At 35.9% G+C, this 144179-nt stretch overlaps 6 protein-coding genes, 2 long non-coding RNA genes, 3 other non-coding genes and 1 pseudogene across 29 annotated transcripts in view; 5 read left to right on the forward strand and 7 right to left on the reverse strand.

The window, feature by feature from the left end:
- Window positions 1–15054: 15054 nt before the first annotated feature.
- On the reverse strand, window positions 15055–34147 carry LOC145127891 (uncharacterized). 4 transcript variants are annotated; one of them, XR_013716508.1, is made up of 3 exons: window positions 33991–34147; window positions 31927–32018; window positions 15055–16500 (listed from the first exon to the last, which is right to left on the reverse strand). XR_013716508.1 is itself a non-coding variant. In XM_079063023.1 (3 exons), exons 1-3 carry the CDS (start codon window positions 34064–34066, stop codon window positions 19251–19253), a joined length of 1461 nt encoding a protein of 486 aa, XP_078919149.1. In that variant the 5' UTR covers window positions 34067–34147; the 3' UTR covers window positions 19126–19250. The 4 variants fall into 4 exon arrangements, 2 of the variants coding, with proteins under 2 accessions (XP_078919149.1, XP_078919148.1); XR_013716509.1 differs by having other exon boundaries at window positions 31927–32021; XM_079063023.1 differs by lacking the exon at window positions 15055–16500 and adding an exon at window positions 19126–20543.
- LOC145128090 (small nucleolar RNA R71) lies at window positions 20757–20863 on the reverse strand. The gene has a single exon (XR_013716692.1). It is a non-coding gene; the product is annotated as a small nucleolar RNA R71 (small nucleolar RNA).
- LOC145127972 (small nucleolar RNA R71) lies at window positions 29397–29503 on the forward strand. Its single transcript, XR_013716575.1, has one exon. It is a non-coding gene; the product is annotated as a small nucleolar RNA R71 (small nucleolar RNA).
- A 7830-nt stretch (window positions 34148–41977) lies between the features above and the next one.
- On the reverse strand, window positions 41978–49979 carry LOC145124278 (uncharacterized). Of its 2 annotated transcripts, XM_079059551.1 has the most exons (17): window positions 49582–49979; window positions 48006–48167; window positions 47840–47905; window positions 47613–47756; window positions 47248–47361; window positions 46916–47017; window positions 46610–46795; window positions 46253–46342; window positions 46026–46160; window positions 45806–45928; window positions 45241–45326; window positions 43989–44601; window positions 43764–43841; window positions 42656–43682; window positions 42423–42485; window positions 42193–42333; window positions 41978–42112 (listed from the first exon to the last, which is right to left on the reverse strand). In XM_079059551.1, exons 1-14 carry the CDS (start codon window positions 49843–49845, stop codon window positions 42660–42662), a joined length of 3186 nt encoding a protein of 1061 aa, XP_078915677.1. In that variant the 5' UTR covers window positions 49846–49979; the 3' UTR covers window positions 41978–42112; window positions 42193–42333; window positions 42423–42485; window positions 42656–42659. The 2 variants fall into 2 exon arrangements, with proteins under 2 accessions (XP_078915677.1, XP_078915676.1); XM_079059550.1 differs by having other exon boundaries at window positions 41978–42333.
- Window positions 49980–80545: 30566 nt separating this feature from the next.
- Window positions 80546–82866, forward strand: LOC145123530 (cold-regulated 413 inner membrane protein 2, chloroplastic-like). The gene is made up of 6 exons (XM_079058740.1): window positions 80546–80801; window positions 80952–81077; window positions 81542–81637; window positions 81791–81855; window positions 82228–82297; window positions 82502–82866. Exons 1-6 carry the CDS (start codon window positions 80650–80652, stop codon window positions 82665–82667), a joined length of 675 nt encoding a protein of 224 aa, XP_078914866.1. The 5' UTR covers window positions 80546–80649; the 3' UTR covers window positions 82668–82866.
- Window positions 82867–83052: 186 nt separating this feature from the next.
- On the reverse strand, window positions 83053–85142 carry LOC145125066 (uncharacterized). Its single transcript, XM_079060558.1, has 4 exons — window positions 84953–85142; window positions 83779–84354; window positions 83595–83688; window positions 83053–83492 (listed from the first exon to the last, which is right to left on the reverse strand). The coding sequence occupies exons 1-4, from the start codon at window positions 85071–85073 to the stop codon at window positions 83306–83308; spliced, it is 978 nt and encodes a 325-aa protein (XP_078916684.1). The 5' UTR covers window positions 85074–85142; the 3' UTR covers window positions 83053–83305.
- Window positions 85143–117137: 31995 nt separating this feature from the next.
- LOC145126700 (putative wall-associated receptor kinase-like 16) lies at window positions 117138–119624 on the forward strand. The gene is made up of 5 exons (XM_079062010.1): window positions 117138–117447; window positions 117566–117683; window positions 117830–117969; window positions 118498–119531; window positions 119619–119624. Exons 1-5 carry the CDS (start codon window positions 117138–117140, stop codon window positions 119622–119624), a joined length of 1608 nt encoding a protein of 535 aa, XP_078918136.1.
- Window positions 119625–125587: 5963 nt separating this feature from the next.
- LOC145126316 (uncharacterized) lies at window positions 125588–127757 on the reverse strand. Its single transcript, XR_013716402.1, has 3 exons — window positions 127711–127757; window positions 126448–127096; window positions 125588–126289 (listed from the first exon to the last, which is right to left on the reverse strand). It is a non-coding gene; the product is annotated as an uncharacterized LOC145126316 (long non-coding RNA).
- A 680-nt stretch (window positions 127758–128437) lies between these two features.
- LOC145126701 (uncharacterized) lies at window positions 128438–130237 on the reverse strand (annotated as a pseudogene).
- A 3043-nt stretch (window positions 130238–133280) lies between these two features.
- Window positions 133281–133387, forward strand: LOC145128060 (small nucleolar RNA R71). The gene has a single exon (XR_013716662.1). It is a non-coding gene; the product is annotated as a small nucleolar RNA R71 (small nucleolar RNA).
- A 4549-nt stretch (window positions 133388–137936) lies between these two features.
- On the reverse strand, window positions 137937–140803 carry LOC145125202 (uncharacterized). 15 transcript variants are annotated; one of them, XR_013715847.1, is made up of 9 exons: window positions 140689–140803; window positions 140513–140607; window positions 140279–140398; window positions 140075–140169; window positions 139483–139550; window positions 139103–139383; window positions 138914–139006; window positions 138642–138789; window positions 137937–138113 (listed from the first exon to the last, which is right to left on the reverse strand). It is a non-coding gene; the product is annotated as an uncharacterized LOC145125202 (long non-coding RNA). The 15 variants fall into 15 exon arrangements; XR_013715851.1 differs by having other exon boundaries at window positions 139110–139149; window positions 139255–139383; window positions 140279–140607; XR_013715850.1 differs by having other exon boundaries at window positions 139103–139149; window positions 139255–139383; window positions 140279–140607.
- A 3171-nt stretch (window positions 140804–143974) lies between these two features.
- LOC145126702 (uncharacterized) overlaps window positions 143975–144179 on the forward strand; it is a 578-nt gene continuing 373 nt past the window's right edge. Inside the window, exon 1 of the mRNA XM_079062011.1 lies at window positions 143975–144179. This exon is cut by the window's right edge and continues 285 nt beyond it. Coding sequence (XP_078918137.1) covers window positions 143975–144179 — 205 coding nt within the window.

A 144179-nucleotide genomic window follows, 5' to 3' on the forward strand; every position in this document is an offset into this window, starting at 1 on the left:
AGTCAACGGTCAAGGTCAACAGTCCATGTTGACCCAACTCGTCGAGTCCAGCCCACTAACTCGTCGAGTCCCTTCAGAACTCGAGAAGTTGTGAAAACCCCAATTGACTCGCCGTGTTTCTAGACAACTCGTCGAGTCCATGCAATGTCCAAATTTCGGGAAAACCCTAACTGACTCGTCGAGTCATCTCACTGACTCGCCGAGTCCATGCAGAACCAAAACAGACAATCTTCAAGCGACTCTATGACATCCCCATTTTTAACGGCCAGAAAAGACCGATTTTGTTTATGCTTTATAAAAATCAGAGTACTTCTTTTAATAAAAATGTTGCGGAATTTGTTCCCAGTAAAACATGATAAATACGTTATCAAAGCATTTCCGAAGAAATGTATTTTTATTCATTTTAAAACATTTGGGATGTCATTGTCATTACAGAAACATAAGCATAAATAGAGCTTACATTCATTTACACTAGTGATCTACATCTCTTTAATCTCTCAGTGTAATGTAACTTCATATCGACACCTGTGATACAAATAAGCTTGAGTGGGTCAGGTTGGGAAACCTGGTGAGTATATAGGGTTTTCAACCCACAATAATTTAATTATTATGTTTAAACATCAAACAATCAACCCAATTACCCATCCCCATTATCTTCCTTACTCTTAAGGTCTACCCTAAGAGTCATCTATCCTGCATTCGTTCATTCCGAAGTCTATTGCTTTCAGGGTTTATATGACAGGCACTAAGTCCATAGCTGCCAATGCACGTTCGTAAAGCACTAATTCCATAGCTGCTAAAGTTCATTCATCGGGTACTAAATCCATAGCTACCAGTGTTTATCTAATAGGTACTAAGTCCCAGGGCCGGTCCTGAGAATTCAAATGCCCGGGACGAGCCGGAAAAAAAAGGCTCTTAGGCCTTAACGTGTAACGAATTAAATTACAAAAACATTTTTTTTAACGACGATAAACTTTATAGCAATAAATATAGCAAAATCATAGTATTTTGGTAATTAATTACATATCGTAACAGCTAACCGACGATCTGTGTAGCTCTCCTAGCATTCTTGTTAACAAATTGGTTGATCAACTCTTCATAATTTATGCTCTCTAAAATTTCGTTCTCAATAGAATAAAAGAGTACAAATTTTGGTTACCGGGTCGGTTTAGTAATATTATCTTATAGAAAATTATTTATTAACTTATACCAATAATCAAAATATATTAAAAAAAATACTCATATATTTTATAATTGTTCACGACGAGTTCTCGACTTGTATTTTTTTAAAAATATATAAATACATAAGTATCTAATTTACTTATAACTATATAGTATAATATAACTAGACAAAACTGCAAAAATGTCCCTGTGGTATGCAATTTTTTGGAGTTTTAGTCCAAACCACGACTTTTTTGGATTGGTGGTCCTTTTGAGGTATTTTGGCTGTGGTTTTGGTCCCTTGCTAAACTGAAATGACTAATATGCCCTCTTGATATTTTTTTTAATCTTTTTTCTATTTAATTTAATGTTTTATTAAATTAAAATGACTTAATTGCAAAAATGGTCCCTGTGGTATGTATTTTTTTGGGTTTTGGTCCAAACCACGAGTTTTTTGGTTTTGTGGTCCTTTTGGACTGGTTTGTTAGTGAGAATGGTCCCTATACTTAACACCCGTTAAAAAGAATCCGTTAACCCCCTCATGTGCCTTGCACGTGAGGGTATTTCTGTCTTTTTACTTATAGGGACCATTTTTGCATATGGAAAAATAAAACATCCTTTATATATCGTTTTCTTTTCCCAGCTTCTTCCACAACGAATCTTCTTCCCTAACGTTCTTAACTGTTCTTCCCCAACGGCTATTTTCTTCCATTTCTCCTTCCTGACTTGCAATCGAACAATGGTGGTTTGTTTTTGTGGAAAGCTCGCTTTGGTGAAAACGTCTTGGACACCACTGAATCCCGGAAGGAGGTTTTATGCTTGCCCTACTAAGGATTCTGTTTGTGGGTTTATCGGGTGGGTTGACCCGCCTATGTGTGCTAGGAGTAAAACCATCATACCTGGTCTTCTAAGAAACATAAATACGTTGGAGGAAAGATGTAATGGGCTGGTAAGAAGTATCAACATGTTACAGGAACAATGCAATGGACTTTTGAGCAGGAACAACATGTTGGAGGCAAGATGTGATGCATTGAAGGATGAAGGTTTCAAGCTGAAGATGTATTTATGTGCAAGCTGGTTTATGTTTGTGATTGTTATCTTTAGTATTTGGTCTATGTAAGGGATAGGGTTAGACAAATGTGGGGGTTTTTGTTGATCAAGTGATGCAGGGTAAAAATGGTATAATTTTGTTGTAAGTTGACTTCATCATGTTTGTAATGAATTCCAATGTTGTTAATGATATAAATGATATTCAAGTGTGAAAATGTGTATCAATTGTCAAATATAAGCACATAAATAGAACCAAAATGTAATAAAAGTACATTACCAAAATACGTGTCATAAATTGACCAAAATGCACATTCAATTAACCACATGAGTGGAACCAAAAACCATTACCAAGTTAAGCATACAAGTGTCTGTGCACCATACATAACCACATCATCAAACCATAACTAAAGTTTTCAAAAACAAACAGTTTTTAACAACAAGCAAGTAAATAGTCATTGCACCACAACAAACAACCAAAATCACTTCTTGGATTGATTCCCACCTTGCCCTTTACAGGTCCTAGAGTTGTGTCCCTTATTCTTGCATTTGCTACAAGTAACACTGATATGTTTCCTTGATAGCTTCTACACTCCATCATTTGTTGGCCCTTGGGAATGTTCTCCTTGCATCTCATTGAATCCATCACCTTTACTTGCCTTCTGCCTTTTGCTTAACCTTTCACCCTCACTTTGTCTTCTTTTTTTCTTAGGCCTTCCCACCTGAGTGCGATGTGGAGGAGGGATTAGCTTTGTTGGACAATTACTTTTAGGCCACATGGGTCTCCCTTTAATTGGTTCCACCTTAAACGAATAAGCTTTTTGCCATGTCTCTAGCCAATACACATTGTGTACCCACTTGTAAATGTCAAGCTCAGCCTCAGGGTCTTTGCTCATTTCATTCAGAGTTGCAATTGCATGCCTGCAAGGTATTCCCATTAACTCCCACTTTCTGCAAGTGCAAGTTTGGTTCCTAACATCCACCACATGATGATCTTGCAATGCTCCAGTGACTTGATACTTGTTTGCCCCATTCCACCTAGCAATATATTGTGAAGCACCTTTTTTCCTTGCATCTAGGATGTCTGTTGCTGTAGGTGTTAGTGGACCTTTAGCCTTCTTCATTGCCTTCATGACATTGCATATCCTCTTCATTAGATACTCCTTAATGAACTCTAAACATGAAATTACAGGTTTGTGCCTGCCTTTCTCAATCTTCCCATTAAACACTTCACACATGTTTGAAATCAACACATCAGAAACAACTCTTCCTGCACATTACAATAACATACAATTAATGCTGATAATCATTACCATATGCAAAGATATACAATTACCTGAGAAATGACTCCTTGCAGAATGTACAGGAGGAATCTGCTTCAACCATTGACATGCCTCCTTATCATACTCACTAAACTCCTTCATCAAATGCTCAAACTCGGGAATGGTGGTTGCTGATGCACACCTCCATAAATGGTCCATGTACTCAGTTTGCCCCCACTTCTTTCTCATATTTTCATGAATATGTCTAATACAATACCTATGCTCAGCATTGGGAAACAATTGATCAACTGCAATTTGTAATCCCTACATGACTCAACAGACAATAATTAGAATTAATTTCTTGGTAAAAATAACACAATCTAAATGATCAATTGATGAACTACAATTTACCTTTTGCCTGTCACTTATGAAAGTATAGTTTGAGTTGCTCCCAAGCTCCAAGTCATCCCCAAGGTATTCTAAAAACCACTTCCAGCTAGCTGTGTTTTCAGACTCAACAATTGCATAGGCCAAGGGATATATTCCATTGTTGGAATCTAGACCAACTGCTGTAAGAACCTGACCAGGGAATGGGCCTTTCATGAAGGCACCATCCAAACCTACTAAGTCTCTAAGACATGCCTTGATACCTTTTTTCAGTGGACCCAAGCATACATAAATCCTTCTAAACTGCCTTGTTGGGGACGCAGGGTTGCCATTAGGACACACATCTATTTTGACTGTTGTGTCTGGGTTTGTAGCTTGAAGTTCAAGAGCATAGTCCCTCAACAATTCAAACTGTTTTGTGTAGTCCCCAGTTACATGCTTTCTTGCCATATCTTTTGCCCTAAACACCTTTTCCATTAAAATACCCACCTGGTAGGTCTTTTGAAAGTGATCTTGTATGCCTCTCAAAGGAATCTTCGGATATGCCTCAACTTGATCTATGATTTTCTTGCAGATTAAAGAAGCAGTACAAGCTCTGAGTTTTCTTGTTTGTAAGCATGTATGAGTTTGGTTTAAGGTCCTTATAAACCAGTCAGATTCGGGGTTTGACCTAGATGCATGTATATACCAACCACATGTTTCTTTTTGTGTCTTTACTTCTTTGCCCTTGCTTTTTGAAGTGGTAGGTTGAGTCCCCACTTGACCTTTATTGATGACAGGTACAACACCTCTGCACTGTGCCCTAAGCCTTTGACTGTCATTTTTTTTAAAGAATAGATTCCTTCTTGTTTCTAGTGCATGCACATCAATTAACTCCTTTAATTCTTTTTCTTTTAAACTTTTGTCCCACTGAGAATGACTGTATATGGACTGACCCAAGACTGCACCTTTTTTCTTTTCCCAAATTTTTTATAAGAGCTCTTCTTTCTCTGTCTTGGTCTGATCCTTCATCCAATGATTCGAACTCCTCATTGTTGATCACTTCCATATCTTCAGGTTCATGACCATCATTGATACATGCTCCTTCAACATCACTTTCAACATTTAGAAAGAAGTCTGCCATGTCCACATCAACATCTTCTATATTGTTCTCCTCATCCATTATGCCATCCACTTTATCTTCATTTTCTGATTGTTTCCCATCATGATCATCACCTTCATCCTTTTCATACTCTTCATCACTCTTTTCAGATTCATCATCCCCTTCATACTCTTCAACATCCTCATCACTTCCAATTAAATTTTCCATAAGGTTATCAAAAAGCTCATTATATTGTTCATCATCATTAATAGGTGGGGTGTTGTAGCATCCATTAATATGGTCATTATCATGAACCCCAATCATCTCATCCCCTACATTAACGACAGTTGCAACCTCATGAACCTCCTTAACACCCTCATTAGTGTTTTCCTTCTCTTTTAAATCATCAATATCCTCTAAAATGAGCCTCTTGCTACAAGAACCTTCCCCTCTTTTTGAATTCCCAACTCTACCCCTTCTATACTCTGGTAAGAATGCATCACTTTTACTCCCAAAAAGAATCAAAGACATGTACTCACCAATTGGCTCATCATTGACATGGTTCATATTTCTCAATGGAGATTCTACATGAACTTCAGCCTCATATTCAGCCCCTTGATCATCATTTTCTGGTAATTCCTCAATGACAACTTTACCCTTTGCATTTGGAGACATGAAGTAAGTGAGTAGATTTGTCTTCCCATGTTCTATGTACACCTCAATCAACTTGTTATTTTGAATAAATTTAGAAAGATTGATAACATCTTGATCATTCCCTAAAGCTCTAAGACCAAATTGAAAGTCACCATTGGGTATCCTGAAATGGTAGTATATCACTGGGGATTCATCAGTCAATTCAATAATCCGTGGGTCTGGGTAACCTAGGTCAAGCATTATGGCATCAAGTTCATGTACAGAAAACGCATCTATGTCCACATAATCAACATAACGCACTTCACGTCCAGTATACTTTATATCAGGTAACTTAGTAAACTTCCCACCATGATGAAGTTTAATACTAAACCATGTGGGTACACCCGCTACAAGTCAAAATTGTACATGATAACAAAGTCAAAATTTGGTGGATTTTAGTATAAATCAAGGGTAAAATGAAAAATAAGAATGTTTAAGAAAACAGAGCAACTTACCATATAAGGATGATACGTCGACAACTTTATTTTTTGGTCTGATCTGCCACATTACGTACACCATTTCGACTTTAACGTATGACCTTGTCTCCTTTTGCTTCGATTAGGTTCTTTTGATAACGAAGGATGTTTTTTTGCAGGTTTAATGGAGCAGAAGGAAGAAGGAGGGAGGTGGGGAGTTGACGGGTGTTTGGGATTGTAAATGAGGGATAAAAGGTAGAAGGAAGCGTTGACATTCGTATGCAAAAATGGTCCCTATAAGTAAAAAGATAGAAATACCCTCACGTGCAAGGCACATGAGGGGGTTAACGGATTCTTTTTAATGGGTGTTAAGTACATGGACCATTCTCACAAACAAACCAGTCCAAAAGGACCACAAAACCAAAAAACTCGTGGTTTGGACCAAAACCCCAAAAAAATGCATACCACAGGGACCATTTTTGCAATTTTGTCAATTAAAATATAAGTCTCTCTCTTTCTTTCTCTCTCTCTCTCTCTCTAATCGACAGGCCAAGAGGCTACCACAACCTCCTCACCCCACTTAATCCTCCATCACTGATCACCCCCAATACTCACCTCTTCGTTGCTACCTGTGTTCGAGCTCACACCACCGCCGACGAAGCTAGAACAGTTGAGAGAAGACACGTCGAAAAACCAGCCGTCCTCCCCTGCTATCGCCATTTCAGCGCCGAACACACATGACAGTGAGAACAAGAAATGAGGGCCTACATCTGGATCTAAAGTCGCTGTCCAAAACCCACCACCGAAGGCTCCATGTCCGGTAGGTAATTCAGTTTGGGTTTAAAGTCCGTCGACGTCTCTATTGACCCATTTCGTTTAGCACGTCACCCATCTAGAAACGATTTCTGGTGGGTGATTCAATTTGAGTTTGAGCACCCCTTGATTCGATCTCAACACATTTTTCCGATGAGGGGTCTGAGCACACTATGTAGCAATAGATCGTTTTTCCGACGAGGGAGATGCATGTAGAGATAGTTCTAAAAGCTTTAAAGATCAAGAGGTGTAGAAGAGTTTTCTGAGTAAGAAGATGAAGAGGAATCTGGTTCTAACAAAATTCAAGGGAAAATCTCCGACAAAATTCTTGTAGTTTTACTAACCCTATTAATCTGGAGTCGGAGAAATACCAAAGAAAAACGAGAAGAAGCGTTGCTCTTAAAGATCTGGTGGGAATTATTTTTGTTTGTACTTGAGCTTTAAAAATTTTGGTTTTTTGTTGCAGATGTTTGTGTTCATGTGTTAGGTTTGTCTAGTGCACACCATGTGTTCACTGAAATGCTTGACCAAGGAATCAAATCCAATGTAGTTACATACACACAATTGATTCTTGCAGTAAGCTTTTGAGTTTTTGGGAAGGATGATTGGAGAAGATGAAGAGGGTGATTGTTTATTGTGTGTACGAGAGAGAGAGACTTTTATTTTTTTGAATTAGTTAAATAAATAAATAAATATTTAGATTTTAAAAAATAAAAGAAATGGAAAATAAATAACCCAAGGGTATTTCAGTCATTTCACTATTCATAGGGACCAAAAACGCAATGAAACTAGCTCAAAAGGACCACAAAGCCAAAAAAGTTGAGGTTTGGACTAAAACCCCAAAAAAATGCATACCACAGGGACTATTTTTGCAATTTTGTCATATAACTATAATATGAATACATCATCAAAAGTAATTATGTACAAAAACGAAATCGGGAAAGGGAAGTTCTAACTATTAATTAAGTTTTTATTTTATTTTATTTTATTATTTTTTTTAAAGTACACTAGACAATATAAACTTGATGTATCTAAACCTGACATTGATCATCAATAAAGTTTTTAAAGGACACGCAAATTACTTTTAGTTTCAAGGTGCAATAACTTTTCTAGATTCTAGTTTCTAGGTCTAGACTTTGACTTTTCATATGGAGTACCCGTTAAATTAAATTGCTTCTACGCCATGACCAAAAGAAATCTAACAAATCTCAAAATGAGAGAGTTTTACCTACAAAATAATTAAGAAGGAGAAGGAGCTTTACCTACAAAATATTCAAATGTAGTAGAAGCAACGAAGGTTACAACAGCGCCGGCGACCGTCAGTCTTCAGTCCGATCGAGAGACGTTGGGTATGCTACGCGATCGAAGACAAGGATGTGGGATACGGCCAGAACCACAAGTCCATATTTTTTTACACCAAGAACGGTTCAAAACAGATTGCAATCGCCGGACATCGGAGACTACTAGAACAGTGATTCGGCAGCCGGCAACAGTTCAAAACTGGAAGACGAATGGTTTGGAGACGGTCCACAAAAATCGTAAACCTTTTTAGGGTTTTAGTTTTTGATTTCACTAAGTTTCTATCGATACGAGTTTGAAAGATTGTTTGTTATTATATTTTTGAAAAACATTTTGTTTATCTGACTCCTAAATTTCAGCTCTTAACTTTTTTAAGTTTTAAAATTTAAGAATAAATTACGATTGACATATATAAAAGAGATTAGAGTTTTTTTTTCTTCTTTTGTGTTTTGTACGTTCATCAATTAAAAAAAATGGGCCCCTTAAAAAAGTGGGCCCTGTGCCAATGCCCACTTTGCCCTTGCTCTAAACCGGTCATGCTAAGTCCATAGCTACCAACGTTTATCTAACAGGTACTAAGTGCATAGCTACCAACGTTTATTCGATAGGCACTAATTCCATAGCTGTCGATGTTATTTGTTAGGCACTAAGTCTATAGCTGCCAATGTTCACTCATATCATCTTTCATCTCTCATCATTCATCTACCCATATTTTACCCAACATATTCGTAGATATAGCAAGTATACAGGTTATATGCACACATAGCACGTAATTTATATAAAATACTTCATATCTATGTGTAAGATGAAAGTAACTATGCACTCACTTGATAAGGCGGTGACTCGGTACTCGGACATCGCTTCGTTTACTTTAAAATAATTTCCTTCGACGAAACCTAGTATTATTACCACTAGATTTTAGTCTAATATTTACCGTGACTATTTATTAGTCTTATTATTATTATTATTATTATTATTATTATTATTATTATTATATCAGCGTTTAAACAATATTTTCCAACCACTATGTACAGACAGGGGCCAGACATAAAACACCGGAGGGCAAGATCATTTTGGTATATATCACTTCTGAAATCCAACAACCCAGGCGACCCTTCAAACCGGATTCCCCGTACCGCGAGTGGTTAAAAAGATATTATAACGACACTTATATAACCCATAATAATAGCTCAAATAATTATTATAAGGTCCTAATAACGTTACTATATTTAAATAAAAGCTATATTAAAAATTAGGTAGGCGTATCTTACCTACGAGGGGGCTTGGCTAGAAGTCGTGCTCTGCAGGGGCAGAACTTCCGAGCCTAAAGCTCCTCTTCTCGGAGCCGTCAAGCGCTCCGGAGCTTTCTTCTAGCGCTAGGGGAGTTTTTGGAAGGTTTAGAGAGAGTGTAGAGAGAAGAAAGAATGGGAAAGGTGTGAAGAAAATGAGGTGTGAGAGTAACTATTTATAGGGTGAAATATGGCTGAACTTGGTGTCACATGTCACCATTTGGTGGCAAGACTTGGGGAGAGAAAGCAATGGCCAAGATTGTGCCACGTCACCCATTTTCGCACAGTACACTTTCGACTTCTAAAATCCGTAACTTTCGCATACGAGCTCCGTTTTTGACGTTCTTTATATCCACGCGTAGGTAAAAATAAGATCTACAACTTTCATTTTGACTCCGTCGGCTAATTCTCGACCGATCTTAAATTTAACAGTAGGAGGAGATTATACTGTTAAATGACCGCGAAAAATTCGTAACTCTTTCATACGGACTCCGTTTTCATCTTTCTTTTTATCGTTGACTTCCTATTAATGAGATCTTCAAATCTCATTTAGGTCGCGTAGGCCAAAAACCGCTCGATCTAAAATTCGAGTTTCGGGTCGTGCACTGCTATGCCAAATCTTAGAAAATTCATAACTTCCTCATACGAAGTCAGATTTGGGCGTTCTTTTTATGCACGCTCTCGGTTTAATGTATACTACAACTTTTGTTTAGATCACTAAGGCCAAAAAGTCCTCTATCGTAAAGTCACTATTTACATCTCCCGGTGTCGTGCCGGTTTTGCCGTAAAACTTCGACGGACCATAACTTCTTCGTTATAACTCGGATTTCGGCGTTCTTTATATATACGGAACCCTTGTAACATATACTACCACTTGGTTAAGATTAATCCTTATAAATAATATTCCATCAATAACTCATTTTTGATGCTTATTGTCTTTAAAATGACTAGCCCGAATGTGCGGGCGTTACAGACTCGTCGAGTTGGCCATGCGACTCGTCGCGTTGGCCATGCAACTCGTCGATTCCCTTCAGTCCATTACTCATTCATACGTTTTTAAGCCACCCCAAAGCTCCAAATTGCAGATCTAACCTACTAGGACACAGTTTCCACGTAAAGTTGCAAACCTTACGTACATGCAAGGTCCTAAATGCCAAAACCAAGCTAAAGGAGGGGTTTTAGCCAAAGAGAAGGGCCAATGCTTGATAAATTCAGTGACTTTATAACTCTAAGGACTTAGAGGAGTCCAGATCTGAAGTTACAACTCCAGATCTAAAGTTACAACTCTGGATCTTACCCAACACCCGAAATGCTTCACAAATATACTAAAAATGGCCTTAAAGCCAATAAAAAGGGGTTCTAATGCAAGAATGATCAAGGTAACAACTTGTTACCTTCAAATGGATGCCCAAACATTGTAGATGCTGGATCTACAAGCTCCTTCCCGTTCCAAGCTTCCAAACCTTCAAACTTCTTCAACAAAATGCACCAAAAACACTCTTTTAGTCTCACAAGCACAAGGAAGCAAAAAATAATGGTTAGGGTTTCTTCTCTGGGTAATGAAGTGGTAAAGGAGGCCACAAGAGGTGGATTAAGTCATTTATATAAAGTGCAAACCCTAAAAATTAGGGTTTTATTTTCCAGCTCCTACTCGTCGAGTCGGGGTCCTCCAACTCGTCGAGTAGATCTCAAAATTCACACGGCCTGATCCGCTTCTTCACGATGAGTTGGGGGCAACCAACTCGTCGAGTAGGTCTAAGAATGTGACTTTAAGCTTTTAAATTTTATACCTGGGAGTCGGGGTGTTACACCCGTGGGCAAGGCCGCTTCGTGGTATTGTTCGGGTGGACCCGTGGGCGAGGCCAATGTGTATATGGCAATGCAGGTGGGACCTGGTAGAGACCGTTGGGTCGAGGTATTGGATCTTGGTTTACAGGATTGAGTGTGTGGTCAGTAAGTGGCGTTGGGGGATGCTTAGGTCGGGGTAGCCTTGTCATTTGGACTCTTTGAAACCTAGTGGCTGGACTCAAACTCATCGAAGGTTTGGGGATCGTTGTACCCCAGTTTAGTGAGGGGTTGCCGTGAATCAGAAGATTTCGAGTGGAATGCAAGTGTAAAACCTTGGATCTCGGGTTATAAGTTATGTACCGAGTTGGTTCTGGTAGGAACTCGCGTTAGAAATCGTGAGTGTTCATGTGCAAGGTCTTCATTCCAATGGGATATGAAAAAGGGCATTTGTATGCCAAGGGTATCAGTGGAAGGGTTCAGGGTTAAAGGATGGTTTCAGTTTTGGATCAGGATTTGTTTTGTAACTAAATAAGGAATTTCAGCATCAGCAACGTTCGGGGTAGAAATGATTGGGATGTCTATGATTTGATTGAGTCGGATGGGTTGGGTCGGTTCACTTGTGAAGTTAGGGTATTGATGTGTGATATATATATATATATATATATATATATATATATATATATATATATATATATATATATATATTGATCAAGTTTTAAATTTTTAAAACTGAATTTATCACAACCAGACTAACATACACACTAGGCAGTTAACCTAATCATGTAATAGTATAGCTGTGGTTAGAATAGGTGTCGAACACTAGGGGAACGGTGGTGAATTAATTTGGAGTTTGTGATTATAGGTTACATAAAACTCACGAAACCAATAAAGAAATGTTTTATTAAATACTCAAATACCACTTAACATCAAATATCAATAAACTGACTGGAAGACAAATCTCTTTAGGTACTTCGGTTTAGATAAATTACATCTCAAATTAATGGTTAACTATCGATATAATGGATATTTATTCATTATTCACCGATTCCTAGTATGACTAGTGTCATGGTCACGACTACTAATCCTTTGATTTCAACACAACTATTAGTTCATTGATCAAGTGAACAAACAATCATGCAAATCAATATTTGGTTCGTATTAAGCAAGATTTGATCTTATTTAACCCTAATGGTCATAGGAGTTAAATCATGCAGAGAATGGTCATTCTACTCATGCACACACATTAAAGTTCATTAATTTATTTCCTAACCCTAGGCTTTAGTCAAAACACTAGTCATAATCACCAATGGTCACTGGACAACTATGATTCAAATTATCACAGTCAGATGGACATCTAAACTATATTAATTCAACAATATGGAACAAAGTAACGATCTCTAACACATATGGATCTACAATCAAACTTGGCAAAATAAATTAGATAAGACTAAATAATCCAAATAGCAATTAAACCGTAAATTCAAGGTTCATTCAATCATAAACACACAGTAAAAGGTTTTTACACCTAAATCAGAAAGTAAACACATAGTGGCATCACAATTGAATGCTAAACATGGTCACGATAACAAACCACATGATTACCGACATGATTCCGCTCTTTAATCCCTTAGATCTTCGCTCCTGTCACCTCAACGACCTTCTGGCCGCTTTCTAGACCCTCAAAACGGCAAAATATAAGTTACTTGACTAACGATCGATGGTAATCGAGTTCTCCCTTATGGTTGGCCAAAAATCTTATAAATTTTGGAACCGACTTACGTACGCTGGGCGTAAGTCGGTGTACGCGGGGCGTAAAAAGAAACTCATCGCGATTAGGAATTCCGAACACCAACCCAGTACGTTGGGCGTAATGTTATCTACGTTGGGCGTAGTCTTCATCTTGGCATTACGCGGGGCGTAAGCCCCACTATGTTGGGCGTAGTGGGCTGCCTTCAGCCATCTTCATCCTTTTTGCCTTTTAAGCCCAACTTCCGTCTCCTTTTACTTCTTTTCCGCTCTAGCAACATTATTCCTATAAAATATAAATTTAAGCGTTATAAGTACCTTTTAGTTCTAAATAATAATAATAAATGCTAAAATATTAAGATATATATATATATATATATATATATATATATATATAATACACATATCAAAATACCCCACACTTACCCTTTGCTTGCCCCGAAGCAAACTGATTTTTAATTTACCAATATTGCATAAAACAAACCATTTTAAACCCAGCCATTATCCCAAGACCGCAATGCATGTATTTGTGTCTATAATTCCTAAAAACTTCTCACTCCTAAATACTCACAATTCTTATGAAGCTTCACCCTTTAGTTTACACGACACTCATTTTTGCAACCCTCCGAATCAATGCTCAGAAATTTTTCTTAACCTCAAAATATTTTTGGTTAAACAACCAAGCATACATAAATTCTAGAAAAATTACAACTTTGATACCACAATGGAGCTCTTTGAATTCTTCACTTCTTTGAATATTTGATATTTCATTTCTGTGAATTCACCACCTTCTTTGATTGATTTTTGGTATCTTCAACTTTTTGGATTTCTTTAGAATTTTGATCTTTGAATTTCATATTTTGACTGCTCCAAAATTCTTTCACTTTTTGGTAATTTCTCTCTTTTTTTACATGTATATCTCACTTTTTTCGCTCAAATCCTACATGCTTAAGCAAGGAGCTTAACTTCAACCTTTATTGGTTAAAGTATTAGTCTAAGTGCAATGACTACATAAGCTCTCCTGGATAGATTTCAGGTTTAGGCTGCAAAACGTATTATGCAATATAAACTACCAAATTACCTTTCATATCTCATGACTTTTCACTAGAAAATGGGAAGCCACATATACACCATAACATGTGTTGGCTCGGGTAAAATTTGGGTTCTCATGAGATCATCCCATACAATATTAGCAATTTTTTTTAATTATTACTATATTTTCCTAAATTAAACTATTATTTCAAGTTTATAAATTTTTAAATTTTCCTAATCTAGCAATTTTAATTTTCCAATTTAAATCCCTTTAAAATTCCTTTTTTCGACCCCTACCCCACACTTATTTCATACAATGCCCTCATTGTATGCATTAAAATAATTAAGCACATAAAAACAGTAAAAAAAGGAGAAAAGGGAACAGACTCCCTTAGTGTAGTGGTGGCGAGATCAAATAGGGTTGATAAAAGTTGCTCCATAAATGTGCTGGAAGAATGGAAACTGGAACTGCTGGTTCTGAATTTGCCGGAAAATAAAATCAAGAACACCGACTTCTGAAATGTGGTGCAAAGAATTGCAAACTAATGCAAAGTGTAGTGTGCACGACGTGGAAGAGTGTCGACCACGTCGTGTCGTCAAGTGAGGAAAAATTTATATTGCGAATAATAGCATGGCCACGACGTGGTAATTGGTGGCCACGTCGTGGTATCGAGAATGACAGCCTCCTCTTGCGATGAAAAACTCCCATACGACATAGGAAAGTGTCAACCATGTAGTGGCAGCCGGGATGATACTTCTGCTTCGCGTCAAAATAAAACTTCATGGTGTGGGAACAACTTATCCATACCATAGGAATCAATGTATTGTAGAAACGCCACTATTCTAAATAAAAAACTCTTACAATATCGACGCGCACCCCACACTTATTAGAAGTCGTGGGTCTTGACTATAAACTTCAAACTCTCACACGGCTTTCTCTCTCGTGATAAAACAATAGTCGATCCTAGCGGCTGAACTTACTGCCAGCTTTCTAAGGGCGAAAATTCTACAAAGATCTAAAACAATCAAAGAGCATCAACTCGGAAAACAAAATTACATAAACCAAAAATAAATAAAACATCCTAATTTAAACTAAATACATACCAAAATAAAAATAAAACTAAGAATTAAAACTAAGTCTAATAAACCAAAAATAAAATAACATAAAAAGGATAACTAGGTCACTCATCATCCCCGTCGTCATGCTCATGTGTCCCCGATGTGCCTGCTCCATCATGTCGCTGCTGGTATGTTGGAGGAAAAGGGGTCGGGTAATGAAAACCGTGATGGGCAAAGAATGCAGTCATCGCATCCCCAAACCACTGCTGTCTACCCTCCACTATATCAAAGCGCTCGTCCATGTGCTGAAATATCTCGTCCATGCGCTGAAAGCCCTCGTCCATGCGCTGAGCAAGGTAACGTATATCTATCTTTGGCTCAGGTCCCTGCTGCACTCCTCGAGGAGCAGGTCTACGCCTCCCCGGTCTCTCAGGTGCTGGCTCAACTACACCCTCCTCAGTGGCCACGTCATCTGGCCGTATCCGGATAATACCATCCTCACCACGCTGAAGTACTCGCATCGACTCCATCAACTGTAAACTCATCGTCCTCATATCATAGAACACCATAGATCTCGTAATCTCCCTCGTCAATAATTGATATGATCGAGCTAAACGCGTGATGAAGTGCCCACCACAAATTGGGCTATCCTCGCGAAGCCCCCTGGCCCTCCTCCCCATGTAAGCAGCTAATGCAATTAGGAGGTTCAGGTGCCTCCCTGGTGTAATAAGGGTCCACAGGAAAAACAAATCCGTAGAAGGCACTCTCTCACTATTTTTATGATGCGTGAGAGACAGAGAAATCAAACGATGCAATAATCTGTAAGTAGTGGACCGAATCATCTTTCCCCGAGCAGTGGATGGTATGTAAACTCCCCCAGTAATCTCAGCCCAAAAAGAATTTTCGTTGTAATCATTTGGCCATTTTGTAACACAATCAGCAAGGAATGTCGGGAAGTGGACACTACTCGTCTCATCCTTAGTATATATCCCCACTCTAACGGCAAGCTCAATCGCGCTGCATTCCCTACTCATACCACCAAGTCGAAAGGAAAAAGTTGTCCTGTCATCGGGGGTCTTCCTAGGGTCATAGGAAACTGTAGAATATAACTCCAACAAAAATTCCCGATAAACAGGTTCCTCAATCCTGAACAGTCTTTCCCAACCTCGGCATACAAACAATGACACACCACTCGCGTCCAAGTAGGTGTATTGCAAAAAATTCTGGATCAGTTCGTCCAGTCCAGTCCGGGATGCCAATCCCCAGTCGAATGAAGGTGCGATGTCAATCTCTTTGGTAAGCAGTAAACTTAAGTTATTCAAATATTTGCCACGGGTTTCATTGTTAAGACTTTGTGGGAATTGCAAGAAACGATGGTCGGTTATGTCATCTGGTTGGTTTCTCCTTTGAATTCTTCAAGCCATAATCTGCAAAAAATAAGCACAACATTAACAGATTTTAACACAAAAATTTGGAGCTGGGCACGGAAACTACGATAGGCATACGTCCAGCGTACGTTGGGCGTACGTCCAGTTGCTCTAATCGATTCCCTGTTTGACTTTTGTCTAGGCCGAGATCAGTCAAAAGGTTACGCAGGTTTGAAATCATTTAAGAAGGGTGTAGTTCGAAATCAGTCAAGAAGGGGTCTTAATCAGTCTAGTCTAGTATTATTCAACACAAATTGCATGAACAATCAACACAAATCATTCTAATAAGGCATAATTGAGCACCAAACTCATGTGAAATTGACCCCAAATTGGAATATGTAAGAACCCTAGATTTCTATTTACCGAGCGAGCCTCGATGTCGGGCGAGGCCCAAACTCATGGATTGTTATGCTTAGTATGTTAGTTGTCTGCATGACTCTTGCATGTGTTATGTGTTTTATGTTTACCGAGCGAGGCTCAATGTCGGGAGAGGCCCGATGCCAAGCGGGGCCTGATGAGTATATTGTATGCTAGTTATATGTATGTGTTTTTATGATTATCGGGTGATATTGCCATATTTATACATATTTTTAGGCAATATTTGAATACATTTTGATTAATATTTTGGTTATTTGCATAGATAAGTGATACTTATAAGATGAAATTACAATTTGCAGCCAGAAGAAGTCATCTTGAAGAAAAAAGGGCTAAAAGCGACAAGAGTGGAACTTTGGAGATTAAAAGCTTAAAATATGAAGAATTCAGCTAAAAAACGTCCTCACGACGTGAGGAGTGAAGGCTCACGACGTGAGCATGGATATTCTAGAAGATAAACATCCGGAAGTAAGAATTCGTGTTGGATACAGATTGCTACCGAGCTCACGACTTGAGATACCTTGCTCACGACGTGAGTAGGGTTATTTCGGAAAAATATATATATCCTTGATCTCCACGATTTTGGGAGGTTGGCTGGATTGGAGAGAGTTTCTAGAAGACGATTTTCAGAAGTTTAGAGGCTAGAAACTTGGTAATACACCAAGGAGGAAGAAGAAGAACATACTTTACTTTTTAATTTGGTACATTACTATGTTTTTTTATTATGATGTATAATTGTTTGTTTGTTAGTATGAGTAGCTAAATCTAGCTGCTCCTGTTAGCTAGATGAAGCTGGAACTCATGAACTAGTAATTTGATTATGGATTCTTTTAGTTGGTTATTTGCTTGTGTTTGATTGTTTATACCTAGCATGTTAGAACTTGATGCTTAGGATTGCTTAAACTCATGTTCTGTGTAGTTAGTAAATATTGAATTGCATGAACTTGACACATAGTAATTTAGTGACCATTGAATTGCTAGCGCTAGGATCAAACCAATCTTAGTTAAGTAATTAAAGTATTAGTTTTGGTTGTGGTAGAGAACATATATTGTGGTTATAATATTGTGTTTACCTAATCAATCTTACATAGCTTCAATCCATTTAATAATTGATTATGTGCTAAATTATGTGTTAGTAAATTTGGACTTGAATTACTAATAAAATATTAATTGGTAACCAACGAGAATTATCCATAATTAATAGCTAAATAATGAGGGAAAGTGGATTCGAACTAACAGGAGTACTTTTCATAATTGATTGAATTAGTTGTTGATAATTTAATTTTATCTAAATTTGCAAAATTAGATATAAACCAATTTACTTTGCTAGAACTTTAGATTAATTTAATAGTGAGTAGATTAATTAATTAAAACCGTTCCCTGAGTTCGATACCCGACTTTTGTGCTATACTATTTGTGAAAGGGTACATTGCCCTGAGTTCTATGTCTAAAAAATTTTAAATTTTTAAATTTTCTAACAATTTACTTTTTCGACCCCCTACCCACACTTATTACATACAATGCCTTCATTGTATGCATAAAATAATTTAAAAACAATAAAAGGGAGAAAAAGGAACAGACTCCCCTGGGACAGTAGTGTCGAGATCGAATTCTAACGTGTGGATGACTTGTACATCTTGATTATGGACTTCTTAAATATGGAACTTGGAATTTCAATAAGTGAGATATGTGAATGTGCCGACAAAAATTGGAAACCGAAACTTCAACCTTCAACAGATGTGGTGTAGAAAAATCTTCAAAGCATACGAAATCAATGTGGGAAAGCTTACGCCACATTGCATGGTCGAGAAAACAAGTGATAAGCAACTTCATGATTTTTTCAATAAGGGCAATGTTGACCCATAAAAGAAATATGCAATAAAGGTCTTCTATATTGATGAAATTATGGACTCACGACGTGAATTTTAGGGATCACGATGTGAGGTCGATTAAAATCGAATTCTGAAAGTCATTGATAACGGACTCACGACGTGAGGAATAAGTGCTCATGTCATGAGAACTGGGCGCACAGAAAGCAGTTTCTTCAATTCTTCTTTCAATTTGTGTCTTAATAGATTAAGACCTTTCTTAAACTCTATATTTCGTGACTCTTCTCTAACTTGCTTCTCTCTCGATCAACCCCACACTTATCTAAGATTGTGGGTCTCGACTCTTGACTCTAAATATCCGGCTAAACATGAATACACACTCATATCTCTAATAATCCTTCCCGCGTTTCCTCTCACAAAATTCTGAAAATAACAACCAAAGGAAGTGAAAAAGAAACATAACAATCTCAAAATATCGTTACACAACCAAATCAAAACAAACACACTAAAAATAAACTAAAAATAAAATAAAATTAAAGGATAAAACTAATCATCATTTTCCTCGTCATGTGCTCCGCTAGTTACGGCTCCATCTCCACCCCGGTTTTGATATTCACTCCACGTAGGACATATGGGATAATGATCTCCCAAGTGAGGTGGTTGCTCAACATTCAAGTGTCTAACCAAGTTTTCCACTGTTCCCCCGATCCAATTAACACTCAAAGATAATTGATCAAAATAACCTGGCATAACTCCTCCAAAAATGGCACCTCCCATGGGTGCATTATGATGCACCGGCTGTCCTCTCTCTCCTCTTCCTCTCACATTCCTTCTCCCTCGCTGCCGCGGCTGATGTTCGGGTTGATCACGTGGCTCCGTATCGTCATCAATAGGTATGCTCCAATGTGAACCCATGTTGACTACCACACGCATGGACTCCAAATATCCCATAGAGAGGTCATCTCCTGGTTTGCGTGTCAACGTCCTCGTCAAGCGTGGCGTAATAAGGCCATAGGATCTAGCCAGGCGGGTGATAAAATGGCCCCCATTAATAGGGCTACCGGCTCGAGAAATGGCGGCCTTGCTACCTAAGTAGTTAGCCAAACGATACGGGATGTTGCAAAAGACATCCATTGTGACAATGCTCCATAGGAAAAATAAGTTCAAACTCGTAACTTTGTCCCCATGCCTCTTGTGGTTGATAGAGAAAGTAATTAACCGGTGAAGTAGTCGATGAATCGGGGATCTAATATGACTCTCCTGTGAAACACCCGAGTGAAATGCTCCATTGGCAATCGTTCCCCAAAAGTCATACCCAGATGCACCCGGCAAATATTCTCGGGCCGCAGATCTTAAGAAAAGTTTGAAAACCGGTGACCGTGTCTCATGCTCCTCATAAATACCCATTCGCCATGCAAATTCAGCAAGGCTGCATTCCCTGAACTTGCCACCGAGGCGAAAAACCAAGGCCCTCGAGTAAGATGGATCGACAGTGGCCTCTTCAAAAGAAACGGATGCGAAGAACTCAACACAAAGCTCTTGGAAAACTGGCTCACTAATGGCAAACAAATTCCTCCACCCGTTACAGGTGAAGGCAAAACCATCCATAGAAAAATTCTTTGTCAAAAATGGAGCCATCCTTTCCATTAACCCAATCTCCCCCAACCGCACCCAGTCAATTCTCGGGGATATGGCAAATTCTCTGTTGTGAAGCCATCCCAACTTGTTGGTGAAATTGGTGACCACATTTGCAGGCATGTCCACGGGAAGTTGGTACAACGGGTGGCGGGTAGACACATGCCCTTGAAATTGCTCATTAGACCTCCTGGAAGCCATTTTCTGTAAAAACAAATAAACAAGAAACACCCAACAAAATACTCAAAGCATTAGGCAAATCAGCAAAACAGAAAGGCCAAATACACAGGACTCACGTCGTGAGTTCGTAGTCTGCAGTCTAAATCGGTCATGGCAGGAACGAAATCGGACTATAAATAGCTAGTAGATTAGGAGGTAAAATTAGGTGTAGTTGTTTCAAACACATCAAAGATATCTAAACTCGAGAAGGCAATAGCCAATTTTGAGCAACAACCGGGTGAGTCGCTTTATGAGGCATGGGAGCAATATAAAGGGTTACTAAGAAACTTCCCTCAAAATGATCTTAACATACAACAAGAAGTGTCTATCTTGTATGACGGGGTGAATGTCATGACGAGGCAACTCCTTGATTCTCAAGAACCACTTACAAAGAAAAATTCGGCTGAAATTAAGGGGTTAATTGAAGAGTTCTCGAAGCATTCTCGTGAGTACCATAATCCAAGACATGATGGAGTAAAAGGAACTGGTAGTGGAACTTCTGAAGACATGGTTGCTGTTCTAGCCATGCTAAATACTATGGACTGGAGAATGACAAAGATGGACTCCTTGATTCTCAAGAACCACTTACAAAGAAAAATTCGGCTGAAATTAAGGGGTTAATTGAAGAGTTCTCGAAGCATTCTCGTGAGTACCATAATCCAAGACATGATGGAGTAAAAGGAACTGGTAGTGGAACTTCTGAAGACATGGTTGCTGTTCTAGCCATGCTAAATACTATGGACTGGAGAATGACAAAGATGGACCAGTCCATTCATGCTATTAGAGTTGGTTGTGAAATGTGAAATGGTCCGCACTTAACAAAGGATTGCCACTTGGATGATAATGGAAACAAGAAGGTTCAAATGGTTTACTAGAGTGGAGATAAGTATGACGAAAATTGGAGGAAACCAAAGAAGGAGCGGTTACCATATTAAGAATATAAGAAGCAGAAAGAAGAAAAATATAGGCAGACTGACCGAGGCTTCTACCAAAAAGAACAATCACCTCCCGAAAAAAAAAGTTGATCTTGAGTCCATGCTATAAGGGACCAACAAGCATTGCTAAGGAATCAGCAAGCGTCAATTAAAAATATCGAAGCCCAACTTGGTCAACTAACCACTTTGGTTAATGAGAAATTATCTCCACAAATTCCCGAGAAAAAGCCTCAATCACACGTAATGGTAATAGAAACTGAAGACGATACCATTTCTGAGTTCCTTGAAGCACTTGAAGTCGATCCGCATCAGACCGGAACAAAGCCAAAAAGGTCTAAACTTGAAGAAAATGAAGTTGCTGAAACTTCGAACTCACGACGTGGGCAGGGTATGATTAGAAAAATTCAGCCAATGTACAAGCTTATCGTCCACCACTTTCGTTTCCATCCCGAGCTAAGATCCATCCACTGGAGCAGGAGCATTTGAAGTTTATGCAACAAGTGAAGGGTATTCCAATAAATACTCCTTTCATTGATTCATTATCTAAAGTTCCTGAATATGCCAAGTTTTTACAAGACTTAATCGATACTCGCCATCAGCTAGAGAAGAATTCCAAGGTAATTCTTAGTGAGCAGAGTTCTAAAGTGATTATGGGAGAGTTACCAAAGAAGATGGGAGATCCTGGACGCCTCACTCTTCCATGTGAGTTTGGGAATAATTTGAAGACTTATGCTTTAGTTGATTCTGGAGCTAGCATAAATCTAATGCCTTACTCGTTCTATCAAAAGCTAAATCTTCCGGATTTGAAGGCTACAAGAATGACAATTCACATGGCCAATCGTTCAGTGACACATCCTAGGGGTATTCTGGAAGGTATTTTGGTAAAAATTGGAAAATTTGTTTTTCCAATTGACTTTGTCGTTATAGATATGAAGGAAGATACCAATGTCCCAATCATTTTTGGTCGCTCGTTGTTAAACACTGTAGAGCCTTGGTGGACATTCGCGAGTCCAAACTTACTTTGAAAGTTGGAGATGATGAAGCTACTTTTGGAATAGAAGATGGTTTTCAAGGCAATAAAGTTCAAGGTGAAGTATTCAACATAGATGAAGATAATGAACTTGAAGAATTGGAAAAGCTTATGGAAGAAGAAATTCAACAAGTGGAAAGCACAAAGCCACGATGCAATTCCTATGGTTTTTGAAGTAATTGCTTATAAAACTTCAACTTCTTGGGTGAACGAGGAAGATGAAGAAGACTTAGTATCCAGTGATGAGGAAGAAATTTCTTCAAAATGTTCAATTGTGGATAAGAATGATATACATTTAGAGCTCAAGGATGAAGGAAAAGAAGGACATAAATTAGTAGGGAATAAAGGAGTTAAACGAAAGCTTGAAGACAATAATGAGAAGGGTAAGAAAGAAAACTCTAAAAAGGCATATCTTAGGTACTGTTTGTTTTTCTTAAAAAAACTTCTTCAAAACTCTTATTGTTGCGCGGCGCAGCACACACGCAACACTTTTTGTCCCGCAGCAGTTTGTTTTTCGGAAGTCTTCGGGGCTTAAAACCTCTGCCCGTGTACTTCTTGGTGAAGCACTTGTTGTACCTCTTCCCACCTCTTCCCACCCCTTCAAACCTAAACCTAAAAAAAATCCAATCCCAAAAAACAATCGGCCCTTTTTTTTCCAAAAATCTAACAACGATGTGTGTTGTTTTTTAAATAAGTGTCCATGAAGTATATTTAATATTACGTTTATGGTCCTTTACTTATATACTATATTCTATTTTCATCCCTTTAACATTTAATACATTAAATTTATATCCCTTTAACTGTTTTCTCCTATTTGATTTACATAAGTTAATTCATTTTAATGTTGTTTTTTAAATTAGTTTATTTTAAATTTTTAATGTCTGCAGCAGTTTGCAGATGTTAACAAAAACAAACACGCTTCTTATTACAGCCTGCAGCCGTTTGGTCCACCTCTTCTGCTACAGAGGTTTGCAGAGGTGGTCCGCGGACTTTTTGAATTTTTGCTTTGGAAAAACAAATAGCACCTTAGACAAGTTCAAGCTTACAAAATACGGTGGAAGGAGCAGAAAGTACAATTGGTGATGGAGACTCCGACAAATTCAACGTGAGGCGGCACGGAGTCCCGCTCATGACTCCAATAAAAAGCAGCGCTTCTCGGGAGGCAACCCGAGCTTGGTTTGCGATTTCTTTTCGTTTTTGCATTTAGTTTAGTTTTTGCATTCTTAGTTGATTTTTAGGATAATCTATCATCTAATCATCTTAATTATTTTAAACATGGTAAAAATCAAGTGTGGGGTCCTTTAAAGTTAAGTGGTGACATAAATTAAAGTTTTTATAGTAAAATGGACATTTTATATGAAAAATCTCGACACCATCTTGTGGCCCAAAAGCCCACCTTGTGGTATTTTTAATTAGTCCGTTTATTTTTAGCCCGGTAGCGACCTCACGACGTAAGCCCTGACGCTCACGACGTGAGCTTTAGTATAATACGGGGGGGACCAGATTTGTGCCCTCATTCTTGGACCACACTTTCCACTCAACCTATCGCACACGAACGGAACAACTCAAGCCACCACTTCAATTTTGCCGAGAATAGCCTCTTTTGTCTCTTAATTGTGTTCATTCTCCACTATTGGTAAGTTTTCTTCCTCTAATTTCTAGTAATTTCTTAAATATTAGAGTTAGGGTTTATAATGTGGTTGAATGTCGAAATAGATGCCCCTAAATATGTGATTTCCCTGCTGCATGTTGCTTAAATGTACTTAGAATCGACTTATTAGTAAACCCCAGCAGTAATTAAAGTCTGATTTCGTTCCTGCCATGACTGATTTAGACTGCAGACTAAGAGGACCTTTATTGCATTTTTCTTTTATGGGTCACTATTGCCCTTATTGGAAATATTATGAAGCTGCTAATGACTCATTTTTTCGACCATGCAATGTGGCGTACGCTTTCCCACATTGTCCTATTATACTTTGAAGATTTTTCTACACCACATCTATTGAAGATTGAAGTCTCGGTTGCAAATTTTTGTCGGCACATTCACATATCTCACTTATTGAAGATCCAAGTTCCATATTAGAAGAAGTCCATAATCAAGATGTACAAGTTATCCACACGTTTAGAACTCGATCTCGCCACTGCTACCCCAGGGGAGTCTGTTCCTTTTTCTCCCTTTTATTGTTTTTAAATTATTTTATGCATTCAATGAGGGCATTGTATGTAATAAATGTGGGGTAGGGGTCGAAAAAGTAAATTGCTAGGAAATTTAAAACATTTTAGACATAGATTTGGAATAATAATCTAAAAATTGAATCTAATAATAATGGTTTAAACTTAAGTTGCTAGTGTTATGTGGGATGATCCGATGAGAACTTAAATGTTTAGCTGAGCTAACATATGTTATAGTATATTTGTGGCTTCCCAAGTTCTAGTGAAAAGTCATTAAATATGAAAGGTAATCTGGTAGTTTATATGGCATAATATGTTTTGCAGCCTAAACTTGAAATCTATCCAGGAGAGCTTTTGTAGTCATTGCACTTAGACTAATATCTCTAACTAATAAAGCTTGAAGTTAAGCTCCCTTGCTTAAGCATGTAGGATTTAAGCGGAAAAAGTGAGAAATTACAAAAAAAAAAAAAAAAAAAAAAAAAAAAAAAAAAAAAAGATAAATTACTGAAAAGTTGAAGAATTTTGGAGCTATCAAGTATGAAGATCAAAAGATCAAAAATTCTGAAGAATCAAAAATTGAAGATACCAAAAATCAAACAAAAAGGTCGTGAATTCAAAGAAATCAAAAAACAATTATTCAAAGAAGTAAAGAATTCCAAGAGCTCCATTGTGGTATCTAAAGTTGTAATTTCTAAATTATGTATGCTTGGGTAGCTTAACCAAAAATACATTGAGATAAGAAAGATTCCTGAGAATTGATTCAAAGGATTGCAGAAATGAGTGTCGTATAAGCTAAGGGGTGAATGTTCATAAGGATTGTGAGTATTTAGGATTGGGAAGTTATTAGGAAATTTAGACACAAATATGCGCATTGAGGTCTTGGTATAATGGCTGAGTTTAAAATTGATTGTTCTATGTGATGCTAGTGATGAAGGTTTGAATTTAAAATAATTAGATTTGCTTGAGGGCAAGCAAAAGATAAGTGTGGGGTATTTGATATTGTCATATTTATACATATTTTTAGGCAATATTTGAATACATTTTGATTAATATTTTGGTTATTTGCATAGATAAGTGGTACTTATAAGATGAAATTACAATTTGCAGCCAGAAGAAGTCATCTTGAAGAAAAAAGGGCTAAAAGCGACAAGAGTGGAACTTTGGAGGTTAAAAGCTTAAAAGATCAAGAATTCAGCTAAAAAACGTCCTCACGACGTGAGGAGTGAAGGCTCACGACGTGAGCATGGATATTCTAGAAGATAAACATTCGGAAGTAAGAATTCGTGTTGGATACGGATTGCTACCGAGCTCACGACGTGAGATACCTTGCTCACGACGTGAGTAGGGTTATATATATATATATATATATATATATATATATATATATATATATATATATATATCCTTGATGTCCACGATTTTGGGAGGTTGGCTGGATTGGTGAGAGTTTCCAGAAGACGATTTTCAGAAGTTTAGAGGCTAGAAACTTGGTAATACACCAAGGAGGAAGAAGAAGAACATACTTTACTTTTTGATTTGGTACAGTACTATGTTTTTTATTATGAAGTATAATTGTTTGTTTGTTAGTATGAGTAGCTAAATCTAGCTGCTCCTGTTAGCTAGGAAGCTGGAACTCATGAACTATTAATTTGATTATGGATTCTTTTAGTTGGTTATTTGCTTGTGTTTGATTGTTTATACCTAGCATGTTGGAACTTGATACTTAGGATTGCTTAAACTCATGTTCTGTGTAGTTAGTGAATATTGAATTGCATGAACTTGACACATGGTAATTTAGTGACCATTGAATTGCTAGAGCTAGGATCAAACCAATCTTAGTTAAGTAATCAAAGTATTAGTTTTGGCTGTGCTAGAAAACATATATTGTGATTATAATATTGTGTTTACCTCATCAATCTTACATAGCTCTAATCCATTTAATAATTGATTATGTGTTAAATTATGTGTGACTATGCATAGATCTACATGAATTAATTCAACATTAGTAAATTTTGACTTGAATTGCAAATAAAATATTAATTGGTAACCAACGAGAATTATCCATAATTAATAGCTAAATAATGAGGGAAAGTGGATTCGAACTAACAGGAGTGCTAAAATATTAATTGGTAACCAACGAGAATTATCCATAATTGATTGAATTAGTTGTTGATAATTTAAGTTTATCTAAACTTGCAAAATTAGATATAAACCAATTTACTTTGCTAGAATTTTAGGTTAATTTAATAGTGAGTAGATTAATTAATTAAAACCGTTTCCTGAGTTCGATACCCGACTTTTGTGCTATACTATTTGCGAAGGGGTACACTGCCCTGGGTCGAATAGCTAGTAGATTAGGAGGTAAAATTAGGTGTAGTTGTTGCAGACGCATCATCGGGTACGACCCGATGTCGGGCGGGGCCCGATGACTGGTATGTACGCTATTTATCTCTGTGATTATAGCATGTGTTATGTTTATGTGTTTATATGTTTATATGTTTATATGTATATCGGGCGGAGCCTGATGACTGACAGATCTGTCTACCAAGCGGGGCTCGATGCCGGGTGGGGCACGATACCGGACGGGGTCCGATGTCAGGTGGGGCCCGATGACGGATGGGGCCCAGGATATGTTGATATGTATGATATGTGGTATTCAGGGAAACTTACTAAGCTTTGTGCTTACGGTTTTCAATTTATGTTTCAGGTACTTCGGTTTTCAAATGAGGGAGCTCGAGATGATTGCAGAGCACACACCAAATGTTTCTGCATTCTATGATTTACTCTGATTGAGATGATATTTGATACACTTATTTTATTGGGATTGTATAGATGATATTTTGGAATACCGATTTTATTAAATTAGAAACGAAATTTTTGGGTCTTTTTTTTGGGACGTTACATAACTATAGCATGGTTTGATGTTTTGTTAATTTAAAAATGAAAAATTTTATGGTCTTATTTTTGGGACGTTACAACTTCGGTGTTTTAAATGCGAAAACCTCAAAGACCATTGGAAGTGATGTTTTTGGCTTGGTACGCTTGACTTGTTTTCTTGTATGAATTTCTTCTTCCATTAATTTTTCTAACTCTTCAAGCTCATTATCTTCATCAATATAGAACACTTCGTTTTGAGCCTTATCCTTTTCGAATCCTTCTTCTACTCTGAATGTTATTTCTTCTTTTCCCACTCGCAACGTGAGTTTTGATTCACGAACATCCACCAAGGCTCGTGCGGTATTAAGTAAAGGTCAACCAAGGATAATAGGTACATCATCATCCTCTTATATATCTACCACCACAAAATCAATTGGAAAAACAAATTTCCCAATTTTTACTAATATATCTTCAATTATGGCTCGACGATGCGTCACAGAACGATTTGTTATATGAATTGTCATCCTTGTGGTCTTCAATTCTGGAAGGTTAAGCTTTTGTTAAACGAATATAGCATCAAATTAATACTTACTCCAGAATCGGCTGACACGAATGTTTTTGTCTTATTTCCAAACTCACAAAGTAGTGTAAGGCGTCTGGGATCTACCATTTTCTTTGGTATTCCTTCCATAATCACCATTGAACTTTGTTCACTAAGAACTACCTTAGATGTCTTCTCTAATTGTTGGCGAGTGTCAAGTAAATCTTGAAGGAATTTTGCATATTCGGGAACTTTAGCTAAGGATTCAATAAATGGGGTATTGATTGGAATACCCTTGACTTGATTCATAAACTTTTTATGTTCTTGTTCCAATGAATGCACTCTAGCTCGAGAAGGAAAAGGTAACGGAGGTTGATACGCTTTAACAAAAGAAGAATTTTTCTGCCCAGACTGATCCCACGTCGTGAGGATTAGTTCCTCATGTCGTGAGAACAGTGTTTCAGCACCATTTTTTTCTTCGATTTTATTTTGCATTGGCATTGACTCGGGCTGCTTTGTGTTTTCTTCTAATGATTCCAAGAACTCGGAAATGGTGTCTTCTACAGTGGATATGGCCATGACATGGGGATGCATCTTTTGATCGGGAATTTTAGGTGGCAATCTTTCGTTAACTAGTGTAGTCAAATGCCCGAGTTGAGTCTGAATATCTTTGATGGAAGCTTGTTGGTTTCTAATGGTAGCATCAGCTTCATCATGGCGTTTTTCAGAAGCTTCCAGAAACCTATTAAGTATTGACTTTAAATCCACCTTCTTCTCGGGTTGTGGTTATTCTTTTTGGTAGTAGCCTCGTCCGGTTTGCCGATATTTTTCTTCTTTTTGCTTCTTGTACTCTTCATATGACAACCATTATTTCTTTGGCTTCCTCCAATCTTCATCGAATTGATTTCCACTTGAGTAACTAACTTGGGCTTTTCTATTCCCATTTTCATCCAAAAGGCAATCCTTAGTCAAATGTGGCTCATTGCAATTTTCACAACCTACACGTATTGCATGTATGGATTGGTTCATCTTTGTCATTCTACGATCCATGTTACTCAACATTGCTAAGACCGCCGCCATGTCTTTCCGAAGCACCATGTTCGATTCCCTTTACTATGTCTTGTTTAAGGTTATGATATTCTCTTGAATGCTTGGAAAATTCTTCAATCGGCTCTTTAATTTTAGCGGGATTCTTCTTTGTTAATGGTCCTTGAGAATCAAAGAGTTGCCTAGTTGTAACGTTTACCCCATCGTAAAAGATAGAAACTTCTTGTTGCTCGTTGAGATCATTTTGTGGAAAATTTCTTAATAACCCCTTATATCTCTCCCATGCTTCATACAATGATTCCCCCACTTGTTGCTCGAAATTTGCAATAGCCTTTTTGAGTTTCGCAACCTTTGATGGTGGGCAAAATTGTTGGATGAACTCTTCACGCATTTGTGCCCATGTGGTAATTGCACCCGGTGGAAGTGCCTTTAACCAATCTTTAGTCGCTCCTTTGAATGTGACCGAAAGCATTCTCAACAACACCGTCTCTCATGGAATGTTTGGAATATTGAAATAGTCGCCAATATCATTGACTTCATCGAGGTGTTTATATGCATCTTCATTATCTTTCTCGTAGAATGGAATATCTTTTAGCGCGTAAAGGATGTGTCCTTTTAGCTCAAAACTGGTTGTGACGGGAATTTTGGGTTGCACTAGGCCGGAACCAGTGTCCTCACAAATTCTCTTCTTGTATTCCTCCATAGTCATGTCGACAATGTTAGCCATCTCGTCTTCACATTCGGATTCGCTCTTTTTTTCACATTCTGTTTCGGGTTCGTAACCAGCTTCTTTCTTGGTAGGAGTCCTCTCAAATCTCTCAAACTTGCTCTTGTTTTTCGGCTTCTTTTTAAGAAAAGCTGACTCAAGATCTTCAAATGTTGGTGTTAATGGTGTCCTCGATCCACGGGTCATATACTACTGAACCAAAACGAAACTAAAACGTAAAAATGAACTAAAACTAGAAATGAAAAACCTACTATTTGATTACCACGACGGCGCCATTATCGCCACCTCGTGGTAAATCAAATAAAGACGTAAAAACGAAAAAAAAATAGTGAAATTCACCGTGCTCACGTCATAAGAATTGAATGCTCACGTAGTGAGTTCAGCATATTCATAAAATTTTAATTTTTTTTTTTTTTTTTTGCATAAAATTAACTTTTTGAGATTTTTACCCCATAAAAATGATCGATTAAACTAAAGCAATTAAATTAACAACTAAAATAGTCATTCCCCCGGCAACGGCGCCATGTTTGTACGTAGATTTGGTCCCTTCCAAAACTGAAATGACTAAATTACCCTTATTATATTTATTTTGATTCTTTTCCACCTAATCCTATCATATTTGATTCTTCATCGTCTCCTTTTGTATTCTTTAATGAATCATCAATAATCGGCTTCACCATAACTTTTAACACGATAATCAGGTAGAGGTGGCAGTGGGCGAGGGCGAGGGCGAGGGGTGCTGATACCTATGGTTTTGGTGTTCTATAATTCAAGGAGCGCTTATTTGGTGTAAACGCCGGCTTCTGGCTATACATTGGAAGGAAGAGATGTCACGGAACTTCTATCTTTCACAAAAGTTAGTTTGTGAGTTGACGATGATGACAGAGGTGAAGGTTTTTGATAAACGGGAAGAAGAAAATTTATTTAATAGCAAAAAATTACTACAATTATGAGAATTGTGAGTTGGATGGTTCAATTATCTGAACCTTGAACGGTCTCCCAGTGTTCAACAAAAGGGTTTTCGACTTCAAGCTCCACTGGTGAGTCCAACTTCTTCTTTGACTTCTTTCTTACAGCTTCTGTGTTTCGCGAGGCTTTAGATGACGACACCCAGATGTAATGAACATTTTTTTTCAGGAAATGTATACATTCATGTAAATTAGGTCGTGTGATTTCTTTCTTTACATAATCGATTGGTTAATGAGTTGTATATAGAGATACCCAAATGAAATTGAAAAGAATTTTCAAGAAATCTAGATACTAGTCATTACTTACAATTTGGGTTTTTGTTTCTTTAAACCCGATTGTGTGGGGTTTTGTTTTCATCCGTATCGTTTGGGGATAAATACATCCAAAGCGTTTGTCTCTTTGTTTCTTGTTTTATCCCTACCTCTGTTTTTTTAAATGCAAACACACACACACACACTCATATTCACTTTCTAGGTTTTTTTTTAGTGTTCCAGATTCGGTTTTGATTATTTTGTTTGTTAAGTTCCAGAAATTGTTTCCCATTTACGAGTGTGTTTCTTTTGTGTATGTGTTTGTGTGTTTTTAAGAACCATAAAAAATTTGGAATGTATATGTATGTGTTCTTGGAGTGTGTATGTATGTGTTATTGGTGCTATGGAGTTTTTAGGTGAGAGAGAGAGAGAGAGAGAGAGAGAGAGAGAGAGAGAGAGAGAGAGGGAGAGGTGGTTGGTCCCTCCTATTTTTTAATTATTAAAAAATTAGATAAATATTAAATTTAAAAAAAATGAAAGAAAAATGGAAAATAAATACCACAAGGGTATTACAGTCATTTCAATATTCGGAATGACCAAAAACTCAATGAAACTAGCTCAAAAGGACCACGAAACCAAAAAAAATCGAGGTTTGGACTAAACCTCGGAAAAAATGCATACCACAGGGGCCATTTTTGCAATTTTGTCTTACTAAAAAATAATCTAAAAACAAGCAATAAATAACTATGAACCATAAAGAAAGCTTAAAGTTAAATGATAAACATTGGCTATGCACAATAGACAAAATAAGGAGCTTACCGAGTTGGTTTTCTCAACCTCTGAAATGAGTGAAGTCCTTAAGTCCAATGAGTCACCATCAGCAATTTCATAATCTTCTTCAGGAGAACCAACTGCTGAACAATTAAGGCAATTACAATCAAACTACACATTATAATTCGATCCATAAATAAGGCAGCTTGAATTATAATTTTGATGAAAAGGATTCAAAAAATGTTATTTGCACAAAGAAAGGATGTTTGCAACCTGTTAGGGATGAGCATATGGACCGGGGAACCGGCCGGAACCGGTACCGGAACCGGAACCCGATGGAACCGGTCGGGCCGGGACCGATACTATAATTTCGTAAATTTTTGGAATCGGGACCCGGTAAGAACCGGTTGTTGGAACTGGCCCAAAACCAGGAACCAGACCGGACAACTCACTCAAATTTTGAAAGTTGCATAACTCACTCAATTTAACTTTTTTTGACCTGAATCTTTTTCCTACATGTAGATTATGATTTGTAGTTAAGTTTAGACTATAAAAACGTTTGATTTGGTTAAAAAATGAATGAGTTACAAGCTCCGCAATGAAGGGTGTCAAATCAGAATTTTTTTTATGTTTCAGCAATTAAATGTAATCTGACTTTGTTGTTCAAATGGGCATAACTCACTCAATTTAACTTTTTTTTACCTGAATCTTTTTCATACATGTAGATTAGGATTTGTAGTTAAGTTTAGACTATAAAAACGTTGGATTTGGTTAAAAATTGAATGAGTTACAAGCTCCGCAAGAAAGCGTGTCAAATCAAACCGGTTCCAAAATCGAAAACCCGGCAAAAACCGGACCCGGACCCGAAACCGGTAGAACCGCCGGGCGGTTCGGTTCTTGATTTTGGCCGAAGCCGGGTCCGGGTCCGGCCGGTTCGGTCCGTTTGCTCATGCCTACAACCTGTTATTCTTGCATGCATACATGGCGTAAAGATGAGAAAGGTAGTGCAAAATAACTTTTCAGTCACATTTATTAAAATTCAAAGTATTACAAAATACAAACAAAAAATAAATTCATAGGAGCAAATAGAACAAAGGGTTAAACACTTAAATGCAAGAACTAGCAGTGTACTTTCATTGATTTGTTTATTATAACATCCCAATTTCATTTATTTATGTTATTTTATAGTATCCACCATTTATAGCAATGTCATCCTAAATTAGTAGATTTTTCAATGTATAATGGCTTAATAAGAAAAAATAATAATAACTTGAATGTACAATGCAAATTATGCAAATATTGGGTAAATTTTTCAAAGTACAATGCCTTGATAAGAAAAAATGAATTTGAGGTACAATGTTGTAATAGAAAGAAATATAATTAAGATGCTATAGAATACAAAATACAAATAAGTGAAAGTATGTTGGTATTCCTTGCATGTAGCCCTAGAACATTAGATGAATATCTATGTTTTAGATCTTCAATGTTTGGATCATATAAACCACAAAAAAGGGACAGTGAGATAGAAGTTGCAATAATCAGTTTTGTGTTTTTGACAAAGCTTATTCAGATTCTTATTTTCTAGTTACATATGGTAAAAAATAATCCTATTCATTTGTAAGTGCTTGACAAAAACTGATTATGAATTGTGATGCTGGTTTTCTTATTCCTTGGGGTCAGATTTGGAGAAAATATTTCTATAAGAAAACTGATTGATTGACATAAATGTATTTACTAACTTTAACCGACTTCAATCAACTTTGAAGAACTCACTCAGAAAAAAACATCCAAACGACCCCATAAATGTAAATCGGAAGTCGTAACAAACTCAAATTGTGAATGTGAGTGTGTGAAATGAATCTAATTCTTCTTGATTTTAGAATAGACGTATCACAAAATACAAATTGACAGAGATTCAACATCAGCTAAACAACCCTAACGGTGTTTCTAGTCACTGAACAGCTTGCCAGCTCAAATTGCTACTGTATCAGGGGTAGGGGTTTGAATCGTTTGAAAGCATTAATGAACAATACCTTCTCGATAGAAAGATACTTTATGGATACTCAAAAAATGTACAAATTCAAATTATTCTACAAGAAGCGCAGAACTCACCTTCAGGCACAGTTTCAGGTACAGTTTCCATAGCGGAAAGACCATCGGCAGCGTCGGCCAATACCTGCAAGTCCATTTGAGTGAGATTTTACGGTGGCCGGAAGGATATACGACGAGGAATGACTTCTCTTGTCAAAACTCACAACCCCATTTTATCATTAATGCCTTAATCGACAGATTTTCTACTGAATTAATTAACTTTTAAGTAAAAACTTAAAATTATTAATTAATTATTTCAAATAAATTATTTTAAGAAAATTATTAATTAAATATATTTTTTAGTTATATAAAACTGTAATCTTTGATTTAAATAAATACATTAATTATATCACCTCATAATATATATATATATATATATATATATATATATATATATATATATATATATATTAATTTTATTTTATTTTTTATTTTAATGTTATTAATTTAATGTAATTAGAGTGTACAATTTAAAATTTGAAATTTGAAATGAAAAATCAATTATTAATTTAATGTAATTATAGTGGAAAATTTGAAATAAAAAATTAATAGGTTGACATATGGCATGATAGGTGACATATAATATTAATGAGAATTTCTAATATTGTAACACTTGTCAATAAAAGAATAAATTTATTCATTTATTATATTAGATTTGATTATTTTTTGAGTTAACTATTTATTTTTATAAAGAAGATTTATAGTAGGTTGTTTGTTTTTAGACAAAATATTAGAATCATGATTGATATATAAAACTAACTTATAACATTTTGGTTTTAATGTCGAGTCTTTTTTTATAAATTCTGCATTTTGATTATCATTTTGTTATAATTTTAACCATTTAAACGGTTAATCAGGTTTCGTGTTGATGTGTCATGTTGACATTTCAGTTTTTTATAACATAAGATGATGTATAAGATGATGATATGACAGTATTTGATGATATAGTGTTAAAATTAAAATATAATGATTTTTATGATGGACTAATGGTTATCCAAAATATAACAATTATACGAATTTCTAAAATGCTGTGATTTTTGTAATTATTATAAAAAATATAATGATTTTTTTAAAATTTAAAATAATAAATGTATCTAAAATGAACTTATTTGAGCTTATTGGCTAAACATATCATTCCCCAGTTCATAGAGTTTATTACACACTATTTTTTATACATAACTTTGATATTTATTTTGAAGTCTATATTTTTATACTAAAAAAGATAATAGAAAAATGATGAATTTTCTAACTATATATTAGTAGGGTAAAAGATGGTTGTATTTAACAGTATATCACAACGCATTAGTTTATACATCAATACATGTATAGACCACAATGAAGCTTAGAAATTACCTTCAACTTTTTTGGGTTGGAAACAATTACAATTTTTGTCTCGTTGGTTTAATAAGTTAATAATCGTTGTTTGTACATGTACAAGTAAAACAATTCCTAGAAGATTGGTGAGCTTGGATTCTATTCCACAATAATTTTGTTATAATTAGATATAGCACAAACGGTTGCAATTTGTGTCTACATTTAAATTTAATCATTGATAACTATTTACACATAGGGTAGGGGCACAGATACCAAGCAAAAACGACCCCTTATCTATCGTCGTAGAAGTTGTTTCTAGGAAAGATTATGGTTCTCGGGTATCCCATCAATTAATCCCCCAAACTGAGGAAGCTTCACGAAGAATTCAATTTCATCGGGTCCATGTCGGAGACAAAGGGGAGGTCGTTACACCATTCGTTCAGGTCGCTACTTATGCAACAAGGAATTTCGCTACCTTAGGACAATTAGAATTACTGTCGTCGTTGACCGGGGCTTCCATTCAAAGCTTATAACACTTCTCCTTCCGACTTTCCAACACCAGGTTTTACCGTCCATATATTAGTTGAAATATAAAGGTGTTTATATTACCATTTATATTTTACTCAATCGTGGCATCCAATCATACTAAATATAAATACCAAAAATGCTTATAGCATAGTGGTATCAAAAAGTTGACGTAAAGGTGTCCCTCACCCAAAGATTGAGGGTTCAAGTCTTACTAGAGACGAAACACAAAAGATGTAGATTTATGAGTAGCATAGTGAATGTGTGTGCGTTAGCCGTTCTAATATAAGAATGTGAGTGACTATTTACCTACAAACCTGATAAATAAATAAAAATCAGAAAAGTGGTCATTAAGTAAGGTTTTTTCGGCCAAAAACAAAACTTAAGGTTTAATCCGAAAAAAAAAACCCAAAATGCAAGGTTTTATTTGAGACACCCCCCCCCCCCCACACACACACACACACACACAGTGACAACCGTCAAATTTTGGTCCAGTCAAAGTCAAATAAAGTCAACAAGTCAAACCGGTCAACCCTACTAACACTTGTATACTAGGGTTCACCTTATGTAATTACTGTACAACTCACTATTTTAATAGGAAATCATCACATGAAAAGTTGAATTTTTAGATTTTTTGAACCCTAATCGGGGTAAGTGAGGTAGCAAAGCGATAACACACTATTACATACCCTTCGGAGGTGTGTAAGACTCTTAATCATGGCTTAACGGGGTTTGTGGACCTTGCGTTTCAAAGCCAAACACTCAAAAAGGTCACAAAAGAAATCTCTCCCAATCTCTTTCACTCTATCTCTCCCTATCTGAAATCTCTCCAAGTATGTCAAATCTCTCCCAAATCTCTCTAAGTATGCCAAATCTCTCCAAGTATGTCAAATATCTCCCAAATCTCTCTAAGTATGCCAAATCTCTCCAAGTATGTCAAATCTCTCTCAAATCTCTCTAAGTATGCCAAATCTCTCCAAGTATGTCAAATCTCTCTCAAATCTCTCTAAGTATGCCAAATCTCTCCAAGTATGTCAAATCTCTCCCAAATCTCTCTAAGTATGCCAAATCTCTCCAAGTATGTCAAATCTCTCCCAAATCTCTCCAAGTATGTCAAATCTCTCCCAAATCTCTCTCAAAATCTCTCTCAACTGTTTATAATCACTCGGGGCATCCCGACCCTCGAATTTGACGAAAACAGCTCGAAAACGGAAGTCTACGCGAAAAACAGCCTTAAGGAGCCGAAACTCCTCTTAGGAACCGAAACTCCTCTAAGGAGTCGAACCTCTTAGGAGCCGAACCTCTTAGAGCCGAACCTCCTGAGAACCGAAACCCTCTCAACCGAAATGGACCGAGTGCTCGGTCTATTTCGGTCCCCTGATCATGCTGAACCGAGACTGACTTTCGGCTCTCCTTCTCACCTTCGGTCCGAGGACCTGACCTTCGGTCCGAGGACTTGACCTTCGGTTCCGAGATGCGAGCCTGGACCGAACCTCGCAGATAGCCACCGAGATCGAGCATCGCCTTCTGTTCCTTCTCTTCGCACCTTCGGTTCCTCTCCAGCGACCGAACCCTCCTCTCGGCTCCCACCTACTTTCGGTTCTAAGCATCAGGAACCGAACCTCCGGCCCAAACTTCGGATTTTCGCCTATTTTTCCCCGTTTTTGACCATTTTCACGTATTAAGCCCGTTTTTCGTGATTTCAACGCGGGATTTTCTCCAAAAATCATATTTTAACATATAAGACCCTAAATATTCATAATTTAAACATATTTTTATGGAAATCTTTATTTAAGAATAAAATCTAGTGGGTGAATATTTGAGGTGGAGTGTTAACTTTACTTTAGTGTATGACACAAGCAACCACCCCATACCCACTCCAGGGACCAGCCATTGTCCTTCCACCATACCTGGTCATTCAAGAGTACTTTCCCCACCATTTGACCAGCCACACTCTTGGTCAAAGGCTGAAAACTCTTATCTCTCCCCACCATTCTCTCATTTCTCTCATTTTTCCTCCAAAAGACAAACACCATTCTCTCTCAATTCTCTCTCTAAATTTCGAGATTCAAGGCCATTCTCCAAGCTTTTCTTCTACTATTGGTAAGTATTATCATCCTCCACAAGATTATTTCACTTCTTCCTACTCAAATCATGGATATCTTACATAAATATCATCACATTCATGTTAGATCTTCGAACCTTCAAGGCATCTTCTTAGTGTTCTTGAGTAGAACACTTCTTTACTTCAACATCCATCCACTAAGAACACACAAGGTGAGTTCATACCCCTATATTTTCATGTTTTTCTTAAGTTTTAAGGGGGGGAATACAGGTTAAAACACTAAGAACATAACTAAACTCATTTAACAGCCTTCATCAGAAAAGTTTAATTCCATTCACGGACTGTTTTGGTCAACTTAAACATTTTAGTTTTCAAAACTGTATTAGGTGCAAATAGTTCAGGTTCATACCTTTAAAATGACTACTTGCACATCTCCATACGATTTTTCTACAATTTATGGTGATTTTTACAAAACTGTCTATCATTTCAAGAACAAATCCGGACCAATCTGTGATTAAGGACCTTTTTACACAAGTTGGAGGTCACTAAAAATCATAATAAAATTTATGAACAAACTAGACTCGTTTTCCAAACTCTCAGAATTTACAGATTTTGATTTGGATCTTTGATGATTTTTCTATAAAATTTCTAACAACAGAATAGAAATATTAATACTAGAAAAATGCTATCAATTTCATTTGCACCTTGTAACTTGTTAAGCAAGGTGTGTATCATTATGTGAATATATGTTTTTACATTATATGTCATTTCGTCTTAGTGTAATGACATACACCAGAAAACAAATGGATTTTACCTTCACAAGTATTGTAATTAGTTTAAGGTTATAAACAAAGTTTACATCCATTTCATACAAACATTTGATAAACTACGGAAGAATAGTTTATATTGCTTTACATTACAAACGATTATAATAAACTATAATAGGTATAGTTTATGTTTCATTACATTTCAAACTCTTTACCAAAGGTTTTCAGTTCACGTAAATCTGTTAATGAATAAATTTGTGAGACATTCGCTTCGTGTTACATCCAAGTAACAAAATCAAAAGTCCTGTAAATTGTAACCAGAGTCTCTTGTAGGGAGAACGTGATAGTTGTGTATAGATCTATATTGGGTCTGACAAACCCACACCTGAGCTGCATGCAACAGCTAGACCGGCAGGTCTGTGGTGACAAGTGTCATTTAACTTGCGACGCCTGAAGAACGTCGTATTACGAGGCCGTCTGAGTCATAGTATGGTTATAATAACTCACATGTGGTATTAACAAAACATAAGATTTGCGGGTTTTACTTCTAAATTTAACGAGTTTACGTCGATTTAAACTTGCGTAAAATTACTTTAAGTATGGTAAAATACTTGTACACTTCGGTCTTGATTTTTAAGGCTACAATGCATTACATAAGAAAATATGGGATCTTTCTTGAACAAACATCATACTTACAAGAAAAGGATTTTAGCATCGCTTTCAAAAGCTTATGAACTCACCAACTTAATTGTTGACACTCTTTCAAAACTACTTGTATTATAAGGAAATCAATAAACAGGTAACCAAGTGCTTTTGAGGATGGGACGTAAAGCGTCAAACATTTCATTTTTGTCAACATAATGTAATTGATTTGGAAACATGTAAACGCATTCAATGATGTAACTCTTTCAATTATATTTATGTTGGTTGTGTTTACTTTGATCACTATTGCAATTTGTTGTTATGATACTATACATGAAGTCCTCCACCCCCGGACGTTTCCGTCATCCTTGGTTTGGGGGTGTGACACACACACACACACACACACACACACACACATATATATATATATATATATATATATATATATATATATATATATATATATATATATATATATATATATAGGGAAAAGTGAATATACCTAACAACCTTATATAAGCTTATATACCTAACCTTTAAACTACATCGTTTTGGTTGATTTCCACAAATCTGATTATTCTAAATTTTAATTAAAATAATAACTTCCTTAATTATATCAAAGAAACGTAATTATATCTTGAAATTTGACTGATTATTCTCAATCGAATTAATCGACAGCTCAATTGAATGTTGCTGCTTGCTGTAAGTGGGAATTAAGATACCATACTTCTGTGATTTTCTTTTATCACGAACGTAAGTGAGAATTAAAATGTGAAACTTATGCGATTTTCCAATTAGGCATCTATACACATTAATAATACATTAATGGTGATTTTGGAATTCATGTTTGATCATTTGTGAAATCATTTGTTCCATTAATTTTCTATTTCTTTATCTTTACTCCTCCCGTGAGGAATCAAACTATGCATTAATGGTGCTAATCGCTAATCAATTGAATAATTAATCAACTTGTATGCATTAGTTTTATTAATTTAATATTTGATTTTGTTCGTAGGCGATTTATGTGGATATATTAAGCGTAAATAAACAAATAATTACATTGTAGTTTAAAGGTTAGGTATATAAGCTTATATATGGTTGTTAGGTATATTCACTTTTCCATATATATATATATATATATATATATATATATATATATATATATATATATATATATATTAAACATAAATATTTTTTAAACTAAATATCTATTGATTTTTTTTAAGTTGTGAAACAAAGTAAAAGTACTTTAAAGCATAACTAATTTATCAATACTATCATTCTTGGAGACTTCATAAAAGTCACTATATTTTGTATAATTATCACAAAAATCATTTCAAATATTTCAAATATATATGTTATCTTTGTTTTTTCAAAAAAAAATCACTATATCTTGGAAATTTCACAAAAATAATTATATTTTCGATAACTATTACAAAAGTAATTACATTTTAGATTTTTTTTTCAATTTTAACACGTTGTATATGATGTCACTATATATAATGTCACGTCATCGTGTCATGTCAGAATGTAATATCATCAAAAATATTATCTCGTGTGTCAACCATGGTTAGAATTATAACAAATTGGTTCGAATTTTTGTAAAACTTAATGACTTTTGTGGAATTTACCCTAATTTTACATGAACATCTTTTGCAAGCTATGGTCCAAAAAAATAAAATAAAACGAACAAACACTTCTTAATCATACTTCTAAATTTACATATTTTTTTCACCATTAGCATTTAACCTTTTATTCTAAACTTACATATTTGTCATTAATGGAAACTTCACAGAAGTCCATATATTTTGGATAACAATTACAAAAATTATTTCAAATACATTTGATATTAATTTTAAAGTTTTTTTTAATCACTATATATTGGAAAATTCGTAAGTCACTATATTTTGGTTAGCTATCACAAAAGTCATTTCATATACATTTGTTATATTAAAGTTTTTTCAAAAAATTACTATATTTTGGAAATTACGCAAAAGACAACATGTCTTAGATTTTTTTTTCAATTTTGACACGTAGAATGACGTCGATCATATAGTGTCACGTTATCATGTCACATCATCAAAATGGCTACATTAGTTGACAATTGGGTTTCGTTCAAAAAAAAATTAGCAACCAGGTTGACCGGTTAAGTGGTAACAAATTTATAAACTAATGTCCAATTTATAATTAAATTTAAAATAAAATAAAAAAAACACACACATTTTTTGTAAAAGTTAATGACTTTTATGGAACCTACCATAACTTTTATATGAACATTTTTTGCAAGCTATGTTCCAACACTATTAAAAAAGTTTTTTTTTTTTAAATAAAAGAACAACAAACAGACACTCCTTAATCATACTTCTAGACTTACATATTAGTTTACCATTAAACATTCAACCTTTTATTCTAAACACGAATCTTACATGTTTTACGATGATATGCTATAAAAAATCATAAAATATTAATATATTTTAGTTTGTTTTTATATTTTTATATAAAATAGAGATACATCTATTAAATTTTATCAATTCTACAATCCACTTTTACCATTTAAAACAACAAATAGTTCAAATTTTATTTCTTTAATATTTTGATCATTTATTTATGTTCTTTTTCAGGAGTCTAATGGTTGAGATTGAGATGCAAAAGTTCATTAAAAAAAAAAAAAGGCAACCAAATATGGAAAAGAACATAAAACTCAAACATGAGACCTCACATACATTTTAAAATACCACGGACGGGTGGAAACATTTTCTCAATTCTTATCCATTTGTCAGCTACAATAATGTCTATAACAACTCAGATCATCTTTCAAGTTTCAACACACCTTCAAACCAAATTTACATTAAACTAAATTAACAAAAAAAAAAATAATAACGTCTAAAAAGTCTTGAAAACATTACTTACCATTGGTCAATCCTACACAGCAGTCATTCTAAATCAGTCTTTTCACCTCCACCAAACCAAAAACCAACACAGAAAAACCCTCCACCACCCCCACCAAAAACCAGAATATATAAAGATAAATTAACCCTATCGATAACACACCTGTGATCAAAAAAAAAAAAAAAAAACGCCAATTTTAACTATACTAAAACATACATCAAATAAATCACACTCAAAGTCAATAAATTTACGGTTTTATGATTTCTGTAGAACGAGACTGCCACCAGTTGGGATTTTCTTTCATTGAATCAACCCTGCACAAAAATTATTCAATTCACTTACCCATAAGAGCAACATTCTTACATTTCTATACACATAATATAACAAATAATATACATTGCCTATATCAGTATAGAAATGTAAGCACAATTACAAGCACATTTTCATTATGGGTAAAAAGTAACAATTTGGTAGGTAAACTAACCGTTTCATTCTTTCCCAAGAACACATCTTTCATAAAGAGCCACAAGCTCTTTCTTATTAGGATTCTTCAACTGAAGCAACTCCGCACCAAAATTATGCTTCGTGAGCTCTTGCTTCAACTTTACAACAGTAAATTTCGAGTAATCTTCCGTTTCTTGACTATAATTACCATCATACCCTTTAAAAACCGAACCACCATCTTCACTCAAACCAAATTTCAACGGACTATTCGTGCTCCTCGACCTCTTATTCCCCCTACCAATCTCCTGAACTGAATCTGTCCCCATTTCATGTTCTCCTTCTTCAACCCGAACCCTTTTTTGTGAAGCGGTTCTAAGTTTGTTATCCAAAGCAGATTCATTAAGCCGAATCGTTGTCATTTGTTGTTGTAACAAATCGAGCTTCCCTTGTGTGGCTTGTAGTTGAACCGAAAGCGCTTCTGCCCGGTTTGTAGCTTCTGCCCGAGCTGCCCGTTCGGTTTCCAATAAACTTTCAAGGACTTGAACCGTATTCGCGCGTTGTTCGTTGTTGGTATTCAATAAATTTTCTATCTCTTTTTCCCTTTCTTCGACTCTTGCTTCTAGAATCGAGACTTTGGATATCGCGTCCATTTCAGCGGATTGGAATTGGTTTAATTCGTGTGATAAGTCGGTTTTTTGGCGGGAAAGGGTTTCGATGTGTTGTTGGAGTTTTGTGAGTTGGGTCAGCCGGTCAGTGGCTAAGCGTTGGATTTCGTTTTTGTCTTTTTGGGCAGCCATGGCTTCTGCCCGGGCGATGTCGGCTAACTCGGTTGCTCTTTTTGTTTCTTTTTCTGCGGTTCTGCATCTTTCTTGGACTTCTTCGAATCGGTCAAATTCGGATCTGTATTTTTGTTGTAAATGGATTCGTTCTTGTTCTAGAATTCTCGACTCTCTTTCGTATGATTGAGCTGTTGCGTTTGCGGTTTCTAACTGTTTGCTTAATTCCTTGATGTCGGATTTTAATGCGGATATTTCTGAATCGTAGCTTTTTATTTTTGACTCTGCAGCCTGAGAATTAGAGTACAAGATATTAAATATAATGCATGAAAAACGATTTCCATTATGGTTAGCTATTTATAAGAATCTCACCTTCAACTCCAACCTCAAAGTAGTTACACGCTGCTCCGCCTGATCAATCTTTGCAGCCTTACTTTTTATTTCCGCTTCCTACAAAATTTCATTTGCAGTTGAATAAAAATCAGGTTTCAATTCTTTATCCCCACTAAAATATAAAACAAGTGTTTTGTCTGTGCAAAAGACATAAATGCCCTCCTCATGATGATAAACCATTAGAGAGAGAGAGAGAGGTGTCACCTTGTCAGCTAACGTGCATGCAAATTCCGCCCGTAGAGCATCCTCACGGTTCTGTGTTTGTTTACTCGCGCGATCTTGAACCGCCGCCGCCTTCTCAAGCGCGCTCTTGGCCTCCCTTACCGCCACGTCATACTTCCGTTTCCACTCCACCGCCTCCTCTTGAGCCGCCACCGTTTGTTCCCGGGCAGCCGCCAGTCTTGTTTCAGCTGCACTACTCCTCATCTTCAAATTCGCTACTTCAGATGAAGCTTGTTCTTCCCCGGCTTTCTGCTTAGATAATGCTACGTCATATTTTCTTTTCCATTCCATGGATTCTCTTTTGGCTGATTCCAGTGTTCTTGATAAGTTGGAGTATTTTTCTTCTAATGAGCTCGAGTTGTTTTTGAGATCGGATATTCGAGTCATGTACTCTTCTGCAAGCTTGTTTTTGTCTTTAATGGCATCTTCATAGCGTTTTATGTAATCGGATTTGTATTTCTCACTTGCTTCTAGTTGTTTTGTGAGTAATCCCATTTTGTCTTCAATTGAGCGGCATTTTAAGTGGAGGGAGCTTTTTTCTGAGGTGATGTGGTCTATCTGTTTCTTCACAAAGTCGAGAACTGGACCTTCCAAGCTTAAACGTCAAAGAAAAAGAAAAATGTTAAAATCTAGAGAAAAACTAGCAAAGAAAGTGAGCTTAAAATTATACTTTCATCTTTTTTTTCTATTACAGCATTGTACTTCCAACTTTTTTCTTAGAGTAACTTACAAAGATGGTTCCTATGCTTTCTAATTTTCACTATGTTTAGTCCAAAGCTGAATCTTTTTTATTTAAATTTGGTCCTTATTTTAAGGTTTCATATTGACTTTGGTCCCTGTAATACAAGACAAACAGAAAGTCTCAAGGACCAAAATGAATGAAACCTTCAAATAAGGACCAAAACTGAAAAAGGTTTAGCATAATCAGAAAGCTTAAGGACCAATTTTTGAAATTTACTCTGTTTCTTATTAAGGCATCGTACTTTAAAAATTGCTCAATTGCAGTGTTGTACTTTCAATTTTTCTTATTAAGACATTATACATTGACAAATCTACCAAATTACAAAAGTGAAAATTGCTTTATATTTGGGTGACATTGCTATAACTGGGTAGACTTTACAAAGTAAATGTTGTAATACTATTAGGAAGAAATGAAAGTAGCATGCTACAATAAACAAATCAATGAAAGTACATTGCTATTTATCGCATTTGATAAAAAATATAAAAGCAAAACCTTTGCCGTAAAAAAGAAGCTAGTTTCTGCCACTTTTCTGGACCATAAGCAGTTGCTTCATAGCTGCTTAACAGCTGATCAAGAACCTATATCCGACAAAAACAAAACAATTGTGTACTTTTAGGATCAATACAATACTAAGATCTAAAAAAACTTACAACAATATGAACCCAAAAAAGTTAAAGAAGAGATGGTTTTGGCAATTAGCATACTATAAATTTAAAAATCATGAAGTCATGAAAATGATGGAATTATAAATGTATAATGTCATTTAATTTTTAAGTGTTCATTAGTTATCTTTCGGTGGTTAATGAAAATTTAATAGACGTTGGTTGCAACTTAATGCAGAAACAATGACCTAATAGAGAAATCTAGAGAAAATAAGCTTTCTCCATTAAGTCCTAACTTTTTACAGATTTGCCCTCATTATTTTTTCCTTCCATTTTCTCAAGCATGCCATTTTTTTCTATAAAACTTCTAGACATCATTTATCATGGAAAAAAAAAGTCAGAGTTTCCCTCCCAACAACCCAACTGTAGTTTCTGAGTCAGTAACATAAATTTACCTTCAGAATATTATCAAACTTTGCAGCTGGAGCTTGACAAGCTGCTCTTAGTTCTTTCTCCATTTTTTGTATGGCATTTGAGCATTGCATGTAAGCCTTCATAAAGGCCTCCCTTTTATAATCCTGCATCAATAGTTTATAACATGTATTAAGCAAATAGGTAAAGAAAGGACTCTTTCCAAAAGGAATTAAGCATTGCATTTTTTGCCAGAAAAGCTACCTCAAATTCCTTCGTGAAAAATACACGAAGACGCTTTTCACATCTTTGCCTAGCGGAGCCCGCCCCTACTGCAGTAGAATTAAAAGCAGCCACAGCTTTCTGAACAGCCTCTTCATGTGTTTCTCGTAATGCAGCCTACAAGCATTCGAAAAGTGAACAGTTATATCAGGTGACCAAAGGGTAAAAAAGGAAAAACAAAAACTAATGAAGATTTCAAAAAAACATACTTCCTCAGGGGGTCGTGTACGATCGAAAGAAGACTTGTAAACTTCAGTAGCATATTCCAATGCCTTTTGGCATTCTGTTTCTTCAACACTCTGAAATAAATGAATAGTTGAGAAGTTGAAATTATCCAATAAAGATATGGATGTTTCTTATTGACTAGATGCAGAAATAAACGACTTAATAGAGAAAGTCAGGAAAAAGGAAACTTTCCCATTATTTTGATCAAGCTATCATTTCAATGTCCAATACTATCTTATGCTGTATCTTTTTCCTTAAAATTGGATTATCAATACAACATCAACCTGATACTTGATACTTCTACAACATAAAGCAAAAAAACACAGCCTTAAAGAACTAACCTGCCATGAGGAAGTGATTGTAGGAACTGCACCGTTATTGAGAGCATCTAGAAAAGACTGAGTGATGCCAGCAAAAATAGGTCCATTCATAACCGTGGACCCCAGCTGCTTGGGCCTAGTTCTCTCGAACACAAACCTTGTTAACTCATCCAGTCCTGCTTTGAACTCTGGCCTCAATTTCTCCATCTACACGTGTGAGTAAGATTTGGGATAACTAATGTTAGAGACAATCTTCCTAAGATGCATGATATATAAAAAGTGTAATGAATATTAATACTTTTTGTACATATGAAAAAGATTACTTACCGATATTTGGTCAAGCCGCTGGAGCTCATTCTCATTGCTCAAAGGTCTCACAAGAGTGAAACAATCCCTATCTGGAAAGAGAGCTCGGATGGATTCTCGAATCTATAAATTATAGATTACCATTTGTTCAGGAATTTAAGAAAGAACATGTGAAAAGTTAAACATATTTATAATCTTAAAGTTTAAACCATCCACTACATGAACCAAGTGGTGTAGTAGTAGTTTGCTTATCAATGGTTTTTGGTGCCTCAATTTATAGTGTACTTCAATAACATAATTTCAAAGATATTAATTTTTGTTTTGAACAATGGAGATTAAACGGAAGGAAAGACCTCATTTTTGGCTGAAACATCTCTTCCACCACCTTCTACTGGCCTCAAAGCAAGCTCTAGGTAGTCACGAGGTGTTATTTTCCTATTATCCTCAACCAAATCCAAATAGAAATCCTGCAATTTGGAACATGGTGATAAGAAAAAAGTACATAATAAAAGAAGACCAGTATGGCCCCATTTGCCACATAGGATAAAATTAAAACTTTTTGTCCCACCGAAAAAGGTGGGGGAGGGATCTCTCATTTGTACAAAAGACGTAAATGCCCTCCTAATGATCAAAAATAACCCTAGAAAGCTTTTCTAGATGTCGTGTGTAACAAACGCAGTCGAAAAAAACAAAGTCGCATGAATCAGTATGAATGTACCCTTAGAAGCCACACAAAGATTGGGGAGAATTGTCCAAGTTCAGAAGCTGTGGTTTTACCCCCCGAGGCTCTGACACGAATATGCTTTGTCATTTCGGTTACAAGAGAGAGACGATCAAGTGCAGCCTCATCTATACCTCCCATCTGACATAAAAAAGACATGAACAATGAGATGAAATAACAACCATGCATAGAATGAATCAATGTGATTAACAAAAAAAACCAACCTGATTATATATGAACATGCTTGATAAGAGTACAGCAAGAGAGAAGATCTGTGTGCTGTATGTTCCCTGTAAAATGAAATGGATAGAAATAGAAATAGAAATAATAAATATCATCATACAATTTAACATAGAGGCTCTAAAATATTTTATAAGAAGTCAAGCCAACCGTTTGATCATAGGCATCAATTCCTTCGCTATCAATCAATAGAAGATTGTACTCAGTTCCATCAAGGGCAGTTCTTTTTAAAGGAGTACTCCACAGCCAAAGCCCTTTTGTGCAAGGGCGATGAGTTGATGCCACCTTAAATCCACTACTCCTTCCAAGAAGCTACAAAGATTAAAATGCAGCCTAATTATATACGAATAAACTTCATCAACTTTGCCACTTATCATGAAGGTGGAAACTAACATGTTATAAAAGAGGCATGGCATTAATAGATGTAACATGTACCGAAAATCCAGATCAATAAAGCAACATGTGAAAATGTATCTTTTTCATAAATAGAAAAATACAATGCTAATATACTACAAATTATGTCATCATGTAGCCTGCAGCTACAAATCATTGATGCACCAGAGCCGGTTTAATCTATCAATATAACATGTTTCTAACTATTATGTAACACCAGATGCTAATAGCTTCTATAAATCCGGACATGGTCTCTCAAAAAGAAGTTTACTTTCCCAGTTTTGAACCGATGAACTTCACTTATATTGGGAGCCTCACAAATATCAAAAAAGAAGGTTTCACTTTTTAATTTGATTTTTTTGAATAATTTGACTACTCCTGTAGTTGAACTCTATCCATAATTCCATATTCATCAAAACTTAGCAATATCAACTCCATTCATGAAGCAAACGATGTTAGACGATTAACTAAATGGCATATGCTAATTGCCTTCATATTGGTAAACAATCCTTGATGAATCAAACATTCTATAGATTTTACCCTTAATTTTTATTTATTCTGTCTTGATTGAGCGTATAATTTCTTCACTTCTTGACCTAAAACTTATTATCAATAGGATAGAGTGCGTTACATATTTACATAAGAACCAACAGCTTTTGCAGTTCTTTATTACAACTTACATCGAACATCTAGAGCTATACTGCATACTAAATCTGAAGTGTTATAAGTATAGAGAGCATTCTTAATAAACTATACCTTCTAATATTAACTTAGCCCTATGTAACCAGCTCTTCATACTTCATAGCCACACCATCCAAAACCCTAACTCTAGAAGACTAGAATAAGCATAAAATTGTTCAAAAACCACAAACCCAGTAGCTAACCAGCTATGCATCATTAATTTTGATTAAAACAATCAAACTTGCTCAGGAAGCAAGGAAAAAAGCATGGATAGTGAACTGTTATGAATGAAATAAATGGCACTCCAAATTTGTCGTACTGGACCAATTCAACTAATCTACATAACCTATAATCAACCCCATAGCAATTAACGTAACAAATTTCCCAATAATGATTCTATAGTCCTCCTTAAACCCTAGCTTCATAATAATTAAGTATGCACAAATCATGGTTCAATTACTCATTACTTGGTAACAACTAAAACAGGTGCCAATTAGCTACTTATTACTACATTTATACTGAATTAACCAGTTTCGTAAGTAATGGCTACATTAAAACCCTAATTTCAAAATTACGACCATAAAGAAAGGAATCAGGCATGAAGTATTTCTACAAAACCCAAGGTCTCCCCTTGAAAGAGATCGAAAAGTACCTGATTTAAGATATAACTCTTGCCTTGGCGAGCACGACCACAGACTGAAACCACGCCGATGGGTTCTTTAACAAGCTGAAGAAGAGAAACAGCTTCGGGATCCATCTGAAACTTTCCTCTCTCGTCGCAATAGACGAGACGAATGGGCCTTGCAGGGCCAGAAGCGACGGAAGTGGATGGTGAAAAAAGAGGAGTTGAAGAAGACGGAGTCGACGGCGATTGTTGAGACGAGTCATTGGAAGTGCTCCTGCTGAAAAATCTCATCGTGCTTAGATCGTATGCTACAAGGACAAACCGATTGCGTTTATGAACTTGGAAGTTGGAACGTGGAACTTGGAAGTTGGAACAGTGACTATTTGTGGGAACGTTTTGCCGATCGGTCAGAAGGAAAAAAAGAAAATTCTAGGACGGACACTTGATTTAAATCCTTTTTCCAAATATATTTAAAAAAACTGAATTCACGAAAATACAAAAATACCATATGTGATTAATCTAAGTTCGGTTTGTTTATCTTCTTATTGCTTCTTAACAAGTGATAGCTCTAAATCTATCTGATTTAAAAGGGTTTGATTACATTTTATTTTGGCATATAAATCCGAAATTAGCAATTATTCGATCCGGACTCATTCTGATATAAGAAAGAAAAAAAATGACACATTCCTTTTTTTCCCTTAACCATACACGTTCTTTCTCTTCTTACATCTAGCGAACACCAGCATCCTTCCTTCTCTTCTTCTTGCATCTCCAATGAGCATCGGCGCCCACCACACACAGTCGGCCGTCATCACACACCGTCGACGCACATCATGCCGCCGTCAAATAAAACTCCTTCAAACTTTTTTAAAATCGGTAATTCTTCTTTTGATTTTCTTGTTGAAATGAGTAATAAATAAACAATACCTTTGACATTAAGAGATTCATATATGACTACATGATCATCACCTAAATTAATAAAGTTAAAAAACAATATACTATAAATATACTTCTTAATTGCGTATGATTATTAAGAATAACAATCTAATATTTTTAAGCACAAATATAATAGTTGTTCATATATGAATATACGAATAACAAACTAAACATTTTCCTAATATACCAAATAAAAAAAGGCATTGTTTATTAATATATGAGTATAACGGTAACATTCCAAAATTTAAGACCAAAAATTTTATTTTTAAATTAAAGATTCATAAAGCACATTTTACTGAAAATACTACCAATGTTATCTCATATCATAAAAACTCCAAGTCAAATATCTCTCAAAACATATCATAAGAAAATAATGTCAGAGTACAAATCCCAAGAGTCTCATGTGCGGAAAATCGAGTGTGGGATGCGCTGCAGTCATGCCGGCTCCTTTCTTTTCGAAGAAGAGGTACCTGAAACCAAAACTGTAAACCGTAAGCACGAAGCTTAGTGAGTTCCCCCATCATACCACATACCATAGAATAAACATATTGTCAGGCATATCTGGGTGCCCGACCTACCCTGCTGAGCATACCGGGGTGCTCAACCTACCCCTGCTAGGCATACCGGGGTGCCTAACCTACCATTGTCAGACATACCGGGGTGTCCGACCTACCCCTTCGGTTTATCTCAACCGGTTACGGGGACTATTTCACCCCTACCACTACCACATAATAACATATCATAAGCATGTTGCTAGGCATATATGGGTACTGTCTACCCCCTCGGTCTCTTTTAACCGGTAACCGGGGACTATTTCACCCCTCCTACTAGTATCACATAATAGCATACTAGCACATAAAGCATAACAGATAGTAGCATACCAGACAATTATCACAAAGACAATCATTTCAACAATAATCACCTACTAGTGGGTCGGCATTGGTGCCTTAGACCCACTTCTACTGGAAGGTAACTCACATCAAATATCGTGAAGTAGTTGAACTGTCCTCGGCTCTGAACTCAACTCCTCTTAGACTCCTACACATAAAAATCTCCTTTAATTACCCTTTCATACCCATAACCCCCTTAAGGGTCAACTCTTGTCAAAGTCCAAGTCAAAGTCAACCTTTTGGAGTTGACTCAACTCGTCGAGTTGATCTATCAACTCGTCGAGACCCATAGATCATAAACCTCTTAAATCGCGATCCAACTCGTCGAGTCCTTGCACGAACTCGTCGAGTTTATCCTATCAACATAATCGGGACATTTCACTACACGAGTTCATCCTTGAACTCGTCGAGTTCTTTAATCTTCAAAACCCAAAACCATGGCCAACTCGTTGAGTCATCTCCTAGACTCGACGAGTTTGCTTAATAACATAAAAAGTTGGGGGACCACGATCCAACTCGCCGAGTTGGATGAGCAACTCGTCGAGTCCCCTTTAGTCTAAATCCATTCAGTCTCTTCCAATCGATTTCAACGCTTCCAAACCATAGATCTGGTCCTCTAGGGCTAAGTTACCACGTAAAGTTGCTAACTTTACGTCCATGCATATTGTCATGAAGCTAGAAACACCAAACTAAGATATATAATAGATCTAGGGCATGGAGAAGGGCCAAGGCTTGATAAAGTTGGCAGCTTTAAGCCTCATAAGCTCATGAGTGCCTAGATATGGAGTCACAACTTCATGACATACTCAAATCCCGAAAATGACTTCAATATGGCCCAAAAGTGACAACATACTACCCTAATGAAGATCTAAGTAATAGAAAGCCAAGGTATCGACTTTATACCTCAAATGAGTCAGAAATGCAGCTCAAACTCTGGATCTACTGGCTTCTTCTTGAATCCCCAAGCTTCTCTTTCCTTCACAAGCTTCAAAATCACAAAGAATGCACAAAATGGATCAAAACTCTCCAAAAGTGGATTAGGGTTTCTTGGCTAGGGTTTGGGATGATGGAGGCTTTAAATGAGGCCAACCATTAGAGTTAAGGTGTTTAAATAGGGTGCTAAACCCTGAAAATTAGGGTTTCATTCTGGCAGCCCTACTCGTCGAGTTGAGGCTCTCGACTCGACGAGTAGACTTTAGATCCCGCGTCCAAATTTCATTCCTACTAGACGAGTTTGGGGGCTCCAACTCGTCGAGTTCCTGTATAAAAATGAATAAATTAATTTGAAATACATACCGGGAACCGGGCGTTACAATAACATAATAGCATAAGGATTCAATTAGTAATACCTTGAATCATTGAAATTTCAACATCTTCATTCTCAAACGTTGAAGAATAGAAATCAACATCAATGTCACTTAAATTTGACATGATACAGCAATTGAACTGTAAAGAACAAAAAAACATTATTAATATCGATTGAAAATCATGATAAAATCAAATACTAACTGAACAACAACACCACCATTAATATCAATTCAAAATCAAATCGCAAAAACAAAAAATCGTAAATGTGAAAAAACTATTGAAAATAGGTGTCCAATGTCATAACTTATTGGTATAATTTTGTGAATAATAACAAAATCCTTTCAAGGTTGTCCTCAAAAGCTAAAATAACTAGAAAAAAATTAAGAGAGTGAGATAATTAGTTTATTAATTTATCATAGCTTGATAAATTAATTAGAAACTAATTGCAATTAATTTGACTTAATTTGGAATTAATTAGAATTAATCAGGAAATTATTTATAGATACAAAGATTGAATATTAATTGTCCGACAGTTGAACAACTGGAATATTTTGGAACCCTAAAGAGGGTGGATGAATTTAAGGAATAAATCCTTAAATGATTTCGTCCATAGCTGCTGATAAGGTAGAGATTTGAATTAGGTTTAAATTTGTTTGTTTACTTAATTCAAATCTGCTTTCTCTGCAGGTTTGCTCAGCTATACATAGACCATCATGACCTTTATTTAACTTCATCAATAACACTCTTGCATTCTCAGATTTTGAGTTTTGCAAGTCACTTCCCTTCTCTCATAATTTTATGGTGTTTAGTCTTTTTGTAACGCCCCGTTTATAAAATAAATAAATAAATATATAGAAGCCCTAAAGTCAATAAACTATATAGCAAGGCGTTGGTCTCGAGGTTTAATTGTTACAATTTTAGAAATTGGGGGTTAAAAGTGTAAGTTCTGGATTTAATTTGAAAAGTTTTTAGAAGTCAGTGTGCGTTTGGTAATTATTGGACTTGATTTGAAAGGGGTTTCAGAAGACAGGGTATAAATGGTAAATTATGTACCTAGATGGAAAGAAATTTGTCATGAGGGGCTATATGGTAACTTTTGGAGTTCATTTGAAAAAGAATGGATGGGGAGGGGCCAGAAATGTATTTTTGGGCATAAGTTTGAAAGGGATACGGGGTATAATCGTTCCTTCCCTCATCGCATGGAGAAAAGAAACCCTAGAGGGTATCACCAGCCGCCACCCTCCTTGTGCCTACCCTTTCCCAGCCGTTGCCTTCCCTTCTCCTATGTTCCGGCGTCGCCACCACTGTATCAAGGTCGCTAGCTGCCGAGCTAAGTGCAGCCGTCACCTTTGTCGTTGCGAATGAAGATGAAGACCAGCGGAGGCGCTGCGCAGTCGGTCGTGGGGAGGGTCGAGTCACAGCCGCCATGCCGCTGTGGTTGCTGCTGCTGGATTACGCGCTCACCGTCGGTCACCGTGACCTTTCTTGCCGAGGAAACACGCCATGGAGGAGCCGCTGCCCTCGGTTGAAGTAGCTGCCACCATTCCTTCTTCTTCGTCTTTTCTGTCATTGTTCACAGCCACACTCGGCTGTTGCCGGTGCTGTTCCAACCACCACCGTTAACTGATGCCGCTACCGTGTTCGTCGACGACAACCACCGTCTGCCGCCCCGAGCGGTCACCGAGAGTGGCTGCCAACCGCCATGTCCGACGTACGCCACCGTTTAGGAGTGGTTGAGTTCGTAGTTCACGAATCGGGTGTGTATGCTGTTGTATTGTATTAATTCGTGTGTGTGTGTGTTGCGTGACCGGAAGATGCAAATAGAACCACCACCACCGTTAGGTGGTGGCTACCGCCAAGCACCGCCGCCGGCCACCATGGTGTGGCTGTGTGTGTGAGTTAATTAGTGTGTGAATTAGTTAGTGTGTGTGTCAGTGAGTGTGTGAATTATTTTGGATAAAGTTTGTAACTGTAATTAGCATTGAATAATAACAATAATAAAAATAACCACCACCGTAAGGTGGTGGCCGCCGCCGTGAGCCGCCATGGACCACCACTACCCGAGGTTGTAGTGGGTGGTGCCCCTCAAGCAAACCCTAAATGGCCTAGCAAAACCCTAATGGGCTTAAGGATTAGTTTTGGGCTTATTGGGCCATGTTTGGGTGAAAAACCCTAATTAGGGTTTAGAAAACGCTAATTGTGAGTAATTGGGCCTTAGACTTATTGGACCCACTTTTGGGCTATTGAGATTGGATTGTGTATTAAGCCCAATTTTTCCATATCATTTATCTAGTAGAGTAAAGGACTTAATGGATTAAGTCCTTAATGGGTTAAGTAAGAGACACTTAACCCTAGTTATCATTTTATGTGAAACCCTAATTTGGAAAATTGGGCCATAGATGGGCCATAGTTGGGCCTAGATGGTTGTATGGTATTGGGCCCTTAGAATGAGACATGTTGGACCGGACTGAACAATTGGGCCTTAAGGGAAGTCCATGTAGAGGTTTGGGCCCAATTTGGAAAATTGGGCCATATGTTGGGCTTTGATCCCTAGTTGACTTTAGGCCTATGGATTGGGCCTTGGGCTTGGGTAAGCCAAGCTAGGGGTAATGTAGTAATTATCCAAAGTATATATTTATAGTTATGTGTTAGAACCCAATTATTAATTGGGTGTTATTTTGGTGTTGACGGTTCGGGAATCTGTCATCCAGCAGCTAAGGTTGAGTCTGCGGGACTTCAGCAGTGTGGGATTGTGTCTACGGGACTTCAGCGGTGTGAGGTGAGTTTCCTTCCAGTAGGAACGGGTCTACGGCCACAATGCCGACCCGTTTAGTTAGCAGTAGTTCCGGACTTCGGTCCGATGCAGTAGTTCAGTGTGCTTGATGTCTTTGTGATTCAAGCATGTCCTTGTGTTATGTGTTCCGGACTTCGGTCCGATGCAGTATGCAGTATATGTGTTTATGCTAGTAGTTATGATTATGCTATGCTATGTTCAGTCAGTTTCCGGACTTCGGTCCGATGCAGAGGGCAAGGCCCTGGTTAGTTCCGGACTTCGGTCCGATGCAGTTTTCTGGACTTCGGTCTGATGTCGGGGCAATCCCGAGAAGTAGTTATGTATGCTTGATGTCTTCGTGATTCATGCATGTTTTTGATATGTGTTATATGTTCCGGACTCCGGTCCGATGCCGGGCAAGCTCGATGCAGTATATGTGATTATGTTATATGTTCATGTTTATGTTATGTTCAGTTTATTCCGGACTTCGGTCCGATGCTGGGCGGGGCCCGATGCAGTGGGCGGGGACCAAGTTACTCCGGACTTCGGTCCGATGTCGGGCGGGGCCAGATGCAGTGGGCGGGGCCCAAGTTATTCTGGACTTAGGTCCGACGTCGGGCGAGGCCCGATGCAGTGGGCGGGGCCTAAGCTAGTCCGGACTTCGGTCCGATGTCGGGTGGGGCCCGATGCAGTGGGCGAGGCCCAGTATGTGATATATGAGTTATTGTATGGTATGTGATAGTTTGGGGGAGCTCACTAAGCTTCGTGCTTATGGTTTTCAGTTTTGGTTTCAGGTACTCAGTTTTAAAAGAGGAGCTCGGGAAGATTGCAGTGCACACACCATTTGTTCAGCCTGGGATGTTTATACTCTGATATATTTGACAGTTGTTTTGATATTTTGATATGCATTGTTTATGATTCTTATATGACGTTTGATGAATATGGTTTTATTACTAATTTAAAACGAAATTTTCAGACTGTATTTTTGGGGCGTTACAAGTTGGTATCAGAGCCTTGGTTTGAGGGATTCGGGCGCACTCCCGAGTGTGTCTGAACTCAAACTAAGGAAGTGGTAAAAAGTTTTTAAAAAGAAAAGAGTTTTAGAAAAGCAAAAAGAATTTTTAGAAAGAAAAGAACTTTGAAAATAGAAAAGGGTGTGGTGCATGCAATCAGCCGAGCTCAAGTAAGTACTCCCAAATTACCCATACAAGTTTATGTTATGATTATTAGTTTCAGTTTCAGTAGAACAGCATGCTAGAATAGGACTAAGGATCTAGGAGGATGCCTTATGTGCCTGATATATGTGTTTCATCTTTATGAGAATTGCATGCTAGTATTGAGTAGACAGTAGTAAGATAGCCTGTTTAGGTTATGCCTGATAGTATGAGCTTAGCATTGTATGCTAGTACAGTTTCTCGTTATGAGAATAGATTTGCTTGAGTAGTTTCCTGTGGCCGAATGTTGCTTGCTTTTTGCTTTGTAGGACTCTGAGTGATGGGAGTTAGCCATTAGGTGAATACGTCACGTCACATGTGACCAGGGTTGAATAATCTCAGAGTGCTGGATTTGGCCCTATTGCGCAGCTCTTGTCTGAGTCTAACCGTTGTGGGGACGAGTCTTTTACTCGAAGGATTATCTGAGCCTCGTCACATGTGATGGTATTCAGGTGATGGCTAATTGGCATTACAGGGAGGCCTTCAGCAGCTGAGGACTGGTTTGGGTCGGAGATTTCCCTGGGGTAAGCCTAGGATGAGAGTAGTAGAGAGCGGTAGCAGTAAAAGGGACTTGGTGGAGTCAAGGAAGTTCTTGAGGAAAGTACGGATAGATGTGGAAGGTAGTATGGGCCCGTACTACTGAAAGCATAGGATCCGTACTCGAATCAAGGAAGGCTGAGATAAGACCAGGGAACTTGTAGTGTGTGAGATCCCTCGAGTTTGGATGAGTATTATGATGTTAGTGATCGTGTGTTGCCGAGTATAGTGACGCTACGTGGTAGACCAGATGGTAGTTCTGGTGTCGACAAGGGATCAGGCTCGGACTCTAGCCGCGCAGATTGATGAACAGATGAGGGAGTTTATTCCATCTGAGAATGATGCGCAGTATCATTGACCAAACTCCTGTGATCCTCAGTGTGATCAAGGAGGGAATTATAGAGATTTGTGATGAGAGGCCGAGTGCTTTCCGTACTGAGATAGCAGTCATGATAGAGACCCGTACGTTGACGTTTCGGGAATTCAGAGTTTGTGAGGCTTCAGATTGTCATGGGGGTGAGGGACCCTATTGTTAGCAGCAGATGGTTGACATATGTCACCAACACTTTTCGTACCAGACGTCGTCTCGAAAGGAGACAAGATCTGACTTATTTCCTGTCTCCTGAGGGATAGAGCACGAGATTGATAGGAAGAGGTTGGTAGTGAGTTGAGTGATAATGCGGTTAATGCTATGTCATGGGATGACTTTTAGACCATATTCTGGGCAGAGTGTGCCCAGGCGATTGAGGCGCAGCAGTTGGCGCAAGAGTTGTTAGATCTCCACCAGACGACTGAGAATGTGGCAGAGATCACTGCCAAGTCTCGGGAGAGAGAGCTTAGTTGGTACCACAGTATGCAGCAGATGAGGAAATGAAGAAGGTAAGTTATCAGAACATACTGTAGAATGATAGCAGAGAGATCGTGAGTGTCTCGGGGTGCAAGACCCTGAATGATATGACTTATGGAGCTTTAGAACGGGATATGGACTTGGAGTACATTGGTAAGAGGGAACCAGATCAGTTGCTTATATTGAAGGGTCTCGGGAGGAGACCCTAGATTTAGGATTAGCTTTTGAGAGACCAGCAGGATCAGATTCGGTCCAGCACTTGCGGGAAACTGCACAAGGGAACCTTTTGTTCCAAAGGTTGAGTAAGTGTAACCCTGAGTTATCCTTGGTTTGTGTCTGAATTATATTTTCAAGAGATGTCATATGTCAATTGCATGCCGAGAAGCATTAGCGAATTGTGATAGAGCAATTCCCCAGATTACGGGATTGGGAAAGTACAGCGTCATCTTGGTTTATTCCAAGACTGAGGAGCAGCACGAGAATCACCTGAGAGAGGTGCTAGAGACTTTGAGGAGGGAGAGAATTTTCACAAGGTTCTTCAATTGTGAGTTCTGGTTGCGTTGGGTGCAATTTCTTGGGCACCTTGTCAATCAGAAGGATATTCCAGTCGATTCGGCCAAGTTAGAGGCCGTGATGCAGTGGGAGATTCTGAGGTCTCCAATTGAGATTCGGAGCTTCCTGGGTGTAGCGGGTTATTACCGGAGATTTATTCGGGTTCTTGGAGGGGGTGTGATCTTTTGGACTGGCTAGTATTGAAACACTAGCAATGGTAAGTGTGGTTTTCAGCAGATTGGGCAAAGAATGGTAAAAAAAATTGAGAATCCTTCCAGTATTGTGTGCTGTAAGACGTTAGTTGAATCAAAGTGGGGGAGGATCATCCAAGGATTCAGAAGTAGGAGCAGTTTTGAAACTGGGATAAGTTTTGCATCCTGGTCTGGAAGGAAGACAGCCCGAGCGGCTGTATGGTTTGAGGATAGTATGAGATGGAAGTTCGGAAAACTTGCCAATGATGAGATCGCGTTCTCGGAATGTTTGCTAGCAAGCCTTAGGGAATCCGGTTGGGGATTCCAGTCAGGACATGAGTTCAGCAGAGTGCGGGTCAAGCGCGTGTTCGATCCAGTATAGATAGAGTTAGAGTGTTGTAAGTCTGCGGGTGTAGCCGTAGCATTCACTAGCAGCCAGATAGTATTAAAGTGTTGTAAGTCTGCGGGAGTAGCCGTAGCATTCACTAGCAGCAGACAGTGATAGAGTGTTGTAAGTCTGCGGGTGTAGCTGTAGCATTCACTAGGTTGGTAGATAGCGTGAGTGCGTTGTTAGGACACGGAAAGAACAGTAGTACCCACCAGTTCGGGTGTAGCAGTGAGGAAATGGAAATCCACGGATTGGATTTCGGAATTTCCCAGACGGATTAGACCTGGTTAAGCCAGTGATAAGATTGTAGAAGCGCCACTACAGAGATGAGAGCAAGGAAACAGTGGACTGCTTAAGGTCATTTATGACATGAGGCTACCAATGGTCATGTAGCAATCACTTTTAGCCTTGGGTTTGGTGACGTCAGGATTCGACATATGGACCTGATCGGTTGGATCAGGAGGTTGTTAGAGCCTCAGTGACATGATAACTAGTGGCAACTAGTTCCAGAGAAGGATTTCGTTCAGAGGTCGGGTGAGGAGACTAAATAGGGAGTCCTTTGGCTCCGCAGCCGGACTGGAACCCGGTATTTCAGATGATTGGTGAACGAACTGAGACCAGGGAGGTCTCGGTAGGCTTTGGCAAGCAACTATGTAGCAGCATACTGCTTCAGGCAGTTCAATGTTCGAGCAGTTTCAGCGTTTGGGCAGTGTTAGCATTTGTGCCCTAAGTTGCAAGTACAGACAGGATAGCTGGTTTTTGGGAAGTGACAAGTCACTCACATCGGAAATAGCTGATCATTGGCCAAGTATAACTGATCTACATGGATAATTAGGTTTGTGAACCTGTTTTGTAGTGGGAATTTCGAACCAGCAGGATGTTGGGGGGTCAGTTAAGAGATAAGCAGGCTAGTTTCATTGATAATGATTTAGTATGAGTGGTCTTTCAGGGGACCAGACCACCTCAAGGCAGCAGATATCAGACAGAGTAGATGTAGACTGTTGCGAGGAATTCGTTCACCTGCAGATTTTAGGGCTTTGCGAGGAGTGGTCACGGCTACCCTGGGTAGGCTAGGGTGTGCCCAGGATGGTGACTATGATACTAAAAGTGGTTGGGCGTGTAAGGAATGGTAAGGAAGGATTTCGAGGACGAAATCTAATTTAAGTGGGGGAGAGTTGTAACGCCCCATTTATAAAATAAATAAATAAATATATAGAAGCCCTAAAGTCAATAAACTATATAGCAAGGCGTTGGTCTCGAGGTTTAATTGTTACAATTTTAGAAGTTGGGGGTTAAAAGTGTAAGTTCTGGATTTAATTTGAAAAGTTTTTAGAAGTCAGGGTGCGTTTGGTAATTATTGGACTTGATTTGAAAGGGGTTTCAGAAGACAGGGCATAAATGGTAAATTATGTACCTAGATGGAAAGAAATTTGTCATGAGGGGTTATATGGTAACTTTTGGAGTTCATTTGAAAAAGAATGGATGGGGAGGGACCAGAAATGTATTTTTGGGCATAAGTTTGAAAGGGATACGGGGTATAACCGTTCCTTCCCTCATCGCATGGAGAAAAGAAACCCTAGAGGGTATCACCAGCCGCCACCCTCCTTATGCCTACCCTTTCCCAGCCGCTGCCTTCCCTTCTCCTATGTTCCGGCGTCGCCACCACTGTATCAAGGTCGCTAGCCGCCGAGCTAAGTGCAACCGTCACCTTTGTCGTTGCGAATGAAGATGAAGACCAGCGGAGGCGCTGCGCAGTCGGTCGTGGAGAGGGTCGAGTCACAGCCGCCATGCCGCTGTGGTTGCTGCTGCTGGATTACGCGCTCACCGTCGGTCACCGTGACCTTTCTTGCCGGGGAAACACGCCATGGAGGAGCCGCTGCCCTCGGTTGAAGTCGCTGCCACCATTCCTTATTCTTCGTCTTTTCTGTCGTTGTTCACAGCCACACCCGGCTGTTGCCGGTGCTGTTCCAACCACCGCCGTTAACTGATGCCGCTACCGTGTTCGTCGACGACAACCACCGTCTGCCGCCCCGAGCGGTCACCGAGAGTGGCTGCCAACCGCCATGTCCGACGTACGCCACCGTTTAGGAGTGGTTGAGTTCGTAGTTCACGAATCGGGTGTGTATGCTGTTGTATTGTATTAATTCGTGTGTGTGTTGCGTGACCGAAAGATGCAAATAGAACCACCACCACCACCGTTAGGTGGTGGCTGCCGCCAAGCACCGCCGCCGGCCACCATGGTGTGGCTGTGTGTGTGAGTTAATTAGTGTGTGAATTAGTTAGTGTGTGTGTCAGTGAGTGTGTGGATTATTTTGGATAAAGTTTGTAACTGCAATTAGCATTGAATAATAATAATAATAAAAATAACCACCACCGTAAGGTGGTGGCCGCCATCGTGAGCCGCCATGGACCACCACTACCCGAGGTTGTAGTGGGTGGTGCCCCTCAAGCAAACCCTAATTGGCCTAGCAAAACCCTAATGGGCTTAAGGATTAGTTTTGGGCTTATTGGGCCATGTTTGGGTGAAAAACCCTAATTAGGGTTTAGAAAACCCTAATTGTGAGTAATTGGGCCTTAGACTTATTGGACCCACTTTTGGGCTATTGAGATTGGATTGTGTATTAAGCCCAATTTCTCCATATCATTTATCTAGTAAAGTAAAGGACTTAATGGATTAAGTCCTTAATGGGTTAAGTAAGAGACACTTAACCCTAGTTATCATTTTATGTGAAACCCTAATTTCACTTGGGCTTTGTGTTGGGCCATCCAAGAACAAGCAAATGGACTAGAATAATTTAATGGGCTTTAGGGTAAGACCCATAGGAGGGTGTGGGCCCAATTTGGAAAATTGGACATAGACGGGCCATAGTTGGGCCTAGATGGTTGCATGGTATTGGGCCCTTAGAATGAGACATGTTGGACCGGACTGAACAATTGGGCCTTAAGGGAAGTCCATGTAGAGGTTTGGGCCCAATTTGGAAAATTGGGCCATATGTTGGGCTTTGATCCCTAGTTGACTTTAGGCCTATGGATTGGGCCTTGGGCTTGGGTAAGCCAAGCTAGGGGTAATGTAGTAATTATCCAAAGTATGTATTTATAGTTATGTGTTAGAACCCAATTATTAATTGGGTGTTATTTTGGTGTTGACGGTTCGGGAATCTGTCATCCAACAGCTAAGGTTGAGTCTGCGGGACTTCAGCAGTGTGGGATTGTGTCTACGGGACTTCAGCGGTGTGAGGTGAGTTTCCTTCCAGTAGGAACGGGTCTACGGCCACAATGCCGACCCGTTTAGTTAGCAGTAGTTCCGGACTTCGGTCCGATGCAGTAGTTCAGTGTGCTTGATGTCTTTGTGATTCAAGCATGTCCTTGTGTTATGTGTTCCGGACTTCGGTCCGATGCAGTATGCAGTATATGTGTTTATGCTAGTAGTTATGATTATGCTATGCTATGTTCAGTCAGTTTCCGGACTTCGGTCCGATGCAGAGGGCAAGGCCCTGGTTAGTTCCGGACTTCGGTCCGATCCAGTTTTCTGGACTTCGGTCTGATGCCGGGGCAATCCCGAGAAGTAGTTATGTATGCTTGATGTCTTCGTGATTCATGCATGTTTATGATATGTGTTATATGTTTCGGACTCCGGTCCGATGCCGGGCAAGCCCGATGCAGTATATGTGATTATGTTATATGTTTATGTTTATGTTATGTTCAGTTTATTCCGGACTTCGGTCCGATGCCGGGCGGGGCCCAAGTTACTCCGGACTTCGGTCCGATGCCGGGCGGGGCCCGATGCAGTGGGCGGGGCCCAAGTTATTCTGGACTTAGGTCCGACGCCGGGCGAGGCCCGATGCAGTGGGCGGGGCCCAAGCTAGTCCGGACTTCGGTCCAATGCCGGGCGGGGCCCGATGCAGTGGGCGAGGCCCAGTATGTGCTATATGAGTTATTGTATAGTATGTGATAGTTTGGGGGAGCTCACTAAGCTTCGTGCTTATGGTTTTCAGTTTTGGTTTCAGGTACTCAGTTTTAAAAGTGGAGCTCGGGAAGATTGCAGTGCACACACCATTTGTTCAGCCTGGGATGTTTATACTCTGATATATTTGACAGTTGTTTTGATATTTTGAGATGCATTGTTTATGATTCTTATATGACGTTTGATGAATATGGTTTTATTACTAATTTAAAACGAAATTTTCAGACTGTATTTTTGGGGCGTTACACTTTTGGGTGTGATCCTTTAGAGGCATTCTACTTTGGGTGCTAGTCTTCCAAGAGCTTCAAAGGTTTTCGAGATCTACAAAGATTCAAGAAGCAAATTTGATTTTGTTTAAAGGTTTGTGATCTTATCTCTCTTTGTAGTATTAAGTATTAGTTTTGAAAGTAGATTGTTATAATTAGTAAGACCTAGATCATATGGTACATCTACACTTAGGTAAATTTTGATTGCTCCTGGTACCTAGATAAAGTGTATTGTTGCATAGAAAACCCAACAGTGGTATCAGAGCATATAGGTTTTAGTTTATATGCATGCTTGATCCAAGAGATTTGAATTGAAATCTTGTTTGCTTTTAGAACTATAGGGTGCACAGTTTTTTTTTGTAATTTCGTTTTTGTGGTTAATTTTATTCGTTTTGCCCAAAGCTTACGTTTAATAACCATAACCCTAAAGTTAAAATCAAACTTAAAAAGAAACATGTGAGTCGATAGATGTGGCGCGTCTCCTCTAGGGCGCGTCGTGTTTTCTAAGTTTTGGATTAATTGGTTTCGAAACCCTAACTTGGTTGACAAGTTTCCTAAATTATGCAACAAGGAACGTAAATTTGAAGATTTTTCAAATTTTAGATAATTACCTCTTGCCTAAAATATTATTTTAGTTGTTTAAATCTGAATTCGAATTTTAGATTAATTTGAATTATTATTTAATAAGATTTTGAATTTGAATATTTAATTAATTAAAGTTTTAGTATTTATCTTTGAATATTATTTAATGAGATAATTAAATTAGAATATTTAAAAAAAGAAATACAAATTTAAAAAGTTTAAATTTATATATGTAATATAAAACTACATGTATAACAATCATACAATATGTTTCATCATGTGTTTGAAAATACATTATGTAAAGGGGTAGTTGTAGAGCTCCCATTTACCAAAACATAAAAATAAAAATGTCTCATTGTTAGCTGGAACATCAGAGACTGAGGGAATAGAGGGGCTGCCGGATGCTTTGCCCCCCTTATCACTTTTCAAACGGCACCAATATTATAGATAAAAAGGGTTTACTTAGTAAACTTTTGCCCATGTCGATCACTTAATAATACTTGAGCCCCTTCCAACTATTTTTAAAAAAACTAGTATTTATATAAAAAAAACAGTGACCCTTCACTTTAATTCTTTAAAACCACCGCTCACAGTATCTATTTTCTTTTAATCAACTATTTTTATTAAGACTCCATTTATATTAATCCCTCCATAGCTATATTATCCCCATATGTTTATAACTATATTACCCCATTTATTTATAATTTGTTAATCGAAGATTATCAAGAGTTCAAGCGTAGCTATTTTTATTCGTTGAGGAGGTTAGTTTTTGATTAACAAATTATTTCCGGCTACACTGCTACATCAGCACGATTTCAATTCTCTAATTAAGAAGGTGAATTTTATTTATCATTGCTTACTTTATTTAAAGGTACTTGCAATGTGAGACTTTCAGCCCCCTTATTCTTAAATTCTGATCCCGCCCATGTGGAACATTATTAGCAGCGAGCCATGTCTCATGTGTGATGGCTCACAGTGAGCCATGTCTCATGTGTGATGGCTCCCATGTGAGCTGCACAAAGTGCCACAATGAACTTCTTGATTCTATTATATATTGTAATGTTCAGATGTTTGGTTAGTATAACTGTATAAATTAGTAATTATGTAATCATGATCTATGATTATGGGTGACTGGGTGTTATCATTATTATAATTAGTAGACAACCATGTGGCTGACTGTATAAATTACTAATTATGTAATCACGATCAACATTCCGGACGTGTTCTACGTATTCCAGACATGTTCTACGCATTTCAGACTTCTTCCACGCATTTCGAACGTGTTCCGCATAAGTCAGAATTAGAATATTTTTGAGATTTGTTGATCTAGTGTACACATATAACCACATGTAATCCTACAATACTCTAAAAAACACTAAAAACCGAAGGAAAAACAAACAATATCTATATAATTGCATATGTTATCTACTTTTTAACATATAACCTCATTTAAATACATAAAACTATAAAGATTATCGAAACTTACATATAACAAAATAGTACTCTTCATTGCTAGAAAAAACATTGTTTCAATAATTAGATTGGTGTCTGAAATGTTGTCCGAAATAATGAGTTCAAATTTCTTATTCCAACAAATGGATACAAAATCGGATTCAGATTAATTCATTTCAGGTAACGTATAATAGTATAATTTATCTGCATCATGATTCAAACCTTTCTTCGTTTTTCTCACGTACAAAACCCTCCGCCTCGATGAACAGTTAAAAATCCTTTTTTTTCCTGATCTACAGTTCGATTGAAGAACTGTTAAATCGAGATTAAGTTTTTATTTCAACAATTAGATTCCTCTCATGCTTAAACATTGTGATTACTCCCATTCTGATTACAGGGGAGATTTGCAATTGAAGAACCCTAAAAATCCTCTTTTTCACTATGATTCATATTTTCAACTTTGTGATTCTGATTATGTTCCTTAATCAAGCTTTCAATCACACAACATTACAGAATCAAAGAAATCGGATCAAGATCTCAAGAATACCTGGTTTAACATAATCAGATTTAGGTTCAACATAATCAGATTCAGGTTCTAATTGTCATATAAATTTTTTTTTTTACTTTACTTCATATCTACTCAAAATAACTATTTTTTTATGTCAAAGAAGTCAAAGGAAAAGTGAATAAACCATGATATATATTTTTTATATAGCTTTCTTCAAATTTTGAAATTTGAATGTCTAATATTCTACCGATTCTATGAATTTTTAATGAGAATGCATAATATTGTACATATTTTAGTATCATATTCTACATATTTGCACCAGTTAAACGCCTTGTAATTCTACATAAACCTTGCACTTCCATGAAGCACAGTATGCCAGATATTTTAAAATATGAATATGTGATATTCTAATTATTTTATAAATTGTAATGTGGAACGTATAGTATTCTACATATGTTAATATAATATTCTATATATTCTGTATATTTTCTGTGGTATGTGCAATATTCTGCATATGTTAGTATAATATTCTATATATTCCGAATATGTATTCTTGTTCTTTAACTCTTTCTCCCAATTTCTCATGTACATCACAAGCCTTTCCTAAACAGGTTGCGAACTGATGATTAATTTCTAAAATCTTCATTGAATTGAATGTGTGATATCATATTCTACATATTTTCACCAGTTAAAGACATTGCACTTCTATATAAACCTTGAACTTCCACGCAATATAAAATCATATATATTTCAAAATATGAATTGTTATTACGTGATAGTTTGATAAGTTATATGTTACTTCTTAATTTGATCCATATGTTACTTTGTTTGATTATTTTGATGATCGATAAAAATATTAGTAAAATAGTGTTCGGTAACATAATATTCTAGGTATTCTGATTTGTTAAGTTAAGTGTTACTTTATAATTTGGTTTCGGGTGTTATTTTATTGATTAATGAGATGTTACTATTTACTTTGATAAATCAGAACTAATTCATACACAAATGACTTTATTGTGTAAAGTTAATGTCTTTATGTAGCACATTCTAACATTCTATATTTTCTTTTATCATAACTTGATGTATTATTCAAAGAACAGTTCTTTATACTTTATTAGGAGAATGTATGATATTGATTATTATTGAAATGAAGTATATGATTAATAATGTTAATATTATAATATTCTAGATTTTATTTTATCATAACTTAATGTACAATTCAAAGAAAAGTTCTTTATATTTTATTTGGAGAGTCTATGATGTTGATTATTATTAGAATGTAGTTTACGCTTTATAATAGCAATACTCTATTTTTTTGTCAAGTATTTAACAGACAAATTCACGTATTATTTTGGTTTATGGTATTTAGTGTGAATATTCTAGTATTTTGTTCTAAAAGAAGCATGATATATGTTTTGATGCAGATCAAGTGACAAGAATGACTAAATCAAGAGCAAAATATGTTGTTGATATTAAAACTAAGAAAACAATGATAGTTCAATTGATAGATCTTTATCAGAATGCGAAATAAAGGACAAGGTATAACATTAAACACATTAACGTATACGGATATTTGATATAAATACTCTAAGTTAACATATTATTAAGTGTTATATTCTTCTTTTCACGATGTTGATTATTCTTAGAATGTACATATTTTTATATTTGATTTTTATTAGGTTATGAAATGATGCATCTGTTTTAGTTTTTTTGTGTTAATAAAGTTATGATATATGTTTTGATGCATTTGAAAATCTTGATTAATAAACTTGGTATATGATGAAGGGAAGAGATTGATGGAAAAAGAAAGCATAAGGTATCCAAAAATAGAATTGATGGAAGTTTGGAGATGTGTGGTGGTGAATGAAATTCTTAGAATGTTACAAAACGTTTGATTTTTGTTATTACTTGACTGTAGTTTGTATATTCTGGGTATTTTGTTATGGTGAATATTTGTTTACATTGATTCTACTTTTCATGATGCAGCCAAATTGAATGATCACCTAAACTAATTGAAGAAGCTAAGGAGTTTGCAAAATTTGACCAACTAAAGCATCTTAACTTGGTGCAGGAAGCGATCCAGTGAAATGAAGATTGTTGATCTAATTGATAAAATATTTGCAGAAATTTAATGGTTAATGAATTTGGAGTCTTTTTCTCTTTGAATATTGGCTATATTTTCTATATTTTGAATAACATGTATGGTTGAATGTTTGGTAAACAATAGTTATGGTTGGAAGATTTGAAGATTGGTGAATATTTAATAAAACAATATAGTGGTTGAACAATAGTTATGTTTTAAATGATAATACATGTAATCTTTCACATATTGGACGAGTTTAAAGTAAAGTCTTTATGTAAAATATTCTATCATAATAATATTGTATGTTTTATGTTATAATAAGTATATTTATAATATCCTAATAGAATAATTTCATGTGTTGTTCGTTATCGTCAATTGATGTTTATGTCTTTTTTAGAATTAATAGTTTATGCCGTGTAATGGTAGTAATATCTTTCACATATTAGAGGAGTTTAAAATTAAATTCTCTATGTAAAATATTCTATCAGAATAATATTATATCTTTTATGCAATAATAAGTATATGCATAATATTCTAATAGAATAATTTTATGTGTTGTTTGTTATCGTCAATTAATGTTTATGTCTTTTTTTAGAATTTAAGTCACTATTCAAGGTAAATTTTATAAGTAGAGTGTATGATGTTTAAAATCATTAGAATGTTGTAGTTTATGATGTATGATGTTTATAATCTAATAAAATAAAGTTCTAGGTTTTTTTTAAATAAGTTCAATTATTTACATGAAAATAATATGTATACGTATAATATTCTAATACAATTATGTTATATGTTATCAGTTTTCATAAATTTAATATATATATATATATATATATATATATATATATATATATATATAATATTCTAATAGAATAATGTTATAGGTTACCCTTTGAATAAGTTGATTTATTACATAAAAGGAGTATATATGTGTATAATATTCTAATAGAATAATATTATATGTTGTATGTTTTTATAATCTATATGTAGAATATTTTAATAGAATAATATTCTATGACATTGTAAGCTATATGCAAAAATTCTAATACAATAATGCTGAATTAAAATTTGGCTTTTTTGATACTCAATGATATGATATTAATCTAGCTATTCAAAATATTCAATATTTTTATAATGTGTTGTTAATATGTAATATTATAAAAGTATATGTAATATTATGAAATTTAAGCGTAGTATTCTAAAATTATGTTGTATGGAATATTTTGATATTAAAGTGTAATATTCTAAATTGTGTTATAACATATAAAATGAACATATATTACATAATATTCTAATATTATACGTGATATTCTGAATTTACATAACATTCTAACAGAATAATTTAATTAGATTGTCTATATTCAAGTTACAATTCTTATAGAATAATGTTATAGGTTGTCTGTATCTGTAGAACATTCTAAATAGAATGTAATACAAAATGATTATATGAACATCAAATATCGAACTAGAATATAACAATACATATGTAAGAAATTGAAATAATGCACAATTTATTTGTAAATACAAATATAAAAATAAAACTTAGAATATAGTGTTATCGTTTTATTCAATTACCTCAAATACATCACTTGAAACCAAACAAAGCAAAATATAAACAAATTTACAACATCCCACTACATAAAATGAGACTCTCCAAGAAATTATTATCGAGCCACATTCTCTACGAGTTCCATTCAAGGCTTACCTAAAAAATTGTAATGATAGAAAACATGAAAGTTTTAGCTAATTTCATAACTGTATTTACCACTTTACACTGTGAAAGAGATCTGCTGGGTATTGGGATATATATCTGATGCAATAACTATGTTTAAAGTTGCACAAATATGGAGAACAATTTCATCAAGAAAGAAATAAGGAGAGTGCATGGAGTAAATTAAACCAACATCCTCATTACAGATTTCGATTCCAAAGATGAAGCAAGTCCTCATCATCCATAAACTACTTAGCCACTTTAACTCTTTATGGAACAAACACCATTGAAACCAACATGTCAATATACTTCTTGAAGTTCTCATCATTAATTAATGGTGGCAAGATATGGATGATACGCTTCTTCCAACATATACACTGAACATTTGCATTGATAAATAGTTGTATGTCCTTCAATCACTGACAAAAAGAAGAAGTACACCAGTCATCACTAAGTTAAGAAAAATCATCTTGGAATTCGGGGTCAATATCATTAAATAGTAACAAAGTTTAAGGGTGGGAAGGAAGGAATGATATATTAGACTCTACATCAGACTCTTTATTCATTCAGGACTTTCATCAAACAGCTAGAGTGCATGTACAATGTACGAGAATTGGCTCAATAACAATAATAGTTATGTACATACCTCATTGATTTTATAGAATGAGCACAATATAACTCGAAGATACGTTGTTTTTGCTTGCTTCTCTTCAATAGCAGAAAAAACCAAAAGCTTGAAATTGATAATCAATGGCTGAAATCAAATACCTGGAATGATAATAGATCTAAGATGAATTTAAATTGCTAAAACACCTGATTTGAGAGTAAAACTCGAATCATCAATCTGATGGAAATCGATATCAGTTGATGATCGATTACCGATATTGATGAATGGTTAAAAATCATTGATCTGAAATTAAAATTGAAGCTTGAAGTAGAGTAAAAATCACAGTTTGAAAGATCGATAGTAATTGTTGAAGATGAAGATTAGTACAAATCGTCTGAACACTTGAACCTCTACCTTGGATGAAATCGATGATCACAGAGCTAAAATCGATAACAATCTTGTAATGAGTTGTTGGTGTCGATAGATGAACATAAACCTCAATCACTCAGATTATCAATTGGGGATGTAGAAGAATGAAGAATGGAAGAGTTAAGGAGATAGAAGATCGATCATATTGAACTGGAGAACAAGGAATATTGATCTAGTAAATATCTTGGTAGAAGAATCGAAGCAGATGATTTCTTGATGAAGTGAATGATGTTAACATTATATCTGATCATCTTAAATTTAACCTAGAGACTAATCTACCCCTAATTAACTAATCAATTAGATTAATTAGTGTTAATCACGTTTTTTTATGAGCCACAAGATTAGTTTTGATCAAAGGCTAAGATTTGGTCCCCGTGTCTCACAAAATATAGGTGGTCTCAAATGAACCTCTACCTATATATATATATATATATATATATATATATATATATATATATATATATATATACCAATGAATTTTTTAAATACATGTAATTTTGACATCAAATTTGATATGTATATTTGCATATGCATATATAAGAGATTTGCAAACCAAATATTAAAAAAAATTGTATGTATGTACATACATTTTATAAATGTGCATATGCAAAAATAAATATACATATTCATTAAAAATGCATTCCTTTTTTGAGTTCAACGAATAAATAGTATTTATTTTCAAATATAATATTTAAAAAAAAGTTCAAAACAATTATATTATTGATACATGTTCATATTTTTTTTGTACATATGCATATATATATATATATATATATATATATATATATATATATATATATATATATATATATCTTAATAAGCATTTAGCCTCAAATGCTGAATTTTAAGAGGTACAACCCTTAAAACATCATATACAACAAGTTGTGCATTGCAGAAAAAACGGGCAACAACTTATTGAATTACATAGATTTTGAATAGGTCTCTATTCTTATCTTGAAATTGAATTGGTCAAATATGAACCAGTATTCCTCAAAGTTCGGCCAATTGAATCGTGACGAGGGAATACACTATATAAATCATTAGAGCACAACCACCTGCAATCGAAAATCTTTCTTTCTCTCCCCATGTCCTTTCTCTAGATTAAAACCTTAAATACTTTAAAATAAGACCGATTTCATTGTTGTTGAATCTTGATGTGTATTAATATTAATTTGTTTTTTTGTTGTTGCAGATGATAATGAAATCTACCTTCGGCGAAGGAGCAGCAGCAGGTAAAAGGATCCGATGACTTTGGGGAAGCTACCAAACAGGTTTAACTCTTCTTTGTCTCTTCTTTCTCGATCTACCACCATCAATACCACGCCAAACACCACCATCAACCAAGAACAACCACCGCCACCATCGACTGACACAACCACTGGACACTGCGCTCCAACTGTCGACGAATCTCATACCACCACCAATCCTGTGAACCCCCACCATTGACTTTCCAATTTCATGGTTAATCTAGGTTTTTGACCGTGAAAACTCACCTTGTCAACCCATATAAATCGCTTTACTGGTATACCATCTCTACTATCTTTCCATTATTCTTATGTTGTCTTCTGATTTACAAATCCCTAATTGAAACTCTAGCAGTAAAAGAGTTTGCGTTTCTATTTCTATTTCGGATTGTTTTTGTTTAAAGATTTCTTTTTTTTTTTAGGGTTTTGACTAGCCATAATGACTAGAAAGAGGTTATTTTCAGAAATTATGTTTTCAAAGCTAATTGTGTGTTTCAATCTTTTCCATCATACAGTTTGTTTGTTTCACTTTCATGTTTAAAGGTTTGAGAACCTTATATTTGTTGGTTTTTTCTTAGGATACATAAAAAAGATGTTTTACGGTTTTATTATTTGTTGAAAGAACATAAAACACAGGTGTTCGATGAAATGTCTTAAAGAAACTTGGTTGACTGATCTCTTTACCTGGTCAGGAAACACCGCAGCCGACTCACCCATGACAGGATCTTCCTCTCGAGTGTAGGTAAATACAAATAAAAGTTAAATAACTTTTTTTTTAATTTCAGTGTATATTCATTGTTTATGAAGTCTAGAGTTTTTTTGATAAACTGAATGGTAGCCTTCAAATGTTTCAATAAGATTGTATCTTAGAGGTGAAAGTTAGCTAAATAAGATGGTATCTAGAGGTGAAAGTTAGCTAAATACAAAGCCATGGTGAAAAGCTCTAAGGATTCAATTTCGTAGTTTTTTATTTAATACATCTTCATTTTCTCATGTAAAAATGGATTTGTTGGATTAGTTTCCTGGTTAGTTTTTATGGCCACTGTTGAGGCATTGGATCTTTCTTTTAGGACATCTGTCAAGATGTGGAATTGACAAAGTTCATACTCAAAGTATAACCAACACCAAAAATAAAATATTACAGCTTATGGTAGTTGTTCTTGGTATATTGAAATTGGACCAATCATGGACTGTATGTTTTTTGGAAAATTAATCAACTGAGCATTAAGGCAGGTGGTAAAATTGGTTTGGCTGCTTATGAAGGTATCACAATGTAACTTTAAGCTTTGATCAGTTTTCTCACTTAACTTTTCTAGAGTAGGAAAGCTTCACTGGTACTTCAAAAATTGGTTGCTATACACATCTGGAATACAAATGTAACATCCCAAACTTCAGAAGTATGATTTAGGGGCTTATGTGTAATTTAAGGAGTCTACTCGGCGAGTAGGTATGCCTACTCGTCGAGTCGGAGTGGGTTTTGGCCACGTGTTAAGTGACCAACTCGCCGAGTCGGCGGCTGGACTCGACGAGTTGGTGTTGGGAAGAGAAAACCCTAATTTTAGGGTTTGCACCTTATTTAAAGGACCTTAAGTCCTTACCTCAGCCCCCCTTATCACCCCTTGATGTCCAGAAGCAGCCCTAACCGATCCAAACCCCCATTTTGAGTGTGTGAAGGAGGGGAAAGTGTGTTTTTGCAAGAAGAAGGCTTAGAGTTTAAGAAGATCATAGAGGAGCTGGTGGATTCGATTTCTCTGCTCAGTGGCATCAGTTTGAAGGTAACAAGTCGTTACCTTGACCTTGTTGCATCTAGATCTATTCATGGATGAGATTTGGGGCCACTTAGCATGTTTAGGATCCATTTCGGGTTTTGGGTCTAGATCTGAGGTTGCAACTTCAGATCTAGACTAGTATTGGTCCATGAAATCATAAAGTATCGGCCCTTTAGCTTGTTTGTGAGCATTCTTATCATGGACCTTCTCCCTAGCTTGTATTGAGCCAAAATCACCTTGCATACACGTAAAGTTTGCACCTTTACGTGAAAAGCATGCCCTAGAAGGTTGGATCTACAATTTGGAACAATTGGTTAGCTCAGAATCGCTAGATTATGGATTAGGGCGAAGAAACTCGGCGAGTCGGGCCACCCGACACGGCGAGTCACATTAGGGTTACGAGTCTTGAGTTGCGATTCAACTCGGCGGGTCTGGGAGATGACTCGTCGAGTCAGCGAGGGTTTCATGACTTTGTGAGTTGGAAGAACTCGACGAGTCAGTATAGTGCACTCGGCGAGTCAGGTCAACATGGACTGTTGACCTCGGTTGTTGACTTTGACTTTGACCAAGAGTTGACCAGTTTGACTTCTAATGGTATTCTGGTAATTGGGCACTCATAGATGTGGTTCCATCATAGTGTTAGGTGGTGGAGTTCGTGGCTGTGATCGGAGGATTTGATCTTATCTCTTCAGTTCGGCAATTACAAGGTGAGTTATCCTCACTATATCAACATGGTCTAAGGCACCAAGGCCGACCCTTTATGGATTTGTATCTGGATTATTACATGATATGTTTATTGTTTTGCATCCTGGTAGTTAGGATGGTGATATGCTTATGTTAGTGACCTGGTTAGGTCGATATCCTGGTTATAGGATTATGCTATGTTAGTGACCTGGTAGGTCGGTGTCCTGGTTATAGGATGTTGCTATGTTATTTGATCTGCTAGATCGGTTTGATTGTTATTATGATAGCATATGATATGTACGTGCACATGTTTGTTTGATTGGGGGTTGGGTTGAGGCGGTCCTGCTTTGTGTTGAAGGCCAACATGCCCAGGGCGGTCCGGATATACTACAGACCCAGGAGGGTATGCTAGTCAGACCGAAGGCCCGAAGAGCGGTCCGGATAGGCTGTAGGCCCTGCGAGGCGGTCCAGACGTGCCGAAGGCTCGGAGAGCGGTCCAGATGGGATGAAGGCCTGCGAGGCGGTCCAGTCAGGCTGAAGGCTCATTATGCATGCTGATGGTTTATATGTTATGATTATGATTGTATAACGTTGGTATTTTGGGGGTAACTCACTAAGCTTTCGGGCTTACAATTTCAGTTTATTGTTTCAGGTACATCAGGAGATCGTGGCAAGGCAAATGCGTGATCGTACAACTCCTCACTTTTTATGACTTTGTTTCTGGGATACTCTGATATGATACATTTTGAAAACAAGTTTTGTAATGGTTAATGGTTTGGAAATGTTTTAAAAGTTTTAAATTGGCTTGAATTTTATGGATGTTACAACAAATACTCACTGCATATTGTATTTATATTTATGTATTTATGTTATTTGAGTGGTTACATTGGTGGTCTAATTGTAATGTTTTTGTTTGAAACCATTGATAGAGAAAATCTGTTTGAAACCATTTACAGTGAAGCTTTTTGCAAACTATTTTCTGGTTAAAATAATAATAAAACAAAATCTATACCATCTCTTAATTGTTAATTTATTCCTTTTATGTATTTGTTTTTCTTATTCTTATATATATATATATATATATATATATATATATATATATATTAAAGATGGCCACTTCTTAGGAATAGTGCCGGTTTGCCGGTCATTTTATCCCCACACCTGTAGGTAATCGATCCTTCCAGTTTCTTCCTTCCACCGTTCCTTATCCGCATCCTTTTGATAAGAAATCCAGCCAGTCTTCTTCACCACCTTCTGTATTTGGGATTTTTTGGTCACCCTCTCCATGAAATTTTTTGTTTCAGGACGATGACTTGAAGAAGAGCACAGTGCTCGGATATGGGTTTCTATTTGGGCCTCAGAAATCGGAACTCGGAAGCGATTTAATCCGCCGTTCGCGCACCCTTCGTCACCACAGTCGCTACACCCACCCACCTACGAGAGCTCCTTTTGTCGAATCGTCAAAGGGTCGAGGTTTTTCTATTCGGTTACGTTTCAATGGGAAACAGAGCACACTTCTTTGTCAAATATTGCATCAAACCTTTGTTGCCTGCTCCGTTCGGCCGTCCGCTTCTTCACTAGAACTCCTAAACCCTACCACCATCTCCGACCTGTATTGGTCTTGTTGTATATTAATATTGGCGTAGAGGTATAAATGCTGTAATTCTTACCAGTTTTGTTGGGAAGTGCAAAACTGAAGCAAAGGAAAGCAAATGACAAGCTAAGCAACATGGTTTCTTGGATAAGGCCCTATTTCTATCATTCACTCATGTGATCATCAAGAAATACCGGTTTTGTTGGGAAGTGCAAAACTGGAGCAAAGGAAAGCAAATGACAAGCTAAGCAACATGGTTTCTCAGGTGCCCTTTTTTTGTGCATTTATATGTAACTAGGCGTAACCTCGCGCGTTGCGCAAGAATGCATTTAAGTGGTTAAAATAATTATGGGAAAAAATAAAAATATGTTGAAATTTACGTTTTTAATCATGTTTTGGGCATTAACCGAATTATAAAATAACATAAAAATCCATCAACTTATATTTTGATACTATCTAATATAGTCCATACCTTATAAACTTTACTTTTAATTTTATAATACCCAATATATATTATAAGTTTTTGTATAACATTAATATAATCTACTTTTCTTATGTCCGATAATATTTTTTTGGATAAAATAAGAAATAAGTTGTTTTGAATGAGCTATTAATAAATAATATTGAACTAATAAACTTTGTATTACAGTATTTATATTACACCAAAACATCCAAGGTTTCATATATGAACTTTCAAATATTAAACATTGAAATTAAGAATGAAGTCATACAAAATATATCATTATACATAAATGTCATCAAGAGTTTTAAAATAAGTCGATTATTAAATATGATATTTAATTTTAATTACATATTTTGCAAGGCGTACGTTTGATTTTATGTTGGCGCGCCGAGAATCCTCTTCCTTAATTTGTACCTAAAAAATTAAGGTGAATAGGAATATAAAATAGATATTACTAAGCATTAATATAAATAATTAAAAAGGATATGTGGATCTCCTACCACCGGTTAAAGACAACATACCTCTCTAGTGGTATCAATTCCTATGTGAAATTGAAGTAGTCATTCTATGTACACCTTGTTTTCTAATTACATAAACAAATATGAGTAACCAAACATAAAAATGTTATCTTTATGTAGGAATAATATTTTAGTTAACTAACAAATTAAATAATATAAGTTTAAGAGTTAGGAGTTTCAAAACATTAATATTTTTATTAATCAATCAATTAAGTAACACATGTTGAAATTTTTACAATCATTATTAAAAAGCATTTGAAATATTAGATTTTAAATGAATTTTGGTTGAAGTGTTTTGACATCTAGTATATGATTTGTATGCATGTCTTCCCAAAAGATTGACCTTTTTATAGAAAACTTTTCACTAAATGCTAATTAAACATAATATAAGTTATAAAACTTTTGAGTGATAAATCATAATTAAAAAAACTTTTGAGTTGTATTAGTTAAAAAAGGGAGTTTCAAATGAATGTGGTTTGAGGAAGTTAAAAAAGGGGGTTTCAAATGCATGAGATTCAAGCAAAAATGCTAGCTTTATAAGTATGTATGATGATCTCCTCTTCGACCAATTTATTAACGAATTTGTAGACATTATTAGAAATTTTTGTACTTCCCATCTTGCCTATATAATTATGTTTTTCCTATTTATACTTAATCTGTTTCGTGGTTCAAATTGGTCATACGACATGTTTTTTTTAACCAAATGTTTGCACCGGTTGTTTTTTTGCTTGCCAATGATTTTGATTTCGACTACATTTTCAAGTTTGAAACTTGAAAGTGATATTATTTCAAAAAAAATTATTGATTTGTTTTACTAAAATTTTAAAATCCGATTAAATCGTTAAGACCTTTAAACATTTAGTTCAATACTTTAAAATAATTTTGTTGTCATTATTTTTTATTACATTGATTAAAGTGGTTCACAAGAAAATCATTAGTGTAATTGGTTTTTAAACAGCAACATAAGTATAAGTATAAGGTGCGATTGGTTTTCTAATAATGACTTAAGTTTTTGACAAAAATGCATATTTTCAAATTTATGATGGTAAAATATTTTTTTTTACAACAACATGGTTTCTGGTTAACCGTATAAAATATTTGATTTTTGCATGTTCTTTTTTTTGGTTCAATTGATCATAACTTCTTTCTTTGTTGTATATAATTTATATTTTTTTTTCAACAACATACAATTTCTAAATGGTAATCAACTTTTATCATAGGTTTTTGGTTTTTCTTAACATGCCAAAATATGCACAAGAAACTCCTTTTTTTTTGTCTTGGGCTATCAGTGCCGAAGTTTATATCTACTTATGCACTTTGGTGTCTTGCTGGAGCGGGAATATTGATTTGTTTTGTACTCTAGGGATAATTGTCACACATTTGGACAAATTTGCCGTTAAGATCTTTGTTATTCCTCATTCTTTATTTTGTATTGCTTGTAGAATGTGACAACATTATGATGTTCTATTGTAAGTTGTATATGAGTGGTATCCTTTAGGGAATTGTGTTGCAATTGAACTATTTTACCCTTTAATCCCTTTTATCCATTCCTTTTTGTTTTGGGCCAAGGGGGAATGGACATTGTAATTGGTTGTATCTTTTCATTATATACTGCAGCTTCAGGTTTATTATTATTGGTTGTGGATTATTTGGATGTACTTTTTAATAAACTATGTTGATGAGTTTGTGGGATTCCTCTTTTTTTTAACAAACTATTACATAAAATAAATGAATGCTTTATTTTTTCGTTTTGATTTTACGTAAGATTTGTTCAATCTAAATACAAAATTGGATACAACACAATTAAATATTATCTTTTGTTGTATTTATTCTCTAAGATAAATTTAGGTAAATTTAAGTTTTGTTTATTTAACGAAATATCAGATGAATGACATGAAATAAATTTATGTATTTGATAAAACCAAATATTTTTGTTAAATTAAATATCAAAATGTTTTATCGAACCACGTATAAGATTACTACATCAAATTGGCTATTTTTTGATGAACACATAAATCACATGTAAGAAATTGTTGTAAGTTGAAATTTCCTAAAAAAAAACCCCGAATTTTTATATTTTCTAAAAAAGACTCATAATTGATAATTTTTTTTTTGAGAAAAAATGATTAAATGGGTGAAATAAAAAAATAAAAAATGCAAGGTTTTTTAATCACAGAATATTGAAAGGGGACTCAGACATGAAATACAAAAATATGATTCAAGATGAAAAAAAGTAGGGTTTAACCGGAGTAATTTTCTCCGCCAAATATATTCTAAATTAATATTTGCAAAAAGGAATTAATCACCTTTAAAAACTAATTTTTGAAAGAAACTATTCGTATCCGTCGCTTGGCGCGGGCAAACGACTAGATATATATATATATATATATATATATATATATATATATATATATATATATATATATATTCAAATCTCTTCGATATGGATATGTACATGCACATGTGAAATTTGGTGTCAAAATTACATTTAGATAAAAAATTCATTGGTTCATTTCCTTAAATATGGTTCACCATTGAACTTGCTTCTCTCTCTGTCTCTGTCTAGTGATGAAAGAGGTCGGACGAATGTTCACTGCAGACCATCACGATCCACCTGAGCTCAACACAATGTGCAATAAGACCACACCTTTCGGTCTAAAATCACCTATCAAAGATATGTGTAATGATCAAATAATGACGTACTACTTTTTCAAGCTAAAATTTAACATGTGCTTAAACTTTTTGGATATTGTTGGTCATTTAGCATTTTAATAAATATTTAGATGTCTATTTTTACTTTAGTTTTCTAGTTTAATTGACTAAAGAAATAATACCGTATAAACATATAAAATAAAATAAGATGTTAGAATCAACATGCATATGACCTTTAAAGAGTGCAACACATTAGTCTTGTGAATAAGTAGCAAATAATCTTATCCTATATCCTATGTCGACAAGTTTTAGATATTTCTGAACCAATTTCAAGTTTGTCCTTAACGACTGGACATATGTGTGTTTTCATTATCTTAGAATTTGGAATAGAAAGGGCCAAAGGGGTTTCATATTCAATAATTAAAATTTATTTAAAACTTATAGAATTCCATTTTATTAGTATATTCACATGACAAATAACATATACAACGATATATTACCAATTAATATATCACGAGTTAAATATAACAATGATTAATATTATATCATCTGTTTGAGTTGTTGAATCTCTTATGAACTTGACTATTGTTACAATGACCGAGGTCTCGATCGTTAAAAAACGAATGGGGGTCAAGAGGCAATGACCTAAGAGTGAAAATATTGGGGACCTGACCCGTATGCAATTTAAGGGTAGAAATCAAATACCTTATAAATTTACAATCGAAAATATAGATTTTGATGTAATTGTAAATTTCATTATAAAATGAATAAACTTTTTTTACGAAATTTGTAAAACAAAATGTTTTAAAATTGTTTTGGGAGTTATAAATTTGTGTTCGTCGCTCGCTCACTTGACTATTCCTTCTCACCGACGTCGTCTATTTCTTTTCGCCGCCGGCCACCGTAAAGCATTAAAACGTCACCAAACAAATAAAGATGCTAACTCTAACACACACTCTCTTCTCCTCCGCCACTTCCACCTCCTCATTCCCAACCCTTCACTGTCGCCTCAAACCCCACGTTCGCTCTCTCAATTCTCATCGCTCTGCCCACCTCCCTACTCCTCTCCAGCTCTTTAACCCTCTCAGGTTCGTTATGTAACTTATGTTTTACTTTCATATTCATTTGTGTAAACAGTTATTACGTTGATTGAACTTGATTTGATTAGTCTATGGTTAAATTGAGGAATGTTTGTTATTTTGGTGATCATGATTTGTTAAATTTTGAGGATGTCGCAGAACTGCTGTGGAAAATAGAGGTAATTTGGGGATGAAGCAAAAATGGAAACGAGGGTTTGGCCCTGTTTGCTATTCTCCTCCTGTTACCACGAGTAACCTTCAATGGATCTGCACAATATCTGCTGCGTAAGCTGTGCTCCCTCTTCTCTTTGCCTCTCATAGACACAGTGAATTCGTTAATTCATTAAAGCTGTTACACATTTTGACTTTTAAGAGTTTTAGGTCAAAGATAGTACTTTCGACACTACACAATTGATTTGATTTACATATAGCCCATAAAAATCTATTATTTAATCAAAACATTATTTTACTAAATTAGATATGTTTGATTTTGATGGTTACTTAAAACATAAACATATAATGCAATAGAAGCAGATTAAATAAAACAACCATCAAAATCTGACAAAATCGAATTCATGCAACAACTAGGGCTGATGTTTGAATGTATTATACAACGAAATATAAAAGCAAGATGCTATACAATACACAATTAACTATTATACAAGAATATTATTTTTATATCAAATGGGACCTATCTTTTTTTTTTTTACTGATTTTTTTACCAAAAGGATTAATCAATTTCTCTACAGGGTTTTGATGTTTGCAAAAGGCACAGCAATTCAAAAATCATTTATTGTTCCTTTTTTTGCTCTACAAGCACCTGCAAGTCTTACATCCTGGATCAAGTAAGCTTTGTAGTCTTAACAATTTTATAAAACTATGTGTCTTGTTAAATGTTGCAATTTTCATATGATACATAATTACTTTCTATATTTTTTGTTTCAATTTAATTAGTTTCCTATTTGTTTTGCAATTTGCTTGTGAAAATTTGCTTGCAGGGGCGAATATGGGATTTTAACAGCATTCTTGGCACTTTTAGTTCGCCTTTTCTTCAGTATTCCTGGTATACCTACCACTCTACAAATAGATTTCCTTGGATTGTGAGACCAAAAAACAAACAATTTGAATTCATAGAATCATAGAACATATCAAATATAGCATCTCTTATATCCTTCATAGTTTTTAGTTAACAACACACTTTCACACTTAACTAGTTTTTGTAGTGATGAAACCATTATATTTTTATCACGGCAAAAGTATAGTGGCTAAATCGATAAAATTATGAAATGACAATATTTTTCTCTTTATTTTAATTCTATTTAGAAAACATAGGAAACCACACCATGTCATTACCTAAACATACCTAACAATGTTACTTTATGTCACTTTATTCCATTTATTATTTTTAATTCTGTTGTCTTGTCTTTTCTTATAGGTGAGCTTGAATTGCCATTTATAGCATTGCTAATGGTAATTGTGTTTCCTTTCCAACTTGCAAACTTAAGGTAATACATCACATCAACAAACTTTTTTTTTTCTTCCTTTCCTCTTTTAGGTCCCTTTTGTCACACAGGACATGACAAAACAAACTATACTACGTTTGACATGAACTCGCTCTCAATTTCTTGTCTGTGCAAAAGACATGAACCCTGTCCTATGTAAAAATCGCAACCTTAGTAATTTTGTAATGTGAATGTTTGTTATTGTAGAGGAAGACAAGAAGGGGTGGCTCTTTCTTTGATCATTGCTGCATTTCTTGCTTTCCAGCATTTCACACGATTAGGCAACTTAAGAGGAGCATTTGACCAAGGTTCAATCATTGCCACCTTAGCCATACTTTCTATTGTTGCTGTTCCAATCATGCTCTTAATATGAACAATTGTTTTAAAAAAATGCTTGAACAATTACGTGTGATTGTTTGTATACTATTTCGAGCTCAACAAGTTATATGATTATAACTCCCTACTTTTGTTTATTAAATGTACTTCAACTGCTTTTATAGTTTTATGCATGTGTAAAGAATATTTGCTCCTGTTAATGAATATAATACTCAAAAGGGAGAATCCTTGTGATCTATGTGATATTGTTTATTCAACTTTTATCTTCACTTTGTTTCTTTTTATTGCAGTTTTATACTTTCATTTTTTTTTTCTTATTAAGTGATCATTGTACTTTTAGAACTCTACCCAGTTATAGCATTGTACTTCCATATATCTGTTATCATTTTTTCAATAAATATTTTTATTCTACATGTATTTCGCTACAACAATTCTAAACCGAAATACGACTCATCTACAAATTTTATTCTGCTAATAATTGCAAGAAGTAACAAGTAGATAACCCAATAAATTACTTTTGTTTTTTCATTTTCTATAATTTTCCTACTACAACTAAAAGCCATTCTTAAACATGAAGTATGGCAATGATCTTATCTAAGAATAGGGCCCGCTTCAATTCGACATGTGACGAATTCCAGCCAAGTGAATTCCCATCTTGTTTCATTAAGTTGATATTCATTTTTCTCTGTTTAGAAATACAAGTAGAATAGTTATCATCAATGGAAGGAATAAGTCAGCAGCCATCATGGCTGCTGAGCTGGGCTCCCCTGTTGGCTCTGATGACGTGTAACCTGGTTGATCCGGAGAAAACCCGCCCGGTTGAGTAGGTGTTGTAGGATACGGGTTGATTGGTGAACTTATTCTGCAAGTGGAAACATAAATTTGAAAGAGTTGTTAATAATTGAAAAATCTGATACAACACAGTTGAATGATTAGTGACATTGCACTGATGTATTTTGCTTACGTGGGAGAGGTGGGTGGGGTTGGCATGGGAGGCGTTGGTGGAGTCATCATGCCTGTTGTTGATTTGGCAGCTGAGAAGCGACAACTTCCTGAACCTGTAATAAATATTGTAGAATTATTTAAAAAATATATATTTTTAAATATCATTTATTCATATAACACTAAAAAAGCAAACACGGTCTTACTTGGATCTGTGTTGGTAACCTGTGCAACTCCTCCAAAAGAGCAACTAGTTGGAGCCGGATTCTTTTGATAATACGCGTTAAAAGCATAGGAAGCATGATCCCGAACTGTGTTCGGGTTGTAACAACTTGAACCCGGTTGAATTGCTGAGCAGTCGGCTCCTCCATAGCCACAAGCATAATCAAGTGCTACTTGTAGAGACGTTTCAGAAGCCGATGGACTTGCAATACACCATGATCCACTCGATGAACCCGTTGGGCCCGTTGGTCCAGATGGGCCTGTCGGGGCGGTTGGGACAGACGGACCCATCGGATTTGACGGGCCCATCGGGGCTGTTGGAGTAGTTGGAAATGGGGTGGGGTTGTTTGGTTGAAAGCCGGTTGGTGATGGTGGTGGTAAAGTTGTGGGGTTTCCGGTGGGGGTGGTGGTGGTTGGCGGAAATGTGGTTGGGGAATCTGTGTTTGGAGTTCCGGTGGGAGTTGTCGGTTGAATGATGGGGATGTCATCTTGTTGAAGGAGGTGTCGCACTTTGTTATGCAAGATTGCTTCCAATGGAGGTTTCTCACCAAAGCTTGAATCTGAAAAAAAAACCCAACAAAATCATTATAATTCTTTGCTTCTGCATGATATATTGCTTGCATAAACCTTATACAAAAGGTTCAGTTATTAATTAAAACTAAAAGAAAACCATTTAATCATTACAATGACATCAATAGTTGATACCAACGTTTCATATTAGGATAAAAAGATGTAATGTTTTACTAGTGGCATGTTTAATTGATTAAAATGTGTTTGTATAATTAATTTGTCTTGAAACTGGAAAAAATTGAAAGATACTTGCATAAATTGATGAAAGAACAAAATACGGTTGCCTAAATTGGAAAGAAGGTGACACCATGAAATAGTAAAATGTTCAATTTAATAAAATATGATTGCATGTTTCCTTCAGAAAATTACTTGTTACATTGATAAAATCAATAGCTGAGATATGTGATAAATGTCAACTATGTAAAAGCTAATATTTAACGATCTTAAAAGCATTACATAACGTACCGATATCAATCAATATCAACTTCTAATATAGTTTTGGGGTCTAAGGGAAAATAAAATCTTAATCGATTTTTATATTTTGCAGACTCAAAATCATTAAGTATGAAAATAATATATAAACGTCACCTGGACTGAGAAGAAGCAAAAGTACGAAGAACATCGAATACAAAACAACTCCCGGACCCATATCACCCGAAAACGACTCGTATTGGTATATTTTGTTTTTTGGAGAGGATATATAGAACATATATAATTGATGTTTATATTTCGGGTTTCGAAAAAGAAAGATAAGCAAATTTGTAGAGTGAAAGGAGGCATCTTTGGTAGCCTTAAATGGGTATTTGTATAATTGGGGAAGAATCAAAGGTTTCTTCTTGGTGAAAGAGGGGATGGAATATGAGAAAACTTGAGAAATGAGGCATTGGGTAGTTGGGAACTACAAGCAAGAAGAGGTGCCCAAATAGGTATCAAAAAATAAAAGAATGATGATGTTTGGGATCTTCTATTTGTAATTCGGGATCTAAAGATGTAACATTTAAAGATTTTATTGTTTATAAACGATCAAGATAACAATGTATTCATTTGCTCATAGGAAAAATTGTAAAAGTACTAGATCAAACACATCGTGGCTTATGTGGAAAATATGCAATAATGAAGTAAAAAATGTTTATTTAACTCGACCTAACATATCTTAACTCCCATCAAATTATTTATACATAGTTACATAAATCGTTTTTATGATTGACAAAAAATATCATTATAAATCTTTTTGATAAATTTTTGACATGATTGTTATTTTCAGGTTTAAAACGCACACGATGTGTTATTTTATACCAACCACAAGGACCCACATGTACGTTTTAAATATGAAAATGACAAGCCATGTCAGTTAAAAGGACTCATCGCGTGTGTTTGTGTGTTTTTTAAACCTGAAGCCACTACCCATTTTAAAAAATCTTCAAAAAGATTTAAAATGATATTTTCTCCCTATCACCACGACGACCATTTGTATAATTTTGTCAATTATTTATTTTGATATAATGTTTAACCATCAATGTTTTTATGTATGTATTTTAGGTTTTGCTTTGTTTTTTGTAAACTTGAACCTTTTACTATTTCATGGGACTCTAAAGAGATCTAGAGAAAAGATTTTATTCTCCAGGTGCCCCATTTGAACCAAAATAAAAAGGGAAAATACCATATAAAATTAAAAGAAAAATTCATTGTGTACCAAAAGTAAAAGCCGCCATTACTTTTGTTCAGGTGTTTACGGGTAAAATTCTTTTTAAAGTTTGATTTTCCGCAATACAAAAATTAAAATTGTTGCAATAATAATTTAATTTTTTATATAATATTTAACTGCTTTTCTTTTTCTTGGACTTACAACACAAATAACCCAAATTCTTTTTGTTATTGGACCAAGGTCGGTCTAAAAATACCCGAAGCATGAGAAAAAATAAATTCTTTTAAAGACGTAAATTTCACAAAATTCTATTAACTTATGAAAAATACTTATTCCAAAAACATCTTATGACTAGAGTTGTATGAGATGTTGATTTCCTATTTCATATCGTTTCCTCTTTTTGTAGCTTTTGTTAATTTTCAACTTCCGAGTTCCGATGTGATATATGCCGAGTTTTGATGTGATGTATTTCTCATTCGGTCTTGATCTTTGTGTAATCGTTTTGATAACAATGAAGCAAAATTCATGTCGTACAATACAATATATGAGGTTTTGCTCATGAGACTATTTTTTAAATGAAGAACATTAATTAGACAATAGTCTAATAACAATACATGCAATAAAAAATTTAGGGCTCTATGAGAGATAGGTCATGGATGGTTACCCACCATCTAGGCCGGCTTGCATCAGAACAAATTACTCTTACTCTGGAAAAAAAAGGTACATCCAATCAACATCATAAATTTGCTCGTGGATGATCTCACCAAGCACCCACGAGCAACAATAAACTTGTAATTATCATAACATTCATATTTTTGGCCTAGAGGTTTTGGGCTTTTCGGTGTTTTTTTTTTCAAATTTATTTAAATAAACAATTAAATAAACTCTAAGGTAATTAGAATAATATTTAGAAGGAAAAATATAAAACAAAATATTTGTATGATGATTTGTGGATGTAAATAAATAAATAGGGAAATATTGTTAGAAAAATTGAATTTAACTATAGTTGAAGTCTTTAATCACCATATTTAGCTATGGTGTTTTGTATGTGAGAATTGGATGTTATTAAAGTTATATTAGTTAAACATGAGGTGGGGCGAGTTTTAGTTAGATTTGGTGGTGTTAGGACTAGAATCTTGAGTATAGGGCTCATAATTACCAAATAATCAAAGTTTAGAATATTATATATATATATATATATATATATATATATATATATATATATATATATAGGGTTGAGATCGGTTGAGAACTCAAAGTTTCCCGAGAACCTGAGAACTAAAAGTGGAGCGTTGGATCAAAAGTAATTCGTTAAGGACATGATCGTCATCTTACCAATCTCATTTAATGTTTAATTTTTTGTGTTATTTAATATATTAATATAAACTAGAAAGGTATCCCCCGCTACGCGGGAGTTAGAAACTTTCAATGTCGTTTTCAGAATGACGTGTCTATTATATGCACGTAAAGAAGACCTATGTTGAGTAATAGCTAAGTTTTGAAGTCATTTCTAAATTCTTTCTGAAGGGGCAAATGTGTCAAAATCTCCTCCAAAAAAAAGCATAACTGCTACAAATATTTGACTACAATTAAAAGTAACTAATATGTTCTCAAAATATAAAAACAACAAAGAACCGTTTGATTTTTCATTTACCAAATTTAGCTCACTTGATTCAGTGAAGCTTTTATTAGGATTTTGAAAAAACGGATAGTGAGAGAGAACGTTTGGTTTCGGATTTGGATCTTGTTATTGGTTGTTATATGTTTTCGTTTATATTGAACATATGAAGTGTGCGACAGAATATGGATCAAAAGACATCCGTTCATTAGCAGGTGATTACATGATATTAGATTACATACATTCTGCATACATTAGCAAGGATGTTAGATGGGTAACTGGTGGCAAAAGCAGATGATGTTGGTTGGTTATGTTGTTGGGTGGTCTGTGACGATTTTGTTGCATATGTCGATCGCTGCTGGCATGTTTTCCTGCATCATGTCGAACATATCAAGCATCTGTGTCTTTGTCGAGGTCGGCGATATAAGTTGCTTGTATGGCAGTTGGTCTGGGGCATCTTCTAGCAGAGTCTGCCATTTCTTAGTTGTCTACCATAGAAAATCTTAGGCCTATTTTGGTAATATCAATCTCATAGAAACAAAAGGTAATGATGTAGTAACCTGAAAATGAAGGATTGTAGGTTTCACTGATCTTGTATTATGAAAGAACTCATAATACTTACCACCTTTGGACTTCTGTTTGCATTTCTGTAAACAACAACAACAACAACAAACTTTTCAGGATATGAAGAGTGGAAAAAGGAATCGTATTTATGAAAGTAGATATTGTATTTGTAGTACCTTATCAACAACATCACTCGATTATATCTTGTCAACCTCCACACAATCAATCAGCTACGAATTTTGTGTATTATATGTAAATGGTAAACACGATGAACATGTTAACTCTACTATTAACAAAAAAAAATTATTAATTCTTTATTGGACAGGAATTCTCACCCCAGGTGCTTTTCCAGGGAAACTGCAATAAATAAATAAATAAAAATAAGGATGCAGAATTTGAAGAAAACGTTTAGATCATGATCGAATCACATTGAGAACAAACACTGAAAGCATGCAGAATTTATACAATAATGAAAGAGTGATTATCGGACAAACCTTGTTGCAACTTTCGAAGCAACGCAGTCGAGAATCTAAAATTAAAATAACCACCGGCGAGGAAACCGGCTCCTTTTGCTTCCAATCTGCTAATGCGTGACGAAGGGTATGGGTAAAAAACGAAAGACAAAGATGCGGTCAAAAAATGTTTAAAGAAAGAGACTTGCATGGGATTAAAAAAACACTTTATCCTAACACATTAGAATTACAAAATACGATAATTAGATTCTTGTAATGCAATAAAGACTATTGGTCCCCAGTTAAAGTGATCAATATTTCCATATGTTTGTAATATTACCTGGGATTACATTCTACACCAACTGTAGTAAGTGCATCATGGAGAACATATATAAAGCAGAAAGATTTCAAATCCTCTACAGAAGTATAGCAAACAGAGAGGCAACAACCTATATTACCTTCAAAACTGAAACTTTTCCAACAAAAAGGCTACATAAATCAGTTGTACACAAAAATGGACTGACCTGAAAGGCTGAAACTACCACCTAAAATCCAGAGCACGGATATCATAAAGTAAGACCACAATAGCTTTTTCTGTATCCTGACAAAAAAAAAAAAACCAAAAGAAATCATACTGATTAGCTTATTTTCTTGTACACAAAGCACATGTCAAATGACTGCAAATCATTTTGCCATTTCCAGTTATGAAAGAATCAAAGGATCCTTCAAACACACATACACATACAACCGTTCATTTGTACATATGCAATCGCTCAAAGAAATCTGAAATTTGGACTTATTAGATAAGCGAAGTCAAATGTAGGCATTGAGAAGTCCCAGGTTGTAAGTGGTGTAACTTATCTGACCTGTTTCACAAAACTTGGAATTCTCACCTGGGTTGACTTCATTTTTGTCAGAAATCAACTATGTTTCCTTCAATTGAGTGGACTGAAGTCTAGAAACAACGCTGGGTAGAATAAAGAGTAATTAGGATGTTTCATCGCCACTATGTTCGATGGTCTACGGTCTCTTCTGGTCGCCTCATCTTCTCCTACATGTGAAAATATAATAGCTTCAGATAGGGCACAAAGGGTGTAGGCGGTAACTGAAGCACGAAAAACAAATAGTGATTCAAAGAGGAAAAGAGGGGTAGCGGGACCTGAGATGTTTCTTAAAACCAGAATCGAGCCCTAATCTGACACGAACTGAAGCAGACGTAGCGATGGCAGTGGTCAATCGCTTCTTACAAAGTCTTGGAACGACAGATGGTGGTAGCGGCGCCGATCGGTGCTTTTCAGGAACCTCGACATGCTGAAGAAGTTGGAGGTGGCAGAATCGAGCCCTAATCTGAGACGAACTGAAGCAGACGTGGCGATGGCGGTGCTCAATTGCTACTTACAAAGTCTCGGAACGACAGATGGTGGTAACGGCGCCGATCGATGCTTTTCAGGAACATCGACATGCTCAAGAAGTTGGAGGTGGCTCATCCCACGAAAGGTTAGTGGAGTTTCGATCATGTGTGGTTGATGGCAAGAAAGGTATGAAGCAGAAATATGAGAAGAATCCAGAACATATCGATCTGATGCACGATGGTCAACACGTGCAGACGCAATACAGTGGGGGGTAATAAAGACCTGAACGACGGATATTTCTTACCATGGTCGAGGAGCGAGCCCGATGAACAGTAACCTAGTTAAAGTGACACACAAACAAAAATAGAGGGATCGGAAATGTAATTTAAGGGACCAAAATTGGCCAAAATGTCTCAGGTTTACTGTTAAAACTTTTCACAACTTTAATATATATATATATATATATATATATATATATATATATATATAATGTCTAAAAATTAACAAAATAACTCAAAATTTCAGATTTATTATTTTTTTTAAAAATAATAAATTTCGGTTTTTTTAAAAAATGAAGATTTTTTAATTTTTTTTCAAAAACATGAATTTTTCAATTTTTTTTTTTTAAAACTGCATCTTTTTTAAAAAAAACTGCATTTTTTTTAAAAAAACCGCATTTTTAAAAAAACTGTATTTTTTTTTCAAAAAAACTGCATTTTTAAAAAAAAAAAGAAAAAAAAAACTGCGATTTTTATAAAAAATTGCAATTTTTTTCAAAATGCATTTTTTTAACAAAAAAATCAACGTTTTAGGTGCATATATGCATATTTTTTCAAATGCATATATGCATATTTCTTATACTATAATATTCGTAAGTAAATTATAAAAAATCTCATTTTTATTAATCAATCTATAAACATAATACAAGTATTTTATTCGATACAAAATAAAATATAAAAAAATTACAAAGATTCACAGTGTTATCATTTCTTCATATCAAGATTTCCATATTTTCTTCAATTTATCACTTTTTAACTCTTCAATATTTTCAACAAATTCTTCAAAACCTACAAGAAAATTTTAAAAAAAATTGATTAATGCAAGAACACTCAGAAAAATGCACAAATATATATCATGTAAGATTCACATGTGATTATATCATGTAAGATTCAAATGTGATTATATAATATGATATTCACATTTGATTGTATCTTTTAAGATTCAAATGTGAAATTCACAAGAAAATTAAAAAAAAAATAATTAACAAAGACCACTCACACAAAATGCATGTGTGCATATTGACGTAATTCATATGTGATTCACTAGTGATTTACATGTGAATCCCATGTAATTCATATGTTATTCACTTGTGATTTACATGTGAATCACATGTAATTGATATGTGATTAACTTGTGATTTACATGTGAATTATATGTGATTAATATGTAAATTATATGTAATTTATATGTGAATCATATATGAATTACATGTGATTTACATGTGAATCACATGTAATTCATATGTGAATTAGATATTATATACATGTAAGTCACATGTAATTCATATGTGATTCACTAGTGATTTACATGTGAATCACATGTAATTCATATGTGATTCACTTGTGATTTACATGTGAATCATATGTGAATTACATGTAATTCATATGTGAATTACATGTAATTCATATGTGAATTACATGTAATTCATATGTGAATTACATGTAATTCATATCTGAATCACTTGTGATTTACATGTGAATCACACGTAATTCATATGTGAATTACATGTGATTTACATATGAATCATGTGTGAATTATATGTGAATCACATGTAATTCTTATGTGATTTACATGTGAATCACATGTAATTCATAATTACATGTGAATCACATGTAATTCATATGTGATTTACTTGTGATTTACATGTGAATCACATGTAATTCACATATGAATTACATGTGATTTACTTATAACCGTCACACCATGATTCAGACAAATACAAAAATTCAAGAAAATTCGAACATGAACCATTATCAATTATGATTGACCTGATAGAAGAGTTGTTGGATGACACTTTGAATCATATCCACATGGAGATCCTTGTTCTTCTTCCGAGTCTTGTTCTTCCATTTTTACAGTTGAGTTCTCATGCATATATCATTATATATTGCACTGCTTCCCGTGAATGCAATCTATAAAACATGCTTCCTTCCATGCATCTCCAAAGGCCTGTTATGTAACATACATGAAAATAAAAAGAATCCCCTCAATGACTCCACCAATACACTCAAGAAAGACTATATATGTATATTCACCTTTGTGTCATCAGAAACTCCATCTCCAACAGCACCAAAGCTATCAACATTCATAAGAACCCTGACACCATGTTCATCACCTGACCATGATGGCAAGTCAGAATCATCTTTTATTTTTAAACTTTTATCCTCACGCATGTCCAAGGAGTCAGAAACATTGCTTTCTGCATACTCACAAACCAACAATAGAGACAGAGAAAGAAAAGAAATAAATACAAGAGTGCTCATGATTTTGTTGTTGTTTGTTTAGATTAAATCATGTTTTGAGTCACTCAATAAGCCTCAAAACAATCTTTCAAAGTCCTTCTATGAGAATTGGTGGTGGAAGAAATCAAAGTTCCTATTTGTGCAACCTACTTTGTTTTCCACCAAATATTTTGTACCTTGATGAGTGGGTTGTGAGTGGGATGATATTTTTATTGTTTGACATGCCACGTATGTTAAGAGGCTAATTTTTACCCTTATGGGTGTTCTTAGTGATGGCTTAATGTGTTAAGTGGTCAAAAAGCCTTTGAAATCCAAAGCTGGAAAATTCAGCAAAAATTACAAATTTGTCCCTGTATTGGAAAAATTATAGAAAAATCACTAGGAATCGAATTAATGATCCGTAAACTTTTCAAAGTTTCCATTTTGAATCTAGTTTATCCAATAATTTTTCCATAACCTTTTGTTGCTTCTAACTTAGGTGAAAATCACATTTTTCACCAGCTGGTCAGAATTTAGCTGCATTGATAGGCAGTTTTGTAAAAATCATATAAAATTTTAGAAAAATCGTTTGGACCTTCAAAAGTACATTCTGAAAAGATAAAAGTCTTAACTTCTGGAATATGAAATAAAAACGGAAGTTATACAGGTTTCAAGTGTGCTAAAACAGCTTTAAACAGTGGCTGTTTTGGGTCCAAAACTGAGAATTTTAATTGTTAGTTGATTTAGGTGTTTGATAATTTGTATAACACAATACTTTATTTGATTGTTAGACATAATACTACTTTTGAAAGTCACGTAAGATAAATATATATATATATATATATATATATATATATATATAGAGAGAGAGAGAGAGAGGTTATTGTAAATGCATATAATTAACTACGATCATTTTTCATCATGCTTTGACTGTCATATCATTACAATGCTGAAATGAGTTAATTTGGAAACACTTTTTCCGAAACATATTCTCATTAAACAGAGATATAGTCAACACATAATATTTTATAGTAAACTTCGTTTGTAATCAAACGATGATATGCATTTACAATAACCATTGCAGTGACAGCAGGCAATAAACACATATGATTTCGATTACTGAAATCAGGGGGAAAAGGAAACTCGAGAGCATGCAATTGAATGCGGTTGAACGAAAACAGTAACGCATACATCTAAAATTTGCAGACATCATACAGATTTCGATTTCAACAAACACATATGATTTCGATTTCAACTGAAATCAGGGGAAAAGGAAAATCTAGAGCAGGCACAGTTAAACGAAAGCAGGATTAAGAAAATCGCACTTGAATCGAATAGAATCTGTGGTATGCAACGGTCGTCGGTGCTGTTGGGTGCGACGGTATCCGGCGATAGAAGTCAGCGGTGAGCTATCGACGGCAGGTAATCGGGAATCGCCTGAGGAGGCGACGAGAGAAGAAGGGAGGCTGCTGCGAGTTTTTCTTGTCTGGAAGCATAGGAACGAAAAGTTTTTATTATGTTAAAAGGATATTTTGGTCAATTCTTAAATGTAGTGAAATAAGATTGAGTCTCTTATAAAAAATGACTTATTGGATTTTTTAAAAATTGTAATCCAAACATTCATTTATATTTGTGAAACGATTAAAACTATCTAATGATAGATAACCAAAAATTTGTTGATTGGAATTCAGTTTGTAACTTCTACCACATGTAAGTAACACATATCGACAAAAATATCCAAAAACAAATCATTCCTATTTTCACTCTTCCATCTCCCCCCCCCCCCACACACACACAAAAAAAATATTCATTTCAGAACTTAGACACAACAGAAATATTATCAAGACCTTATCTTATATTTTACATAGATAAGAAAATTAAAAGGAATAGTGCTACTGTGCTGACCTTGAGAGAGAGTGCATTCTTGACTTCTTCCAGTCTTTCTTCATTCTCTTTTTTATGTTTCTTGTCCAATTCACTCATCGTGTCTGCCCATTTTATCTTGTCTTGAATTGAAATCAATAAATTATCTGATGTGCCCAGCCTGTATAATACCATAAATGCCCCCAGCCACAGATAGTCCGTTAGAAATATTGGTTGAAAGAAATATCACCAGACACAAGAAAATTCAATACCAAATGCAAGAAATAAAATTCAGAATCAAAAGCTTCCTTCAAAAGTATAATACCTTGATGAGAAACATGAGAGCAAAGTTTCAGGGCATAGAAGGACAGCAAGTGCTGGTGCTGACATTGGTGCCTGGACTATTGTGGTGGATGATGATGGTGGAAAACCAGAAGAGCCTCCAAGAAAGATACCGAGTTTTTCAGGGTTTAAGATAATGATGTCATGTTTGTTGTTGGGTTAACTTCAATACATAGCAACATACTTCCATTGATTTGTACATCATAGCATCCTACTTTCGTTTCTTCCTATTAATACAAAGCAATTTTCACTGCTATAATTGGGCAGACTTTTGAAAGTATAGTGTCATAATAAGGAAAAAACTGAAAGCAAAATGCTATGATTGGGAGACGTTTCAAAACACAATGCGTAAATAAGGTGCTTACTTCCACAATACACACCAAATATAAGGTGCTTTTTCAAATAATAAATTCCATCTTCCACACTCTGTCCACTTAAATTGATTGTCATCCGATTTATGTGATTTTCAAAGGAGCCGAATGGAGGAAGAGTTGCAGAAACAACACTAGCATAACTCCTACAACAAGATCCATGTCAAATAAAAAATTATTAGGACCAACATCATATCGTATTAATACAAAACAAAGTAATCTAAATAATTTCTGCAAAGCCTTACCTGTAATTACCACCCGTTTGGACATAATTATTAAATTGAAATCTCTTTAACTGTCAGAAAGAATTAATAGCAACAAGAATATATGTTAGATCATCACCAATATCCAAAAAAATTCATATCATGATCCATATTTAAGATGTATAGAATAAAAAAGCCATATAATTTTACCATATCATCTCTGGACACACACACACACAAGTTCCAGCCACTACAGCTCAGCCACCATTCTCGTAGTTCTTAGAAATATACTCTTCATAAATGGCCTTACAGTCGCATAAATAATAGCCTAGAAATAGTTGCCATCATAAGAGAAACATCTATGAACGAATATATTTATACAAAATCAAAAACTAATTTACCGAATTGGAACTATAAACAAAAGTTTGAACTCATAAATCGAGAAAAGCTAGGAAGAGGTTATAAATACCTACCAGAAGACCAAATTCAAAAGATGATACAATTTGAAACATAATCGAAATTGGAGAGATCAGAGTTGGTGAATTGTTGCAATAATCAGATGCCTTTTGTGAATAACTTGTTCCGATATACCCTCAATATATGAAATCGCCGCCCTGAAACTCCTCAATAAGCCGTCACAGTTGATCGGCTAGTGAAGTGAACCTCAAATGCGATTGGAAGATCGTTTCCATATCTACTGGATCGATAGATGAATCAATAGACCAGATACTTAAAAAAGAAAGAGAAAATTACAATATAATTGAAAAATCGGAAACATTACCATTTTAGAATTAGGAATATCACTGAGAACATAACAGAGAGCTATGACAGATGCTTTTTACTTGAGACGAACTTCATCGAGAGCTCCATCGCTGTTGAAGATAGTATCTGAAATGTTGATTCTTTTGATTTAGAATCCTAACACGAGATTGAAATCGTGGACAGAAAACAATTGCAAACCCCAAGTTTTTGGTATTAACTGTAACTGAAATTGAAGAGGTGAGGGCGTGAGGCAACGATAGGCTGAGAGAGATTTATGGCAGAGGTGAGACAAAGACAGTTCCATAATCAGATGGAGGCAGAGGCAACCAACACCATCCGACGAAGTCAAAACGACACCGTTTGTAGCAAAATCGATGGTGATTGAGGTCGGAGATGAGACGAATATGGATCTCCGGTGAGGATGAGAGAATGTGTGGCGGAGAAGGAGGATTTGGCGTCGATTTTCTGGAGAGCGAAGGAGGTGGTCGCCGATTAGATTTTTGATCTCCATCTTGTCTTCTGATTTGAACCAGGAACAGATCTGGCATCTGAGACGGTATATTATGTTGTCTCTAAAATGCCCCTGATTCATGTGGAATAAGATGCCCCCGCCTCTTTTTTCCCTTTGTTATTTACGAAAATGCCATAAATCATCCTAACCTTTAATTATTTTGATCTAACGGCCTTCGTTTGGTTCTCGGGTTCTCGGGAAACTTTGAGTTCTCAAATGATCCTTCCTCTATCTCTCTCTCTCTCTCTATATATATATATATATATATATATATATATATATATATATATATATGAGAAATTAAATATCCTCCTACTTTTGTTCCTACAAATACTCCTACCCAATTAAATGTTAACATGTGTTATTTTAGTATATTAAAATATAATTTAATGAACATTAAATGTGACACGTGTCATCATTTAATTGGGTAGGAAGATTTGTAGGAACAAAAAGTAGGAGGATATTTAATTTCTCTCTCTCTCTCTCTCTCTATATATATATATATATATATATATATATATATATATATGAAAAATATGAAGTTGGAGCTCTCCTTTGGAGATTTCTCTCCATTTTCATGTTGATTTGAAGGTTTGAAGCTCAATTGCTAAAGTTTTGATCGTTTCACTTCATAATCAAGCTTTTGAAGGTAAAAATCTTCTCAATTTCTTCTTTATTAATGTTAGTGTTTGTACAAAGTTCATAAAATATGTTTTTTTTATTATAATTTTTTATTTAGTTGATTATAATGTTTCTCTTCCTAGTTCATTCCTCAAGCAATGATTCCTTTTACTCTTTGGTTAAGTTCTAGGGTTTTTCATAACCTTAACTTCTTAACTTTGGGATTCATTATCTTTTCTGGTGTTATAAACTTATTTTAATGTTTAGTTTATGTACTGTGACAACCCGAAATTCCTATCTTGAATAATTATTCAAATCAGTCAAGGTTGGACTCGTTTTGCTATCTTCTAGCATTATTTAGAGTCATTTAGAGTCATTTAGAGCATTTTAAGCCTAGTACATCCAAGAAATGAGTGTTAGGAAGTATCTGCTTGAGTCCATTGTGCACCAAGCAAGCCATAAACTTCATCATGTGGAATTTACGGTCACACCACATGAGTTTACGACCGTAAACTCATGGTGGCCGTAAACTCGAGCCTTAAACATGATATTCCACCATTTCTTCCTCATTATTCACCATTTCAACCTCAAGAACTCGATTTCTCTCTCAAGTATCATAAGGATCTTCATTTTATTCTTCAAAAATGTAAGTGTTTCATCCTTTGATTTGTTGATACAACTCATTATCTAGTATCATCCTTTGATTTCATCCATTAACTTTATGTTTTGGGTTTGATCTTCAAGATCACCAAGAACACCAAGAACACACACTAGTGTTTTGGGCCGAAATCAACTATTTTTGCTTCCATATTGTAAGTATCCTCTTCCTATACTTGTTATCTAGTAGGAACCTTTGATTTACGCCTTGAAATCGACCATTTCCCAAGAAACATGAGAGTTTATGGCCATGAGCATCTCCCTTGGCCGTAAACCCTTGTTAAGGCTTCTAGTTGGACTTAAGCTCTTCTTTAAGCTAAGCATTGAAGCTAGAACACTCCTTGATGCTTGTTAGGGCCTTAAAAAACCTCTTTGGCATAAGACTTCATGAGTTTACGGTCATAAACTCATAGGGCCGTAAACCCTATGGCTGTAAACTCAAGGGCCGTGAACACCTTGGCCGTAAACACCATAGTGTGGCCATACACCCCTTAGATGCAACCCTTTGTACTTCTAACACTTCAATCTAAGTGTTTCCTAAGTCCTAGGGTGTTTTCCTTACATAATTAGTTGTATAAACACTAATTATATACATATATGTGTCATTATATGCTTATTAGGATCCGTTGTGCTCAAGTCTTCACTTGACACTTAGCATCCTTCAAACCGATCTTTCATTCGTATCACTCACTGCAGGTGAGTTCATACCCCTTAACTTATCTTTTAAATGATTTTAAATGCTTTTATGGGGGGGGGGGAATACAAGTAGAACTATTATAGTTATTATATCAATCACATGTGATTAATAACCATCAAACAAATGGATTTTGTTACATTTCAAACCGTGTTATCAAACAAACTGCTTCAAATCGTTTTATAAACTCTTTTACATGTTAAATACTTTCTATTAAACTCTTTTAATACTTATACTTTGTCAAAATCATGTCTATATAAATATAGTTATATAAGTAGGATTGAAAGGACTTAGGACTGATAACTCGCCTTACTTCCTGTTACTTGTTTGGTTGTGGACGTAGGGTATTGGTTATTTGTCCAAAGGTCGTTTTAACCTTATTTATATATTATGTATATGTATATAGATATAAAAGTTCTTCTATTAGTTCAATACCTTTGGGCAGCAAAGGTATACAAACATGTTCATTTATACAAACAACATTGCTAGTAAACTATAATAGGTATAGTTTAGGAAGTCACTAATACTATTTCTAGAACAATGAAACATACAAGAGTAAGTTCATACATGAGTCAGTTCAAACATACTATAAAGAGAAACAGATAGAGCATACTATAACGAGAGACGATACTCACTATAAAGAGAAACAGATAGAGAATACTATAACGAGAGACAATACTCACTATAAAGAGAAACAGATAGAGAATACTATAACGAGAGACAATACTCACTATAAAGAGAAACAGTTCATACTATAATGAGAAACAATACATACTACACACTATACACTAGAAAACATACTACATACTAGACAGAGAGAACATACACTACACTAGTACATACTATACAAATACAAGAATACTATAACATTAATGTGAGATACTACTTCATGGTTCGGCAATATACTGCTGCGTCACGTTTTGTACCCAGAGTATCCTGGAAGGAGAGCGTGAATTTGTGTATAGATCTATACGGGACTGAACCTCCTACACCTTGCTGCTAGCTACAGTGGGACCTGCAGGTCTACGGGTGACGAATGTCATATCATTTCGACGTCTAGAACGTCGTGTTTTACTGGTCGATCAAGTATGGTTACAATCATATCACATTTTACCTTAATTAACTAACAAGTTTAAAGGTAGTTGGTACATTAGTAGTTATCTAGATAAAACTACAGTACATCTTTACTTTTCCTAATTCCTTCACATTGTGATCTTCTCACATAAACGGTAATGAGAAACTATATTTTGGTAATGATAGTCATACTTTGGGAGAACTTACACTTTTACAAAAGGACAAACATAGAGAACAGTTGAGTCTTGGTAGAAGACTACTTTAGTAGAAAATATAGGATTTTCTAGGAAGTTTACTTACATTTACAACAAACACTTACAAAATTTTACATCAAACATTTACAAGTACATTCTTCAAACTTATACAAACAATGACACTACAATACTTATGAACTCACCAGCTTTAATGCTGATCTACGCTTTCAAAATAACTTGTATTCTCAGGTCACCAGTAGACATGTACCGATGACCAGGTTTTGAGAAGATGGAGCACGTTCAAGACTCATCTCTTATTTTGATTCATATTTTTGGTGTCTTATAAACTACAGACTTGTATTAAAATTATACTATTAATGCAATGGATGATGTTGTTGCTTGTTTACTATTATGCATTGTTGTGATATTGTACATGACGTCCTCCGCCCCCGAACGTTTCCGCCGTTCCGGTTTTGGGGTGTGACATGTACTCTATTCCAAATCTAAGGTTACTTTACTAAGCTTATACTTCAATTTAGGGATCAACTTTTTTACCGAATCAGAACCGGTTAGAACCAGTTAGTGGTATTCGGTTTGATTATTAGTTCTTAGTTTACAACTTATTTAGTTTCGATTTTTCGGTTTCGGTCCGATTCGGGTTCTGATCACCTTATTAGATAACACATTTCATAGTAGAACCAAATTGAAATCGAAATCGGTTAGTCATATTCGTTTCAGATTTCAGTTCTTAGCATACAACTTATTCGATTTCCAATTTTTTTTGGTTCCATTCTGGTCCGGTTCCGGACCGGTTTACATGCCTACTTCAGTTGGTATTAATGGAAGTTTTGTATAGCTTATAACTTCTATGGTTTTGTTTTGGGAATTTTCTAATCCTAAGTGTTCATAGAGTGAAACTTTTTGTGTTAATTAGTGTTATGATAATTATATTATGTTTAAATATTGCATTCCACCATTATTATCTGTTCATGTAAATATTCCATACATTTATGGTTTCGCTTTTAGTGTTTGATGATTTTTGATCTTTCATGAAGTTCATGAGAGTTGGATCTTAATGTTAAAATAATGATTATGATTCCAATATATTATGACATTTCCATTCCTTGTGTTGTAGGTTCTGATGATGTTATCAAATCAATTAAAATGAATTTCGTTGGATACACATAGTGATTTTGTGTAATTGGATACCTATGTCTTCTTGAGCTCCTATAATGTGGTGTTTAGTTGTTGTATGTTTGATCTCCATTCCAAGTATGAAAAACCTTACGGTAATCATTTCATGTGGAGTATCTTAACCTTTGTTAGATGGTAATTGAGCCATTGAATCCATACATAAAGTTGTAAGGATATTCTTGAGCTTTTGGGCTGTTTTAGGTGAGATATTCACGTCCCAAAAGAAATAAAAAACAACCCTCCCCAAGGAATGAAAATCATCCCAAAAGAACAAAATGTATTCCACGAGGAATGCTCCATTCCATTCCTCCGTGGAACACAAATAAGCATAAGTTTGTACACATTTTACATGTATTCTCCCATGTAAGTATAAAATCTATAGAAAAGAGATCGTGAAACTCACCATGATGTTTGCATAGATAAATAAAAGACTAAGGAGAGATGCTTGAAAACGGTGTCGAAACGGTCGTCAGAAAAAGTTCGCCGTAATTGTGTTATAGGAAAAAGTCGTCGGAATAGTGTTTCACGGGAGAAAACCTGTCGGAAGCTCGCTAAAAACAGTCATCGGAGGGAGGCTGCCGAAACTTTTCGCCGGAAAATAGGGGCTGGTGTCGTTGCTGCCGGCGGTCAGAACTGCTGCCGACGGTGGCTGGTGGCTATTCACGACGACTGCCGATGGATGTCGGCGACGATTATCGGTGGTTTCCTATAGTTGAAGTCGCCGGAAAAGAGAAAGAGAGAGAGAGGTAATGTTTTTTTATAGTAGGATTTATTTTGATCCAACGAATAGAAACGATTGTGATTCAATGGTGAAATCGTACATGATATGGCGGATTCTAAGCCTAGTTCTTTTACGCGATTGGTCTTCACACGGTGACCCAAGTTTTGATTCGTGAGAAAATTTTATTTTATCAACACTTACTTGTATTATTACTTCATACGAGAATCAATTCGAAATCCCGAATTCGCAGTATAGTCGATACAAAACACGACTCTATGTTTTAAATTTAAAATTACGGTTCATATGCTGTCTGCTTATATTCTTGTTTCTTTCGGATAGTTGAAATTTTCTCATACGAGCTCCGTTTTCGAAGTTCTGTATATCCATGGTTTCATAATCACATGTACTCCTTGTTTAGTGTTTCATCTATACATAATAATACTTAATGCATATATACTCAAATCATATATATATATATATATATATATATATATATATATATATATTATGACTAACGTTTGTGTTTGTTTTACGGCGATTTATACATATCGAAGATTTTTGTGATATCGCGGATGCATCTCAAAGTGTATAAACTTTATTTGCATCATAAGGACTTAAATAGATTACATTAGGTGTATATATATATATATATATATATATATATATATATATATATATATATATATATATATATGGGAAAAGTGAATATACCCTTTAGGGTATATAAACTTAGGTACCCAAACTCACCATATTACGTCGTTTTGTATCACATATACACATTGTAATTGTCCAATGTTCTTCTAATTCAACTTCTAACTTGATTTAATTCCAAGATTTTTATAAATTTTACATTTATCTTCCTCTTACATAATTTTTATTTTTAACTATTATATATGTAGCCTAGTAGGTATTCGGCATAAAGATGTGATGTAAGAGGAAGATAATAGTGAAATTTCGTAAATCTTGAAAGTAAATCAAGTTAGGGGTTGAAGTTTAAGAACTTTATAATGAATATATCAAACAAAACGACGTATTATGGTGGGTTTGGGTACATAAGCTTATATACCCTTAAGGGTATATTCACTTTTCCCTATATATATATATATATATATATATATATATATATATATATATATATATATATATATATATATATATATATATATATATATATATATATATATATATATATATATATAAACATAAGAATTCTTAATCGTAAGAGCGATATTTGACCTAATATTTAGCAATTGTCACACATACTAGTTGTTTGAGATATTTTGAAGGTACTACATACATTTATAGGGAAATTATTACTGTAGCCCAACTATCTTTCGTATATTAGTTTAAATGGTCCCTCATGACAATTTTTTGCATTTAAAGGGATTGTACTTGTAATTTTATGGTTTAAAAGGTCACATTTTAACATTTGAAGGGTTCAGCCGGTGACACCCATCCTACTAAGATTTTTGTTTATGCCACGTCATTGCCAAGTAGATTAAAGATGTCATGTCATTGCCACGTGTGTGTGATAAATGAAACCTAATATCCGTTTAAACCTCCTGAACTGTCCATTTCATCTTCTTTATTCTGCTACCTTTTCATCCGTATCCTTTTCTCAAACCATTCTTGGCACGAACCCATTTCTTAAACTCTTCCTCGCTCAAATTGGCCAATATAATCATTGCTATGGCTGTTTACATGAAGACAGATCTCCATTTTACCGGAATTTTTATGAGGTACCCTGCTATTTGTTACTCAGATGGAGCAGAACAAAGGTTTGATGATGTCGATTTTGTTGGAATGGACAAGAACGAGTTTGTGGTGTTCCTTTAAAGATTCGCTAATGAGTTATGCGTGAATGTTTACTTTTGCATGCCCGATATTGAGTTCCCCGATGGATTGAGGATAATAGCTAACGATAAAGACCACCAGGAGTTCATCGAAGTAGGGTATGCGATTGTGTAATTCATGTATAAATGGACGATCTTGGTGTTAATGTACATCAATGGATACTTGATGAGCTAGCCGAAGTATGCAGTTCATTAGATGAATTGTCTGCTGGAAATGAAGTTCATGAAGAAGTGCAAGGTGGTATGGATATGGATGATGAAATTTACATTAAGGATTTGCTAGGTCATAATTTGCAAGGTAATACGGAGGATTTTCAAGGTACTAGGGAGGATTTGCAAGGTGAGGAAGATGATATCATTAACATGGAAGTTGAAAATGAACCTGATGAGTGTATTCCTATGAACAAGACAAAAGATGATGAGTTTTTGAGCAAGATGTGCCCACAAGACCAAGTTACCCCTCACAGTCCACCTCGTGAAGAGCCATATGATCAGCTACATGAGGATGAGGTAATATCTAATGACCAAGCTATTTACAATGAGAATGTTTATTGGAAAAAGCAGAAGCCTGTATTAGGTATGAGATTTGTGAGTCCTAAACAACTGAAACACATGATGTGTAACTATGCTGTTGCAAATGGTTATCAGTTATGCTACAAGAAAATTGATAGCATGAGACTTTTAGTGAAATGTTGTTCTGGTGCTTGCAAGTTTAGAACGTGGGCTTCTTGGATGAGTGAGAAAAAATCTTTCCAAATTAAGAGTCTCATAAATGAGCATAACTGTGCAAGAAACTTCAAATTAGGTTCAATTGTGAACTATGGATGGATAAGTAGCCATTACACCACCCAATTGTTACAGAAACAAAAAGTTAGTGTGAGGCTCCTTAGGGATGAGGTTAAAGAGAAATTTGGGATAAATGTAAGTATGGGACAGTGTATAAGAGGAAAGAAGTATGCAATTGAACTGAATGAGGGAACACTAGTGGAGCACTATGCAAAGCTATGGTCATATGGTGAGGAGATAAGAAGACCAAATCCTGGATCAACAGTCAAAATCGATGCCAATACTATGCCAGATGGTAAGACTTATTTTAGCAAGTCTTACATTTGTTTTGATGGCCTAAAGCAAGGATGGAGAGGGAGCTGTAGAAGAGTAATAAAATTAGATGGTTGTTTCTTAAAGGGTTTATATTCAGGAGAGCTAATATGTGATGTAGGAAGGGATGTTAATAATCATATATTAACAATTGCATGGGCAGTTGTATGTGTAGAATACCAAGCAAATTGGAAATGGTTCTTGGAAAATATAAAAGATGACCTTCGACTAGATAATGGTTTTGGTATAACATTGATGTCGGATCAGCATAAGGTATGTCCTATACTTTCAACTTATATATATATATATATATATATATATATATATATATATATATATATATATATATATATATATATATATATATATACATTTAGGTTACATTATGTCTAACATATTACCATTGTTTGATAGGGTTTGTTAGAGGCTGTCAAAGAAGTGCTTCCTACTGCTAAACATAGGCAGTGTGCAAGGCATATTGTTGCCAACTTTAGGAAACGATTCAGTGGTGTACACTATGAGACCATGTTTTGGAAGGCAATCAAAGCATAGACTGAGCCTTTATTCAATGATGCCATGAAGGAGATTCAAGTGCTTAACCCTGCAGGCTATGAATACCTTATGAAAACAAACCCTAAATCTTGGAGTAGAGCATTCTTTCAAGAAGGAAGGATGTGTGATGTAGTGGATAATGGATTAGCTAGAGAGCTTTAACAGTGTCATCAGGGATGCAAGGAAAAAGCCAATCATCACCATGTTAGAGGAGATTAGATTATATGTTATGGAGAGGCTATATAATTTGAAGATGAAAGGTAGTTCATGGCCTAATTACAAACATTTCCCATCAATTACACTCCTACTAAATAAATTGAAAAGAGCACAAAGGTACTTTCTAATCTTTACACTCTTACTCTAACTTACATACTAACTTATGTGGTGGCTCAAATAGGTATTGGCAGGTTTTACGAAGTGGTCTAAACCAATTTGAAACCAGAAACCTAGCAGAGTCATATGTTGTTAACCTGGACAAGAAGACTTGTACTTGTAGAGTGTGGCAACTTAATGGGTATGGATGTGTACATTCAGTAGCTACCATACCATATCTTAATAGAGATGTTACCACTTATGTGGATCCAATGTTGTATGGTGCCTTGTACAAGAACACTTACAAATACCAAATACATGGGATGAATGGTAGTAACATTTGGCCACCTACTGAGTTCATACCGCCTTTACCTCCATTGAAGAGAAAATGTCAGGTAGACCAAAGGTAAACAGAAGAAAATATGCATCAGAAAAGCTTCCAAGACACACTGTGTCTAAGGCAGGAAAAATAATATTGTGCAGTGTGTGTAAACAAGCAGGGCATAACAAGGTTACTTTTCCTAAAGTTGAAATGCCACGGGTACAAAGGGAAAGGGTTCAAAGGCCCACAAAACTTAAGGTAACCAAAAGGAAAACAAAGGCCAAGGGTGAAGATGGTGAAGGAAGTTGTGGACCAAAGGCAGTTGATAAAGGAAGTTGTGGACCAAAGTCAGTTGATGAAGGAGATAAATGACAAAAAGTTGGTGGTAAAAGAAACAAATCAGAGAGAATCATAAAAATGAAACTTGTAAAGAAGGTTAAGACCAAGGATGGGAAAGGAGAAACTAGTACAAACTCATTACACCTTAATGAGTAGGGAGTATTTTATGGTGTCATGTGGTTATGTTTGACAATGGTTTGGCAATAAGTTGTAGTTGTTTGGTTTGACATTTAGTTGTTTGTTTGAAGTTAGTTTGTTTGGTTTGACAATGGTTTGTACTATTATCATGCTTTGGTTGTCCTTTAATAATAATAGTTTTCAACATGCATGCATGTAATTCCTTGATGTATCATGTGGTCCTTGTGTTCTTAGTGGACAAATATACAATTATTGTTAGCAAATTTTAATGCTATTTAGAAACTTAGTATATGTAATTAAAAAAGTGAAGGGTAATGAGATGTAATTCCAACATTTAAGAACATGTGGTCCTTGTGTTCTTAGTGGACAAATATATAATAATTGTTAACAATTTTAATATGCTTTTTAGCAACGTACTATATGTAATGACATTAAGGGTGGCATAATTTCACCAAATTAAGGGTAATTAGCATCCCTATACGTAATTAAGGGTAATGACAAGACAACAATACATCAAGGTCACATCACACAACTACAAATTGTTCTTAATTCAACTACCCAAATACATTTGATTACAACTTATAAATGATTAAACCCAAAAAAAAACCCAACTACAAAGTAAAATCGACTTCACCTTCAACACTTCTGATTCTAGCTTCTTCTTCGACCTCATCAGTACACTTAAAATGATTTCTTCATTGTTGCATTTTATTTCATCATCCCAAGAAATGAAACCTGATCGGACTCCCTAAATAAGAAATTAAGGTTACATTTAGAAAAAAATTGTGAAACTAGGGTTCTAAAAATATGACTACATTTACCTTGTTTGGACATGAATAAAATGGTCTTCCAGGGTTAGTGCCAGTCCGAGATGTGTGAATTATTTCGGGACTTCCACACACACAAACAATCTTCAACTTTTCGAATTTTGTTGGATCTCACTCGGCAGTTGATTTGAAAGAGACAAGAAAAAAAATGAAAGATGTACCCTTTTGAATGAGACACCCCTTTTTACAGCCGTTATGAACGTGAAATGACAAAACTACCCTCACCGTGCAAGACACGTGGGGTTCAATAACCCAACATATGTTCTGTTCTTCGTTCTTGCATGATATGTCAACCAAAATCAAAGTGTTCATAAAGTCAAACATGAGATACAAAACGTTTGAGATCAACTCAGGTCTTTTTTCATTAAGAATCTTAGCAAACGTACACAATGCCTGTCATCAACACAAGACTTTTCACATAATCCATAGATAACACACAAGAAAAAAGAAAAAAAAACAAGTACAGAAAACCTAAAACTATTATATTTATAATATATGTGTCGTAGTGTACCCCCAACAACTTATCCAAGCTTCATAAGGACTTTGACCCAAACCACCATCATCCCACACATTGCCACCATGACGTCGCCCATCACCACAACAATCGCTTTTAACTTCCTGTCATGATCTTCTAACTTGTGCTGGAGACTGATGTGATCAACACGAAACACAATGAAATCTTTACTCAGCTGATCTTTGAGACTCTGCATCTTGATCAGGTTGACAACAATCTTGTCTCTACAGTCGCAAACAATGGTATGCAGGTCGTTGTGGTTGATAAACTCCCGTGAATTTATCGAGTCAGGTGAAGGAGGTGGTGGAGTCGACATTGCCAGTATTTAGGGTTTTGGTCGGAATCGTGTTTGCCTAAATAAGGTAAAAAAAGTCTCGAGAATCTGCTAGGTTAAGCTTCACACGGGTTTGTGATGGTGCTTTCTGCCCCCACCACTGACGCTTCCTTGTCCTCTAAGGATGGTTGGTTGGTTGGTTGAAGTTAATGAAGGTATTAAACCGGCTTAGGTGGAAGACGAGTCCACTCGTCTATGACTCGGTGCTGACTCACCTGCTTACTTGACACTCCATACAGTAGTATTACCTTCAAATGTGGGTTAAAGTACCAAAGTGATCGGTCATTTACAAGTACAGGCTCTTTAAATGCAAAAAATAGTCACAAGGGACCATTTAAACCAAGATACGAAAGATAGTTGGGCTACAATGACAATTCTCATAATTATATGACTTGAATGCTATGTGGCCTTATGAAATACGTGTTCATGCATGAAAATACATTTTGGGACATGAATTGGTTTTGGAAAATGTTGTGTGGTTTGGAAAAGAGATTTTGGAGCGTCCCTACTTGTGAATTGCATGTAAGATGGGTTATGAAAGTTCCCATGACTTATTACATATAGATTAAGGATGAAAGTGGGTCCAAACCCGACCAGGATGGACCCGGACCAAGAAAAATCAGAACCGGTTAATGAGGTTTTGTAGGACCAGAAACCGGACCGGTATATAGGAATCGGTTCCGGTTTGGTTCTGGGTATGGTACTGGGTAAAGTAAGTCTAGAACCGGAAAACCCGAAAACATCAAAGTGGGTAGGGCGGAACCAGGTAAAGTGGGTTTAGAACCGGAAAACCCAGAAAAAACAGAAGTTTTTGGAAAGTACTTGCTACTTAGTGGGTTGAACTTTGAAAATTTTCATATTGATATCTTGACTTCGGGGGACTGTAAATTATTGAATATGAACCCAAAATTGACAAAATTATAGCATAAAATTATGGAAAAACTCTAAACTATACTCTAAAAAAATCCGCATGTTAATTCGACTTTAAATGAATGATATACACATGTTTTAACATTTTCACAGAATATAAAGTACAAAAACAAATAGCTGAAAAGTTGAAAATTTTCAGTTTTGATATCCCAACTTCAAGGGACTATAATTCATTGAATATTAAACCAAAATGACAAAATTATAGTTTAAACTCATGTACAAACTCTAAACTACAAGTTGGGAAAAACCGCATATCAATCCGACTTCAAACTAATTAGATATGCATGTTTTAAAATTTTCACAGAATACAAAAAAGCTTAAAAACTAAAAACTTCCAGCTTTGATATATCGACTTTGGGGGATTGTAAGTCATTGAGTATAAACTCAAAATTGATAAAATTATAGTCTAAAATCAAGTAAAAACTCTAAACTACACTCTGCAAAAAACAGTATGTCAATCCGACTTTAAATAAATGAGATATGCATGTTTTAACATTTTCACAAAATACAAAGTACACAAACAAATAGCTGAAAAGTTGAAAATTTTCAGTTTTGATATCTCAGCTTTGGGGGACTGTAATTCATTGAATATTAAACCAAAAATAGCAACATTATAGTCTAAACTCATTTACAAATTCTAAAATACAAGTTGGAAAAAAACCTCATGTCAATCCGACTTCAAACGAATTAGATATGCATGTTTTAATATTTTCACATAATGAAAAAAAAAAGCTGAAAACTTAAAACTTCCAGCTTTGATATCTCAATTATGGGGGACTGTAAGTCAACGAATATAAAACTAAAAATGACATATTTATAGTTTAAAATCAGGTACAAACTCTAAACTACATGTTGGAAAAAACCTTATGTCAATCCGACTTGAAACGAATGAGATATGCATATTTTAAACTTTTCATAAAAATCGGTTCCGACCCCTAAAAGTGGTTCCGATTTGCTAACACCGGTTCCAGTTCTTAAACCTGGTTTACCCGGACCCGATGGACCCAAACCCGGTTTACCCGGACCCGATGGTCTACCAGTTCTTAAACCGGTTTGCTAACACCGGTTCCAGTTCTTAAACCTGATAAAGTCATTCTTTAAACCCGAAACTGGAAGCGATTCTATATATTCCGGTTGTAACGGTTCCAGTTCCGGTCCGATTTTTCGGTTTTAAATTTCATCCCTAACGTAGATGGTGGAATTCCCTTATGAAGCATCCAATATCCTGGTTTATAGGAGAAACGCTACTCCTTATGGAAGAGCAATGCTACGAGATGGGATTTGCTACCCCATTCCATGGGAGTCATGTTTAATAGTTACATGTCTATCTAAACCCTACTTATGGAGGATGGTGGTTAGCCATCAAATATAGTCGTAAGCGGGTCGCTTATCCGAAATTTGCCCAACCATTGGACCTTTAGTGGAAAGGGACTATTTGGAGAGTAGTGAGCGATGATTGGGTTAATTGCATATACATATGCATTGATTTCCATTTTCAACTTAGACTTACTCTATATCTTATCACTACTACACTGGAATGTTTTGTAATGATTATTATGCAATGAAATGTTTTAAAAAGGTTTTCAAATGATTTTTGAATTGAACTTAGGAACAGGGACGATTCTAGTATAGGGCACATAGTGACCCGTACAACCCCTGACTTTTTCGGTCGCAGTTCAAAAATATTTGAAAATTTTTGAATTTTTTTCTACTATTGTGCAACCCCTGCCTTGAAATCCTGCGTCCGCCTCTGCTTAGGAATTGGGTATCACCATTTCTAATTTCATTCCATAGTTAGATTTCGATATAACCCACTAGACCCCCAAGCCTAACTCATTATTTTGACATGTACTTACAAATTAGAGGTTGAAGACTTCTAGCTTACTTTTAAGATATTTTGAAGGTCATGCATGCATGGTTCATTTGAATTTTGTTATGATATTATAATTTAAACCTTCATACAATTAAACATTGATTTTTAAAACTATGTTATGTTTGAGACTAATTTTCTGCAATTAAAATTTTATAAACATTTTAAAAGATTTTCCAAACTTACTAAACTCTACTAGCCCTAGGGCTGTAAATGAACTGAACGTTCAACGAACTGTTTGTGAACCGTTCGGCGGGAAGTTCGTTTATTTAATAAATGAACGAACATGAATACAAATTCCCATTCGTTTAGTTAAACGAACGAACATTAACAATAGTCTCGTTCGTTCAATTATGCCCATCAACGTTCGTTGATGTTCGTTCATATAAGTTTCTTTTATGTTCATATATGCTTAATCCTGTTTAATTATATTACTATATTAACTGTTCATATATGTTCAATTTTGTTTGTTTATCTTTGTTCATTTATGTTCTTTCGTTTATTTTCGTTTAGCATGTTCACGGATATTAACAAATGAAAATGAACAATGTAATTTGTTAAACGAATGAACATGAACAAGAAAACTCGTTCGTTTATCCGATTGTGTTCGTTCATTTGTTCGGCTAACTTAAACAAACGAACATAAAACAAGCCCATGTTCGTATTCGTTAGGTTCGTTTACAACCCTACTAGCCCATAAAAAGAATGTTTTGCCCACCCCACTACACAAAAATATCCCCACCCTCACTATACATGTGAGTTCTACTATAATTCTATTGGTTCATTTTCGGTTTAACCAACTCCATGTACCTTTTTTTAGCTTTGCTTTAGTTATTCTTTCAAATATGTTTCTCGTTTTCTGTAATTGTAATTATGGTATAACAATTTCTTCAAATTTTTTCTCCTTAATAAACAACCCGTCAACCCCTCATCATCCTAAAGCTCTATATTTTTGCTTGTTGGTATATCAATCGGCCTCCCTTCGTCTATTGTTGTTTCTTCAATTCCTTCTTATTATTCAACATTCACCGCTACATCAAACAAAGTTCCAGGTGGTATAGTGTCGTGTGTAACATCTATCTTTTGGGCATGCTTATATATATATATATATATATATATATATATATATATATATATATATATATATAACCATTGTAGGCCAATCATTTCAAAAACCTACACAAGGGTAATTTTGTAATCTTAGCTATTAATTATTTTTGGTAAATTAAATAACATCCCTTCAAATAGGAGATCGGTTTTAATTCAAACCTAATTCATTTTCATTAACCCTACCCAACCACATTTGTAGAAGACGACAACCACAGTTGATTAGGTCAAAGTCGCTCCACCACCAAGCTACCATCGGCCCCATATGATCGGCTACTGTAGGAACGAGAGAATGAATGACATAAAAATTGTGACAACCCGGAAACTTCAATCTTGTGCACTTAGTCAATTCAATCAATATTCAACTTGTTTTGTTGATTTCTGGTGCTATTTAAGGGTTCATTTAAGTGTTCTAAGCTTGTATATAACCAAGGTTGAGGTTAGGAATGAGTCAGGGTGTTGAATAATGAGAAAGTCGGGCCATACACACCTCTTGGAGGAGTGTACGACCGTACACATGGGTGTGCGGCCGCACACCCACTCCCTTGGCAGCACACTCACTTTTGGGCAGCACCCTTACCCCTATATAAAGGGTAGCCCCCTTCCTTTCATTCCTTTAGCACCTTGGAAGCACACAACATCATTTCCTCTCAAGTTTCTCCAACTTTGAACCTTCCAAAGCTTCAAGAACGTGAGTACTTCATTCTCTATCTTGCAATCCATGAAAGACCACTCTATCCAAGCTCTAAGTGTGCAAAAACATCATGTTCTTCGTGCTTGGAAGTGAGTGCGGCCGCACACCCTCTTAGGGTGGCCGCACACCCTTAAAACACACTCCAAAGTGAGAGTTTAACTTCCATAATCGATGTAGACATGCCCCTAGCCTTGTTGCACCTTGGAATGGACATTTTGGGTATCGTTTTGAGGGGTGTACGACCGCACACACCTGTGTACGGCCGCACAAACCTGTGTATGGCCGCACACACCCTTGTGCGGCACCACACTCCAAGTGTGCGGCAGAACACCCAAGTGTGCGACCACACACTCTTGTGTGCGACTATACACCCATTCTAGGACCATAAACCCACTTCTAGGACCATTATCTTGCACTACAATTGAGTATAGACCTTGAACACTTAGTGGATGTGAGTAGGGACCTTGAGAACACTTCGAAGACACCTCATTTCATGAGTGTACGGCCGCACACCCATTGGGCCGCACACTCATGGCCGCACACACACTCTAGGTGGCCATACACCCCCTACAGTCCACCCTACAAGGTCCTATCACTTGGTGCAAATAGTTTCAAGTCCCTAGAGTGGTTTTCCATCACATATAGTGGTGAAATACCTTCATTGACTCGTTTATGTGTCATTGCATGTTATTAGGATCGAATCGTGTTCAAGGCTTCACTTGAACACCCGACTCTTCGTATCGATCTTTCAATCAAACCACTTACCCGAGGTGAGTTCATACCCCTACTTTCACCGTGTTTTTAATGTTTTCAGAGGGAGGATAAAAGTTAAACATAAATGCTTTCAAAACTCATGCAATTCTCATACTTTAACCCCTTTTGTACTGTGTTGAGCATAAGGGTCGTTTTTCACTAAAATTGCATAGTTTTCCGGATTCGCTATTCACTACGTTATACATGCAAACTATAATCGGTATAGTTTGGGATTTTCTAAATATGACAAGTACATGAATTTTCACTACTAAACATATGCACTAAGACATGAATAGTTTACAGTTTACATCACTACGTTATCACTATAAATATCACTATACACGGTATTCATACGAATTTTCACTATGGTAGAACGCTACTACACTACATGTAAACTAGATTGTACGATATTGTGAGGCACTACTTCAATACTGTACCCTTAGGTGTACAGGGATAAATCCTATCATAGTATAACCAGAGTCTCCTGGAGGGAGAGCGTGAGATTTGTGAATAGATCTATTCGGGACTGACAATCCCACACCCGAACTGCTAGCTACAGTTAGGCAGGCATGCCTAGGGTGACAAATGTCATTTAACTCGACGCCTGAAGAACGTTGGAAAGGTCTCTAGTCATATCAAGCATGGTTATACGACTCACATTATGTATAAATCACCTTTAGTTTACAATCTGACACTCTTCAACGGTTTTATCTATACAAAATAGAACTAAAACACACTACGTATATTGGCCAAAGCCAGGGTTTTCAAACAGAACCAATTATGCAATGGATTCACATACAAAATACTTATACTTCATGATTAGCTTTAGCTAGTCACATGAGGTAGTATTTTCGCATATCACTACAGTTTTCAGTAACGAACATTCATGGTTTATTACAGAACTGATAACGCTACATTTTCACTAAAGAAAATATCGGATTTTCTTGGAAACCTACAGATATTCATGGTTTATTACAGAACTGATAACGCTACATTTTCACTAAAGAAAATATCGGATTTTCTTGGAAACCTACAGATATTCATGGTTTATTACAGAACTGATAACGCTACATTTTCACTAAAGAAAATATCGGATTTTCTTGGAAACCTACAGATATTCATGGTTTATTACAGAACTGATAACACTAAATTTTCACTAAAGAAAAATATCGGATTTTCTTGAAACTATACAAACATTTCAGCTAGCTCATCAACAAGTTTTCATTACAAACTACTGCTTATGAACTCACCAGCTTTATGCTGATATTTTAAACTGCTTGTATTCTCAGGAAATCAGTAGACAGGTACCTGCTGAGTTTTTGAGGAATTGGAGCAATAAGAGTTTAATGTTTATATTCATACAAACTATACAATGTAATTCAAACAAGTTTCTGTCAATTTCCAAATTGATGTAAACATTTTTATTTAAGTATTCAATGTAATGGTTGCATTGCTATGATTGCTATTATACATTGGTTGTGATGCTATACATGACGTCCTCCACCCCAAAACGTTTCCGCCATTCTGGTTTTGGGGTGTGACAGATTGGTATCAGAGCCCTTGTTTATAGCGAACTAGTATACCGAACCTTACATGGTATACAACTATAAACACTAAAGGGGCCTAAGTGCTCTACACTAAAAGTATACTTTCAAAAATATAAATATTTTTATAAAAAGTATACGAGCATGCATGCATAACAGAATTCGTGTCATTAGTGGAACAACACAAAAAGTATTTGGATGTTGGGACACTGCGGTCAAACCTGGGCAGTTATGTAATCATGTTTCGGGTGAATATAGCCTGATCAACTATATTCAGTCAAAACATGACCAACATGTGCTTGGGAGTGACGGTGGTGTTACAGCAGGCCTAAAACTTACCAAAAACTTTCATCATAAAATACTGTAGGAGTATTTTGCTAGAGCCAAATTCGATGAAGAGATTCATTCTTAGTATTGCTACCTATCTATTTCGTAGCGATAACTTTCTTGCATTAGTAACCTTCATGTGCTTATCGCTTGGTAGAATGCTTTCATTATCAGGATGAGATATATCATGTTTCATATATCTTGAGGACTTACCATCCTCTTCTTCCTGATTGTTTCTAGAAAAAGATGCCTCCTCGACCAAGACCCAACAGAAGGGACGACACTCCGCCGCCACCACCACCACCCCAGTTCGATCCCGTCATGTTCCAGGCAGCAGTTACCGCCGCTGTAACCGCAGCAATGGCACAAGTGAACTCTGGTGGGGCTGGAGGTGGAACCGACCCCCAACGGCAAGACAGAAGTCAAGGGCATCAAAAGGAGTGTTCCTACAAGGACTTCATGACCGCAAAACCCAAGTCCTTTGACGGAAACGGAGGACTCATCGCGCTGACTCGATGGTTCGAGAAGATCGAATCCATCTTCGAAATTTGCTCCTGTTCCGAAGTAAACAAGGTGAAGTTCGCCGTCTGCACCTTCACCGACAGAGCTTTGACCTGGTGGAATGGTCGAGTCAAAACCCTAACCCTGCCAGTGGCTAATGCCATGGGATTTGTTTGTTGGTTTCGGTTTCCTGATTTGATCTCTACTTCTAATTTGGATTTGCAACATGTTTTTGTTCCCTCCCCTCTCCAAAAGAAACAATCTTATCTTCCATGTTCACCATCAAGGTTTGAGAACGTCTTTTGTTATAGATCTGTTAAGAAGGTGGATGATGGAGAGTAGCAATGAATGTAAAGATTGGAAACTGGATATCGAAGGGATATGGTCTGCTAGAGACGCAACATGAGATGAAGGTGCTAAGGGGAGATTGAAGGGATGAGGATGATCGGAGACGCAAAACAGTGAGGGATGGGGATCGTTAGGGACTTATACGGTGTAAGGTGATCCTGAAGGGAGCTGTTTAGGTACAACTAGGTTCTAGATTGAGAAGGGTACATGAGCCCATGTTATCGAAGGATATGCTGCTACGACAACACATGCCGACGACTAATCCATCAGAGAAGAGAAATGTTGGGATTGAACTGGAGCCGGTGAGTCGGGTGGGAAGATGATCGACTAGTAATAAATAATTTAGGTTTTTATTTTCTATTTTTTATTTTTTTCAAAGTACACATTTTGTCCATGTAGTTTTGTTAAATAAAAAATAATAGAAAAATAAAAAAGTAAGGGGTTTATTAGTCTTTTACTCAGACTTAACGTCTGAGTCTTAATGGCATCCAATAAAAGGATCAACACTACAATTGTTTGAAACCACATGGACACAACCTATCAACTATTCAAAAGTTAGACCAAACATGTGATTTTGAGCAAACCACAGGGACCATTTCTGTAATTTCATAAGTTAGTCGATTAAAATGAAAAAATCGTAAACATAATTAACCAAGTGAAAAAATGAGTATGTTCAAGTCCCAATAGAAGTAAAGTAAACTGCTTGTTGATACCTATTTTGGCCTTTTTTAATGCACGTACTGCTAAAAGTTGGTCGTTGATGATCACAAAGTGTGCCGAGCACTTTTCCTTAAAAAATGTGCTTAAATATGAAAACAATGTTGCTTAAAGATTAAAAAATGTAAACGGTTTTTGAAGATTCCCAACAATGAACTTAAAATATTGTCCCATAACTCTTAAGCGCATTATAAACTTAAGCGCATTATATATGAAAACAATGTTGCTTAAAGATTAAAAAATGTAAACGGTTTTTGAAGATTCCCAACAATAAACTTAAAATATTGTCCCATAACTCTTCGTATGTAACTCATTCTGATCAATAATCGTAACAAATCTGAAAACACATACAAAATGCTAGCAAAATCATTCATGCTTGCAATGCCATTTTTGTTGTGGGTGCATGAGGCACGAGCCTCTCTAGCGAAGCCTGGTTGCCAGGAGAGATGTGGTAACATAACTGTCCCATATCCATATGGCATGGGGACCGGTTGTTTCTTGAACACATCATTTGAAGTCTCGTGCAATGAATCATCACCATATGTTTCTCCTCTTCGATTTGTAAATAATGATAAATTCCTAATTTCAGAAATCTCCATGGAGTCCATACGTATAGTTGGTAAGGTACCTTTCGGATGTATTAATGAATCTGCAACCAAAGCAGGTGCTAAAAAATTTCAACTGGATCCACACTTTAGATATTCACATACAAAAAATGTCTATATAGCAGTGGGGTGTAACATATCTGCTATTTTTCAATCATTGAGTCCCTCGCATTTCAGAGAAGCTAGATGCGCTTCTTGCTGTATCACAACCCCTACCAGTGGATTTTTCGCTTGTAATGGCTCAAATGGTTGCTGCCAAAGTAGTATCCCAGTCGAAACCAATGCATATAAGGCTGTAATTTCCAATCATGGCCCCAAGACCCCATGCAGTCATGTATTCATTGCTGAAAAGAACTATACTCTAGAAACATCTATGTTTGGCTATACACTAACTTCATACCATTTTCCTGTGGTCTTAAATTGGGTTATAACATTAACCAGTTGCCACCGTGCTCAACTAAGAGGAAGCTGTTTGTGTGGCAAGAACAGTGAGTGCATCGACTCAGCCAAAGGTCTGGGACATAACTGCCGCTGCAAGAATGGTTACAGCGGGAACCCTTACCTTCACATTGGATGCCAAGGTAATATCCGATTACCATAACAGAAAACTACACAGTGAAGCTATTGACCACTCTGCATACACTCCTCTTCTCATGTAGACGTACGTACTGAAATAATTCTATTTTCACCTGGTACAATCATGGAATGCAATTAATATTGTCCATGTCCACATCATATAACTGTTTGAGTACATGGATATATTGCTTGCAAAGCTGTCGATAAAACATATACCATCGTATTTGTAAATTATGTAATATCATCATATAAGATTTAACCGGGTCTATGTTTTCTGGATATCCTCAAAAATAGATATCAACGAATGTCTTTGCCCAAACAACTATCCTTGTAGAGAGGATCAGCTTTGCATTAATACACCTGGGAGCTACAAGTGCACTTCCTCACATAGACACATTTTAATCATCTCAGGTAAATCACCCCTACGTTCTCTCTGATCGTGTAAGCGACAAATAGATAAATATGCACACACAAAGAAACACACACACAGACATACATACATATTTGCAGCTAAACATAACTTCACCATGCAGTTATTATTGCATCTGTGATTGGAATTTTTTCCTTTGGTGCGATTGGTCACTACGCATATAAGGAACTTGGCAGAAGAAAGGAAAATAAGATCAAGCAGGAGTTCTTCAAAAGGAATGGTGGATATCTATTAAAGCAGCATATCTCTGCTAATAAATCACATGTAATGAAAATAAAAGTTTATGCTGCCAAAGAGATAGAGAAGGCAACTGACGATTTTAGTCAAAGCCGGTTACTAGGCAAGGGAGGACAGGGTACAGTGTATAAGGGTTTCTTGACAGATGGAACCATTGTAGCCATAAAGAGGTCAAACGTAGTAGATGAAGATCAGGTAGAACGATTTGTTAATGAAGTTTTCATTCTTTCACAGATAAACCATAGGAATATAGTTAAACTGTTAGGTTGTTGCTTGGAGTCTGAAGTCCCATTATTGGTATATGAGTATTTATCCAATGGCACCCTCTCACAACATCTTCATGACGGGGCAGAAGTTTCCAAATTTTCATGGAAAGATCGTATACGAGTGGCTAGGGATGTTGCAGGCGCACTAGCCTATTTGCACTCATATGCATCCCCAGCCATATTCCATAGGGATGTTAAGCCACATAATATCTTATTGGATGAGAACTACAGAGCTGTAGTCTCTGACTTTGGACTTTCAAGGTCCATACCTCTCAGCAGAACTCATTTAACTACAAAAATTGAAGGCACATTTGGATATTTGGATCCAGAGTATTTCCGGTCGGGGCAACTTACTGAAAAAAGTGATGTTTATGCCTTTGGTGTAGTGCTTATGGAGCTCTTAACCCGAAGAACAGTTGTTTCTTCAACAAATTGTGGTGAAGGTCTGGTTTCACATTTCCAGTTCTTAGTCAAGCAGAAACGTGTGCTTGAAATTTTAGACCAGCAAGTTCTAGATGAAGCTCTGATGGATGATATATTTCAGGTCACTAAGCTTGTTAAGACATGTATGAGAAAGAATGTGAAGGAAAGACAAAGCATGAAAGAGGTGGTTATGGGTTTAGACAAATTAAAAGTAGTACAACTTGAACTTCCGAGTTAGGGTTTATAATTGTACATGTGAATAATTTGTAATTGTAATTGTGAATATTTTTGATGTTAGGAATAACGAGAATAAATCCCACACAAAGACACATTATTTAATATTGTTTGGTCGGTGTGACCTACGTCGTATATTCGTACACTGGGAAGAAGGGAATTCATGTTAACGAGTTTGAAAATGATAGTACCGTAGAAACCCTAGCTTAGCCTTGTTATATAGACAAAGTACAAAAAAATAACCGTAACTAGAATAGGGTTGAGCCCAGCTACACAGATCAACACAAGTTCATACAGGTGGGGCTCCGCCCCCTTACAAAAAAGTAACCCTAAGAAGACGCTGGTCGACGGCTTGGTATCCATTTAGGTCCTTAATTCTCAAGTTCTAATTATCTGTGGAAGATTTTGAATTTTACTCCTCAAGGGTCCGGATCTGGTAGGAACCAAAAAATTGGTACGAACCACGATGACTATTATTTACCAATCATTTTGTCAAGGACACAAACGTCAAACCTATTTACTTGGTTGTGACGCGTTCGCACTCGGCACTCGTGCATGGAACGTAATACAGACTCGAGAGAATAATCATACGTGACGAACGTCCATATAACGTCATTTAAATGAGTTTTCCTTTTTTTTTTTCCATTTATTTTGTTTTTTTTATTATTATTTTAATTTTTTGTTAAAAAAAATTCAATTTTTTTCTTAAATAGATATATGCTCGGTTTTAATGTTTTTATATTTTTTCGTCTTTTTTATTTTTTGCTTATTTTTATTTTTTTCGTTTTTCTAATTTTTTTTTTGTTTTTTTAAATATCTTTACTACATACCTGAAGATAATAGTGTTTTTTTTTTTAAAAATTTTCTTTTATTTTTTGATTTTTTAAGCTAAATATGGGTTTGAGTTTTTTAATGTTTAACAATTATAAAATTTTAAACAAGAAGAATATTAAGGATCATAATGTTTTCCATTCACACTTTTTTTGAATCATATTATTTTTGGATCATAAAATTTTAAATCATAGTATTTTGAATCATAAAGATATTATGCATCATACATTTTTGGATCATATTAATTTGGATCATAATATATTGAATTGAATAAAGTTTTTGTTCAATATAACATTTGGATCTTTATAATTTTTGAATCATTTAATTTTGAGTTATAAAAAATATAATAATTAAGGATCATTAAATATTTGAATCAAAATATTTTTAGATCATAAACATATTGAATCATAATTTTTTTGAAACATAAATATTTTGAATCATCTCTATTACATCATATTATGTTCAACATTTTTTTAAAAAAACTTTTAATCTTTTAAAATCAAGTTTGGTATCTAAAACACCTTATTTTTAAAAAATTCTTTTTACAAAGTCATTAGAATAGTGAGTAGAAATATTCCTTAAATTTTTATAATTTTTGGAGAATTTTTTTCTTGGTTTTTTTTTAAATATAAAAAATAATTTTTTTTTTCAAATTTTTATGATTGTACTCATTTTGTAGAAAATTAAATTTTAAGAACTTTGGTTTTTTCAGAATTTTTTTTCAAAGAAAGAAAATTTTATGACCTAACATTTTTTCTTTTTCTTTTAATCTTTTTGCTTTTGTCACTTGTATCCTCAAAACAATTAACCTTCCCCATAAATTATCAAAATCTCGCAATTAATTACAAAAATGTCATATCATCTCGCGAGATTTTGACGATAAATAAAATACCATTTATTTTTTCAATCTTAAGGCCAAAAATCGTCCTCGCGGTTTCTACCATTTTTTGAGTTCCTACCTGATCCTACTTCTACTCCTCAATTAGATTGATTCAAATTTTATAAACATGAGACATGGATAACTTTTGTAATTAGAAAACCATTTTTAGAGGAAACAAGTATAGAGAAAGATAGGGGCTAAAAAGAACTAATGAATTTTTCTTATTAGTATTTAGGGGCTCTTGAAAAAACGTAACCATTTAGTGCATAATGACTTGGGTCTTTTAATGGGTCTAAGAAGGTAGGATCCTTAGGTGTTAAAAGGAATTTTTATTTATTTATTTTTATTTATTTTTTATTTTTGTGGATCAGATGTCTTTATTTACGCATGAAGGTAGGGTTCCTTAACCATTAAAATGATTTTTTTTGTAAGATGTCGTTATTAAACCCATTGAATTCAAAAGTGACAAATGAATGGTTCTGTTAAGTGGCTATCAAACAACTCTAAAGACTCGGAGAAGAATGTTAGAATATAATCCTAATGTCGGCAAGATAACTCAAATAACATAAATAAAAAAAGGGTCCTTTCCAATCTTGTGGTCAGACGTTTCTCTAAAAAACTTATCGATAAGGTAAAAATGAAATTTTATACCGATTTGAGTGATTGGTTTGATTTTTACCGAACGTTCTAAGAATATAACATGAAGGCGTATGTGTAACACCATGCATCATGCATCATGATTTCTTGTTTATTGTGTAACACCCGGAATCCAGAAGACCTAGAAAAGAAAGGAAAACCTCAAGTCAAGAAGTTTACTCGTCGAGTCCTGAGGGATGACTCGATGAGTAGGAGTGAGTTTTTGTGACGCGGGTTAAGTGACCTACTCGGCGAGTTGGTCTGGGTTTGGGAAACCCTAAATTCGGGTTTTTGTCCCCTATTTAAGCATCTTATTCTCCACCTTTCAACCCCGTTCTCAGCCCCCACTGTCCAAACCCTAACCCACGAAACCCTATTGCTTTCCATGAACTTGTGAGCCATTTATGAGTGTTCTTGAGTGCCTTGAAGCTTGGAGAAGAAGGAGAAACCTTGAGGATTCAAGAGAGGAAGTGTAGATCCTGAAGCAACACCATATCCTCATCATTTTCTCGTAATCAAGTTTCCACCTTGACCTTTAACTTGATAGATCTCTTCTTGGTCATTTTATGAGGGTTTTTGGTCCAAGAACCCTAGCATGTGGAAAATGGACGTCCCAAAGACTTATGTTTTCAGATCTAGAACCATAAAGGGTTGTTATGGCATAAAGGTGCAAACTTTATGCCATAGGAGTCCCCATGCAAACAATAGAGTGTTCTTTTGGCCTCTTTAGCTCAAAAGGCCATGTATGGAAGGAAAAAGGCAGGAGCTTTGCATGGTTATGAGATGTTTGGGTCCAGATCTATGTTTGGATGCATTAGTTTGGTGTACGGTTGGCTTGTGGACCAAGATCTAGGCCCTTAAGAGTTAGGGTTTGAGTTATATCCACTAAGTGAGGGTATTAACGGGTAAAGTTGGAAACTTTACCCTCCTAAGGTCATTTCCAGAGTGTATTCGAAGATTTGAGCTTAGATATGAAGAATAGTGGCTTAATCCATTAAGAAAGGCTTAACAGACTGAAGAACTCGCCGAGTCCAGGGAAGGACTCGACGAGTTAAGATGGTTGATCGAGGTCGTTGTCTCGATAAAAAATAACCTCAAAACCGCTAGATAGCTAGGGTAAGTAAGGGTCGAATCCACGAGGAGTTTGTGGTCAAACTTTGTGTGAAAATAGTCAACAAAAATATATTATTGGCAATTGTCACGAAAAAGATTAAATCAATGATCAAATAAAAAGCTTGGAAATTTATTAATTAAAACAAAAATGTCAATGAGAAAACTAGAGTACTCCCGGTTCAGTTACAGACAGTTTAGATTCACACACTTTCTTCCCTTAAATCCGAATTCAATTACTTAGATGCAATTGGGGTTTATTAACTTGTAATACATAGTTTTGGGCACACTAGATGTTCATTCAACTAGTTGTCTTACTCATTTATGTCTAAATGGATTAGAAACAATTAGTGAACTAGCAATAAAATGTCTTACAACTACCTATTACCGCATTAAGATTCAATATCATAAGTTGGAATAATATATGTTGATTCAATCATTTGTCTTTATTCCTAAACTAATTGAACTTGGAACAAATGATGAATTGGCAATTGACTATCTTAATTATGACCTCAAACAATTCATACAACCCAATTTCAATTATCATTACCAAAGATCATCACATAAAGCATAAAACAACAATTGAAATTAACTAGAATCAAGTAATAATCAAGTGTGTTCATCAAAAAGTCCTAAACATCCCCGGGAGTAACCCTAATGATTTAGCCTTCCATTGAGTTCATAAAAACACTAACTTGGATGAAATAAATGAAATACATAATAGAATTCATAATCAAACTTAGAATCATCAAACAAATGTAGCCTATTAATTATCAAAATACGAAACAAATAAACCTTAGGAGGAAGTAATCGTTTCTGAAAATTACTAGAATTGATGAGAATCACCCGTTGAATGATCTTCAAATGTTGCTTGATGGTGAATTAAATCGAATCTTGCCTTGAATCCGGATTGAAATGGAATGGACTTGTGTTTCCAAATGTTTCCAAGGGTTTTAGAAGCCTTATAAACACAGGAAAAACTCTGAAAATCGTAGGTGGTAACCCTAAAAACGAATGCATAGGATCCTATTTATAGTGTGTGACAAAAAAATAATGAAATCGGCGATGTGGGACGTTGGATGTCCTAAGAGACGTCTTAGACGTCGTGTATAACGGCAAGGCGTTCTTTGTACGTCTTTACATGCCTTCTGTCGTCCTTGAAATACACTAAAAAATGGCCAAAAACGTCAGACGTCTTAGGAGACGTCTTAGACGCGTTCTAGGACGTCCTTCCTTGATTTCCAAACTTTCCGAAACACACCGTTCCAACACGGGACGCCCCTAAAATGCTTGGACGTCCTAGGGGACGTCTTAGACGCCATGTAGGATGCCGACGGACCCTTCTCTTTCTTTTTCTGCTCCGAAATTTGACTAGATGCTGACCGTTTGACTTGCAGGTTCCGTCCACTTTTAGTATGATATATTGACCTGCATATGAAGTTCAACAACTCATCAAAGTAGTGTCATTCTTGGACAATTATACATCAATTCAACAGATTTATGACAATTTAGTACATTCATAAAATAGACTTATCAAACCTCCCCAACTTTATTCCAAACTCGACCCGAGATTGGTCTGAAATAATCAGCATAGTCTTACTCTCTTATCCTAAGAAAAACTCAATGGAATCACGAATTCCGTACATTTTATCACAATATTTTCAAAAGCACAATATATTGATTTTGGGGACTATTAGTTTCTTATCCATACTTTTAAACTCAAAACACATGTTATGCTTATTTTACTTTGTTGTTTGAAACCCTCCACTTTTTGAACCCTTTCCAATAATCAACCTCATGAGTAATAAGTTGAACTCATTGCCAAAGTCCCCTTTTCAAGGTTCACTAAAATAGTTAGTGCGGTCGGTAACACTTAATGGACCAATCCATACACTCCCGCTATTGAGGGGTCACATATTTTTTCACACACTGTCTTCAACTTGAACTTTTCTTCATGTTTATCTTGATTGTGCATTCTTCAAGTTCTTTGATAGCTTCATCGGATTTGATCATCTTTGTATTTGACTTTAGCTTGAATATATATACTTTGAAGTTCTTCAATGTCTTATGATGCTTTTTGGTTGTGTGAAAACAATAATAGTCCCCTCCCAACCCCAAAGGCGCAAGAGTAAGTAAGACCAAGTACTCAGAGCGTGATGACACATATTGTTCGGTTGGGTCCTCAATTGAAAGATCGTAGGCTCGAGCCAAAAACCTTCATTTTTCAAACACTTGGGTATTTCACATAACAATTTTTTAAATAAATATAAATATTCCCAAACCGGCTGAGCAACCCACAAAATCAATATTAAATATATATTATGACTCGATGTATGAAACTCCTATCATTTTCCATCTTGATGAGTTACATTCAAGATATAAAGATGCTACTAACTCATCACATATTTCATATAACCAACCCAAGAGAATAATAATAATAATAATGAGTTTAATAGCAGTACATTCATCCCAAATAAAGACATGAAAAATCAAAAGAAATATAAAAATAAAAAGAAAAAGTCTTCATCACACAACATAAAAATAAAAAATCAAAATAGGATCTCACCAAAGTTCACTGTGGGGGCGGCTGTGGAGGATAACGTGGGTATGGTGGAGGATACCCAAAGATCGATCCAGCTAAATCCTCAAAGCGAGTAGAGTCCTCTATAGCTGGTGGTGGCTGATAACGCTCATACTCGGATGGCGGTGGATAATTGCTCGGATCCCCGGATCGGTAGAAGACCGGAGCTGGAGCTCGATATCGACATTGTGGCTGATCAATATCCATCGGTTCATACTGGACACGACTCTGTCTGTAGGCGGCATCTGCATAGTACTCCTGCTAGTACAGCTGACGAGTAGCAACACTATAAGTGTTGCTAGCTATAATGCCAATCTGTCGCATCTGCTCAGTAAGATCAGCTAGTGTCGTGTCAATACCCTCCATCCATATATCTGTTCTCCCCATCCAAGCTTGAACCTCCTGGTTATGCGTGTTTTGCCTCCCCGCAAAGTCCTCCCAAGCTGCCTGCATGTTCCATCCCTGACCTGCTGCTTGTCCCTGTTGTTGCTGATGATCCCCCTGAAAATCACCAACGAATGGCTCCTCATCCCCCACTCCGAGTGGTGTCGTGTATGTCAGGTTTGTGGCAGAATCCAGTAGAGTATGTCTCCCATTTATAATTTGAAATGAGATGTGTCTAAAAGAAGTAGCAGTGGGGCGAAGTATACGCTGGTATGATGTAGCTCGTGGGACTCTGATCCTATTTCCCTGCTCCCTAGTCACATATGTCGATATCAGGGTAACATGGGGGGTGGTGACTCTGTGCTGGATATCAAAACAGGACCATATGTTGCACATAGCATTATATGCATAAGAGATAAAGATAGATCATGTCATCAATCCATATAATACATATAAGTCATGTGTCCTCACCGCCCTAGGATCACTATTCCTCGGGTTCACATTTTCCGTGATAATGTTATGCAATGCTTTTGCTAAAGGCACCAAATCGCGAAATCTGTCGTATACCCTCGTCCCCCATGGAATACTGTACGGTATACTTCTGTCATGCTAACCCCAGGGTTACCCCCCTCGTGTCAATACATCTATATTCAGTCGGCTGATTCTCAAGATCATGCAGATGATATCCAGTATCTACATGAAACATGTCCCGAATACCCTGCACAATCATCACTATATCATGAGTACGAACCGTACCAATTAGCTGCAACTCCTCCGGCCTACCAGGCACCTCGACACGTCGAAGTGTCCTCATCCATTCCCGCACTATATCAACATAAATCTGCGTGGGATTGAAGTCCAGCGCTCTACCCCATCCATAGCGATCAAACGTCTCCACAATATTGTACCCAGTGAAGCTCGGTCGCTCCACCATGTACTCTACAATAAAACCCGTAATCGGATGAGTCACCTCATAAACTGTCGGGCGAATGTCGTCTGGATGCTCATGCAATATCTGATACTGTGGGTTGAAAGCCACAGGTACATTTGGCTCCGGCTGTCTAGTTGGTTGTCTGACTGCACTGCTTGATGATGCTACCCTTGATCTCTTTGTTGGCATCTACAAAATCAATCACACACAAAACCACAAAACAACACTTGCCATTAAACATATCAAATGTCACAAAAATAAAACAAATAATTCAGTTGGCAAGCTGTTCCAAACAAAGTTAAAATAAATTCAGTCTAAATAAATAACTGTTTTAAGTCCTGTTATGTTTTCAGTAACTAAATATTTTTCAAAATTTTATCCAATCAGTAAAAACACAGCTAAACCAAAGGTTAACTGCAACTGACAAGTTCTAACTAAAACCAGAACATAACTGTAACAGGTAAATATTCAGACTAACAATGCAGTGTCAAAATTCAATGTCATTCTGAAAATTTCTAAGAACTTGAATTTTTTAATCCAAACACAAATATAAACATAAAAATGATTTTCCAACATTATATGTGTTTTTTTTTTAACAACAAAAATTCAATTTTCAGAAAATTCCCAAATCAACACATGCAACTTGTTTGGAACATACTTCTAACAACTACAAACACTAATTCACAAGAATTCATACCAATATATATCATATTCTTCATCTTTTTCAAAATTTCAACATATATGAACATACATGAATTTTTTTTTTGAAATTCAACTAAAAGATAGAGTTTTGAAGCACATACCTTGTTGAAATTGTGTTTCTAGTGAAGAAGAAGCAAAAACTTGAAGCAAAAACCCAAAATAAGTCCAAATTTCGAAACCCTAGTTTTTGTGAGTTTTGAAATCGGCCCCAAATAAGTGATTAGAGTGTATAAATCTTGCAATGTGATGTTTCTTACTTAATTTCTTGAAGATTGCAACAAAAATCACGAATTTTGGTTGAGTTTTGGCCAAGAAATCGAAGGAAATAGGCAAGAACAAGTGGGTTTTCGGCTATGGCAGTTTAGAGAATAAGGAGACCAAGAATTATGCAGAAAACGCCATAAAACGGCTGAAAAACGCGTCGGCGTCTTAGACGCTTCCTAGGACGTCTCCCACAAAACAGGGGCATTTCGGTAATTTCAAGTGGGATTTCGTCGATGGAAAAAACTTGGGCAGCCCGATGGCGTTCTAGGAGGCGTCTTAGACGTCTTCTAGGACGCCTGAAGGCTATTTTTTTTTTATTTTTTTATTTTTTTTGCTGTTTTTCACAATTTTGACTGTTCGGGAACGTTTTTCGGGTATTTTTCAAGAATTTTTTTTTATAACAAAAGTTAAATACCCCCTCCGCAACTTTAAACCTTGAATCGTCCTTGATACAAAAAGAATTAAAACACACCCAAAAAAAAATAAAAGTAAAAACACACCAAACTGCGGGTTGCCTCCCGAAAAGCGCTAAGTTTTACGTCTTCAGCCGGACAATTTACCTCGACTAAGTTGTTTCTGAATATTGTGGTACCTCGAGCGATGTTTTCTCAACGAGTGTCGTTTCGCCATCTACCATTCGAATGTATGGTTTGAGTCTTTGTCCGTTTACCTTGAATGGTTCACCGCCTTTCGTGTCCTTGATTTCAATGGCTCCATGATCCGCCACATTTGTCACCACAAAAGGTCCACTCCATTTACTCTGAAGCTTTCCGGGGAAGAGTTTGAGACGAGAGTTGAATAGCCACACCAATTGTCCTTCAACGAATTGTTTTCGAACAATGTGTCGGTCATGAAATGCCTTCGTCTTTTCTTTATAGATCCTTGAGCTTTCGTAAGCTTCTTTTCGAATCTCTTCCAATTCAACAAGTTGGAGTTTCCTTTCTGTACCTGCATCACTCAATTCAAAGTTAGCATTTTTTATGGCCCACATGGCATGGTGTTCCAACTCCACCGGGAGATGGCATGGCTTTCCATAAACAAGCTGATACGGGGACATGCCAATGGGCGTCTTATAGGCTGTTCGATATGCCCATAATGCATCATCTAATCTTAATGACCAATCTTTTCGGTCGGGACGAACAGTCTTTTCCAAGATTCGTTTTATTTCCCTATTTGACACTTCTACCTGTCCACTTGTTTGTGGGTGATATGGAGTAGCTATCCTATGTGTGACACCATAGTGTTTAAGTAACTTTTCAAAATGTCAATTTTTAAAATGGGAGCCCCCGTCACTAATAATAGTTCAAGGGATTCCGTGTCTAGAAAATATGTTATTTTTAATAAATTTACAAACAATACTATGGTCATTCGTGCGTGTAGCCTCGGCTTCGACCCATTTTGATACATAATCAACGACTACAAGAATGTATAGATTGCCAAAAGAAGTGGGGAATGGACCCGTGAAATCAATGCCCCATACATCAAAAATTTCAACTACTAAATTTGGGGTCATTGGCATCATGTCCCGTCGTGAGATCCCCCCAACTTGTTGACAACGAATACAAGCTTTAACGAATGTATGTGCATCTTTAAAAATAGAGGGCCAGAAAAAACCGCTTCGTAGAACCCGATGCCCTGTCTTTTTGGCACTAAAATGCCCTCCACATGCATATGAATGACAATGTCTTAGAATATATTGTTGCTCCGTATGTGGTACACATCGCCTAATCACTTGATCTGCTCCAATTTTGAAAAGATGCGGGTCCTCCCATATGTAGTATTTTGTTTGAGAGTGGAAGAACCTCCTTGTTGAGCATTCCAATACGATGGAGTTTCCCCTGTCACAAAGTAATTCACTAAATTAGCAAACCATGGTATAGTTTTGACAGCAAGAATGTGCTCATCCGGAAAATTTTCTTGAATAACTTCCGTTGAGTTATCATTATTAGTTATTCTAGATAAATGATCTGCCACAACATTTTTGGAACCCTTTTTGTCCCGAATTTCAAGATCAAACTCTTGAAGAAGAAGGATCCATCTTATGAGACGTGGTTTGGCATCCTTCTTTTCCAAGAGGTGGCGAATGACACTATGGTCGGTAAAAATTACAACTTTAGATCCCCATATGTAAGATCTAAATTTGTCAAGTGCAAACACGACCGCAAGCAACTCTTTTTCAGTAGTGGTGTAATTTAATTGAGCATCCGAAAAAGTTTTGCTCGCATAACATATTGCAACAGGTTTTTTATTCACTCGTTGTCCCAAAACTGCCCCTACCGCGTAATCACTCGCATCACACATAATTTCGAAAGGTATAGTCCAATCGGGTGATTGCAAGATAGGAGCTTCAACAAGTTTGTTCATTAATGTGGTAAAAGATTCAAGACATGCTTTATCAAAGGAAAATGGTGCGTCTTTTAAAAGTAAATTACAAAGAGGTTTTGAGATTGCACTAAAATCCTTGATAAATCTTCGATAAAAGTCGGCATGTCCAAGAAAAGAACGGACGCCTTTTTACCGAAGTTGGTGGGGGAAGAGTAGAAATAATTTGTACTTTGGCCCGGTTGACTTCAAAACCACGCTCGGAGACAACATGGCCAAGTACAATTCCCTCTTTTACCATGAAATGACTCTTCTCCCAACTTAAAACCAAATTAGACTCGATACAACGTTTTAAAACTTTTTCTAATTGGTCTAAGCATGTCTCGAAAGATGATCCAAAAATAGAAAAATCATCCATGAAAATTTCTAATGCATCCCCTACCATGTCTGAAAAAATAGCCATCATACATCTTTGGAATGTGGCGGGGGCATTACACAAGCCGAATGGCATCCTTCGGAAAGCAAAGGTGCCATAGGGATACATGAATGTGGTTTTGGATTGATCCTCGGGGTGGATGGCAATTTGATTATACCCCGAGTATCCATCCAAAAAGCAATAAAACTTTTTTCCAGATAATTTCTCAATTATTTGATCAATAAAAGGGAGAGGGAAATGGTCCTTTGATGTTGCAGCATTGAGTTTGCGATAGTCGATGCAAACTCTCCATCCTGTGACCGGTCTTGTTGATATCTTTTCTCCATCTTCTGTATCTACCACTGTAATGCCCGAATTCTTTGGCACTGTCTGTGTCGGGCTCACCCAATCACTATCAGGTATTGGGTAGATAATACCCGCATCAAGCCATTTCAGCACCTCCTTTTTAACAACTTCTCGCAGATTCGGGTTGAGCCTTCGTTGTGCATCTCGGGATGGCTTTGCTCCAGTTTCAGTGATGATTCGATGCATACATGTGGCTGGACTAATTCCCTTCAAATCTGTTATGGTCCATCCAATTGCTCCCTTGTACTTGGAAAACACCTTCAGTAATGCTTCCTCCTGTGGACCTGTCAAATCAGAAGATATGATAATTGGTAAGTTCTCGTTAGATCCTAAAAAAGAGTATTTAAGATGTGAAGGAAGAGTTTTAAGTTCAAGAGTGGGTGGCTCCTCCAAAGATGGCTTAAGTGGGTCCGAAAAACTTGTTGGCAATTTTTCAACTTGATAACTCCATGGTGGACTCTCTTGCTCAATAGCATTTTCAAATGCCTCCTCAACCATCTTGATGTCATCCAACTCTAAAACTTCGTCCCTGTCATTAGAAAGAAAAAACTCCAACGGATCGGGGTGTAAGATTTTAGGAGTGAATTGATGCACTAAGTCATCAACCACATCCACACGATAACATTCATAATCTGATGGTGAGTTAGGAAACGTATTAAAAATATTAATTCTAAGTTTCCTATTTCCAAAAGAGATATCCATTGCACCCGTTCTACAATTAATTTGTGCATTTATTGTTGCCAAAAACGGACGACCCAAAATAATAGAAGGTTGACTTTCTTTATAAGTGCTCTCGGTGTCAAGCACAAGAAAATCAACTGAGTAATAGAAATCTTCCACCTTAATGATGACATCTGATAATATACCCCGGGGAATTTTTGTTGACTTATCGGCCAATCGCACAATAATATCACTTTGTTCCAAAGTGCCTAAGACGTGTTGATCAAAAAGATTTCCTGGGATTATATTAACACTAGCTCCAAGATCAAGGAGCGCCTTTTTGATATTAATATTACCTAGGGTAACAGAAATTAAAGGTGCTCCGGGATCCTTAAGCTTGGGTGGAAGTTTATTTGATATTATGGAACTCGCATGTTCGGTTAAATCAATCTTTTTAGGGAGGTTTGCTTGGAGTTTGCATTTTTGAACACACAAATCCTTCAAAAATTTTGCATATGAAGGTACCTCCTTAATAAGTTTGACTAACGGGATATTTATTTTAACATGACTAAATAGATCCCACATGTCTTCCATTTTCGGCCCTCGCTTCCCAAAAGGGAAGGATGCCGGTTTCTCTAAAGCCGAAGGGTATCGTGCGGTATTAACCTCCACACCATGCTCCCTAACTTTAGAGTCATTTTTACCCTTAGCTTCTTTTTGTTTTTCAGATTTAAAATCTTTCTCAAACTCTTCTTTTTCGTCAAAAATGACTTCAGTGTCACTGTCATTATCTAAGGTAGGAGCACTTACCTTGTTGTCAACCTTTTTCCCACTATGCAAGGTGATTACCTCGTTCACTTGATGCTCTTTTCCGGGTCTTTGGGTGTGAGATGAGTTGATTGTTGTGGTGCTTGGAAACTTGCTATGTTCTCTTTTCCCAATTTGCTCCGCCAGTTGAGCAATTTGCTTCTCGATAGCAGTTATGGACTTGGAGTTAGTGTCGGTTTTCTGATATGTTTGGGTTATGAACTCCATGATTTTGTCCAACTTGTTTCCATCAGTTTCCTCCTTCTTTGATGTTCCACCTTGGTTAAAGTTGGACTGCTGGAACTGTTTTGGCTGATTTTGGTTTTGGTAATTCCCTTGACGGTTGTTGTTGAAATTCCCATTGTTGTTGTAGTTCCCGCCTTGGTTGTAGTTCCGATTGAATGATCGTGGATTATTTTGGAATTGATCATAGCCGCGCACTTGATTGATTTCCTCTTGACTTCTCATGCACTCATCTGCAATGTGTCCTGAATCTCCACAACTTACACATATCTTCTGTTCCTGCGAAAAAACACACATTTCTCTTTGCCTAGACTAGAGAGTAGTAAGTCAAATTTTTTATTTAAAGAATTAATATCAGATTTGACTTCATTTTTCCAGTTTTTGTCTAGTCCAACTGAAGCAGCAGATGAAACTAGGTTGTCCCGTTTCTTAGCTGAGTAATTGGTTTTTGAACCATGACTCAACTGCTCCAAGAATCGTCAAGCGTCTTCACTATCTTGCATCATGATAGTGCCGCCAGACGAGGCATTAATCATAGTTTGATTGGCAGTGTCGACTTCATCATAAAAGAAACGTACAAGTTGCCAACGGGGAAATTCATGATGGGGACATGAGCGCAATAATTCCTTAAGGCGTTCAAATACATCATGAAATTCTTCATTGGGTTTCTGTGCAAAATCTTGTATCGCTTTTCTTATTTCCGTTGTTTTACTAGCAGGGTAAAACTCTTGCAAAAATTTAGTTTTTAATTGCTCCCAAGTAGTAATACTATGGGGGGCAAGAGAAGTGAACCAATACTTAGCTTTTTCTTTTAAAGTGAACGGAAATAAGTGAAGTCTAAAAGAATCTCTATTAGTTCCTCGCGGAGTATTTGCGTTAGCAATTGCAAGGAACTCATATAGGTGATTGCATGGATCATCAGTTTTATGGCCTCTAAAGACGGGTAAAACACTAATTAGTTGTGGTCTTACTTCCACGTGATGCTCATTTCCTTCCGCGAAGAGTATAGGTGAAGCATCATCATACTCTCCCGGCTGAAAATGAGACGCCACAGATTGTCTATTAGGTTGCGGAAAGTAAAGATGAGGGAATTGGTTACCTTCGTTGTAGTATCCTCCATTTGCATTGTTGAATCCACCATTTGGATTCCTTCGGTATTGATTCCCAAAGCCTTGATTTCCGAACCCATCGTTGTAGTCATTGTTGCCACCATTGGGAAAATTCTGGTTGTTCCAGTTATTGTTGTAGTTCCCGTTTCCACCCCGATTGCCTTGATTCCGCCTATTACCACCGTTGTGGTTCTAATTCCAACCAAGTCCATTGTCACTTCCATCATCAAAATCCCAGTCATCCTCGTTACCTCCATTACCACCATTACCGAATTGAGGACCAACATTTCTAGGATTTTGGTTATGATTTCTAACATTACCACTGTTGTGGTTTCCTACATTGCCTCCCATATTTTGTGCCTAATTTCCTCCGTTTCCACCATTTTGGCCACGGTTGTTCCTATTCGGTTGTGGCAGTACTGGTTGGATGATTGGTGCACTGACATTGTTGTTATTCCCATTGTTTCCGTTGTTGTTGTTTGGGAATTGAGGAGCTGGTGGTGGAACTAGGGTGGAGGATTGTTGGCTGCATCCTCATGCCCCTTGACCACATCTTCCACGACAACGTTATCTACACTCATAGTGTTGATGTTCCTTCTGGCGACCCGATTTAAGCGAGCTGTTCGTTCGATTTCTGGATCAAATGCAAGCGGTGAAGAGCGTCCGCTATGTATTGTATGCATGCACCGGTGTGCCTGCACAACACAAATAAAACAAACGTGAACTGCAAACGAGAATTGAAAATGAAAGTAAAAAACTATAACTACTTAAACACAATAGTTCAAGCGCACAATCTCCCCGGCAACTGCGCCAAAATTTTGATCGAGGTCGTTGTCTCAATCAAAAATAACCTCAAAACCACTAGATAGCTAGGGTAAGTAAGGGTCGAATCCATGAGGAGTTTGTGGTCAAACGTTGTGTGAAAATAGTCAACAAAAATATATTATTGGCAATTGTCACGAAAACGATTAAATCAATGATGAAATAAAAAGCATGGAAATTTATTAATTAAAACAAAAATGTCAATGAGAAAACTAGAGTACTCCTGGTTCAGTTACAGACAGTTTAGATTCACACACTTTCTTCCCTAAAATCTTAATTCAATTACTTAGATGCAATTGGGGTTTATTAACTTGTAATACATAGTTTTGGGCACACTAGATGTTCATTCAACTAGTTGTCTTACTCATTTATGTCTAAATGGATTAGGAACAATTAGTGAACTAGCAATAAAATGTCTTACAACTACCTATTACCGCATTAAGATTCAATATCATAAGTTGGAATAATATATGTTGATTTAATCATTTGTCTTTATTCATGAACTAATTGAACTTGGAACAAATGATGAATTGGCAATAGACTATCTTAATTATGACCTCAAACAATTCATACAACCCAATTTCAATTATCATTACCAAAGATCATCACATAAAGCATAAAACAACAATTGAAATTAACTAGAATCAAGTAATAATCAAGTGTGTTCATCAAAAAGTCCTAAACATCCCCGAGAGTAACCCTAATGATTTAGCCTTCCATTGAGTTCATAAAAACACTAACTTGGATGAAATAAATGAAATACATAATAGAATTCATAATCAAACTTAGAATCATCAAACAAATGTAGCCTATTAATTATCAAAATACGAAACAAATAAACCTTAGGAGGAAGTAATCGTTTCTGAAAATTACTAGAATTGATGAGAATCACCAGTTGAATGATCTTCAAATGTTGCTTGATGATGAATTAAATCGAATCTTGCCTTGAATCCGGATTGAAATGGAATGGACTTGTGTTTCCAAATGTTTCCAAGGGTTTTAGAAGCCTTAAAAACACAGGAAAAACTCTGAAAATCGTAGGTGGTAACCCTAAAAACGAATGCATAGGATCCTATTTATAGTGTGTGACAAAAAAATAATGAAATCGGCGATGTGGGACGTTGGATGTCCTAAGAGACGTCTTAGACGTCGTGTATAACGGCAAGGCGTTCTTTGTACGTCTTTACATGCCTTCTGTCGTCCTTGAAATACACTAAAAAATGGCCAAAAACGTCAGACGTCTTAGGAGACGTCTTAGACGCGTTCTAGGACGTCCTTCCTTGATTTCCAAACTTTCCGAAACACACCGTTCCAACACGGGACGCCCCTAAAATGCTTGGACGTCCTAGGGGACGTCTTAGACGCCATGTAGGACGCCGACGGACCCTTCTCTTTCTTTTTCTGCTCCGAAATTTGACTAGATGTTGACCGTTTGACTTGCAGGTTCCGCCCACTTTTAGTATGATATTTTGACATGCATATGAAGTTCAACAACTCATCAAAGTAGTGCCATTCTTGGACAATTATACATCAATTCAACAGATTTATGACAATTTAGTACATTCATAAAATAGACTTATCAATGGTAATGTGCCGATTATGTTCAGAAGGAACTCGACGAGTTAGTTCGTGGTTTCACGACTATGAGTAGCATAGGAACTCAGCGAGTCAGGGGGTGACTCGACGAGTTAAGTCAACTCGGAGCGTTGACTTTGACCGTTGACTTTGACTTTGACCAAGGTTGACCTAGTTGACTTATGAAGGCATTTGGACAAGAGTATGCTACGGGTGGAATGGTCTTCTACCCCAGTGAGGATTTATGGTTAAGCTATAAGAATCCCGGACTTATTTAAGTTGTATGATGATCGGTAGCTCGAGGAGCCGAAAGAGTAACAGTTCAGGGAATTGCCAGTTATCAGCCAGAGGAGTATCAGCAGGGCTTCAGTAGTGCAAGGTGAGTCTCCTCACTGTGTGTATGGGTCTACAGCCACAATATCGGCCCATTTAGTTTATGTATGGTAGGAAGACCCAGGGGTTAGCCCTAGGCATTATGCAGGAATGACCAAGAGGAGGCTCCTGGCACTCAGTATGTTATTTTGTATGATAGGAAGACCCGGGGGTTAGCCCTAGGCACTATGTATGAAAGACGAGGGGGTGGCTCCTGACACACAGTATGTTATTATGTATGATAGGAAGACCCGAGGGTTAGCCATAGGCACTATGTATGAAAGACCAGGGGGTGGCTCCTGGCACACAGTATGCTACTATGTATGAAAGGAAGACCCGGGGGTTAGCCCTAGGAAATATGCATGAAAGACTAGGAGGTGGCTCCTAGCACACTGTATGCTCATTAGCTAAGTAGAGTAGTATGTATGCTATTTGTCTTTGTGATACTTGCATGGAAGACCAGGATGAGACTCTTGGCACTTGTCTGTAAGACCCAGGGAGTGGCCCCCGGCTTGGCATAACAGCAATACTATGTGCGGCACACAGCACCTTATTTGATATATGATTGATATGTATGGCTCACAGTATGTATGGAATGTATGGCTCAGTTAATATGTATGGTATGTGGTATCTGGGGAACTCACTAAGCTTCGTGCTTACGGTTTACAATTTTGGTTTCAGGTACCTTCAGTTTCCAGAAAAGGAGCTCAGGACGATCGCAGCGCATTCACCCATATTATTCCGCATTATGTGATCTTTGGGATTAGACTCTAATATTTATTTTAAGTGAAACATTTTCAATGTTCGGAACAAAGCTGTTAAGTGTTTTTCTTATATTAAAAACAAAAATTTTAGCCTTGAATTTTGGGATGTTACAAGTTGGTATCAGAGCCTTGGTTTGAGGGATTCAGACATACTTTCGGGTGTATCTGAACTCAAACTGAGGACTCGGTATGAAAATTTTCAAAAGAGAATCATTTTTTATAAAAAGGTTTAAAAAAAGAGAGAAAATGGGGTGATGCGTGCAATCGACCGAGTTCAAGTAAGTGATTCCCAAAATACCAATACATGTTTGTTATGTGATGTGATATGATTATGTGATTCACATGCTAGATTAGAGATAAGGATCTAGGAAAGATGCCTTGTATGTTTATATGAGCTTGTAGAATTGCATGCTAGAACTGATCAGCCAGTGGTAGGATAGTCTGTTCAGGTTATGCCTGATTGTATATTTCTTGGATTTAACCCAAAAAAATCCCAAATTAGAACATCTACACATTTACAACCATGTTTGTAATTTTCATTGCTATATTCAAGTGGACTTTTCCAAAGTATGATGGCTTAATAAGAAAAAAAAAACAAAAATAGACTGTTAGTGTTCATAAATTATCAAAATTTTATTTTAGATCCATAAGTCAGCTGTTATTTCATATTAAATGCCTTAATAAAAATGATATCAATGCTTTAATATAAAGAAGTTAAACATGGAACAAAAAAAATTCAGAGCTTTTAACCATGCTGCTTTCAGCTTCTATTTCTATTTACAAACCTGGAACAAAATCCAACATATACTTATTAAACAAACATCAAACTGGTTCAAAATCATTATATGGTGAGAAAAAAAAGGTAGACCTTTCTATTTAACTGGTCACCTCCAAACCTATTGCAATTAAATCTGGTGTAAGATTTTTTTTTTAAAAAAAAACAATGTTGTGAGTCAATCTTAGATAACAAAAAGACCAAATCTGTTTTGAGAATATATGAAATAACAAAGAACCCAACTTTGTTATCTCAAAATAAGTAAGCTATTTCCCATGTATCAACCATGTTCAGCTCCCTAAAGAGTGTATGTGTGCATTTGTATGTGTGTGGCAGTGTATGTATTTGTGTAAAGAAAAACAGGGGATGGTAGGCCATGTAAAAAGTGGAAGTTACAAGTTTTTCATTTGAGCTTCATTTTCTTCTTCTTCATCAAATAAATGTTGATAGTTTTTATAAACATTTATAAAAAAAGTGGAAACTCAAAATTTTCATTTGAGCAATATAGATAATGGTGCAAAATTATATGAATTCTTACTTCTTTATTAGAGTGAAAACCACAGGGACAATCATCACTTAAAAGTACCCCCCCCCCCCCCCCCCACGACTTCAACCCATCAGTCAAATATGCTCTTTGGCATGCCAACATCCACCACGCCTCTCCATGCACTCATTGGTTTCAATATCTGAGAAAAAAAAATCAAATTAATAGCTTATTCTTCCCATTAAGTGATGTACAAACACATATACATATAAATATAAACACAAATATTTGCCAGCGCCCTAAAAATAGAATTCAAAGTAGCTGACCTTGGTTGCCAAGATTATTTAGCAGCATTGTGTTTCTCAGTAGCCTCTAACTGTGACCATAGATATATTTGTCGGTGCCTTGGCCAATAGATCCTATATACACGTACACAAAAATTAAACCAAAAAGAAGGGTTTAAATTCATATATTGTAATTGATTATGTGTAATTTAATATATGCTATGGTTGTACATTTTACCCAAAGAGAACACCAGTTCCTCTCATAGTTTTTTCACTACCTGGAAATCACAAAACAAACAACAAAAGTTCCATGGGTTCTCATTTGAAACCCATATAGATAAAAAGATTAAAAATAAAATAACCTTTCAACTCATTTCACAGACCCGTCTCCTCCAGATATGTCTTCACCCATCTTTGACCGCAAAAATGCAAAAAGAAATCAAAATCAAACCTCTGATGGTTAGGCTTCAGGTTTGGTCGCCAAGTTTCTTTTCTTTCCTCTGTCTGCGATTCTACACAAATGAAAAAGAAGCTTTTTATTATTATTTATTTTTTTTTTTTATCTTTTTTCTTGTTCAGAGTTGTGGATTAAGGAAGCTTGAAATGTGAACCTGTTCGATTTGAATGTTAGAAACGCCAATCCCCTGTTCGATTTGAATCTTAGAAACGTCAAAATCCCCTGGAGAAACACTAAATACATTCAATTGAGAATGTAGAAGGGCGTTTGTGCAATTACTATGAGCTCCGGTTATGCTAATGTTTATAATAAAGGCAACATAAAGAACGAAGACCTAATAACATGAATCACTTGTCTGGTGTCAATCTTTAAGAGAAGAAGAGTCGTATAGTCTTTCTGGTGGGCTAATGGTCGATTTTCGGTGAGTAGAAGAGCCAGGTGAGGAAATAAAAAGGAAGGTATTTAGAGATAGAGGAAAAATATTAGGGTTCGTTGATGGAGAGTGAGGTTTCCTACCATTCCAAGAACCACCACATCCATAAGAAGATCCAAAAAAATCAATTTTGTTTGAAATCAAAGGGTGTCTAGGTCAAAAATGTTACCTAGAAGTGAAGCAATGAAAACACTTTCTTGACATATGTGGAACAACTAAAATCCGAGCATGCTTATGTTACAAAATAAACCAAAAAATCATAAACAAATTGAGCATATGTTCAAATGGAGGAGAGATAACCAAAATCTTGAACCTCTACCATTTGATGCGTAGCAATTAACAACTCTAACACAGTTTTGTGTCCGATGGTGGTGAGTGGTCCCGTAGGTGGCTGTGTCGGTTCATTCTCTTTGAAATTTAGCCGTTAAACACAAACACACACACAGTAAAAAGATTTTATATACACACCTGATCTTTATGTAAAATGAATAGAGGAAAAGAAAAAGGAAACACATACCAGATTTATTTTTTCTCTGAATTGGGATTTTGGGCTTGTTTCGGAAGAGTGGTGGTGCCATCACTGCTGCCATCATACCCACCACCAAAACCACCTTATACCGCCACCATCACAACCCACCTTAATCACCACCAACCACAACCCATTACAACCTCCTTAAACCATCGAGACCACCTCTGTGAACCTCCACTTGCAATTCGTTGAGAGAGAGAGAGAGAGAGAGAGAGAGTATACCTAGATTTTATCAAAGCAATCAATAGAGAGGACGATAGAGTTAAAAGCCCATACAGATCCACTTCTTTGTCTTCTTCATCATCTCGATGAATCGACTGCTTGTGGAAGGCATGCAATCAGTAGAGTAAAAAGAGCACACAAAGATTGAGTAGAGAGAAAGAGTAAAGTGTTGAGACCTTAGTGAAGAAAAAGGCGATTTCATCATCTGTGTTTTAGGTCTTCAAATGAGAGAATGTGTGGAAGCCTTAATAACAAACAATAGAGAGGACGGTGTGCCAAAATGGATAGATATTTGCCAAGATTTTAGGAATAAGCATGGACTCAACTCAGATTAAAGAGATTAAGTCAATATTTTGAAATAGATAAGATTTCAAAGTAATCAGATTAAAATTTAATATTATTTTATTAATATCACTTGTATTATTAGCTTAACGGTTTGGACGTCTTAAAAAATATTAATATTATAATCAATATAATTTTAGAAATAATTAGATTTACTTTATAAGATACTAAGATAGTCACAACGGCGTATAACAAAATCATTGTGGTCATATGCAATAGCTTTTGACCGCATTTAATCCATTTGGCTAATAATATTGTCCTTTAGGAATACAAATAATATATATGAAGATATATATTTATTTTTTGATTACATTGGATTTATTTGTCTAATTTCATTCTATGATTTAGAAACATAAACAATTTGTTTCATATGATCAATGTATTTATCTGTCGCCTTATATAAAAATGATAACAAAATTATACCATATATCAAACAAAAACATGGCAGATGGTAATATTTGACCACGACTGTGGCTCGTAATTCTCACATTTGTTATGTTCAATTGTGGCTAAATGTTGGGATGTACTTTGCAATGGTCACGAGAATCAATGTAAAATACAGCTAAAACAATGTTAGAGTTTTATCAGTAATCTTTAGCCACTGAAATAATCCTTAATATTTGAAAAAACTGTAACCAAATGTCATTTTTATAGAATTGTTATACAAAACAAAAGATGCTAATACACAAAGCCAACTAAAGTAACCTTAAACATGGAGTTTTGAACCAAGATGAATTGCTCAAAACTCATCAAAACGTTTCGAACTTGTTCTTCGTGTTCAAAACCCTAATTAAGATGAAGTGATAGCGAGTTGGGAAAACTTTGAACGGATGAATACATAGATAAATACTAGAAAATTGTCAGTTGCTCCATTTTTAATGATTTTCTTAGTAGAATTAGTGAAGATGCTCGACTTCGAGAGAGATTGAAATGAAGTTTCGGAAAAAGTATGAAAGTTCCGATTTGGAGCCTTAACTATTGTGGACCATTGATTTTCTTAGTAGAATTAGTGAAGATGCTCGACTTCGAGAGAGTTTGAAATGAAGTTTCGGAAAAAGTATGAAAGTTCCGATTTGGAGCCTTAACTATTGTGGACCATTGTTTTTGAACATCAGAACTCTACTTGGAAAACGGTGGTCCATTTGGCTTTTTCTGTTTAGTGTAGTCAAATGTTGCATCTATTTTAAGAAACAGGTCGTTTTTATGAATAACGGTTCCTTATTTCGTGAGGTCGAGGGTTCAAGTCTCGTCTCGGACATAAGTGGTAATAGGAATAGTTTAGGAGTAGATTAGATTTGTCGTTCCAAAAAAAGAAAAAAAAATGGTGAGTTGAGTTTCATAAGCGGTGTTTTTCTCCTTATGCTCCATCTGTTCTTCCCTGGCGACTTTTCATTTTCAACTCAGCTGCTAAGAATGAACTAGGGCTGTAAACGAACCGAACAAACACGAACAAAGGCTTGTTCATGTTCGTTCGTTTAAGTTAGCCGAACAATCGAACGAACACGAACGGAATTTTCTTGTTCATGTTCGTTCGTTTAACAAATTGTCTTGTTCATGTTCGTTCGTTGATGTTCGTGAACATGCTAAACGAACGAACATAAAGGAACAAAGATAAACAAACACAATTGAACATATATGAACATAAACGAACTATAATATAGTAATGTAATAAAAAAACAATTGAAAATATATGAACATAAAAAAACTTAAACGAACGAACATAAACGAACGTAAACGAACAACATAAACGAACGTTCACGAACGTAAATGAACGAACGAGACCATTGTTCATGTTCATTCGTTTAACTAAACGAACGAGAATTTGTGTTCATGTTTGTTCATTTATGAAATAAACGAACATAAACGAACTTCCGCCGAACAGTTCACGAACGATTCGCCGAACGTTCAGTTCGTTTACAGCCCTAGAAGGAACATTACAGAAATTTATTCCTCGGCCCTACCGCGCGCCATTTTAATGCTCTGAGCTGAGCAGTCACCCAGGGCTTGGGCAGGTCTTGCCTAGAGATTACAACAACTGACGTCGGTTTACTGGTTTACCCCATTTCAAAATCTAGCGGTGAGCTTATCCCACTTCAAAATCTATATGAACATATCTATAGTATTTTAGAAGCTTAGCTGATTACAATGAAAAAAAATTATAAATATAATTAAAGAACCGGTGATAACTGAAAACTGTGTTTACTCAATTACAAGGATGTACATGAAATTCATCGAGAACTATTTTGTCCTCTTTTGATTCACGTAGTTGCTAAAAATTGGTTGGTGTCGATCACAAAGCTTGGAGCACATTTCCTATGCACATTGGCAATGTAAACAATGTTGCTTAGACAAAGTAATAGATACGCGCGGGATTAGATTCCAATCAATATATAATAAAGTCAAATTAATTTTCTATAAGTGTTACCTCTAAGACATTATGATCAATAATCGTCTTTTGGGGGTCGACTAACACTAATAAAATCGGTTCTAAATAGTCTCCCTACGTATTACTTTTCTCTTTTCAAAACTCCGAGTGGTGTCATTGATGAATTGGAAAAACTGAGGCGCAAATTCATATGGGGTGGAGACGACACAAAGCACAAAATCCATTGGGTCTCCTGGGATAGAATAGTCGCATCAAGAAAGAAAGGTGGACTTGGAGTTGGGTCCTTAAGGGCACAAAACCTTGCCCTTCTCACTAAATGGTGGTGGCGACTGAAGATAGACAAAGGTAATCTATGGAAAGAATGTATTGACAGTATTCACAATCTGAAAAGGAAACCAATAACATACATTGCAAAAAAATCCATTTCGGGTGCATGGTGCAATATTCAAAAGGCTATTTTGAGTTTTTCAGAATTCAATATCGATCACAATGCATTGTTCTCATTAAGTCCCAATTCTGATGTTAACTTTTTGTTCTGGAAGGATAAATGGTGTGGCAACTATACCCTAAAGGAAAGGTTCCCGAGACTATATGATTTAGAAAAAGTCAAAAGTTGTTTCGTCAATGAAAGAATAATTAATCATTCTTTCTCGTGGCAATGGAAAGCACAGATTAGGAGTTCTGATGACTTGCGCAACCTATCTGATCTATGCTCCTTAATCACATCCATCTCAATGTCATATTCATCTGTTGGATTTCGCTTCACCCCAAATTCAGATGGAGTTTATACGGTTGGTTCAATGAGAAGAATAATCGAATCGAATACTGAATTTCTCAATGTACCTTTGATCCGCTGGGATAGAGAAATCCCGCTAAAAGTGAGGTGCTTCGTATGGAGAGCTGTGCAATATAGATTACATGTAGCGATTAATTTGGAGC

Source organism: Lactuca virosa, chromosome 7 (assembly GCF_052849685.1).
Source record: "Lactuca virosa cultivar CGN04683 chromosome 7, Lactuca_virosa_CGN04683_v6, whole genome shotgun sequence".
NCBI classification, from domain to species: domain Eukaryota; kingdom Viridiplantae; phylum Streptophyta; class Magnoliopsida; order Asterales; family Asteraceae; genus Lactuca; species Lactuca virosa.

Excerpts from the sequence above, each read along its gene's own strand:
- LOC145127891 (XM_079063022.1), bottom strand. The coding sequence starts at position 34,066 with ATGGACTTGCAGGTATTGGCCGACGCTGCCGATGGTCTTTCCGCTATG. Across the intron at positions 32,022-33,990 it reads ACCTGAAACTGTGCCTGAAG|CAGTTGGTTCTCCTGAAGAA; the intron begins GTGAGTTCTGCG and ends TTAATTGTTCAG. Across the intron at positions 20,544-31,926 it reads AGGTTGAGAAAACCAACTCG|AAAATGGCTTCCAGGAGGTC; the intron begins GTAAGCTCCTTA and ends TTGTTTTTACAG.
- LOC145124278 (XM_079059551.1), bottom strand. The coding sequence starts at position 49,845 with ATGAGATTTTTCAGCAGGAGCACTTCCAATGACTCGTCTCAACAATCG. Across the intron at positions 45,929-46,025 it reads TTTTCACGAAGGAATTTGAG|GATTATAAAAGGGAGGCCTT; the intron begins GTAGCTTTTCTG and ends CTATTGATGCAG. Across the intron at positions 43,842-43,988 it reads CATGCACGTTAGCTGACAAG|GAAGCGGAAATAAAAAGTAA; the intron begins GTGACACCTCTC and ends GAAATTTTGTAG.
- LOC145123530 (XM_079058740.1), top strand. The coding sequence starts at position 80,650 with ATGCTAACTCTAACACACACTCTCTTCTCCTCCGCCACTTCCACCTCC. Across the intron at positions 80,802-80,951 it reads CAGCTCTTTAACCCTCTCAG|AACTGCTGTGGAAAATAGAG; the intron begins GTTCGTTATGTA and ends AGGATGTCGCAG. Across the intron at positions 81,078-81,541 it reads ATCTGCACAATATCTGCTGC|GGTTTTGATGTTTGCAAAAG; the intron begins GTAAGCTGTGCT and ends ATTTCTCTACAG.
- LOC145125066 (XM_079060558.1), bottom strand. The coding sequence starts at position 85,073 with ATGTTCTATATATCCTCTCCAAAAAACAAAATATACCAATACGAGTCG. Across the intron at positions 84,355-84,952 it reads TTTGCTTCTTCTCAGTCCAG|ATTCAAGCTTTGGTGAGAAA; the intron begins GTGACGTTTATA and ends TTTTTTTTTCAG. Across the intron at positions 83,493-83,594 it reads ACCCCACCCACCTCTCCCAC|AATAAGTTCACCAATCAACC; the intron begins GTAAGCAAAATA and ends TTCCACTTGCAG.
- LOC145126700 (XM_079062010.1), top strand. The coding sequence starts at position 117,138 with ATGCTAGCAAAATCATTCATGCTTGCAATGCCATTTTTGTTGTGGGTG. Across the intron at positions 117,448-117,565 it reads TGAATCTGCAACCAAAGCAG|AGAAGCTAGATGCGCTTCTT; the intron begins GTGCTAAAAAAT and ends CTCGCATTTCAG. Across the intron at positions 117,684-117,829 it reads AAACCAATGCATATAAGGCT|TTGCCACCGTGCTCAACTAA; the intron begins GTAATTTCCAAT and ends AACATTAACCAG.